The 144,179-nt window shown below is 39.8% G+C and overlaps 1 protein-coding gene across 1 annotated transcript; it reads right to left on the reverse strand.

The window, feature by feature from the left end:
• Nucleotides 1–139,251: 139,251 nt before the first annotated feature.
• LOC145797921 (uncharacterized) lies at nt 139,252–139,863 on the reverse strand. Its single transcript, XM_082885364.1, has one exon. The coding sequence runs from the start codon at nt 139,861–139,863 to the stop codon at nt 139,252–139,254; it is 612 nt and encodes a 203-aa protein (XP_082741490.1).
• Between the last annotated feature and the right edge of the window lie 4,316 nt (nt 139,864–144,179).

Here is a 144,179-nt window from a genome sequence, read left to right on the forward strand (position 1 = left end):
CTGGATTCTGCAATTACACCGGTGATCTTGGTGTGTGTAGCCGTATTTGGGTCTGGTTGGTGTTGTTGTCGGCGTGATACAGCGTGATACAGCTACCATGACGAGGTGTGTGGAGGAGCTACATGAATGCACGATCGAGTGGTCACGTGGTGTAGCTGTCCGTAGGCCTACAGAGCTTGACCATTCGTGATGTGTACGCATGCAAGGTGATGAGTGATGTTCCTGGTATTGCAGGTCCATCACGTGTGGGGGCGTCTGGTTATTTTTACGGACAAATGGTTTTGATTGGTTTTCAATTGGTTTCACAAAACCAGAAAGAGTGGCCCACGGTTTTCTCTGTGGGGCCCATGGTGTAAGAGTTGGTATGGAATTGGTGGTTTTGAAATTCAACCGTTGGGTTCATTTTGTTTTGGATTTTGGGTTTTTTTTTTTGAGCCGAAATTTGGAGTGCATGGCGTGGGTTATTGGGGCCCACTTGGTAATTTTTTAATAATTGGGTTACTTTGGAAATTTTTGTTTAATCTCTTCGCAGCGGATCTTTTATAGTTGATGATTTTATGGTGATTGATCGTGTGATCCTCATGTGACTCGATATGAGGGTGGTTTTGAACCATCTCCGCCAAGAGTGATTGGGGAGTCACTGCTACGGGGAATAGTGGTTCAATAACCAGCCGAGTTAGAGACTGGGAGATGAGCGGGAGGATAGCTACCGGTTTCTGGTCGCTTCTTGTCTTCATGTGACCCGTCCTAATTGATCGTATTGCCACGCCTGACATGGAGTGCTGGTCACACTGCCGTGGGGTTTGAGGCCTGTGATCTACCAAGGAAGGGACTGGGGGATGTGATGATTGATTTCATGATTTTGTTGGCTGTGTATTGGTTTGTTGCTGAGGGGTTATTGTCTTTTACTTCAACTCCCTAGTCCGTGGCATGTGGTTTTTGATCGTGCTAGCTTCATGTGGCTTTGCTAGGATTTCTCTTGGGGTATATCTTTTCCTCCGTCCCGGCTTTGGTTAAGTGGCTTGGATGTCACGGCTGTGAGGAGTGGGACGCTTATTGGATTCCATGTTTTTATCTACAGTAGAGACTGGGGGCTCGTGGGGTTGATCATCATCTTTGTTTCGGCTTGTGGGTTGTTGTTTTGTCAGTATGTGTGTTTTGTTTCTTTACTTTATGTCGGTTTTGTATTTCTTTGCCCATATATCCACCTCAAGTTCCCTTCTATTATCTCTGATGGTAGGGGTTACTTGAGGACAAAAAGGATATATGGGCAAAGTTGGGTTATTGTGTTTTCAATTTCTTGTTTACCCCTTTTTTTTTTTTAGGGGGTGTAGTGGTAGTTTGTTGGTTATATATGTTTTTTATTTCTTGTTTGGGCGTGCCTGGGGTATGCCCCTTGTAAACTTGTAAATTTCATTGTTTTATTTTATGACTTACTTACCCAAAAAAAGTGACCAAGTTTAACCCAAACTAATCTTGATTGGCCTCCAAAAAAAAATAATAATAATTTATTGAGTAATTGTGGCTTAACGATATTAGTTTAACAAAAGCAGCTCATTTAATGTTAGCTAAATCACCTAAGTGTTCAATTCTCAAGTCCAAAAGGATGAATTTCAATTCCCTTTAATTTTCATCCAATTTCCTTTCCTTTTCTCTAACTTTCTCTTGTAGCTCCCAAGGTGAAAGTTTCTCTCTAACTCTCTCCGTCCATCTCCAACCACCACTCTTTAGTTCTAGGAACTAATTAGTTTAGGTAACTAATCCTTTCACTGGATCAAGTGGCCAAGTTTAACTCAAACTAATCTAGCTTAGCCTCCAACAAAGAGGTTTTACTGAGTAATTGTTGCTTAACGATATTAGTTTTACTTAAGCACCTCATTTACGGTTTTCTAAATCACCCAAGTGTTCAACTCTCAATTAGAAAAGGATGATTTAGAATTCCCGTTAATTTTCATCCTATTTACCATTCTTGTCTCAAACTTTCTCTTCTAGCTCACACGAAGAAAGTTTCTCTCTCTAATACTCTCCGTACATCTACATCCCTCTCTCTTTTGCTCTAGGAACGAACTAGCTTAGGCAACTAATAGTTTCATTAGCTTAAGTGGCCAAGTTTAACTCAAGCTAATCACGCTTCGCCTCCAAGAAAGAGAATTTACTGAGAAATTGTAGCTTAACGTTATTAGTTTAACTTAGGCACCTTGTTTGAGGTTCTGTAAATCACCTAATTGTAACTCAACGATATTACTTTAAATTCAGCAACCCATGTAATGTTTTCTACATCACCTAACTGTTCAATTCTCAACTCCAAAATGATGAATTTTAATTCCCCTCAATTTACATCCTATTTCCCTTTTCTTTGCTCTAACTTTCCCTCCGAGCTCTCAGGAAGAAGGATTCTCTCTAACTCTCCCCGTCCTTCTCCATCGTTCTCTGTTTTGTTCTAGGAACTAATTAGTTTAGGCAACAAATTGTTTCATTTGCTTAAGGGACCAAGTTTAACCCAAACTAATCTTGGGCAGCCCATAAAAAAAATAATAATAATTTATTGAGTAATTGTGGCTTAACGATATTAGTTTAACAAAAGCAACTCATTTAATGTTATCTAAATCACCTAAGTGTTCAATTCTCAAGTCCAAAAGGATGAATTTCAATTCCCTTTAATTTTCATCCCGTTTCCTTTCCTTTTCTCTAACTTTCTCTCATAGCTCCCAAGGAGAAAGTTTCTCTCTAACTCTCTCCGTCCATCTCCAACCACCTCTCTTTCGTTCTAGGAAGTAATTAGTTTGGGCAACTAATCGTTTCACTGGCTTAAGTGGCCAAGTTTAACTCAAACTAATCTAGCTTAGCCTCCAAGAAAAAGGTTTTACTGAGTAATTGTGGCTTAACGATATTAGTTTAACATAAGCACCTCATTTACGATTTTCTAAATCACCCTAGTGTTCAACACTCAATTAGAAAAGGATGATTTAGAATTCCCGTTAATTTTCATACTTTTTACCATTCTTTTCTCAAACTTTCTCTTCTAGCCCTCACGAAGAAAGTTTTTCTCTCTCAAACTCTTCGTACTTCTACATCCCTCTCTATTTTGCTCTAGGAACGAACTAGCTTAGGCAACTAACAGTTTCATTAGCTTAAGTGGCCACGTTTAACCCAAGCTAATCACGCTTGGCCTCCAAGAAAGAGAATTTACTGATAAATTGTAGCTTAACGTTATTTGTCTAACTTAGGCACCTTGTTTGAGGTTCTGTAAATCACCTAATTGTAACTCAACGATATTACTTTAAATTCAGCAGCCCATGTAATGTTTTCTACATCACCTAACTGTTCAATTCTCAACTCCAAAATGATGAATTTGAATTCCCCTCAATTTACATCCTATTTCCCTTTTCTTTGCTCTAACTTTCCCTCCGAGCTCTCAGGAAGAAGGATTCTCTCTAACTCTCCCCGTCCTTCTCCATCGTTCTCTGTTTTGTTCTACGAACTAATTAGTTTAGGCAACTAATTGTTTCATTTGCTTAAGTGACCAAGTTTAACCCAAACTAATCTTGATTGGCCACCAAAAAAAATAATAATAATTTATTGAGTAATTGTGGCTTAACGATATTAGTTTAACAAAAGCAGCTCATTTAATGTTATCTAAATCACCTAAGGGTTCAATTCTCAAGTCCAAAAGGATGAATTTCAATTCCCTTTAATTTTCATCCAATTTCCTTTCCTTTTCTCTAACTTTCTCTTGTAGCTCCCAAGGAGAAAGTTTCTCTCTAACTCTCTCCGTCCATCTCCAACCACCACTCTTTAGTTCTAGGAACTAATTAGTTTAGGTAACTAATCCTTTCACTGGCTCAAGTGGCCAAGTTTAACTCAAACTAATCTAGCTTAGCCTCCAACAAAGAGGTTTTACTGAGTAATTGTTGCTTAACGATAATAGTTTTACTTAAGCACCTCATTTACGGTTTTCTAAATCACCCAAGTGTTCAACTCTCAATTAGAAAAGGATGATTTAGAATTCCCGTTGATTTTCATCCTATTTATCATTCTTGTCTCAAACTTTCTCTTCTAGCCCTCACGAAGAAAGTTTTTCTCTCTAAAACTCTCCGTACTTCTACATCCCTCTCTCTTTTGCTCTAGGAACGAACTAGCTTAGGCAACTAACAGTTTCATTAGCTTAAGTTGCCAAGTTTAACTCAAGCTAATCACGCTTGGCCTCCAAGAAAGAGAATTTACTGAGAAATTGTAGCTTAACGTTATTAGTTTAACTTAGGCACCTTGTTTGAGGTTCTGTAAATCACCTAATTGTAACTCAACGATATTACTTTAAATTCAGCAGCCCATGTAATGTTTTCTACATCACCTAACTGTTCAATTCTCAACTCCAAAATGATGAATTTGAATTCCCCTCAATTTACATCCTATTTCCCTTTTCTTTGCTCTAACTTTCCCTCCGAGCTCTCAGGAAGAAGGATTCTCTCTAACTCTCCCCGTCCTTCTCCATCGTTCTCTGTTTTGTTCTAGGAACTAATTAGTTTAGGCAACAAATTGTTTCATTTGCTTAAGTGACCAAGTTTAACCCAAACTAATCTTGAGCAGCCCATAAAAAAAATAATAATAATTTATTGAGTAATTGTGGCTTAACGATATTAGTTTAACAAAAGCAGCTCATTTAATGTTATCTAAATCACCCTAGTGTTCAACACTCAATTAGAAAAGGATGATTTGGAATTCCCGTTAATTTTCATCCTATTTACCATTCTTTTCTCAAACTTTCTCCTCTAGCTCTCACGAAGAAAGTTTTTCTCTCTCAAACTCTCCGTACTTCTACATCCCTCTCTATTTTGCTCGGGGAACGAACTAGCTTTGGCAACTAACAGTTTCATTATCTTAAGTGGCCAAGTTTAACCCAAGCTAATCACGCTTGGCCTCCAAGAAAGAGAATTTACTGAGAAATTGTAGCTTAACGTTATTTGTCTAACTTAGGCACCTTGTTTGAGGTTCTGTAAATCACCTAATTGTAACTCAACGATATTACTTTAAATTCAGCAGCCCATGTAATGTTTTCTACATCACCTAATTGTTCAATTCTCAACTCCAAAATGATGAATTTGAATTCCCCTCAATTTACATCCTATTTCCCTTTTCTTTGCTCTAACTTTCCCTCCGAGCTCTCAGGAAGAAGGATTCTCTCAAACTCTCCCCGTCCTTCTCCATCGTTCTCTGTTTTGTTCTAGGAACTAATTAGTTTAGGCAACTAATTGTTTCATTTGCTTAAGTGACCAAGTTTAACCCAAACTAATCTTGATTGGCCTCCAAAAACAATAATAATAATTTATTGAGTAATTGTGGCTTAACGATATTAGTTTAACAAAAGCAGCTCATTTAATGTTATCTAAATCACCTAAGTCGGATCCTCATGCATGAGGGAAGCTTTGTAATTAGGGTGTTTACTAGCCATTTCTCATACATTAGGGTTCGAACACTCGGTCACTAATTCGGAGCCGTTGCATGATGGCAGATATGTAATTATGGTGTTTACTTGCCATTTCTCATGCATTAGCGTTCGAACACTCGGACACTTATTCAGACCGTCTTGTATGATGGCAGATATGTAATTATGGTGTTTACTTGCCATTTCACATGCATTAGGGTTTAAAAAAATAGACACGTATTCGGATCGTCTTGCACGATGGCCGATATGTAATTATAGTGTTTACTTGCCATTTCTCGTACATTGGGGTTCGAACACCCGGACACTTATTCAGACCCTCTTGCATGATGGCAGATATGTAATTATGGTGTTTACTTGCCATTTCTCACGCATTAGGTTTAAACACTCGGACACTTATTCGGACCCTCTTGCGTGATGGTAGATACGTAATTATGGTGTTTACTTGCCACTTCTCTTGCATTTGGGTTTAAACACACGGGCACGTATTCAGATCATCTTGCATGATGGCAGATATGTAATTATGGTGTTTACTAGCCATTTCCCATACATTGGGGTTCGAACATTCGGACACTTAATCAGACCCTCTTGCATGATGGGATATATGTAATTATGGTGTTTACTTGCCCTTTCTAATGAATTTGTGTTTAAACTCCTGGACACTTATTCGGACCCTCTTGCGTGATGGCAGATATGTAATTACGGTGTTTACTTGCCAATTCTCTTGCATTAGGGTTTAAACCCACAGACACGTATTCGGCTCATCTTGCATGATGGCAGATATGTAATTATGGTGCTTACTTGCCATTTCTCACGCATTGGGGTTTAAACACTCGGCACTTATTCGGACCCTCTTACGTGATGGCAGATATGTAATTACGGTGTTTACTTGCCATTTCTCATACAATGGGGGTAAAACACACGGACACGTATTTGGATCATCTTGCATGATGGCAGATATGTAATTATAGTGTTTACTAGCCATTTCTCATACATTTGGGTTCGAGCAGTCGGACACTTATTCCGACACTCTTGCATGATGGCAGATATGTAATTATGGTATTTACTTGCCATTTCTCATGCATTAGGGTTTAAACACTCGAACACTTATTCAAACCCTCTTACATGAAGGCAGATATGTAATTATGGTGTTTACTTGCCATTTCTCTTGCATTAGCGTTCGAACACTCGGACATTTATCCGGACCGTCTTGTATGATGACAGCTATGTAATTATGCTGTTTAATTGCCATTTCTCATGGATTAGGGTTTAAACAAACGGACACGTATTCGGATCCTCTTGCATGATGGCAGATATGTAATTATGATGTTTACTAGCCATTTCTCATACATTTGGGTTCGAACACTCGGTCTCTTATTCGGACCTTCTTGCATGATGGCAGATATGTAATTATGGTGTTTACTTGTCATTTCTTATGCATTAGGGTTTAAACACACCGGTACGTATTCGGATCGTCTTGCATGATGGCAGATACGTAATTATGGTGTTTACTAGCCATTTCTCATACATTAGGGTTTGAACACTCGGACAGTTAATCAAATGCTCTTCATGATGGCAGATATGTAATAGTGGTGTTTACTTGCCATTTCTAATGCATTAGGGTTTAAACACAAGGACAATTATTCGGATCCTCTTGCGCGATGGTAGATATTTAATTATGGTGTTTACTTGCCATTTCTCATGCGTTAGCGTTCGAACACTAGCACACTTATTCGGACCTTCTTGCACGATGGCGGATATGTAATTGTGGTGTTTACTTGCCATTTCTCATGCATTAGTGTTCAAACACACGGACACGTATTCAGATCCTCTTGCATGCTAGCAAATATGTAATTATGATGTTTACTAGCCATTTCTCATACATTAGGGTTCGAACACTCGGTCACTTATTCGGACCCTCTTGCATGATAGCAGATATGTAATTATTGTTTTTATTGCCATTTGTCACGCATTGGGGTTTAAACACTCGGACACTTTTTCGGACCCGTTTGCGTGATGGCAGATATGTAATTGTGGTGTTTACATGGCATTTCTCATGCATTAGGGTTTAAAGACACGGACACGTATTCAATTCATCTTGCATGATAGCAGATATGTAATTATGGTGTTTACTAGCCATTTCTCATACATTTGGGTTCGAACACTGGGTCACTTATTCGGACCCTCTTGCATGATGGCAGATATGTAATTATGGTGTTTACTTGCCATTTCCCATGCATTGGGGTTTAAATACACGGACACGTATTTGGATCATCTTGCATGATGTTTAGTGTTTACCAGCCATTTCTCATACATTAGGGTTCGAACACTCGGACACTTATTCAGACCTTCTTGCATTATGGCAGATTTGTAATTATGGTGTCTACTTGCCATTTCCCGTGCATTAGGGTTTAAACACCCGGACACTTATTCGAACCCTCTTGCATGGTAGCAGATATGTAATTATGGTGTTTACTTGCCATTTCTCATGCATTAGCGTTCGAACACTCGGCCACTTATTCGGACCGTCTTGTATGATGGCAGATATGTAACTATGGTGTTTACATGCCATTTCACATGCATTAGGGTTTAAACAAATGGACACGTATTCAGATCCTCTTGCACGATGGCAGATATGTAATTATGGTGTTTACTAGCCATTTCTCATACATTTGGGTTCGAACACTCGGTCACTTATTCTGACCCTCTTACGCGATGGCAGGTATGTAATTATGGTTTTTACTTGCCATTTGTCACGCATTAGGGTTTAAACACTCGGACACTTATTCGGACCCGCTTGCGTGATGGCAGATATGTAATTGTGGTGTTTACATGGCTTTTCTCATGCATTAGGGTATAAACACACGGACACGTATTCAAATCATCTTGCATGAGAGCAGATATGTAATTATGGTGTTTACTAGCCATTTCTTATACGTTAGTGATGAACACTCGGACACTTAATTAGACCCTCTTGCATGATGGGAGATATGTAATTATGGTGCTTAGTTGCCATTTCTCACGCATTAGGGTTTAAACACTCGGACACTTATTCGGACCATCTTGTATGATGGTAGATATGTAATTATGGTGTTTACTTTCTATTTCACATGCATTAGGGTTTAAACAAATGAAGACGTATTGGGATTCTCTTGCAAGATGTCAGATATGTAATTATGGTGTTTACTAGCCATTTCTCATACATTAGGGTTTGAACACTCGGACACTTATTTAGACCCTCTTGCATGATGGCAAATATGTAATTATGGTGTTTACTTGCCATTTCTCACGCATTATGGTTTAAACACTCGGACACTTATTCGGACCCTCTTGCGTGATTGCAGATATGTAATTATGGTGTTTACTTGGCATTTCTCATGCATTAGGGTTTAAACACACGGACACGTATTCGGATCATCTTGCATGATGGCAGATATGTAATTATGGTGTTCACTACCCATTTCTCGTACATTAGGGTTCGAAAACTCGGACACGTATTCAGATCCCCTCGCACGATGGCAGATATGTAATTATGGTGGTTACTAGCCATTTCTCGTACATTAGGGTTCGAACACTCAGTCACTTATTCGGACCCACTTGCATAATGGCAGATATGTAATTATGGTGTTTACTTGTCGTTTCCCCTACATTAGGGTTTAAACACACAGACACTTATTCGGACCCTCTTGCAGGATGGCAGTTATGTAATTACAGTGTTTACCAGCCATTTCTCATACATTAGGGTTCGAGCACTCGGACACTTATTCAGACCCTCTTGCATTATGGCAGATATGTATTTATGGTGTTTACTTGCCATTTCTCGTGCATTGGGTTTTAAACAATCGGACACTTATTCGAACCCTCTTGCATGGTAGCAGATATGCAATTATGGTGTTTACTTACCATTTCTCTTGAATTAGCGTGTTGACACTCGGCCACTTATTCGGACCATCTTGTATGATGTCAGATATGTAATTATGGTGTTTACATGCCCTTTCACAAGCATTGTGGTTTAAACAAACGGACACGTATTCAGATCCTCTTGTACGATGGCAGATATTTAATTATGGTGTTTACTAGCCATTTCTCATACATTTGGGTTCGAACACTCGGACACTTGTTCAGACTCTCTTACGTGATGGCCGATATGTAATTATGGTGTTTACTTGCCATTTCTCACGCATTAGGGTTTAAACACTTGGACACTTATTCGGACCCTCTTGCGTGATGGCAGATATGTAATTGTGGTGTTTAATTGCCATTTCTCATGCATTAGGGTTTAAACACACGGACACATATTCAGATCATCTTGCATGATGGCAGATATGTAATTATGGTGTTTACTTGCCATTTCTCACGCATTACGTTTTAAACACTCGAACACTTATTTGGACCCTCTTGCGTGATGGCAGATATGTAATTATGGTGTTTACTTGCCAATTCTCTTGCATTAGGGTTTAAACTCACGGACACATATTCGGATCATCTTGCATGATGGCAGATATGTAATTATGGTGCTTACTTGCCATTTCTCACGCATTGGGGTTTAAACACTCAGACACTTATTCGGACCCTCTTACGTGATGGCAGATATGTAATTACGGTGTTTACTTGCCATTTCTCATACATTAGGGTTAAAACACACGGACACATATTCGGATCATCTTGCATGATGGCAGATCTGTAATTATAGTGTTTACTAGCCATTTCTCATACATTTGGGTTCGAACAGTCGGACACTTATTCAGACACTCTTACATGATAACAGATATGTAATTATGGTGTTTACTTGCCATTTGCCATGCGTTGGGGTTTAAACACACGGACACGTATTCGGATCATCTTGCATGATGGCAAATATGTAATTATAGTGTTTACTAGCCATTTCTCATACATTAGGGTTCGAACACTCGGACACTTATTTAGACCTTCTTGCATTATGGCAGAATTGTAATTATGGTGTCTACTTTCCATTTCTCGTGCATTAGGGTTTAAACACTCGGACACTTATTCGAACCCAATTGCATGGTAGCAGATATGTAATTATGGTGTTTACTAGCCATTTCTCATGCATTAGCGTTCGAACACTCAGCCACTTATTCGGACCGTCTTGTATGATGGCAGATATGTAATGCCATTTCACATGCATTACGGTTTAAACAAACGGACACGTATTCAGATCCTGTTGCACGATGGCAGATATGTAATTATGGTGTTTACCAGCCATTTCTCATACATTTGGGTTCGAACACTCGATCACTTATTCAGACCCTCTTACATGATGGCAGATATGTAATTATGGTTTTTACTTGCCATTTGTCACGCATTAGGGTTTAAACACCCGGACACTTATTTGGACCTGCTTGGGTGATGGCAGATATGTAATTGTGGTGTTTACATGCCATTTCGCATGCATTAGGGTTTAAACACACGGACACGTATTCAAATCATCTTGTATGATAGCAGATATGTAATTATGGTGTTGACTAGCCATTTCTTATACGTTAGTGTTCGAACACTCGGACACTTAATCAGACCCTCTTGCATGATGAGAGATATGTAATTATGGTGCTTAGTTGCCATTTCTCACGCATTAGGGTTTAAACACTCGGACACTTATTCGGACCGTCTTGCATGATGGTAGATATGTAATTATGGTGTTTACTTGCTATTTCACATGCATTAGGGTTTAAACAAATGAAGATGTATTGGGATTCTCTTGCACGATGTCAGATATGTAATTATGGTGTTTACTAGCCATTTCTCATACATTAGGGTTTGAACACTCGGACACTTATTCAGACCCTCTTGCATGATGGCAACTATGTAATTATGGTGTTTACTTGCCATTTCCCACGCATTATGGTTTAAACACTCGGACACTTATTCGGACCCTCTTCCGTGATGGCAGATATGTAATTATGGTGTTCACTTGGCATTTCTCATGCAATAGGGTTTAAACACACGGACACGTATTCGAATCATCTTGCATGATGGCAAATATGTAATTATGGTGTTTAATAGCCATTTCTCGTACATTAGGGTTCGAAAACTCGGACACGTATTCAAATCCTCTCGCATGATGGCAGATATGTAATTATGGTGTTTACTAGCCATTTCTCGTACATTAGGGTTCGAACACTCGATCACTTATTCGGACCCACTTGCATGATGGCAGATATGTAATTATGGTGTTTACTTGTCATTTCCCCTACATTAGGGTTTAAACACACAGACACGTATTCAGATCATCTTGCATGGTGGCAGATATGTAATTACAGTGTTTACCAGCCATTTCTCATACATTTGGGTTCGAGCACTCGGGCACTTATTCAGACCCTCTTGCATTATGGCAGATATGTATTTATGGTGTTTACTTGCCATTTCTCGTGCATTGGGTTTTAAACAATCGGACACTTATTCGAACCCTCTTGCATGGTAGCAGATATGCAATTATGGTATTTACTTGCCCTTTCTCATGAATTAGCGTTCTGACACTCGGCCACTTATTTGGACTGTCTTGTATGATGACAGATATGTAATTATGGTGTTTACATGCCATTTCACATGCATTAGGGTTTAAACGAACGGACACGTCTTCAGATGCTCTTGTACGATGGCAGATATTTAATTATGGTGTTTACTAGCCATTTCTCATACGTTTGGGTTCGAACACTCGGCCCCTTATTCAGACCCTCTTACGTGATGGTCGATATGTAATTATGATGTTTACTTGCCATTTCTCACGCATTAGGGTTTAAACACTCGGACACTTATTCGGACCCTCTTGCGTGATGGCAGATATGTAATTGTGGTGTTTAGTTGCCATTTCTCATGCATTAGGGTTTAAACACACGGACACATATTCAGATCATCTTGCATGATGGCAGATATGTAATTATGGTGTTTACTTGCCATTTCTCACGCATTAGGTTTTAAACACTCGAACACTTATTTGGACCCTCTTGCGTGATGGCAGATATGTAATTATGGTGTTTACTTGCCAATTCTCTTGCATTAGGGTTTAAACTCACGGACACGTATTCGGATCATCTTGCATGATGGCAGATATGTAATTATGGTGCTTACTTGCCATTTCTCACGCATTGGGGTTTAAACACTCGGACACTTATTCGGACCCTCTTACGTGATGGCAGATATGTAATTACGGTGTTTACTTGCCATTTCTCATACATTAGGGTTAAAACACAAAGACACATATTCGGCTCATCTTGCATGATGGCAGATCTGTAATTATAGTGTTTACTAGCCATTTCTCATACATTTTGGTTCGAACAGTCGGACACTTATTCAGACACCCTTGCATGATGGCAGATATGTAATTATGGTGTTTACTTGCCATTTCCCATGCGTTGGGGTTTAAACACACGGACACGTATTCGGATCATCTTGCATGATGGCAAATATGTAATTACAGTGTTTATCAGCCATTTCTCATACATTAGGATTCGAACATTCGGACACTTATTCAGACCTTCTTCATTATGGCAGATTTGTAATTATGGCATCTACTTGCCATTTCTCGTGCATTAGGGTTTAAACACTCAGACACTTATTCGAACCCTCTTGCATGGTAGCAGATATGTAATTATAGTGTTTACTTGCCATTTCTCATGCATTAGCGTTCGAACACTCGGCCACTTATTCAGACCGTCTTGTATGATGGCAGATATGTAACTATGGTGTTTACATGCCATTTCACAAGCATTAGGGTTTAAACAAACGGACCCATATTCAGATCCTCTTGCACGATGGCAGATATGTAATTATGGTGTTTACTAGCCATTTCTCATACATTTGGGTTCGAACACTCGGTCACTTATTCGCACCCTCTTACGTGATGGCAGATATGTAATTATTGTTTTTACTTGCCATTTGTCATGGATTAGGGTTTAAACACTCGGACACTTATTCGGACCCGCTTGCGTGATGGCAGATATGTAATTGTGGTGTTGACATGGCATTTCTCATGCATTAGGGTCTAAACACACGGACACGTATTCAATTCATCTTACATGATAGCAGATATGCAATTATGGTGTTTACTAGCCATTTCTTATACGTTAGTGTTCGAACACTCGGACACTTAATCAGACCCTCTTGCATGATGGGAGATATGTAATTATGGTGCTTAGTTGCCATTTCTCACGCATTAGGGTTTAAACACTCGGACACTTATTCGGACCGTCTTGTATGATGGTAAATATGTAATTATGGTGTTTACTTGCTATTTCACATGCATTAGGGTTTAAACAAATGAAGATGTATTGGGATTCTCTTGCGCGATGTCAGATATGTAATTATGGTGTTTACTAGCCATTTTTCATACATTAGGGTTTCAACACTCGGACACTTATTCAGACCCTCTTGCATGATGGCAAATATGTAATTATGGTGTTTACTTGCCATTTCTCACGCATTATGGTTTAAACACTCGGACACTTATTCGGACCCTCTTGCGTGATGGCAGATATGTAATTATGGTGTTCACTTGGCATTTCTCATGCAATAGGGTTTAAACACACGGACACGTATTCGGATCATCTTGCATGATGGCAGGTATGTAATTATGGTGTTCACTAGCCATTTCTCGTACATTAGGGATCGAAAACTCGGACACGTATTCAGATCCTCTCGCATGATGGTAGATATGTAATTATGGTGTTTACTAGCCATTTCTCGTACATTAGAGTTCGAACACTCGGTCACTTATTCGGACCGACTTGCATGATGGCAAATATGTAATTATGGTGTTTACTTTTCAATTCCTCTACATTAGGGTTTAAACACACAGACACGTATTCGGATCATCTTGCATGATGGCAGATATGTAATTACAGTGTTTACCAGCCATTTCTCATACATTAGGGTTCGAACACTCGGACACTTATTCAGACCCTCTTGCATTATGCCAGATATGTATTTATGGTGTTTACTTGCCCTTTCTCGTGCATTAGGTTTTAAAAAATCGGACACTTATTCGAACCCTCTTGCATGGTAGCAGATATGCAATTTTGGTGTTTACTTGCCATTTCTCACTCGGCCACTACTTCAGACCGTCTTGTATGATGGCAGATATGTAATTATGGTGTTTACATGCCATTTCACATGCATTAGGGTTTAAACAAATGAAGACGTATTGGGATTCTCTTACAAGATGTCAGATATGTAACTATGGTGTTTACTAGCCATTTCTCATACATTAGGGTTTTAACACTCGGACACTTATTCAGAGCCTCTTGCATGATGGCAAATATGTAATTATGGTGTTTACTTGCCATTTGTCACGCATTATGGTTTAAACACTCGGACACTTATTCGGTCCCTCTTGCGTGATGGCAGATATGTAATTATGGTGTTTACTTGGCATTTCTCATGCATTACGGTTTAAACACACGGACAAGTATTCGGATTATCTTGCATGATGGCAGATATGTAATTATGGTGTTCACTAGCCATTTCTCGTACATTAGGGTTCGAAAACTTGGACACGCATTCAGATCCTCTCGCATGATGGCAGATATGTAATTATGGTGTTTACTAGCCATTTCTCGTACATTAGGGTTCGAACACTCGGTCACTTATTCGGACCCACTTGCATGATGGCAAATATGTAATTATGGTGTTTACTTGTCATTTCCCCTACATTAGTGTTTAAACACACAGACACGTATTCGGATCATCTTGCATGGTGGCAGATATGTAATTACAGTGTTTACCAGCCATTTCTCATACATTAGGGTTCGAGCACTCGGACACTTATTCAGACCCTCTTGCATTATGGTAGATATGTATTTATGGTGTTCACTTGCCATTTCTCGTGCATTGGGTTTTAAACAATTGGACACTTATTCGAACCCTCTTGCATGGTAGCAGATATGCAATTATGGTGTTTACTTGCCACTTCTCATGAATTAGCGTTCTGACCCTCGGCCACTTATTCGGACCGTCTTGTATGATGGCAGATATGTAATTATGGTGTTTACATGCCATTTCACATGCATTAGGGTTTAAACAAACGGACACGTATTCAGATCCTCTTGTACGATGGCAGATATTTAATTATGGTGTTTACGAGCCATTTCTCATACATTTGGGTTCGAACACTCGGACCCTTATTTAGACCCTCTTACGTGATGGCCGATATGTAATTATGGTGTTTACTTGCCATTTCTCACGCATTAATGTTTAAACACTCGGACACTTATTCGGACCCTCTTGCGTGATGGCATATATGTAAATTGTGGTGTTTAATTGCCATTTCTCATGCATTAGGGTTTAAACACACAGACACATATTCAGATCATCTTGCATGATGGCAGATATGTAATTATGGTGTTTACTTGCCATTTCTCACGCATTAGGTTTTAAACACTCGAACACTTATTTGGACCCTCTTGCGTGATGGCAGATATGTAATTATGGTGTTTACTTGCCAATTCTCTTGCATTAGGGTTTAAACTCACGGACACGTATTCGGCTCATCTTGCATGATGGCAGATATGTAATTATGGTGCTTACTTGCCATTTCTCACGCATTGGGGTTTAAACACTCGGCGGCACTTATTCGAACCCTCTTACGTGATGGCAGATATGTAATTACGGTGTTTACTTGCCATTTCTCATACATTGGGGGTAAAACACACGGACACGTATTCGGATCATCTTGCATGATGACAGATATGTAATTATAGTGTTTACTAGCCATTTCTCATACATTTGGGTTCGAACAGTCGGACACTTATTCCGACACTGTTGCATGATGGCAGATATGTAATTATGGTGTTTACTTGCCATTTCCCATGCGTTGGGGTCTAAACACACGGACACGTATTCGGATCATCTTGCATGATGGCAAATATGTAATTATAGTGTTTACCAGCCATTTCTCACACATTAGGATTCGAACACTCGGACACTTATTCAGACCTTCTTCATTATGGCAGATTTGTAATTATGGTGTCTACTTCCCATTTCTCGTGCATTAGGGTTTAAACACTCGGACACATATTCGAACCCTCTTGCATGGTAGCAGATATGTAATTATGGTGTTTACTTGCCATTTCTCATGCATTAGCGTTCGAACACTCGGCCACTTATTCAGACCGTCTTGTATGATGGCAGATATGTTACTATGGTGTTTACATGCCATTTCGCATGCATTAGGGTTTAAACAAATGGACACGTATTCAGATCCTCTTGCACGATGGCAGATATGTGATTATGGTGTTTACTAGCCATTTTTCATACATTTGGGTTCGAACACTCGGTCACTTATTCACACCCTCTTACGTGATGGCAGATATGTAATTATGGTTTTTACTTGCCATTTGTGACGCATTCGGGTTTAAACACTCGGACACTTATTCGGAACCGCTTGCGTGATGGCAGATATGTAATTGTGGTGTTTACATGGCATTTCTCATGCATTAGGGTTTAAACACCCGGACACGTATTCAATTCATCTTGCATGATAGCAGATTTGTAATTATGGTGTTTACTAGCCATTTCTTATACGTTAGTGTTCGAACACTCAGACACTTAATCAGACCCTCTTGCACGATGGGAGATATGTAATTATGGTGCTCAGTTGCCATTTCTCACGCATTAGGGTTTAAACACTCGGACAGTTATTCTGACCGTCTTGTACGATGGTAGATATGTAATTATGGTGTTTACTTGCTATTTCACATGCATTAGGGTTTAAACAAATGAAGACGTATTGGGATTCTCTTGCGCGATGTCAGATATGTAATTATGGTGTTTACTAGCCATTTCTCATACATTAGGTTTGAACACTCGCACACTTATTCAGACCCTCTTGCAGGATGGCAAATATGTAATTATGGTGTTTACTTGCCATTTCTCACGCATTATGGTTTAAACACTCGGACACTTGTTCGGACCCTCTTGCGTGATGGCAGATATGTAATTATGGTGTTCACTTGGCATTTCTCATGCAATAGGGTTTAAACACACGGACACGTATTCGGATCATCTTGCATGATGGCAGATATGTAATTATGGTGTTCACTAGCCATTTCTCGTACATTAGGGTTCGAAAACTCGGACACGTATTCAGATCCTCTCGCATGATGGCAGATATGTAATTATGGTGTTTACTAGCCATTTCTCGTACATTAGGGTTCGAACACTCGGTCACTTATTCGGACCCACTTGCATGATGGCAGATATGTAATTATGGTGTTTACTTGTCAATTCCTCCACATTAGGGTTTAAACACACAAACACGTATTCGGATCATCTTGCATGATGGCAGATATGTAATTACAGTGTTTACCAGCCATTTCTCATACATTAGGGTTCGAACACTCGGACACTTATTCAAACCCTCTTGCATTATGCCAGATATGTATTTATGGTGTTTACTTGCCCTTTCTCGTGCATTAGGTTTTAAAAAATCGGACACTTATTCGAACCCTCTTGCAGGGTAGCAGATATGCAATTTTGGTGTTTACTTGCCATTTCTCTTGAATTAGCGTTCTGACACTCGGCCACTTCTTCGGACCGTCTTGTATGATGGCAGATATGTAATTATGGTGTTTACATGCCATTTCACATGCATTAGGGTTTAAACAAACGGACACGTATTCAGATCCTCTTGTACGATGGCAGATAATTAATTATGGTGTTTACTAGCCATTTCTCATACATTTGGGTTCGAACACTCGGACACTTATTCAGACTCTCTTACGTGATGGCCGATATGTAATTATGGTGTTAACTTGCCATTTCTCACGCATTAGGGTTTAAACACTCGGACACTTATTCGGACCCTCTTGCGTGATGGCAGATATGTAATTGTGGTGTTTAATTGCCATTTCTCATGCATTAGTGTTTAAACACACGGACACATATTCAGATCATCTTGCGTGATGGCAGATATGTAATTATGGTGTTTACTTGCCATTTCTCACGCATTAGGTTTTAAACACTCGAACACTTATTTGGACCCTCTTGCGTGATGGCAAATATGTAATTATGGTGTTTACTTGCCAATTCTCTTGCATTAGGGTTTAAACTCACGGACACGTATTCGGATCATCTTGCATGATGGCAGATATGTAATTATGGTGCTTACTTGCATTTCTCACGCATTGGGGTTTAAACACACAGACACTTATTCGGACCCTCTTACGTGATGGCAGATATGTAATTACGGTGTTTACTTGCCATTTCTCATACATTAGGGTTAAAACACACGGACACATATTCGGATCATCTTGCATGATGGCAGATGAGTAATTATAGTGTTTACTAGCCATTTCTCATACATTTGGGTTCGAACAGTCGGACACTTATTCAGACACTCTTGTATGATGGCAGATATGTAATTATGGTGTTTACTTGCCATTTCCCATGCGTTGGGATTTAAACACACGAACACGTATTCGGATCATCTTGTATGATGGCAAATATGTAATTATAGTGTTTACCAGCCATTTCTCATACATTAGGGTTCGAACACTCGGACAGTTATTCAGACTTTCTTGCATTATGGCAGATTTGTAATTATGGTGCCTACTTGCCATTTCTCGTGCATTAGGGTTTAAACACTCGGACACTTATTCGAACCCTCTTGCATGGTAGCAGATATGTAATTATGGTGTTTACTTGCCATTTCTCATGCATTAGCGTTCGAACACTCGGCCACTTATTCGAACCGTCCTGTATGATGGCAGATATGTAACTATGGTGTTTACATGCCATTTCACAAGCATTAGGGTTTAAAGAAACAGACACATATTCAGATCCTCTTGCACAATGGCAGATATGTTAATATGGTGTTTACTAGCCATTTCTCATACATTTGGGTTCGGACACTCGGTCACTTATTCGCACCCTCTTACGTGATGGCAGATATGTAATTATGGTTTTTACTTGCCATTTGTCATGCATTAGGGTTTAAACACTCGGACACTTATTCGGACCCGCTTGCGTGATGGCAGATATGTAATTGTGGTGTTTACATGGCATTTCTCATGCATTAGGGTTTAAACACACGGACACGTATTCAATTCATCTTACATGATAGCAGATATGTAATTATGGGGTTTACTAGCCATTTCTTATACGTTAGTGTTCGAACACTCGGACACTTAATCAGACCCTCTTGCATGATGAGAGATATGTAATTATGGTGCTTAGTTGCCATTTCTCACGCATTAGGGTTTAAACACTCTGACACTTATTCGGACCGTCTTGTATGATGGTAGATATGTAATTATGGTGTTTACTTGCTATTTCACATGCATTAGGATTTAAACAAATGAAGACGTATTGGGATTCTCTTACAAGATGTCAGATATGTAATTATGGTGTTTACTAGCCATTTCTCATACATTAGGGTTTGAACACTCGGACACTTATTCAGAGCCTCTTGCATGATGGCAAATATGTAATTATGGTGTTTACTTGCCATTTCTCACGCATTATGGTTTAAACACTCGGACACTTATTCGGACCCTCTTGCGTGATAGCAGATATGTAATTATGGTGTTTACTTGGCATTTCTCATGCATTACGGTTTAAACACACGGACAAGTATTCGGATTATCTTGCATGACGGCAGATATGTAATTATGGTGTTCACTAGCCATTTCTCGTACATTAGGGTTCGAAAACTTGGACACGCATTCAGATCCTCTCGCATGATGGCAGATATGTAATTATGGTGTTTACTAGCCATTTCTCGTACATTAGGGTTCGAACACTCGGTCACTTATTCGGACCCACTTGCATGATGGCAGATATGTAATTATGGTGTTTACTTGTCATTTCCACTACATTAGGGTTTAAACACAAAGACACGTATTCGAATCATCTTGCATGGTGGCAGATATGTAATTACAGTGTTTACCAGCCATTTCTCATACATTAGGGTTCGAGCACTCGGACACTTATTCAGACCCTCTTGCATTATGGCAGATATGTATTTATGGTGTTCACTTGCCATTTCTTGTGCATTGGGTTTTAAACAATCGGACACTTATTCGAACCCTCTTGCATGGTAGCAGATATGCAATTATGGTGTTTACTTGCCACTTCTCATGAATTAGCGTTCTGACAATCGGCCACTTATTCGGACCGTCTTGTATGATGGTAGATATGTAATTATGGTGTTTACATGCCATTTCACATGCATTAGGTTTTAAACAAACGGACACGTATTCAGATCCTCTTGTACGATGGCAGATATTTAATTATGGTGTTTACTAGCCATTTCTCATACATTTGGGTTCGAACACTCGGACCCTTATTCAGACCCTCTTACATGATGGCCGATATGTAATTATGGTGTTTACTTGCCATTTCTCACGCATTAGTGTTTAAACACTCGGACACTTATTCGGACCCTCTTGCGTGATGGAAGATATGTAAATTGTGGTGTTTAATTGCCATTTCTCATGCATTAGGGTTTAAACACACAGACACATATTCAGTTCATCTTGCATGATGGCAGATATGTAATTATGGTGTTTACTTGCCATTTCTCACGCATTAGATTTTAAACACTCGAACACTTATTTGGACCCTCTTGCGTGATGGCAGATATGTAATTATGGTGTTTACTTGCCAATTCTCTTGCATTAGGGTTTAAACTCACAGGCACGTATTCGGCTCATCTTGCATGATGGCAGATATGTAATTATGGTGCTTACTTGCCATTTCTCACGCATTGGGGTTTAAACACTCGGCACTTATTCGGACCCTCTTACGTGATGGCAGGTATGTAATTACGGTGTTTACTTGCCATTTCTCATACATTGGGGGTAAAACACACGGACACGTATTCGGATCATCTTGCATGATGGCAGATATGTAATTATAGTGTTTACTAGCCATTTCTCATACATTTGGGTTCGAACAGTCGGACACCTATTCCGACACTCTTGCATGATGGCAGATATGTAATTGTTGTGTTTACTTGCCATTTCCCATGCGTTGGGGTCTAAACACACGGACACGTATTCGGATCATCTTGCATGTTGGCAAATATGTAATTATAGTGTTTACCAGCCATTTCTCACACATTAGGGTTCGAACACTCGGACACTTATTCGGACCTTCTTCATTATGGCAGATTTGTAATTATGGTGTCTACTTGCCATTTCTCGTGCATTAGGGTTTAAACACTCGGACACATATTCGAACCCTCTTGCATGGTAGCAGATATGTAATTATGGTGTTTACTTGCCATTTCTCATGCATTAGTGTTCGAACACTCGGCCACTTATTCGGACCGTCTTGTATGATGGCAGATATGTTACTATGGTGTTTTTTTTGGGTGAATATGGTGTTTATGGTGTTTACTATGGTGTTACTATGGTGTTACTATGGTGTTTACTATGGTGTTACTATAGTAAACACCATGGTGTTTACATGCCATTTCGCATGCATTAGGGTTTAAACAAACGGACACGTATTCAGATCCTCTTGCACGATGGCAGATATGTAATTATGGTGTTTACTAGCCATTTTTCATACATTTGGGTTCGAACACTCGGTCACTTATTGACACCCTCTTACGTGATGGCAGATATGTAATTATGGTTTTTACTTGCCATTTGTCACGCATTCGGGTTTAAACACTCGGACACTTATTCGGACCCGCTTGCGTGATGGCAGATATGTAATTGTGGTATTTACATGGCATTTCTCATGCATTAGGGTTTAAACACCCGGACACGTATTCAATTCATCTTGCATGATAGCAGATATGTAATTATGGTGTTTACTAGCCATTTCTTATACGTTAGTGTTCGAACACTCCGACACTTAATCAGACCCTCTTGCACGATGGGAGATATGTAATTATGGTGCTTAGTTGCCATTTCTCACGCATTAGGGTTTAAACACTCGGACACTTATTCAGACCATCTTGTATGATGGTAGATATGTAATTATGGTGTTTACTTGCTATTTCACAATCATTAGGGTTTAAACAAATGAAGACGTATTGGGATTCTCTTGTGCGATGTCAGATATATAATTATGGTGTTTACTAGCCATTTCTCAAACATTAGGGTTTGAACACTCGGACACTTATTCAGACCCTCTTGCATGATGGCAAATATGTAATTATGGTGTTTACTTGCCATTTCTCACGCATTATGGTTTTAAACACTCAGACACTTATTCGGACCCCCTTGCGTGATGGCAGATATGCAATTATGTTGTTTACTTGGCATTTCTCATGCAATAGGGCTTAAACACACGGACACGTATTCCGATCATCTTGCATGATGGCAGATATGTAATTATGGTGTTCACTAGCCATTTCTCGTACATTGGGGTTCGAAAACTCGAACACATATTCAGACCCTCTCGCATGATGGCAGATATGTAATTATGGTGTTTACTAGCCATTTCTCGTACATTAGGGTTCGAACACTCGGTCACTTATTCGGACCCACTTGCATGACGGCAAATATGTAATTATGGTGTTTACTTGTCATTTCCCCTACATTAGGGTTTAAACACACAGACACGTATTCGGATCATCTTGAATGATGGCAGATATGTAATTACATTGTTTGCCAGCCAATTCTCATACATTAGGGTTCGAACACTCGGACACTTATTCAGTCCCTCTTGCATTATGGCAGATATGTATTTATGGTGTTTACTTGCCATTTCTCGTGCATTAGGTTTTAAAAAATCGGACACTTATTTGAACCCTCTTGCATGGTAGCAGATATGCAATTATGGTGTTTACGTGCCATTTCTCATGAATTAGCGTTCTGACTCTCGGCCACTTATTCGGACCGTCATGTTTGATGGCAGATATGTAATTATTGTGTTTACATGCCATTTCACATGCATTAGGGTTTAAACAAATGGACACGTATTCAGATCCTCTTGTACGATGGCAGATATGTAATTACGGTGTTTACTTGCCATTTCTCATACATTGGGGTTAAAACACACGGACACATATTCGGATCATCTTGCATGATGGCAGATCTGTAATTATAGTGTTTACTAGCCATTTCACATACATTTGGGTTCGAACAGTCGGACACTTATTCAGACACTCTTGTATGATGGCAGATATGTAATTATGGTGTTTACTTGCCATTTCCCATGCGTTGGGATTTAAACACACGGACACGTATTCGGATCATCTTGCATGATGGCAAATATGTAATTATAGTGTTTACCAGCCATTTCTGATACATTAGGGTTCGAACACTCGGACACTTATTCATACCTTCTTGCATTATGGCAGATTTGTAATTATGGTGTCTACTTGCCATTTCTCGTGCATTGGGGTTTAAACACTCGGACACTTATTCGAACCCTCTTGCATGGTAGCAGATATGTAATTATGGTGTTTACTTGCCGTTTCTCATGCATTAGCGTTCGAACACTCGGCCACTTATTCGGACCGTCTTCTATGATGGCAGATATGTAACTATGGTGTTTACGTGCCATTTCACATGCATTAGGGTTTAAACAAACGGACACGTATTCAGATCCTCTTGCACGATGGCAGATATGTAATTATGGTGTTTACTAGCCATTTCTCATACATTTGGGTTCGAACACTCGGTCACTTATTCACACCCTCTTACGTGATGGCAGATTTGTAATTATGGTTTTTCCTTGCCATTTGTCACGCGTTAGGGTTTAAACACTCGGACACTTATTCGGACCCGCTTGCGTGATGGCAGATATGTAATTGTGGTGTTTACATGGCATTTCTCATGCATTAGGGTTTAAACACACGGACACATATTCAAATCATCTTGCATGATAGCAGATATGTAATTATGGTGTTTACTAGCCATTTCTTATACGTTAGTGTTCGAACACTCGGACACTTAATCAGACCCTCTTGCATGATGGGAGATATGTAATTATGGTGCTTAGTTGCCATTTCTCACGCATTAGGGTTTAAACACTCGGACACTTATTCGGACCGTCTTGTATGATGGTAGATATGTAATTATGGTGTTTACTTGCTATTTCACATGCATTAGGGTTTAAACAAATGAAGACGTATTGGGATTCTCTTGCACGATGTCAGATATGTAATTATGGTGCTTACTAGCCATTTCTCATACATTAGGTTTGAACACTCGGACACTTATTCAGACCCTCTTGCATGATGGCAAATATGTAATTATGGTGTTTACTTGCCATTTCTAATGCATTAGGGTTTAAACACTTGGACACTTATTCGGACCCTCTTGCGTGGTGGTAGATATGTAATTATGGTGTTTACTTGCCATTTCTTATGCATTAGCGTTCGAATATTAGTACACTTGTTCAGACCCTCTTGCACGATGGCAGATATGTAATTATGGTGTTTACTTGTCATTTCTCAAGCATTAGTGTTTAAAGACACGGACAGGTATTCGGATCCTCTTGCATGATGGCAGATATGTAATTATGGTGTTTACTAGCCATTTCTCATAGATTAGGGTTCGAACACTCGGTCACTTATTCGGACCCACTTGCATGATGGCAGATATGTAATTATGGTTTTTACTTGCCATTTCTCATGCATTAGGGTTTAAACACACGGACACGTATTCGGATCATCTTGCACGATGACAGATATGTAATTATGGTGTTTACTAGCCATTTCTCATACATTAGGGTTCGAACACTCGGACACTTATTCAGACCCTCTTGCAAGATGGCAGATATGTAATTTTTACTTGCCATTTCTCACGCATTACGGTTTAAAGACTCGGGCAATTATTCGGACCCTCTTGCTTGATGGGAGATATGTAATTATGGTGTTTACTTGCCATTTCCCATGCATTAGGGTTTAATCACACGGACACGTATTGGGATAATCTTGCACGATGGCAGATATGTAATTACGGTGTTTACTTGCCATTTCTCATACATTAGGGTTCGAACACTCGGACACTTAATCAGACCCTCTTGCATGATGGGAGATACGTAATTCTGATGTTTACTTCCCATTTCTAATGCATTGGGGTTTAAACACTTGGACACTTATTCATACCCTCTTGCATGATGGTAGATATTTAATTATGGTGTTTACTTGCTATTTCTCATGTATTAGCGTTCGAACACTAGCACACTTATTCAAACCCTCTTGCACGATGACAGATATTTAATTATGGTGTTCACTTGCCATTTCTCATGCATTAGGGTTTAAACACACGGACACCTATTCGGATCCTCTTGCATGATGGCAGATATGTAATTGTGGGGTTTATTAGCCATTTCTCATACATTAGGGTTCGAACACTCAGCCACTTATTCGGACCCACTTGTATGATGGCAGATATGTAATTATGGTGTTTATTTGCCATTTCTCATGCATTAGTGTTTAAACACATGGACACGTATTCGGATCCTCTAGCATGATGACAGATATGTAATTATGGCGTTTACTAGCCATTTCTCATACATTAGGATTCGAACACTCGGTCACTTATTCAGACCCACTTGCATGATGGCAGATATGTAAATATGGTGTTTACTTGCCATTTCTCATGCATTAGTGTTTAAACACATGGACACGTTTTCGGATCCTCTTGCATGATGGCAGATATGTAATTATGGTGTTTACTTGCCATTTCTCATGCATTAGTGTTTAAACACACGGACACGTATTCGGATCCTCTTGCATGATGGCAGATATGTAATTATGGCGTTTACTAGCCATTTCTCATACATTAGGGTTCGAACACTCGGTCACTTATTCGGACCCACTTGCATGATGGCAGATATGTAATTATGGTGTTTACTTGCAATTTCTCATGCAGTAGAGTTTAAACACATGGACACGTATTCGGATCCTCGTGGATGATGGCAGATATGTAATTAGGGTGTTTACTAGCCATTTCTCATACATTAGGCTTCGAACATTCGGTCACTTATTCGGACCCTCTTGTATGATGGCAGATATGTAATTATGGTGTTTACTTGCCATTTCTCATGCATTAGCGTTCGAACACTCAGACACTTATTCGGACCGTCTTGTGTGATGGCAGATATGTAATTATGGTGTTTAATTGCCATTTCACATGCATTAGGGTTTAAACAAACGTACTCATATTCGGAGAGTCTTGCACGATGTCCGATATGTAATTATAGTGTTTACTTGCCATTTCTCATACATTAGGGTTCGAACACTCGAACACTTATTCTGACCCTCTTGCATGATGTCAGATATGTAATTATGGTGTTTACTTCCCATTTCTCACGCATTAGATTTAAACACTCAGACACTTATTCGGACCCTCTTGCGTGATTGCAAATATGTAACTATGGTGTTTACTTGCCATTTCTCGTGCATTAGGGTTTAAACACACGGACACGTATTCGGATCATCTTGCATGATGGCAGATATGTAATTATGGGGTTATTAGCCATTTCCCATACATTAGGGTTCGAACACTCGGACACTTAATCAGACCCTCTTGCATGATGGGATATATATAATTATGGTGTTTACTTTCCATTTCTAATGCATTAGGGTTTAAACACTTGGACGTTTATTTAGACCCACTTGCATGATGGTAGATATGTAATTATGGTGTTTACTTGCCATTTCTCATGCATTAGCGTTCGAACACTAGTACACTTGGTCGGACCCTCTTGCACGATGGCAGATATGTAATTATGTTGTTAACTTTCCATTTCTCATGCATTAGTGTTTAAACACACGGAAACGTATTCGCATCCTCTTACATGATGGCAGATATGTAATTGTGGTGTTTAGTAGCCATTTCTCATACATTAGGGTTCAAACACTCGGTCACTTATTCGGACCCACTTGCATGATGGCAGATATGTGATTATGGTGTTTACTTGCCATTTCTAATACATTAGGGTTTAAACACACGGCACGTATTGGGATCATCTTGCACGATGGCAGATATGTAATTATGGCGTTTACTAACAATTTTTCAGACATTAGGGTTCGAACACTCAGACACTTATTCAGACCGTCTTGCATGATGGCAGATATGTAATTCTGGTGTTTACTTGCCATTTCTAATGCGTTAAGGTTTAAACACTTGGACACTTATTCGGACCCTCTCGCATGATGGTAGATATGTAATTGTGGTGTTTACTTGCCATTTCTGATGCATTAGCGTTCGAACACTACCACACTTAATCGGACCCTCTTACACGATGATAGATATGTAATTATAGTGTTTACTTGCCATTTCTCATGCATTAGGGTTTAAACACACGGACACGTATTCGGATACTCTAGCATGATGGCAGATATGTAATTAGCCATTTCTCATACATTAGGGTTCGAACACTCGGCCACTTATTCGGACCCACTTGCATGATGGCAGATATGTAATTATGATGTTCACAGGCCATTTCTCATGCATTCGTGTTTAAACACACGAACACATATTTGGATCCTCTTGCATGATGGTAGATATGTAATTATGGCGTTTACTAGCCATTTGTCATACATTAGGGTTCGAACACTCGATCACTTATTCGGGCCGACTTGCATGATGGCAGATATGTAATTATGGTGTTTACTTGTCATTTCTCATGCATTAGGGTTTAAACACACGGACACGTACTTGGATCCTCGTGCATGATGACAACTTTGTAATTAGGTTGTTTACTAGCCATTTCTCATACATTACGGTTCGAACACTCGGTCAATTATTCGGAACCTCTTGCAGGATGGCAGATATGTAATTATGGTGTTTACTTTCCATTTCTCATGCATTAGCGTTCGAACACTCGGACACTTATTTGGACCGCCTTGTATGATGGCAGATATGTAATTATGGTGTTTACTTGCCATTTCACATGCATTAGTGTTTAAAAAAACGGACACGTATTCGGATCGTCTTGCACGATGGCCGATATGTAATTATAGTGTTTACTTGCCATTTCTCATACATTGGGGTTCGAACACTGGGACACTTATTCAGACCCTCTTGCATGATGGCCGATATGTAATTATGGTGTTTACTTGCCATTTCTCACGCATTAGGTTTAAACACTCAGACACTTATTCGGACCCTCTTGCGTGATGGCCGATATGTAATTATGGTGTTTACTTGCCATTTCTCATGCATTAGGATTTAAACACACGGACACGTATTCAGATCATCTTGCACGATGGCAGATATGTAATTATGGTGTTTACTACCATTTCCCATACATTAGGGTTCGAGCACTCGGACACTTAATCAGACCCTCTTGCATGATGGGATATATGTAATTATGGTGTTTACTTGCCATTTCTAATGCATTTGGGTTTAAACACTTGAACACTTATTCGGACCCTCTTGCATCATGGCAGATACGTAATTATGGTGTTTACTTGCCATTTCTCATGCATTAGCGTTCGAACACTAGTACACCTGTTCGGACCCTCTTGCACGGTGGCAGATATGTAATTATGCTATTTACTTTCCATTTCTCATGTTTTAGTGTTTAAACACACGAACACATATTCGGATCCTCTTGCATGATGGCAGATATGTAATTATGGTGTTTACCCGCCATTTCTCGTACATTAGGGTTCGAACACTCGGTCACTTATTCGGACCCACTTGCATGAGGGCAGATATGTAATAATGGTGTTTACTTGCTATTACTCATGCATTAGGATTTAAACACACGGACACGTATTCGGATCGTCTTGCACGATGACAGATATGTAATTATGGTGTTTTCTAGCAATTTTTCAGACATTATGGTTCGAACACTTAGACACATATTCAGACCATTTTGCGTGATGGTAGATATGTAATTATGGTGATTATTTGCCATTTCTCATGCATTAGGGTTTAAACACTTGGACACTTATTCTTACCCTCTTGCATGATGGTAGATATGTAATTATGGTGTTTACTTGCCATTTCTCATGCATTAGCGTTCAAACACTAGCACACTTATTCGGACCCTCTTGCACGATGACAGATATGTAATTATGGTGTTTACTTGCCATTTCTCATGCATTAGGGTTTAAACACACGGACACATATTCGGATCCTGTTGCATGATGGCAGATATGTAATTATGGTGTTTATTAGCCATTTCTCATACATTAGGGTTCGAACACTCGGTCACTTATTCGGACCCACTTGCATGATGACAGATATGTAATTATGGTGTTTACTTGTCATTTCTCATGCATTCGGGTTTAAACACATGGACACGTGCTCGGATCATCTTGCACGATGGCAGATATGTAATTATGGTGTTTACTAGCCATTTCTCATACATTAGAGTTCGAACACTAGGACACTTATTCAGACCCTCTTGCACGATGGCAGATATGTAATTATTACTTGCCATTTCTCACGCATTAGGGTTTAAACACTCGGACACTTATTCGGACCCTCTTGCGTGTGATGGCAGATATGTAATTATGGTGTTTACTTGCCATTTTCCATGCATTGGGGTTTAAACACACGAACACGTATTGGGATCATCTTGCATGATGGCAGATATGTAATTATGGTGTTTACTAAACATTTCTCATACAATAGGGTTCGAACACTCGGACTCTTAATCAGACCCTCTTGCATCATGGGAGATATGTAACTTTGGTGTTCACTTGCCATTTCCAATGCATTAGCGTTTAAACACTTTGACACTTATTCGGACCCTCTTGCATGATGGTAGATATGTAATTATGGTGTTTACTTGCCATTTCTCATGCATTAGCGTTCGAACACTAGTACACTTATTCGGACCCCCTTGCACGATGGCAGATATGTAATTATGGTGTTTATTTGCCATTTCTCATACTTTAGGGTTTAAACACACGGACACGTATTCGGATCCTATTGCATGATGGCAGATATATAATTATGGTGTTTACTGGCCATTTCTCATACATTAGGGTTCGAACACTCGGTCACTTATTCGGACCCTCTTGCATGATTGCAGATATGTAATTATGGTGTTTATTGCCATTTCTCATGCATCAGGGCTTAAACACACAGACACGTATTCGTATCCTCTTGCATGATGGCAGATATGTAATTATGGTGTTTACTTGCCATTTCTCATGCATTAGGTTTCAAACAAACGAACCCGTATTCGGATCCTCTTTCATGATGGCAGATATGTAATTTTGGTGTTTACTACCCATTTCTCATACATTAGGGTTCGAACACACGGTCACTTGTTCGGACCCTCTTGCATGATGGCAGATATGTAATTATGGTGTTTACTTGCCATTTCTCATGCATTAGCGTTCGAACACTCGGACACTTATTCGGACCGTCTTGTATGATGGCAGATATGTAATTATGGTGTTTACTTGCCATTTCACATGCACTAGGGTTTAAACAAACGGATACGTATTCGGATCATCTTGCACGATTGCATATTTGTAATTATGGTATGTATTAGCCATTTCTCATACGTTAGGGTTCGAGCACTCGGACACATATTGAGACCCTCTTGCATGATTGCAGATATGTAATTATGGTGTTTACTTGCCATTTCTCACGCATTAGGTTTAAACACATGGACACTTATTCGGACCCTCTTGTGTGATGGCAGATATGTAATTATGGTGTTTACTTGCCATTTCTCATGCATTAGGGTTTAAACACACGGATATGTATTTGGATCATCTTGCATGATGGTAGATATGTAATTATGGTGTTTACTAGCCATTTCCCAGGCATTAGGGTTCGAACACTCGGACACTTAATCTGACCCTCTTGCATGATGGGATATATGTAGTTATGATGTTTACTTGCCATTTCTAATGCATTAAAGTTTAAACACTTGGATACTTATTCGGACCCTCTTGCATGATGGTAGATATGTAATTATGGTATTTACTTGCCATTTCTCATGCATTAGCGTTCGAACACTAGTACACTTGTTCGGACCCTCTTGCACGATGGCTGATATGTAATTATGGTGTTTACTTGCCATTTCTCACGCATTAGGTTTAAACACTCAGACAATAATTCGGACCCTCTTGCGTGATTGCAGATATGTAATTATGGTGTTTACATGCCATTTCTCATGCATTAGGGTTTAAACACACGGACACGTATTCGGATCATCTTCCATGATGGCAGATATGTAATTATCGTGTTTACTAACCATTTCTCATACATTAGGGTTCGAACACTCGGTCACTTATTCGGACCCTCTTGCATGATGGGATATATGTAGTTATGGTGTTTACGTGCCGTTTCCAATGCATTAGGGTTTATACACTTGGACACTTATTCGGACCCTCTTGCGTGATGGTAGATATGTAATTATGGTGTTTACTTGCCATTTCTCATGCATTCACGTTCGAACACTAGTACACTTGTTCAGACCCTTTTGCACGATGGCAAATATGTGATTATGGTGCTTACTTTCCATTTCTCATGCATTAGTGTTTAAACACACGGACACGTATTCGGATCCTCTTGCATAGTGGCAGAGATGTAATTATGGTGTTTACCAGGCATTTCTCATACGTTAAGGTTCGAACACTCAGTTACTTATTCGGAGATATGTAATTATGGTGTTTACTTGCCAGTTCTCATGCATTAGGGTTTAAACACATGGACACGTAATCGGATCATCTTGGACGATAGCAGATATGTAATTATGGTGTTTACTAACCATTTTTCTGACATTAGGGTTCGAACACTCGGACACTTATTCAGACCGTCCTGAATGATAGCAGATATGTAACTATGGTGTTTACTTGCCATTTCTCATGCATTAGCGTTCGAACACTAGCACACTTATTCGGACCCTCTTGCACAATGACAGATATGTAATTATGGTGTTTACTTGCCATTTCTCATGCATTAGGGTTTAAACACACGGACACGTATTCGGATTCTCTTGCACGATGGTAGATATGTATTTACGGTATTTGCTAGCCATTTCTCACACATTAGGGTTCGAACACTCAGACACTTATTCAGACCCTCTTACATTATGGCAGATATGTAATTATGGTGTTTACTTGCCATTTCTCATGTATTAGAGTTTAAACACTCGGACACTTATTCGGACCCTCTTGCACGATGGCAGATATGTAAATATGATGTTTACTTGCCATTTCTCATGCATTAGGGTTCAAACACACGGACACGTATTCGATCTCTTGCATGATGGCAGTATGTAATTACGGAGTTTGCTAACCATTTCTCACATATTAGGGTTCGAACACTCGGACACTTAATCAGACCCTCTTGCATGATGGCAGATATGTGATTATGATGTTTACTTGCCATTTCTAATGCATTAGGGTTGAAACACTTGGACACTTATTCGGACCCTTTTGCGTGATGGTCGATACGTAATTATGGAGTTTACTTGCCATTTCCCATGCATTTGCGTTCGAAGACTAGTACACTAAATCGGACCCTCTTGCACGATGGCAGATATGTAACTATGATGATTACTTGTCATTTCTCATGCATTAGGGTTTAAACAAACGGACACGTATTCGGATCCTCTTGCACGATGGCAGTTATGTAATTACGGTGTTTACTTGCCATTTCTCATACATTTGTCTTCAAACACACGGACATTTAATCAGATCCTCTTGCATGATGGCAGATATGTAATTGTGATGTTTACTTGCCATTTCTAATGCATTTGGGTTTAAACACTTGGACACTTATTCGGACCCTCTTGCGTAATGGTAGATATGTAATTATGGTGTTTACTTGCAATTTCCCAAGCATTAGCGTTCGAACACTAGTACACTAATTCGGACCCTCTTGCCCGATGGCAGATATGTAATTATGATGTTTACTTGCCATTTCTCATGCATTAGGGTTTAAACACACGGACACGTATTCGCATCCTCTTGCATGATGGCAGATATGTAATTACGGTGTTTGCTAGACATTTCTCATACATTAGGGTTCCAACACTCGGACACTTATTCAGACCCTCTTGCATTATGGCAGATATGTAATTATGGTGTTTACTTGCCATTTCTCATGTACTAGAGTTTAAACACTCGGACACTTATTTGGACCCTCTTGCACGATGGCCGATATGTAAATTATGGTGTTTAGTTGCCATTTCTCATGCATTAGGGTTTAAACACACGGACACGTATTCAGATCCTCTTGCATGATGGCAGCTATGTAATTATGGTGTTTACTTGCTATTTCTCTTGCATTAGCGATCGAACACTCGAACACTTATTCGGACCGTCTTGTATAATGGCAGATATGTAATTATGGTGTTTACTTGCCATTTCTCATGCATTAGGGTTTAAACAGATGGACACGTATTCGGATCCTCTGGCACGATGGCAGATATGTAATTATGGTGTTTCCTAGCTATTTGTCATACATTAGGGTTCGAACAAAAGGACACTTAATCAGACCCTCTTGCATGATGGCAGATATGTAATTATGATGTTTACTTCCCATTTCTAATGCATTAGGGTCTAAACACTTGGACACTTATTCGGACCCTCTTGCGTGATGGTACATATGTAATTATGGTGTTTACTTGCCATTTCCCATGCATTAACGTTCGAACGCTAGTACACTAAATCGGACCCTCTTGCACGATGGCAGATGTGTAATTATGATGTTTACTTGACATTTCTCATGCATTAGGGTTTAAACACACGGACACGTATTCGGATTCTCTTGCACGATGGTAGATATGTAATTACGGTATTTGCTAGCCATTTCTCATATATTAGGGTTCGAACACTCGGACACTTATTCAGACCCTCTTGCATTATGGCAGATATGTAGTTATGGTGTTTACTTGCCATTTCTCATGTATTAGAGTTTAAACACTCGGACACTTATTCGGACCCTCTTGCACGATGGCAGATATGTAATTACGGTGTTTACTTGCTATTTCTCATGCATTAGCGATAGAACACTCGGACACTTATTCGGACCGTCTTGTATCATGGCAGATATGTAATTATGGTGTTTACTTGCCATTTCTCATGCATTAGGGTTCAAACAAACGAACACGTATTCGGATCCTCTTGCACGATGGCAGATTTGTAATTATGGTGTTTTCTAGCCATTTCTCAAACATTAGGGTTCAAACACACGGACACTTAATCAGACCCTCTTGCATGATGGCAGATATGTAATTATGATGTTTACTTGCCATTTCTAATACATTAGGGTTTAAACACTTGGATACTTATTCGGACCCTCTTGCGTGATGGCAGATATGTAATTATGGTGCTTGCTGGCCATTTCTCATACATTAGGGTTCGAACACACAGACACTTAATCTGACCCTCTTTCATGATGGCAGATATGTGATTATGATGTTTACTACCCATTTTTAATGCATTAGGGTTTTAACACTTGGACATTTATTCGGACCCTCTTGCGTGGTGGTAGATATGTAATTATGGCGTTTACTTGCCAATTCCCTTGCATTAGCGTTCGAACAATAGTACACTAATTCGGATGCTCTTGCACGATGTCAGATATGTAATTATGATGTTTACTTGTCATTTCTCATGCATTAGGGTTTAAACACACGGACACGTATTCGATCTCTTGCATGATGGCAGATATGTAATAACGGTGTTTGCTAGCCATTTCTCATACAATAGGGTTCGAACACTCGGACACTTATTCAGACCCTCTTGCATTATGGCAGATATGTAATTATGGTGTTTACTTGCCATTTCTTATGGATTATAGTTTAAACACTCGGATACTTATTCGGACCCTCTTGCACGATGCCAGATATGTAATTATGGTGTTTAGTTTCCATTTCTCATGCACTAGGGTTTAAACACACTGACACGTATTCGGATCCTCTTGCATGATGGCAGATATGTAATTATGATGTTTACTGGCCATTTCTCACACAATGGGGTTCGAACACTCGGTCACTTATTCGGACCCTCTTGCATGACGGCAGATATGTAATTATGGTGTTTGCTTGCCTTTTCTAATGCATTAGGGTTTAAACACTTGGACACCTATTCGGACCCTCTTCCATGATGGTAGATATGTAAGTACGATGTTTACTTGCCATTTCTCATGCATTAGCGTTCGAACACTAATACACTTATTCGGACCCTCTTGCACGATGGCAGATATGTAATTATGGTGTTTAGTTGCCATTTCTCCTGCATTAGGCTTTAAATACACGGACACGTATTCGGATCCTCTTGCATGATGGCAGATGTGTAATTATGGTGTTTACTTGCCATTTCTCATATATTAGGGTTTAAACACTCGGACACTTATTCGGACCATCTTGCATGATGGCAGATATGTAATTATGGTGTTTAGTTGCCATTTCTCAAGCATTGAGGTTTAAACACACGGACCCGTATTCGGATCCTCTTGCATGATGGCAGATATGTAATTATGGTGTTTACTTGTCATTTCTCATGCATTAGCGATCGAACACTCGGACAGTTATTCGGACCGTCTTGTATCATGGCAGATATGTAATTATGGTGTTTACTTGCCATTTCTCATGCATTAGGGTTTAAACAAATGGACACGTATTCGGATCCTCTTGCACGATGGCAGATATGTAATTATGGTGTTTACTAGCCATTTCTCAAACACTAGGGTTCAAACACACGGACACTTAATCGGACCCTCTTGCATGATGGCAGATATGTAATTATGGTGTTTACTTGCCATTTCTAATGCATTAGGGTTTAAACACTTGGACACTTATTCGGACCCTCTTGCGTGATGGTAGATATGTAATTATGGTGTTTACTTTTCATTTCTCATGCATTAGCGTTCGAACACTAGTACACTAATTCAGACCCTCTTGCACGATGGCAGATATGTAATTATGGTGTTTACTTGCCCTTTCTCATGCATTAGGGTTTAAACACACGGACACGTATTTGGATCCTCTTGCATGATGGCAGATATGTAATTACAGTCTTTGCCAGCCATTTCTCATACATTAGGGTTCGAACACTCGGACACTTATTTAGACCCTATTGCACAATGACAGATATGTAATTATGGTATTTAGCTGCCATTTCTCCTGCATTAGGGTTTAAACACACAAACAGGTATTCGGATCCTCTTTCATGATGGCAGATATGTAATTAGCGTGTTTACTAGCCTTTTCTCATACATTAGGGTTCGAACACTCGGTCACTTTTTCAAACCCTCTTGCATGATGGTAGATATGTAAGTATGGTGTTTACTAGCCATTTCTCAAGCAATAGTGTTCGAACACTAGTACACTTATTTGGACCCTCTTGCACGATGGCAGATTTGTAATTATGGTGTTTAGTTGCCATTTCTCATGCATTAGGGTTTAAACACATGGACACGTATTCGAATCCTCTTGCACGATGGCAGATATGTAATTGTGGTATTTACTTGGCAGTTCTCATGCATTAGGGTTTAAACACACGGACACGTATTCGGATCCTCTTGCACAATGGCAGATATGTAATTATGGTGTTGGCTTGCTATTTCTCATGCATTAGCGATCGAACACTCGGACACTTATTCGGACCATCTTGTATCGTGGCAGATATGTAATTATGGTGTTTACTTGCCATTTCTCAAGCATTAGGGTTTAAACAAACGGACACGTATTCGGATCCTCTTGCATATTGGCAGATATGTAATTATGGTGTTTACTAGCCATTTCTCATACATTAGGGTTCGAACACACGGACACTTAATCCGACCCTCGTGCATGATGGCAGATATGTAATTACGATGTTTACTTGCCATTTCTAATGCATTAGGGTTTAAACACTTGGACACTTATTCGGACCCTCTTGTGTGATGGTAGATATGTAATTATGGTGTTTCCTTGCCATTTCCCATGCATTAGTGTTCGAACGCTAGTACACTAATTCGGACCCTCTTGCACGATGAAAGATATGTAAATATGATGTTTAGTTGCCATTTCTCATGCATTAGGGTTTAAACATTCGGACACTTATTCAGACCGTCTTGTATCGTGGCAGATATGTAATTATGGTGTTTACTTGCCATTTCTCACGCATTAGGGTTTAAACAAACGGACACGTATTCGGATCCTCTTGCATAATGGCAGAAATGTAATTATGGTGTTTACTAGCAATTTCTCATACATTAGGGTTCGAACACACGGACACTAAATCCGACCCTCGTGCGTGATGGCAGATATGTAATTACGATGTTTACTTGCCATTTCTAATGCATTTGGGTTTAAACACTTGGACACTTATTCGGACCCTCTTGTGTGATGATAGATATGTAATTATGGTGTTTACTTGCCATTTCCCATGCATTAGTGTTCGAACGCTAGTACACTAATTTGGACCCTCTTGCACGAGGGCAGATATGTAATTATGATGTTTACTTGCCATTTCTGATGCGTTAGGGTTTAAACACTTGGACACTTATTCGGACCCTCTTGCGTGATGGTAGATATGTAATTATGGTGTTTACTTGGCATTTCCCATGCATTAGCGTTCGAACAGTAGTACACTAATTCGGACCCTCTTGGACGATGCCAGATATGTAATTATGATGTTTACTTGCCATTTCTCATGCATTAGGGTTTAAACACACGGACACATATTCGGATCCTCTTGCATGATGGGAGATATGTAATTACGGTGTTTGCTAGGCATTTCTCATACATCAGGGTTCGAACACTCGGACACTTATTCAGACCCTCTTGCATTATGGCAGATATGTAATTATGGTGTTTACTTGTCATTTCTCATGTATTAGAGTTTAAACCCTCGGACGCTTATTCGGACCCTCTTGCACGATGGCCGATATGTAATTATGGTGTTTAGTTGCCATTTCTCATGCACTAGGGTTTAAACACACGGACACGTATTCGGATCCTCTTGCATGATGGCAGATATGTAATTATGGTGTTTACTGGCCATTTCTCAAACATTAGGGTTCGAACACGCGGTCACTTGTTCGGACCCTCTTGCATGATGGCTGATATTTAATTATGGTGTTTACTTGCCATTTCTCATGTATTAGGGTTTAAACACACAGACACGTATTCAGATCCTCTTGCATGATGGTAGATACGTAATTATGGTGTTTACTACTCATTTCTCATACATTAGGGTTTGAACACTCGGACACTTAATTAGACCGTCTTGCATGATGGCGGATATGTAATTATGGTCTTTGCTTGCCATTTCTAATGCATTAGCGTTCGAACACTTGGACACTAATGTATTAGGATTTAAACACTTGGACACTAATTCGGACCCTCTTGCATGATGGTAGATATGTAAGTATGGTGTTTACTTGCCATTTCTCATGCATTAGCGGTCGAACACTAATACACTTATTAAGACCCTCTTGCACGATGGCCGATATGTAATTATGGTGTTTAGTTGCCATTTCTCATGCATTAGGGTTTAAACACACGGACACGTATTCGGATTCTCTTGCATGATGGCGGATGTGTAATTATGGTGTTTACTAGCCATTTCTCATACATTGGGGTTCGAACACTCGACCACTTCTTCGGACCCTCTTGCATGATGGCAGATATGTAATTATGGTGTTTACTTGCCATTTCTCATGCATTAGGGTTTAAATACACGGACACGTATTCGGATCCTCTTGCGTGATGGCAGATATGTAATTATGGTGTTTACATGCCATTTCTCATGTATTAGGGTTTAAACGCTGGGACACTTATTCGGACCATCTTGCATGATGGCAGATATGTAATTATGGTGTTTAGTTTCCATTTCTCTTGCATTAGGGTTTAAACACACGGACACGTATTCGAATCCTCTTGCATTGTGGCAGATATGTAATTATGGTGTTTACTTGCTATTTCTCATGCATTAGCGATCGAACACTCGGACACTTATTCGGACCGTCTTGTATCATGGCAGATATGTAATTATGGTGTTTACTCGCCATTTCTCATGCATTAGAGTTTAAACAAACGGACACGTATTCGGATCCTCTTGCACGATGGCAGATATGTAATTATGGTGTTTGCTAGCCATTTCTCATACATTAGGGTTCGAACACACGGACACTTAATCAGACCCTCTTGCATTATGTCAGATATGTAATTACGGTGTTTACTTGCCATTTCTAATGCATTAGGGTTTAAACACTTGGACACATATTCGGACCCTCTTACGTGATGGTAGATATGTAATTATAGTGTTAACTTGCCATTTCTCATGCATTGGCGTTCGAACACTAGTACACTAATTCGGACCCTCTTGCACGATGGTAGATATGTAATTATGGTGTTTACTTGCCCTTTCTCATGCATTAGGGTTTAAACACACGGACACGTATTCGGATCCTCTTGCATGATGGCAGATATGTAATTACGGTGTTTGCTAGCCATTTCTCATACATTAGGGTTCGAACACTTGGACACTTATTCAGACCCTCTTGCATTATGGCAGATATGTAATTATGGTGTGTACTTGCCATTTCTCATGTATTAGAGTTTAAACACTCGGACGCTTATTCGGACCCTCATGCACGATGGCTGATATGTAATTATGGAGTTTACTTGCTATTTGTCATGCATTAGCGATCGAACACTAGGACACTTATTCGGACCGTCTTGTATCATGGCAGATATGTAATTATGGTGTTTACTTGCCATTTCTCATGCATTAGGGTTTAAACAAACGAACACGTATTCGGAACCTCTTGCACGATGACAGATTTGTAATTATGGTGTTTACTAGCCATTTCTCAAACATTAGGGTTCGAACACACGGACACTTAATCAGACCCACTTGCATGATGGCAGATATGTAATTATGATGTTTACTTGCCATTTCTAATGCATTAGGGTTTAAACACTTGGACACTTATTCGGACACTCTTGCGTGATGGCAGATATGTGATTATGGTGTTTACTAGCCATTTCTTACACATTAGGGTTCGAACACACAGACACTTAATCAGACCCTCTTTCATGATGGCAGATATGTGATTATGATGTTTACTTGCCATTTCTAATGAATTAGGGTTTTAACACTTGGACACCTATTCGGACCCTCTTGCGTGGTGGTAGATATGTAATTATGGTGTTTGCTTGCCATTTCCTATGCATTAGCGTTTGAACAATAGTATACTAATTCGGACCCTCTTGCACGATGTCAAATATGTAATTATGATGTTTACTTGCCATTTCTCATGCATTAGGGTTTAAACACACGGACACGCATTCGCCTCCTCTTGCATGATGGCAGATACGTAATTACGGTGTTTGCTAGCCATTTCTCATACATTAGGGTTCGAACACTCGGACACTTATTCAGACCCTCTTGCATTATGGCAGATATGTAATTCTGGTGTTTACTTGCCATTTCTCATGTATTAGAGTTTAAACACTCGGACACTTATTCGGACCCTCTAGCATGATGGCCGATATGTAATTATGGTGTTTAGTTGCCATTTCTCATGCATTAGGGTTTAAACACACGGACACGTATTCAGATCCTCTTGCATGATGGCAGATATGTAATTATGGTGTTTACTTGCTATTTCTCATGCATTAGCGATCGAACACTGAGACACTTAATCGGACCGTCTTGTATAATGGCAGATATGTAATTATGGTGTTTACTTGCCATTTCTCATGCATTAGGGTTTGAACAAACGGACACGTATTCGGATCCTCTTGCACAATGGCAGATATGTAATTATGGTGTTTACTAGCCATTTCCCATACATTAGGGTTCGAACACTCGGCCACTTATTCGGACCCACTTGCATGATGGCAGCTATGTAATTATGGTGTTTACTGGCCATTTCTCATGCATTAGTGTTTAAACACACGGACACGTATTCGGATCCTCTTGCATGATGGCAGATATGTAATTATGGTGTTTACTAGCCATTTCTCATACATTAGGGTTCGAACACTCGGTCACTTATTCGGACCCCCTTGCATGATGGCAAATATGTAATTATGATGTTTACGGGCCATTTCTCATGCATTAGTGTTGAAACACATGGACACGTATTCAGATCATCTTGCATGATGGCAGATATGTAAGTATGGTGTTTACTAGCTATTTCCCATACATTAGGGTTCGAACACTCGGACACTTAATCAGACCCTCTTGCATGATGGGATATACGTAATTATGGTGTTTACTTGCTATTTCTAATGCATTAGGGTTTAAACACTTGGACACTTATTCGGACCCTCTTGCATGATGGTAGATATGTAATTTTGGTGTTTACTCGCCATTTCTCATGCATTACCGTTCGAACACTACTGCACTTGTTCGGACCCTCTTGCACGATGGCAGATATGTAATTATGGTGTTTACTTTCCATTTCTCATGCATTAGTGTTTAAACACACGGACACGTATTCGGATCCTCTTGCAAGATGGCAGATAGGTAATTATTGTGTTTACTAGCCATTTCTCATACATTAGGGTTCGAACACTCGGTCACTTATTCGGACCCACTTGCATGATGGCAGATATATAATTATGGTGTGTACTTGCCATTTCTCATGCATTAGGGTTTAAACACACGGACACGTATTCGGATCATCTTGCACGATGGCAGCTATGTAATTATGGTGTTTACTAAGAATTTTTCAGACATTAGGGTTCGAACACTCGGAGACTTATTCAGACCGTCTTGCTTGATGGCAGATGTGTAATTACAGTGTTCTCTTCCCATTTCTAATGCATTTGGGTTTAAAAACTTGGACACTTATTCGGACCCTCTTGCATGATGGTAGATATGTAATTTTGGTGTTTACTCGCCATTTCTCATGCATTACCGTTCGAACACTACTGCACTTGTTCGGACCCTCTTGCACGATGACAGATATGTAATTATGGTGTTTACTTTCCATTTCTCATGCATTAGTGTTTAAACACACGGACACGTATTCGGATCCTCTTGCAAGATGGCAGATAGGTAATTATTGTGTTTACTAGCCATTTCTCATACATTAGGGTTCGAACACTCGGTCACTTATTCGGACCCACTTGCATGATGGCAGATATATAATTATGGTGTGTACATGCCATTTCTCATGCATTAGGGTTTAAACACACGGACACGTATTCGGATCATCTTGCACGATGGCAGCTATGTAATTATGGTGTTTACTAAGAATTTTTCAGACATTAGGGTTCGAACACTCGGAGACTTATTCAGACCGTCTTGCATGATGGCAGATGTGTAATTACGGTGTTCTCTTGCCATTTCTAATGCATTAGGGTTTAAAAACTTGGACACTTATTCGGACCCTCTTGCATGATGGTAGATATGTAATTATGGTGTTTACTTGCCATTTCTCATGCATTAGCGTTCGAACACTAGCACCCTTATTCGGCCCCTCTTGCACGATGACAGAGATGTAATTATGGTGTTTACTTGCCATTTCTCACGCATTAGGGTTTAAACAAACGGACACGTATTCGTATCATCTTGCATGATGGATGATATGTAATTATGGTGTTTACTAGCCATTTCTCATACATTTGGGTTCGAACCATCGGACACTTAATCAGACCCACTTGCATGATGGGTGATATGTAATTATGGTGTTTACATGCCCTTTCCAACGCATTAGGGTTTAAACACTTGGACACTTATTCGGACCCCCTTGATGATCGTAGATATCTAATTATGGTGTTTATTTGCAATTTCTCATGCATTAGCGTTCGAACACTAGTACACTTATTCGGACCCTTTTGCACGATGGCAGATATGTAATTTTGGTGTTTACTTGTCATTTCTGATGCATTACGGTTTAAACACACGAACACGTATACGGATCCTCTTGGATGATGGCAGATATGTAATTATTGTGTTTATTATCCATTTCTCATATGTTGGGGTTCGAACACTCGGCCACTTACTCGGACCCACTTGCATGATGGCACATATGTAATTCTGGTGTTTACTGTCCATTTCTCCTGCATTAGTGTTTAAACACACGAACACGTATTCGGATCCTCTTGCATGATGACAGATATGTAATTATGGTGTTTACTAGCCATTTCTTATACATTAGGGTTCGAACACTCGGTCACTTATTCGGACCCACTTGCATGATGGCAGATATGTAATTATGGTATTTACTTGCCATTTCTCATGCATTAGTGTTTGAACACATGGACACGTATTCAGATCATCTTGCATGATGGCAGATATGCAATTATGGTGTTTACTAGCCATTTCTCATACATTAGGGTTCAAACACTCGGACACTTAATCAAACCGTCATGCATGATGGGAGATATGTAATTATGGTGTTTACTTGCCATTTCTAATGCATTACGGTTTAAAAACTAGGACACTTATTCAGACCCCCTTGCACGATGGTAGATGTGTAATTATGGTGTTTACTTGCCATTTCTCATGCATTAGCGTTCGAACACTAGCAAACTTATCTGGACCCTCTTGCACGATGACAGATATGCAATTATGGTGTTTATCTGCCATTTCTCATGCATTAGGGTTTTAACACATGGACACGTATTGGGATTCTGTTGTATGATGACAGGTATGTAATTATGGTATTTATTAGCCATTTCTCATACATTAGGGTTCGAACACTCGGTCACTTATTCGGACCCTCTTGCATGATGGCAGATATGTAATTATGGTATTTACTTGCCACCTCTCATGCATTAGGGTTTTAACACACGGACACATATTCGGATCCTCTTGCATGATGGCAGATATGTAAATATGGTCTTTACTTGCCATTTCTCATGCATTAGCGATCGAACACTCGGACACTTATTCGGACCGTCATGTATCATGGCAGATACGTAATTATGGTGTTTACTTGCCATTTCACATGCATTAGGGTTTAAACAAATGGACACGTACTCGGATCATCCTTCCCGATGGCAGATATGTAATTATGGTGTTTACTAGCCATTTCTCATACATTAGGGTTCGAACACTCGAACATTTATTCAAACCACCTTGCATGATGGCAGATATGTAATTATGGTGTTTACTTGCCATTTCTCACGCATTAGGTTAAAACACTCGGACACTTATTCGGACCCTCTTGCGTGATGGCAGATATGTAATTATGGTGTTTACAAGCTATTTCCCATACATTAGGGTTCGAACACTCGGACATTTAATCAGACCCTCTTGCATGACAAGATATACGTAATTATGGTGTTTACTTGCCATTTCTAATGCATTAGGGTTTAAACACTTGGACACTTATTCGGACCCTCTTGCATGATGGTAGATATGTAAATATGGTGTTTACTTGCCATTTCTCATGCATTGGCGTTCGAACACTAGTGCACTTGTTCGGACCCTCTTGCACGATGGCAGATATGTAATTATGGTGTTTACTTTCCATTTCTGATGCATTTGTGTTTAAACACACGGACACGTATTCGGATCCACTTGCAAGATGGCAGATATGTAATTATGGTGTTTACTTGCCATTTCTCATGCATTAGGGTTTAAACACATGGACACGTACTCGGATCATCTTGCACGATGGCAGAAATGTAATTATGGTGTTTACTAGCCATTTCTCATACATTATAGTTCGAACACTAGGACACTTATTCAGACCCTCTTGCACGATGGCAAATATGTAATTATTAGATGCCATTTCTCACGCATTAGGGTTTAAACACTCGGACACTTATTCGGACCCTCTTGCGTGATGGCAGATATGTAATTATGGTGTTTACTTGCTATTTTCCATGCATTGGGGTTTAAACACACGAACACGTATTGGGATCATCTTGCATGATGGCAGATATGTAATTATGGTGTTTGCTAGACATTTCTCATACAACAGGGTTTGAACACTCGGACTCTTAATCAAACCCTCTTGCATCACGGGAGATATGTAATTATGGTGTTTACTTGCCATTTCCAATGCATTAGCGTTTAAACACTTGGACACTTATTCGGACCCTCTTGCATGATTGTAGATATGTAATTATGGTGTTTACTAGCCATTTCTCATGCATTAGCGTTCGAACACTAGTACACTTATTCGGACCCCCTTGTACGATGGCAAATATGTAATTATGGTGTTTACTTGCCATTTCTCATACTTTAGGGTTTAAACACACGGACGCATATTCGGATCCTATTGCGTGATGGCAGATATGTAATTATGGTGTTTACTGGCCATTTCAGATACATTAGGGTTCGAACATTCGGTCACTTATTCGGACCCTCTTGCATGATTGCAGATATGTAATTATGGTGTTTATTGCCATATCTCATGGATCAGGGCTTAAACACACAGACACGTATTCGTATCCTCTTGCATGATGGCAGATATGTAATTTTGGTGTTTACTTGCCATTTCTCATGCATTAGGTTTTAAACAAACGAACCCGTATTCGGATCCTCTTCCATGATGGCAGATATGTAATTATGGAGTTTACTAGCCATTTCTCATACTTTAGGGTTCAAACACTCGGTCACTTATTCGGACCCTTTTGCATGATGGCAGATATGTAATTATGGTGTTTACTTGCCATTTCCCATGCATTAGCGTTCGAACACACGGACACTTATTCGGACCGTCTTGTATGATGGCAGACATGTAATTATGGAGTTTACTAGCCATTTCTAATGCGTTAGGGTTTAAACACTTGGACACTTATTCGGACCCATTTGCTTGATGGTAGATATGTAATTATGGTGTTTACTTGCCGTTTCTCATGCATTAGCGTTCGAACACTAGCACACTTATTCGGACCCACTTTTACGATGACAGATATGTAATTATGGTGTTTACTTGCCATTTCTCATGCATTAGGGTTTAAACACACGGACATGTATTCGGATCCTCTTGCATGATGGCAGATATGTAATTATGGTGTTTATTAGCCATTTCTCATACATTAGGGTTCGAACACTCGGCCACTTATTTGGACCCACTTGCATGGTGGCAGATATGTCATTATGGTGTTTACTGGCCATTTCTCATGCATTAGTGTTTAAACACACGGACACGTATTCGGATCCTCTTGCATGATGGCAGATATGTAATTATGGTGTTTACTAGCCATTTCTCATACATTAGGGTTCGAACACTCGGTCACTTATTCGGACCCCCTTGCATGATGGCAAATATGTAATTATGATGTTTACGGGCCATTTCTCATGCATTAGTGTTGAAACACATGGACACGTAACCAGATCATCTTGTATGATGGAAGATATGTAATTATGGTGTTTACTAGCTATTTCCCATACATTAGGGTTCGAACACTCGGACACTTAATCAGACCCTCTTGCATGATGGGATATACGTAATTATGGTGTTTACTTGCCATTTCTAATGCATTAGGGTTTAAACACTTGGACACTTATTCGGACCCTCTTGCATGATGGTAGATATGTAATTATGGTGTTTACTTGCCATTTCTCATGCATTAGCGTTCGAACACTAGCACCCTTATTCGGTCCGTCTTGCACGATGACAGAGATGTAATTATGGTGTTTACTTGCCATTTCTCACGCATTAGGGTTTAAACAAACGGACGCGTATTCGGATCATCTTGCATGATGGTAGATATGTAATTATGGTGTTTACTAGCCATTTCTCATACATTTGGGTTCGAACACTCGGACACTTAATCAGACCCTCTTGCATGATGAGTGATATGTAATTATGGTGTTTACATGCCCTTTCCAACGCATTAGGGTTTAAACACTTGGACACTTATTCGGACCCTCTTGCATGATCGTAGATATGTAATTATGGTGTTTATTTGCCATTTCTCTTGCATTACCTTTCGAACATTAGTACACTTATTCGGACCCTTTTGCACGATGGCAGATATGTAATTATGGTGTTTACTTGCCATTTCTCTTGCATTTGGGTTTAAACACACGGACACGTATTAGGATCCTCGTGCATGACAGCAGATATATAATTATGGTGTTTACTACCCATTTCTCACGTATTAGGTTTAAACACTCGGACACTTATTCGGACCCCCTTGCGTGATGGCAGATGTGTAATTATGGTGTTTACTTGCCATTTCTCATGCATTAGGGTATAAACACACGGATACGTATTCGGATCATTTTCCATGATGGCAGATATGTAATTATGGTGTTTACTAGCCATTTCCCATACATTAGGGTTCGAACACTCGGACACATAATCAGACCCTTTTGCATGATGGGATATATGTAATTATGGTGTTTACTTGCCATTTCTCATACATTATAGTTCGAACACTAGGACACTTATTCAGACCCTCTTGCACGATGGCAGATATGTAATTATTACTTGCCATTTCTCACGCATTAGGGTTTAAACACTCGGACACTTATTCGGACCCTCTTGCGTGATGGCAGATATGTAATTATGGTGTTTACTTGCCATTTTCCATGCATTGGGGTTTAAACACACGAACACGTATTGGGATCATCTTGCATGATGGCAGATATGTAATTATGGTGTTTGCTAGACATTTCTCATACAACAGGGTTCGAACACTCGGACTCTTAATCAAACCCTCTTGCATCACGGGAGATATGTAATTATGGTGTTTACTTGCCATTTCCAATGCATTAGCGTTTAAACACTTGGACACTTATTCGGACCCTCTTGCATGATGGTAGATATGTAATTATGGTGTTTACTAGCCATTTCTCATGCATTAGCGTTCGAACACTAGTACACTTATTCGGACCCCCTTGCACGATGGCAGATATGTAATTTTGGTGTTTACTTGCCATTTCTCATACTTTAGGGTTTAAACACACGGACGCGTATTCGGATCCTATTGCGTGATGGCAGGTATGTAATTATGGTGTTTACTGGCCATTTCTCATACATTAGGGTTCGAACACTCGATCACTTATTCGGACCCTCTTGCATGATTGCAGATATGTAATTATGGTGTTTATTGCCATTTCTCATGCATCAGGGCTTAAACACACAGACACGTATTCGTATCCTCTTGCATGATGGCAGATATGTAATTATGGTGTTTACTTGCCATTTCTCATGCATTAGGTTTTAAACAAACGAACCCGTATTCGGATCCTCTTCCATGATGGCAGATATGTAATTATGGAGTTTACTAGCCATTTCTCATACTTTAGGGTTCAAACACTCGGTCACTTATTCGGACCCTTTTGCATGATGGCAGATATGTAATTATGGTGTTTACTTGCCATTTCCCATGCATTAGCGTTCGAACACACGGACACTTATTCGGACCGTCTTGTATGATGGCAGACATGTAATTATGGTGTTTACGCGCCATTTCGCATGCATTAGGGTTTAAACAAACGGACACGTATTCGGATCGCCCTGCACAATGGCTGATATGTAATTATAGTGTTTACTTGCCATTTCTCATACATTAGGGTTTGAACACTCGAACACTTATTCAGACCCACTTGCATGATGGTAGATATGTATTTATGGTGTTTACTTGCCATTTCTCATGCATTAGCTTTCGAACACTAGTACACTTATTCGGACCCTTTTGCACGGTGGCAATTTGTAATTATGGTGTTTACTTGCCATTTCTCATGCATTAGGGTTTAAACACACGGACACGTATTCGGATCTTCTTGCATGATGGCAGATATGTAATTTTGGTGTTTACTACCCATTTCTCGTACATTAGGGTTCGAACACTCGGTCACTTATTCGGACCCTCTTGCATGATGGCAGATATGTAATTATGGTGTTTACTTGCCATTTCTCATGCATTAGCGTTCGAACACTCGGACACTTATTCGCACCGTCTTGTATGATGGCAGATATGTAGTTATGGTGTTTACTTGCCATTTCACATGCACTAGGGTTTAAACAAATGGATACGTATTCGTATCATCTTGCACGATTGCATATTTGTAATTATGGTATGTATTAGCCATTTCTCATACATTAGGGTTCGAGCACTCGGACACATATTCAGACCCTCTTACATGATTGCAGATATGTAATTATGGTGTTTACTTGCCATTTCTCACGCATTAGGTTTAAACACATGGACACTTATTCGGACCCTCTTGTGTGATGGCAGATATGTAATTATGGTGTTTACTTGCCATTTCTCATGCATTAGGGTTTAAACACATGGATACGTATTCGGATCATCTTTCATGATGGTAGATATGTAATTATGGTGTTTACTAGCCATTTCCCACGCATTAGGGTTCGAACACTCGGACACATATTCTGACCGTCTTGCATGATGGGATATATGTAGTTACGGTGTTTACTTGCCATTTCTAATGTATTAAGGTTTAAACACTTGGATACTTATTCGGACACTCTTGCACAATGGCTGATATGTAATTATGGTGTTTACTTGCCATTTCTCACGCATTAGGTTTAAACACTCAGGCACTAATTCGGACCCTCTTGCGTGATTGCGGACATGTAATTATGGTGTTTACATGCCATTTCTCATGCATTAGGGTTTAAACACACGGACACGTATTCGGATCATCTTCCATGATGGCAGATATGTAATTATCGTGTTTACTAACCATTTCTCGTACATTGGGGTTCGAACACTCGGTCACTTATTCGGACCCTCTTGCATGATGGGATATATGTAATTATGGTGTTTACGTGCCATTTCCAATGCATTAGGATTTAAACACTTGGACACTTATTCGGATCCTCTTGCACGATGGTAGATATGTAATTATGGTGTTTACTTGCCATTTCTCATGCATTCGCGTTCGAACACTAGTACACTTGTTCAGACCCTCTTGCACGATGGCAAATATGTAATTATGGTGCTTACATTCCATTTCTCATGCATTAGTGTTTAAACACACGGACACGTATTCGGATCCTCTTGCATAATGGCAGAGATGTAATTATGGTGTTTACCAGCCATTTCTCATACGTTAGGGTTCGAACACTCGGTTACTTATTCGGACCCACTTGCATGATGGCAGATATGTAATTATGGTGTTTACTTGCCAGTTCTCATGCATTAGGGTTTAAACACACGGACACGTATTCGGATCATCCTGCACGATAGCAGATATGTAATTATGGTGTTTACTAACAATTTTTCAGACATTAGGGTTCGAACACTCGGACACTTATTCAGGCCGTCTTGAATGATGGCAGATATGTAACTATGGTGTTTACTTGCCATTTCTAATGCGTTAGGGTTTAAACACTTGGACACTTATTCGGACCCATTTGCTTGATGGTAGATATGTAATTATGGTGTTTACTTGCCGTTTCTCATGCATTAGCGTTCGAACACTAGCACACTTATTCGGACCCACTTTTACGATGACAGATATGTAATTATGGTGTTTACTTGCCATTTCTCATGCATTAGGGTTTAAACACACGGACATGTATTCGGATCCTCTTGCATGATGGCAGATATGTAATTATGGTGTTTATTAGCCATTTCTCATACATTAGGGTTCGAACACTCGGCCACTTATTCGGACCCACTTGCATGATGGCAGATATGTAATTATGGTGTTTACTGGCCATTTCTCATGCATTAGTGTTTAAACACACGGACACGTATTCGGATCCTCTTGCATGATGGCAGATATGTAATTATGGTGTTTACTAGCCATTTCTCATACATTAGGGTTCGAACACTCGGTCACTTATTCGGACCCCCTTGCATGATGGCAAATATGTAATTATGATGTTTACAGGCCATTTCTCATGCATTAGTGTTGAAACACATGGACACGTAACCAGATCATCTTGTATGATGGAAGATATGTAATTATGGTGTTTACTAGCTATTTCCCATACATTAGGGTTCGAACACTCGGACACTTAATCAGACCCTCTTGCATGATGGGATATACGTAATTATGGTGTTTACTTGCCATTTCTAATGCATTAGGGTTTAAACACTTGGACACTTATTCGGACCCTCTTGCATGATGGTAGATATGTAATTATGGTGTTTACTTGCCATTTCTCATGCATTAGCGTTCGAACACTAGCACCCTTATTCGGTCCGTCTTGCACGATGACAGAGATGTAATTATGGTGTTTACTTGCCATTTCTCACGCATTAGGGTTTAAACAAACGGACGCGTATTCGGATCATCTTGCATGATGGTAGATATGTAATTATGGTGTTTACTAGCCATTTCTCATACATTTGGGTTCGAACACTCGGACACTTAATCAGACCCTCTTGCATGATGAGTGATATGTAATTATGGTGTTTACATGCCCTTTCCAACGCATTAGGGTTTAAACACTTGGACACTTATTCGGACCCTCTTGCATGATCGTAGATATGTAATTATGGTGTTTATTTGCCATTTCTCTTGCATTACCTTTCGAACATTAGTACACTTATTCGGACCCTTTTGCACGATGGCAGATATGTAATTATGGTGTTTACTTGCCATTTCTCTTGCATTTGGTTTAAACACACGGACACGTATTAGGATCCTCGTGCATGACAACAGATATATAATTATGGTGTTTACTACCCATTTCTCACGTATTAGGTTTAAACACTCGGACACTTATTCGGACCCCGTTGCGTGATGGCAGATGTGTAATTATGGTGTTTACTTGCCATTTCTCATGCATTAGGGTATAAACACACGGATACGTATTCGGATCATTTTCTATGATGGCAGATATGTAATTATGGTGTTTACTAGCCATTTCCCATACATTAGGGTTCGAACACTCGGACACATAATCAGACCCTTTTGCATGATGGGATATATGTAATTATGGTGTTTACTTGCCATTTCTCATACATTATAGTTCGAACACTAGGACACTTATTCAGACCCTCTTGCACGATGGCAGATATGTAATTATTACTTGCCATTTCTCACGCATTAGGGTTTAAACACTCGGACACTTATTCGGACCCTCTTGCGTGATGGCAGATATGTAATTATGGTGTTTACTTGTCATTTTCCATGCATTGGGGTTTAAACACACGAACACGTATTGGGATCATCTTGCATGATGGCAGATATGTAATTATGGTGTTTGCTAGACATTTCTCATACAACAGGGTTCGAACACTCGGACTCTTAATCAAACCCTCTTGCATCACGGGAGATATGTAATTATGGTGTTTACTTGCCATTTCCAATGCATTAGCGTTTAAACACTTGGACACTTATTCGGACCCTCTTGCATGATGGTAGATATGTAATTATGGTGTTTAGTAGCCATTTCTCATGCATTAGCGTTCGAACACTAGTACACTTATTCGGACCCCCTTGCACGATGGCAGATATGTAATTTTGGTGTTTACTTGCCATTTCTCATACTTTAGGGTTTAAACACACGGACGCGTATTCGGATCCTATTGCGTGATGGCAGGTATGTAATTATGGTGTTTACTGGCCATTTCTCATACATTAGGGTTCGAACACTCGATCACTTATTCGGACCCTCTTGCATGATTGCAGATATGTAATTATGGTGTTTATTGCCATTTCTCATGCATCAGGGCTTAAACACACAGACACGTATTCGTATCCTCTTGCATGACGGCAGATATGTAATTATGGTGTTTACTTGCCATTTCTCATGCATTAGGTTTTAAACAAACGAACCCGTATTCGGATCCTCTTCCATGATGGCAGATATGTAATTATGGAGTTTACTAGCCATTTCTCATACTTTAGGGTTCAAACACTCGGTCACTTATTCGGACCCTTTTGCATGATGGCAGATATGTAATTATGGTGTTTACTTGCCATTTCCCATGCATTAGCGTTCGAACACACGGACACTTATTCGGACCGTCTTGTATGATGGCAGACATGTAATTATGGAGTTTACTAGCCATTTCTAATGCGTTAGGGTTTAAACACTTGGACACTTATTCGGACCCATTTGCTTGATGGTAGATATGTAATTATGGTGTTTACTTGCCGTTTCTCATGCATTAGCGTTCGAACACTAGCACACTTATTCGGACCCACTTTTACGATGACAGATATGTAATTATGGTGTTTACTTGCCATTTCTCATGCATTAGGGTTTAAACACACGGACATGTATTCGGATCCTCTTGCATGATGGCAGATATGTAATTATGGTGTTTATTAGCCATTTCTCATACATTAGGGTTCGAACACTCGGCCACTTATTTGGACCCACTTGCATGGTGGCAGATATGTCATTATGGTGTTTACTGGCCATTTCTCATGCATTAGTGTTTAAACACACGGACACGTATTCGGATCCTCTTGCATGATGGCAGATATGTAATTATGGTGTTTACTAGCCATTTCTCATACATTAGGGTTCGAACACTCGGTCACTTATTCGGACCCCCTTGCATGATGGCAAATATGTAATTATGATGTTTACGGGCCATTTCTCATGCATTAGTGTTGAAACACATGGACACGTAACCAGATCATCTTGTATGATGGAAGATATGTAATTATGGTGTTTACTAGCTATTTCCCATACATTAGGGTTCGAACACTCGGACACTTAATCAGACCCTCTTGCATGATGGGATATACGTAATTATGGTGTTTACTTGCCATTTCTAATGCATTAGGGTTTAAACACTTGGACACTTATTCGGACCCTCTTGCATGATGGTAGATATGTAATTATGGTGTTTACTTGCCATTTCTCATGCATTAGCGTTCGAACACTAGCACCCTTATTCGGTCCGTCTTGCACGATGACAGAGATGTAATTATGGTGTTTACTTACCATTTCTCACGCATTAGGGTTTAAACAAACGGACGCGTATTCGGATCATCTTGCATGATGGTAGATATGTAATTATGGTGTTTACTAGCCATTTCTCATACATTTGGGTTCGAACACTCGGACACTTAATCAGACCCTCTTGCATGATGAGTGATATGTAATTATGGTGTTTACATGCCCTTTCCAACGCATTAGGGTTTAAACACTTGGACACTTATTCGGACCCTCTTGCATGATCGTAGATATGTAATTATGGTGTTTATTTGCCATTTCTCTTGCATTACCTTTCGAACATTAGTACACTTATTCGGACCCTTTTGCACGATGGCAGATATGTAATTATGGTGTTTACTTGCCATTTCTCTTGCATTTGGGTTTAAACACACGGACACGTATTAGGATCCTCGTGCATGACAGCAGATATATAATTATGGTGTTTACTACCCATTTCTCACGTATTAGGTTTAAACACTCGGACACTTATTCGGACCCCCTTGCGTGATGGCAGATGTGTAATTATGGTGTTTACTTGCCATTTCTCATGCATTAGGGTATAAACACACGGATACGTATTCGGATCATTTTCCATGATGGCAGATATGTAATTATGGTGTTTACTAGCCATTTCCCATACATTAGGGTTCGAACACTCGGACACATAATCAGACCCTTTTGCATGATGGGATATATGTAATTATGGTGTTTACTTGCCATTTCTCATACATTATAGTTCGAACACTAGGACACTTATTCAGACCCTCTTGCACGATGGCAGATATGTAATTATTACTTGCCATTTCTCACGCATTAGGGTTTAAACACTCGGACACTTATTCGGACCCTCTTGCGTGATGGCAGATATGTAATTATGGTGTTTACTTGCCATTTTCCATGCATTGGGGTTTAAACACACGAACACGTATTGGGATCATCTTGCATGATGGCAGATATGTAATTATGGTGTTTGCTAGACATTTCTCATACAACAGGGTTCGAACACTCGGACTCTTAATCAAACCCTCTTGCATCACGGGAGATATGTAATTATGGTGTTTACTTGCCATTTCCAATGCATTAGCGTTTAAACACTTGGACACTTATTCGGACCCTCTTGCATGATGGTAGATATGTAATTATGGTGTTTACTAGCCATTTCTCATGCATTAGCGTTCGAACACTAGTACACTTATTCGGACCCCCTTGCACGATGGCAGATATGTAATTTTGGTGTTTACTTGCCATTTCTCATACTTTAGGGTTTAAACACACGGACGCGTATTCGGATCCTATTGCGTGATGGCAGGTATGTAATTATGGTGTTTACTGGCCATTTCTCATACATTAGGGTTCGAACACTCGATCACTTATTCGGACCCTCTTGCATGATTGCAGATATGTAATTATGGTGTTTATTGCCATTTCTCATGCATCAGGGCTTAAACACACAGACACGTATTCGTATCCTCTTGCATGATGGCAGATATGTAATTATGGTGTTTACTTGCCATTTCTCATGCATTAGGTTTTAAACAAACGAACCCGTATTCGGATCCTCTTCCATGATGGCAGATATGTAATTATGGAGTTTACTAGCCATTTCTCATACTTTAGGGTTCAAACACTCGGTCACTTATTCGGACCCTTTTGCATGATGGCAGATATGTAATTATGGTGTTTACTTGCCATTTCCCATGCATTAGCGTTCGAACACACGGACACTTATTCGGACCGTCTTGTATGATGGCAGACATGTAATTATGGTGTTTACGCGCCATTTCGCATGCATTAGGGTTTAAACAAACGGACACGTATTCGGATCGCCCTGCACAATGGCTGATATGTAATTATAGTGTTTACTTGCCATTTCTCATACATTAGGGTTTGAACACTCGAACACTTATTCAGACCCACTTGCATGATGGTAGATATGTATTTATGGTGTCTACTTGCCATTTCTCATGCATTAGCTTTCGAACACTAGTACACTTATTCGGACCCTTTTGCACGATGGCAATTTGTAATTATGGTGTTTACTTGCCATTTCTCATGCATTAGGGTTTAAACACACGGACACGTATTCGGATCCTCTTGCATGATGGCAGATATGTAATTTTGGTGTTTACTACCCATTTCTCATACATTAGGGTTCGAACACTCGGTCACTTATTCGGACCCTCTTGCATGATGGCAGATATGTAATTATGGTGTTTACTTGCCATTTCTCATGCATTAGCGTTCGAACACTCGGACACTTATTCGCACCGTCTTGTATGATGGCAGATATGTAGTTATGGTGTTTACTTGCCATTTCACATGCACTAGGGTTTAAACAAATGGATACGTATTCGTATCATCTTGCACGATTGCATATTTGTAATTATGGTATGTATTAGCCATTTCTCATACATTAGGGTTCGAGCACTCGGACACATATTCAGACCCTCTTACATGATTGCAGATATGTAATTATGGTGTTTACTTGCCATTTCTCACGCATTAGGTTTAAACACATGGACACTTATTCGGACCCTCTTGTGTGATGGCAGATATGTAATTATGGTGTTTACTTGCCATTTCTCATGCATTAGGGTTTAAACACATGGATACGTATTCGGATCATCTTTCATGATGGTAGATATGTAATTATGGTGTTTACTAGCCATTTCCCACGCATTAGGGTTCGAACACTCGGACACATATTCTGACCGTCTTGCATGATGGGATATATGTAGTTATGGTGTTTACTTGCCATTTCTAATGTATTAAGGTTTAAACACTTGGATACTTATTCGGACACTCTTGCACAATGGCTGATATGTAATTATGGTGTTTACTTGCCATTTCTCACGCATTAGGTTTAAACACTCAGGCACTAATTCGGACCCTCTTGCGTGATTGCGGACATGTAATTATGGTGTTTACATGCCATTTCTCATGCATTAGGGTTTAAACACACGGACACGTATTCGGATCATCTTCCATGATGGCAGATATGTAATTATCGTGTTTACTAACCATTTCTCGTACATTGGGGTTCGAACACTCGGTCACTTATTCGGACCCTCTTGCATGATGGGATATATGTAATTATGGTGTTTACGTGCCATTTCCAATGCATTAGGATTTAAACACTTGGACACTTATTCGGATCCTCTTGCACGATGGTAGATATGTAATTATGGTGTTTACTTGCCATTTCTCATGCATTCGCGTTCGAACACTAGTACACTTGTTCAGACCCTCTTGCACGATGGCAAATATGTAATTATGGTGCTTACTTTCCATTTCTCATGCATTAGTGTTTAAACACACGGACACGTATTCGGATCCTCTTGCATAATGGCAGAGATGTAATTATGGTGTTTACCAGCCATTTCTCATACGTTAGGGTTCGAACACTCGGTTACTTATTCGGACCCACTTGCATGATGGCAGATATGTAATTATGGTGTTTACTTGCCAGTTCTCATGCATTAGGGTTTAAACACACGGACACGTATTCGGATCATCCTACACGATAGCAGATATGTAATTATGGTGTTTACTAACAATTTTTCAGACATTAGGGTTCGAACACTCGGACACTTATTCAGGCCGTCTTGAATGATGGCAGATATGTAACTATGGTGTTTACTTGCCATTTCTAATGCGTTAGGGTTTAAACACTTGGACACTTATTCGGACCCATTTGCTTGATGGTAGATATGTAATTATGGTGTTTACTTGCCGTTTCTCATGCATTAGCGTTCGAACACTAGCACACTTATTCGGACCCACTTTTACGAGGACAGATATGTAATTATGGTGTTTACTTGCCATTTCTCATGCATTAGGGTTTAAACACACGGACATGTATTCGGATCCTCTTGCATGATGGCAGATATGTAATTATGGTGTTTATTAGCCATTTCTCATACATTAGGGTTCGAACACTCGGCCACTTATTCGGACCCACTTGCATGATGGCAGATATGTAATTATGGTGTTTACTGGCCATTTCTCATGCATTAGTGTTTAAACACACGGACACGTATTCGGATCCTCTTGCATGATGGCAGATATGTAATTATGGTGTTTACTAGCCATTTCTCATACATTAGGGTTCGAACACTCGGTCACTTATTCGGACCCCCTTGCATGATGGCAAATATGTAATTATGATGTTTACGGGCCATTTCTCATGCATTAGTGTTGAAACACATGGACACGTAACCAGATCATCTTGTATGATGGAAGATATGTAATTATGGTGTTTACTAGCTATTTCCCATACATTAGGGTTCGAACACTCGGACACTTAATCAGACCCTCTTGCATGATGGGATATACGTAATTATGGTGTTTACTTGCCATTTCTAATGCATTAGGGTTTAAACACTTGGACACTTATTCGGACCCTCTTGCATGATGGTAGATATGTAATTATGGTGTTTACTTTCCATTTCTCATGCATTAGCGTTCGAACACTAGCACCCTTATTCGGTCCGTCTTGCACGATGACAGAGATGTAATTATGGTGTTTACTTGCCATTTCTCACGCATTAGGGTTTAAACAAACGGACGCGTATTCGGATCATCTTGCATGATGGTAGATATGTAATTATGGTGTTTACTAGCCATTTCTCATACATTTGGGTTCGAACACTCGGACACTTAATCAGACCCTCTTGCATGATGAGTGATATGTAATTATGGTGTTTACATGCCCTTTCCAACGCATTAGGGTTTAAACACTTGGACACTTATTCGGACCCTCTTGCATGATCGTAGATATGTAATTATGGTGTTTATTTGCCATTTCTCTTGCATTACCTTTCGAACATTAGTACACTTATTCGGACCCTTTTGCACGATGGCAGATATGTAATTATGGTGTTTACTTGCCATTTCTCTTGCATTTGGGTTTAAACACACGGACACGTATTAGGATCCTCGTGCATGACAGCAGATATATAATTATGGTGTTTACTACCCATTTCTCACGTATTAGGTTTAAACACTCGGACACTTATTCGGACCCCGTTGCGTGATGGCAGATGTGTAATTATGGTGTTTACTTGCCATTTCTCATGCATTAGGGTATAAACACACGGATACGTATTCGGATCATTTTCCATGATGGCAGATATGTAATTATGGTGTTTACTAGCCATTTCCCATACATTAGGGTTCGAACACTCGGACACATAATCAGACCCTTTTGCATGATGGGATATATGTAATTATGGTGTTTACTTGCCATTTCTCATACATTATAGTTCGAACACTAGGACACTTATTCAGACCCTCTTGCACGATGGCAGATATGTAATTATTACTTGCCATTTCTCACGCATTAGGGTTTAAACACTCGGACACTTATTCGGACCCTCTTGCGTGATGGCAGATATGTAATTATGGTGTTTACTTGCCATTTTCCATGCATTGGGGTTTAAACACACGAACACGTATTGGGATCATCTTGCATGATGGCAGATATGTAATTATGGTGTTTGCTAGACATTTCTCATACAACAGGGTTCGAACACTCGGACTCTTAATCAAACCCTCTTGCATCACGGGAGATATGTAATTATGGTGTTTACTTGCCATTTCCAATGCATTAGCGTTTAAACACTTGGACACTTATTCGGACCCTCTTGCATGATGGTAGATATGTAATTATGGTGTTTACTAGCCATTTCTCATGCATTAGCGTTCGAACACTAGTACACTTATTCGGACCCCCCTGCACGATGGCAGATATGTAATTTTGGTGTTTACTTGCCATTTCTCATACTTTAGGGTTTAAACACACGGACGCGTATTCGGATCCTATTGCGTGATGGCAGGTATGTAATTATGGTGTTTACTGGCCATTTCTCATACATTAGGGTTCGAACACTCGATCACTTATTCGGACCCTCTTGCATGATTACAGATATGTAATTATGGTGTTTATTGCCATTTCTCATGCATCAGGGCTTAAACACACAGACACGTATTCGTATCCTCTTGCATGATGGCAGATATGTAATTATGGTGTTTACTTGCCATTTCTCATGCATTAGGTTTTAAACAAACGAACCCGTATTCGGATCCTCTTCCATGATGGCAGATATGTAATTATGGAGTTTACTAGCCATTTCTCATACTTTAGGGTTCAAACACTCGGTCACTTATTCGGACCCTTTTGCATGATGGCAGATATGTAATTATGGTGTTTACTTGCCATTTCCCATGCATTAGCGTTCGAACACACGGACACTTATTCGGACCGTCTTGTATGATGGCAGACATGTAATTATGGTGTTTACGCGCCATTTCGCATGCATTAGGGTTTAAACAAACGGACACGTATTCGGATCGCCCTGCACAATGGCTGATATGTAATTATAGTGTTTACTTGCCATTTCTCATACATTAGGGTTTGAACACTCGAACACTTATTCAGACCCACTTGCATGATGGTAGATATGTATTTATGGTGTTTACTTGCCATTTCTCATGCATTAGCTTTCGAACACTAGTACACTTATTCGGACCCTTTTGCACGATGGCAATTTGTAATTATGGTGTTTACTTGCCATTTCTCATGCATTAGGGTTTAAACACACGGACACGTATTCGGATCCTCTTGCATGATGGCAGATATGTAATTTTGGTGTTTACTACCCATTTCTCATACATTAGGGTTCGAACACTCGGTCACTTATTCGGACCCTCTTGCATGATGGCAGATATGTAATTATGGTGTTTACTTGCCATTTCTCATGCATTAGCGTTCGAACACTCGGACACTTATTCGCACCGTCTTGTATGATGGCAGATATGTAGTTATGGTGTTTACTTGCCATTTCACATGCACTAGGGTTTAAACAAATGGATACGTATTCGTATCATCTTGCACGATTGCATATTTGTAATTATGGTATGTATTAGCCATTTCTCATACATTAGGGTTCGAGCACTCGGACACATATTCAGACCCTCTTACATGATTGCAGATATGTAATTATGGTGTTTACTTGCCATTTCTCACGCATTAGGTTTAAACACATGGACACTTATTCGGACCCTCTTGTGTGATGGCAGATATGTAATTATGGTGTTTACTTGCCATTTCTCATGCATTAGGGTTTAAACACATGGATACGTATTCGGATCATCTTTCATGATGGTAGATATGTAATTATGGTGTTTACTAGCCATTTCCCACGCATTAGGGTTCGAACACTCGGACACATATTCTGACCGTCTTGCATGATGGGATATATGTAGTTATGGTGTTTACTTGCCATTTCTAATGTATTAAGGTTTAAACACTTGGATACTTATTCGGACACTCTTGCACAATGGCTGATATGTAATTATGGTGTTTACTTGCCATTTCTCACGCATTAGGTTTAAACACTCAGGCACTAATTCGGACCCTCTTGCGTGATTGCGGACATGTAATTATGGTGTTTACATGCCATTTCTCATGCATTAGGGTTTAAACACACGGACACGTATTCGGATCATCTTCCATGATGGCAGATATGTAATTATCGTGTTTACTAACCATTTCTCGTACATTGGGGTTCGAACACTCGGTCACTTATTCGGACCCTCTTGCATGATGGGATATATGTAATTATGGTGTTTACGTGCCATTTCCAATGCATTAGGATTTAAACACTTGGACACTTATTCGGATCCTCTTGCACGATGGTAGATATGTAATTATGGTGTTTACTTGCCATTTCTCATGCATTCGCGTTCGAACACTAGTACACTTGTTCAGACCCTCTTGCACGATGGCAAATATGTAATTATGGTGCTTACTTTCCATTTCTCATGCATTAGTGTTTAAACACACGGACACGTATTCGGATCCTCTTGCATAATGGCAGAGATGTAATTATGGTGTTTATCAGCCATTTCTCATACGTTAGGGTTCGAACACTCGGTTACTTATTCGGACCCACTTGCATGATGGCAGATATGTAATTATGGTGTTTACTTGCCAGTTCTCATGCATTAGGGTTTAAACACACGGACACGTATTCGGATCATCTTGCACGATAGCAGATATGTAATTATGGTGTTTACTAACAATTTTTCAGACATTAGGGTTCGAACACTCGGACACTTATTCAGGCCGTCTTGAATGATGGCAGATATGTAACTATGGTGTTTACTTGCCATTTCTAATGCGTTAGGGTTTAAACACTTGGACACTTATTCGGACCCATTTGCTTGATGGTAGATATGTAATTATGGTGTTTACTTGCCGTTTCTCATGCATTAGCGTTCGAACACTAGCACACTTATTCGGACCCACTTTTACGATGACAGATATGTAATTATGGTGTTTACTTGCCATTTCTCATGCATTGGGGTTTAAACACACGGACATGTATTCGGATCCTCTTGCATGATGGCAGATATGTAATTATGGTGTTTATTAGCCATTTCTCATACATTAGGGTTCGAACACTCGGCCACTTATTCGGACCCACTTGCATGATGGCAGATATGTAATTATGGTGTTTACTGGCCATTTCTCATGCATTAGTGTTTAAACACACGGACACGTATTCGGATCCTCTTGCATGATGGCAGATATGTAATTATGGTGTTTACTAGCCATTTCTCATACATTAGGGTTCGAACACTCGGTCACTTATTCGGACCCCCTTGCATGATGGCAAATATGTAATTATGATGTTTACGGGCCATTTCTCATGCATTAGTGTTGAAACACATGGACACGTAACCAGATCATCTTGTATGATGGAAGATATGTAATTATGGTGTTTACTAGCTATTTCCCATACATTAGGGTTCGAACACTCGGACACTTAATCAGACCCTCTTGCATGATGGGATATACGTAATTATGTTGTTTACTTTCCATTTCTAATGCATTAGGGTTTAAACACTTGGACACTTATTCGGACCCTCTTGCATGATGGTAGATATGTAATTATGGTGTTTACTTGCCATTTCTCATGCATTAGCGTTCGAACACTAGCACCCTTATTCGGTCCGTCTTGCACGATGACAGAGATGTAATTATGGTGTTTACTTGCCATTTCTCACGCATTAGGGTTTAAACAAACGGACGCGTATTCGGATCATCTTGCATGATGGTAGATATGTAATTATGGTGTTTACTAGCCATTTCTCATACATTTGGGTTCGAACACTCGGACACTTAATCAGACCCTCTTGCATGATGAGTGATATGTAATTATGGTGTTTACATGCCCTTTCCAACGCATTAGGGTTTAAACACTTGGACACTTATTCGGACCCTCTTGCATGATCGTAGATATGTAATTATGGTGTTTATTTGCCATTTCTCTTGCATTACCTTTCGAACATTAGTACACTTATTCGGACCCTTTTGCACGATGGCAGATATGTAATTATGGTGTTTACTTGCCATTTCTCTTGCATTTGGGTTTAAACACACGGACACGTATTAGGATCCTCGTGCATGACAGCAGATATATAATTATGGTGTTTACTACCCATTTCTCACGTATTAGGTTTAAACACTCGGACACTTATTCGGACCCCGTTGCGTGATGGCAGATGTGTAATTATGGTGTTTACTTGCCATTTCTCATGCATTAGGGTATAAACACACGGATACGTATTCGGATCATTTTCCATGATGGCAGATATGTAATTATGGTGTTTACTAGCCATTTCCCATACATTAGGGTTCGAACACTCGGACACATAATCAGACCCTTTTGCATGATGGGATATATGTAATTATGGTGTTTACTTGCCATTTCTCATACATTATAGTTCGAACACTAGGACACTTATTCAGACCCTCTTGCACGATGGTAGATATGTAATTATTACTTGCCATTTCTCACGCATTAGGGTTTAAACACTCGGACACTTATTCGGACCCTCTTGCGTGATGGCAGATATGTAATTATGGTGTTTACTTGCCATTTTCCATGCATTGGGGTTTAAACACACGAACACGTATTGGGATCATCTTGCATGATGGCAGATATGTAATTATGGTGTTTGCTAGACATTTCTCATACAACAGGGTTCGAACACTCGGACTCTTAATCAAACCCTCTTGCATCACGGGAGATATGTAATTATGGTGTTTACTTGCCATTTCCAATGCATTAGCGTTTAAACACTTGGACACTTATTCGGACCCTCTTGCATGATGGTAGATATGTAATTATGGTGTTTACTAGCCATTTCTCATGCATTAGCGTTCGAACACTAGTACACTTATTCGGACCCCCCTGCACGATGGCAGATATGTAATTTTGGTGTTTACTTGCCATTTCTCATACTTTAGGGTTTAAACACACGGACGCGTATTCGGATCCTATTGCGTGATGGCAGGTATGTAATTATGGTGTTTACTGGCCATTTCTCATACATTAGGGTTCGAACACTCGATCACTTATTCGGACCCTCTTGCATGATTACAGATATGTAATTATGGTGTTTATTGCCATTTCTCATGCATCAGGGCTTAAACACACAGACACGTATTCGTATCCTCTTGCATGATGGCAGATATGTAATTATGGTGTTTACTTGCCATTTCTCATGCATTAGGTTTTAAACAAACGAACCCGTATTCGGATCCTCTTCCATGATGGCAGATATGTAATTATGGAGTTTACTAGCCATTTCTCATACTTTAGGGTTCAAACACTCGGTCACTTATTCGGACCCTTTTGCATGATGGCAGATATGTAATTATGGTGTTTACTTGCCATTTCCCATGCATTAGCGTTCGAACACACGGACACTTATTCGGACCGTCTTGTATGATGGCAGACATGTAATTATGGAGTTTACTAGCCATTTCTAATGCGTTAGGGTTTAAACACTTGGACACTTATTCGGACCCATTTGCTTGATGGTAGATATGTAATTATGGTGTTTACTTGCCGTTTCTCATGCATTAGCGTTCGAACACTAGCACACTTATTCGGACCCACTTTTACGATGACAGATATGTAATTATGGTGTTTACTTGCCATTTCTCATGCATTAGGGTTTAAACACACGGACATGTATTCGGATCCTCTTGCATGATGGCAGATATGTAATTATGGTGTTTATTAGCCATTTCTCATACATTAGGGTTCGAACACTCGGCCACTTATTTGGACCCACTTGCATGGTGGCAGATATGTCATTATGGTGTTTACTGGCCATTTCTCATGCATTAGTGTTTAAACACACAGACACGTATTCGGATCCTCTTGCATGATGGCAGATATGTAATTATGGTGTTTACTAGCCATTTCTCATACATTAGGGTTCGAACACTCGGTCACTTATTCGGACCCCCTTGCATGATGGCAAATATGTAATTATGATGTTTACGGGCCATTTCTCATGCATTAGTGTTGAAACACATGGACACGTAACCAGATCATCTTGTATGATGGAAGATATGTAATTATGGTGTTTACTAGCTATTTCCCATACATTAGGGTTCGAACACTCGGACACTTAATCAGACCCTCTTGCATGATGGGATATACGTAATTATGGTGTTTACTTGCCATTTCTAATGCATTAGGGTTTAAACACTTGGACACTTATTCGGACCCTCTTGCATGATGGTAGATATGTAATTATGGTGTTTACTTGCCATTTCTCATGCATTAGCGTTCGAACACTAGCACCCTTATTCGGTCCGTCTTGCACGATGACAGAGATGTAATTATGGTGTTTACTTGCCATTTCTCACGCATTAGGGTTTAAACAAACGGACGCGTATTCGGATCATCTTGCATGATGGTAGATATGTAATTATGGTGTTTACTAGCCATTTCTCATACATTTGGGTTCGAACACTCGGACACTTAATCAGACCCTCTTGCATGATGAGTGATATGTAATTATGGTGTTTACATGCCCTTTCCAACGCATTAGGGTTTAAACACTTGGACACTTATTCGGACCCTCTTGCATGATCGTAGATATGTAATTATGGTGTTTATTTGCCATTTCTCTTGCATTACCTTTCGAACATTAGTACACTTATTCGGACCCTTTTGCACGATGGCAGATATGTAATTATGGTGTTTACTTGCCATTTCTCTTGCATTTGGGTTTAAACACACGGACACGTATTAGGATCCTCGTGCATGACAGCAGATATATAATTATGGTGTTTACTACCCATTTCTCACGTATTAGGTTTAAACACTCGGACACTTATTCGGACCCCCTTGCGTGATGGCAGATGTGTAATTATGGTGTTTACTTGCCATTTCTCATGCATTAGGGTATAAACACACGGATACGTATTCGGATCATTTTCCATGATGGCAGATATGTAATTATGGTGTTTACTAGCCATTTCCCATACATTAGGGTTCGAACACTCGGACACATAATCAGACCCTTTTGCATGATGGGATATATGTAATTATGGTGTTTACTTGCCATTTCTCATACATTATAGTTCGAACACTAGGACACTTATTCAGACCCTCTTGCACGATGGCAGATATGTAATTATTACTTGCCATTTCTCACGCATTAGGGTTTAAACACTCGGACACTTATTCGGACCCTCTTGCGTGATGGCAGATATGTAATTATGGTGTTTACTTGCCATTTTCCATGCATTGGGGTTTAAACACACGAACACGTATTGGGATCATCTTGCATGATGGCAGATATGTAATTATGGTGTTTGCTAGACATTTCTCATACAACAGGGTTCGAACACTCGGACTCTTAATCAAACCCTCTTGCATCACGGGAGATATGTAATTATGGTGTTTACTTGCCATTTCCAATGCATTAGCGTTTAAACACTTGGACACTTATTCGGACCCTCTTGCATGATGGTAGATATGTAATTATGGTGTTTACTAGCCATTTCTCATGCATTAGCGTTCGAACACTAGTACACTTATTCGGACCCCCTTGCACGATGGCAGATATGTAATTTTGGTGTTTACTTGCCATTTCTCATACTTTAGGGTTTAAACACACGGACGCGTATTCGGATCCTATTGCGTGATGGCAGGTATGTAATTATGGTGTTTACTGGCCATTTCTCATACATTAGGGTTCGAACACTCGATCACTTATTCGGACCCTCTTGCATGATTGCAGATATGTAATTATGGTGTTTATTGCCATTTCTCATGCATCAGGGCTTAAACACACAGACACGTATTCGTATCCTCTTGCATGATGGCAGATATGTAATTATGGTGTTTACTTGCCATTTCTCATGCATTAGGTTTTAAACAAACGAACCCGTATTCGGATCCTCTTCCATGATGGCAGATATGTAATTATGGAGTTTACTAGCCATTTCTCATACTTTAGGGTTCAAACACTCGGTCACTTATTCGGACCCTTTTGCATGATGGCAGATATGTAATTATGGTGTTTACTTGCCATTTCCCATGCATTAGCGTTCGAACACACGGACACTTATTCGGACCGTCTTGTATGATGGCAGACATGTAATTATGGTGTTTACGCGCCATTTCGCATGCATTAGGGTTTAAACAAACGGACACGTATTCGGATCGCCCTGCACAATGGCTGATATGTAATTATAGTGTTTACTTGCCATTTCTCATACATTAGGGTTTGAACACTCGAACACTTATTCAGACCCACTTGCATGATGGTAGATATGTATTTATGGTGTTTACTTGCCATTTCTCATGCATTAGCTTTCGAACACTAGTACACTTATTCGGACCCTTTTGCACGGTGGCAATTTGTAATTATGGTGTTTACTTGCCATTTCTCATGCATTAGGGTTTAAACACACGGACACGTATTCGGATCTTCTTGCATGATGGCAGATATGTAATTTTGGTGTTTACTACCCATTTCTCGTACATTAGGGTTCGAACACTCGGTCACTTATTCGGACCCTCTTGCATGATGGCAGATATGTAATTATGGTGTTTACTTGCCATTTCTCATGCATTAGCGTTCGAACACTCGGACACTTATTCGCACCGTCTTGTATGATGGCAGATATGTAGTTATGGTGTTTACTTGCCATTTCACATGCACTAGGGTTTAAACAAATGGATACGTATTCGTATCATCTTGCACGATTGCATATTTGTAATTATGGTATGTATTAGCCATTTCTCATACATTAGGGTTCGAGCACTCGGACACATATTCAGACCCTCTTACATGATTGCAGATATGTAATTATGGTGTTTACTTGCCATTTCTCACGCATTAGGTTTAAACACATGGACACTTATTCGGACCCTCTTGTGTGATGGCAGATATGTAATTATGGTGTTTACTTGCCATTTCTCATGCATTAGGGTTTAAACACATGGATACGTATTCGGATCATCTTTCATGATGGTAGATATGTAATTATGGTGTTTACTAGCCATTTCCCACGCATTAGGGTTCGAACACTCGGACACATATTCTGACCGTCTTGCATGATGGGATATATGTAGTTATGGTGTTTACTTGCCATTTCTAATGTATTAAGGTTTAAACACTTGGATACTTATTCGGACACTCTTGCACAATGGCTGATATGTAATTATGGTGTTTACTTGCCATTTCTCACGCATTAGGTTTAAACACTCAGGCACTAATTCGGACCCTCTTGCGTGATTGCGGACATGTAATTATGGTGTTTACATGCCATTTCTCATGCATTAGGGTTTAAACACACGGACACGTATTCGGATCATCTTCCATGATGGCAGATATGTAATTATCGTGTTTACTAACCATTTCTCGTACATTGGGGTTCGAACACTCGGTCACTTATTCGGACCCTCTTGCATGATGGGATATATGTAATTATGGTGTTTACGTGCCATTTCCAATGCATTAGGATTTAAACACTTGGACACTTATTCGGATCCTCTTGCACGATGGTAGATATGTAATTATGGTGTTTACTTGCCATTTCTCATGCATTCGCGTTCGAACACTAGTACACTTGTTCAGACCCTCTTGCACGATGGCAAATATGTAATTATGGTGCTTACATTCCATTTCTCATGCATTAGTGTTTAAACACACGGACACGTATTCGGATCCTCTTGCATAATGGCAGAGATGTAATTATGGTGTTTACCAGCCATTTCTCATACGTTAGGGTTCGAACACTCGGTTACTTATTCGGACCCACTTGCATGATGGCAGATATGTAATTATGGTGTTTACTTGCCAGTTCTCATGCATTAGGGTTTAAACACACGGACACGTATTCGGATCATCCTGCACGATAGCAGATATGTAATTATGGTGTTTACTAACAATTTTTCAGACATTAGGGTTCGAACACTCGGACACTTATTCAGGCCGTCTTGAATGATGGCAGATATGTAACTATGGTGTTTACTTGCCATTTCTAATGCGTTAGGGTTTAAACACTTGGACACTTATTCGGACCCATTTGCTTGATGGTAGATATGTAATTATGGTGTTTACTTGCCGTTTCTCATGCATTAGCGTTCGAACACTAGCACACTTATTCGGACCCACTTTTACGATGACAGATATGTAATTATGGTGTTTACTTGCCATTTCTCATGCATTAGGGTTTAAACACACGGACATGTATTCGGATCCTCTTGCATGATGGCAGATATGTAATTATGGTGTTTATTAGCCATTTCTCATACATTAGGGTTCGAACACTCGGCCACTTATTCGGACCCACTTGCATGATGGCAGATATGTAATTATGGTGTTTACTGGCCATTTCTCATGCATTAGTGTTTAAACACACGGACACGTATTCGGATCCTCTTGCATGATGGCAGATATGTAATTATGGTGTTTACTAGCCATTTCTCATACATTAGGGTTCGAACACTCGGTCACTTATTCGGACCCCCTTGCATGATGGCAAATATGTAATTATGATGTTTACAGGCCATTTCTCATGCATTAGTGTTGAAACACATGGACACGTAACCAGATCATCTTGTATGATGGAAGATATGTAATTATGGTGTTTACTAGCTATTTCCCATACATTAGGGTTCGAACACTCGGACACTTAATCAGACCCTCTTGCATGATGGGATATACGTAATTATGGTGTTTACTTGCCATTTCTAATGCATTAGGGTTTAAACACTTGGACACTTATTCGGACCCTCTTGCATGATGGTAGATATGTAATTATGGTGTTTACTTGCCATTTCTCATGCATTAGCGTTCGAACACTAGCACCCTTATTCGGTCCGTCTTGCACGATGACAGAGATGTAATTATGGTGTTTACTTGCCATTTCTCACGCATTAGGGTTTAAACAAACGGACGCGTATTCGGATCATCTTGCATGATGGTAGATATGTAATTATGGTGTTTACTAGCCATTTCTCATACATTTGGGTTCGAACACTCGGACACTTAATCAGACCCTCTTGCATGATGAGTGATATGTAATTATGGTGTTTACATGCCCTTTCCAACGCATTAGGGTTTAAACACTTGGACACTTATTCGGACCCTCTTGCATGATCGTAGATATGTAATTATGGTGTTTATTTGCCATTTCTCTTGCATTACCTTTCGAACATTAGTACACTTATTCGGACCCTTTTGCACGATGGCAGATATGTAATTATGGTGTTTACTTGCCATTTCTCTTGCATTTGGTTTAAACACACGGACACGTATTAGGATCCGCGTGCATGACAACAGATATATAATTATGGTGTTTACTACCCATTTCTCACGTATTAGGTTTAAACACTCGGACACTTATTCGGACCCCGTTGCGTGATGGCAGATGTGTAATTATGGTGTTTACTTGCCATTTCTCATGCATTAGGGTATAAACACACGGATACGTATTCGGATCATTTTCTATGATGGCAGATATGTAATTATGGTGTTTACTAGCCATTTCCCATACATTAGGGTTCGAACACTCGGACACATAATCAGACCCTTTTGCATGATGGGATATATGTAATTATGGTGTTTACTTGCCATTTCTCATACATTATAGTTCGAACACTAGGACACTTATTCAGACCCTCTTGCACGATGGCAGATATGTAATTATTACTTGCCATTTCTCACGCATTAGGGTTTAAACACTCGGACACTTATTCGGACCCTCTTGCGTGATGGCAGATATGTAATTATGGTGTTTACTTGTCATTTTCCATGCATTGGGGTTTAAACACACGAACACGTATTGGGATCATCTTGCATGATGGCAGATATGTAATTATGGTGTTTGCTAGACATTTCTCATACAACAGGGTTCGAACACTCGGACTCTTAATCAAACCCTCTTGCATCACGGGAGATATGTAATTATGGTGTTTACTTGCCATTTCCAATGCATTAGCGTTTAAACACTTGGACACTTATTCGGACCCTCTTGCATGATGGTAGATATGTAATTATGGTGTTTAGTATCCATTTCTCATGCATTAGCGTTCGAACACTAGTACACTTATTCGGACCCCCTTGCACGATGGCAGATATGTAATTTTGGTGTTTACTTGCCATTTCTCATACTTTAGGGTTTAAACACACGGACGCGTATTCGGATCCTATTGCGTGATGGCAGGTATGTAATTATGGTGTTTACTGGCCATTTCTCATACATTAGGGTTCGAACACTCGATCACTTATTCGGACCCTCTTGCATGATTGCAGATATGTAATTATGGTGTTTATTGCCATTTCTCATGCATCAGGGCTTAAACACACAGACACGTATTCGTATCCTCTTGCATGACGGCAGATATGTAATTATGGTGTTTACTTGCCATTTCTCATGCATTAGGTTTTAAACAAACGAACCCGTATTCGGATCCTCTTCCATGATGGCAGATATGTAATTATGGAGTTTACTAGCCATTTCTCATACTTTAGGGTTCAAACACTCGGTCACTTATTCGGACCCTTTTGCATGATGGCAGATATGTAATTATGGTGTTTACTTGCCATTTCCCATGCATTAGCGTTCGAACACACGGACACTTATTCGGACCGTCTTGTATGATGGCAGACATGTAATTATGGAGTTTACTAGCCATTTCTAATGCGTTAGGGTTTAAACACTTGGACACTTATTCGGACCCATTTGCTTGATGGTAGATATGTAATTATGGTGTTTACTTGCCGTTTCTCATGCATTAGCGTTCGAACACTAGCACACTTATTCGGACCCACTTTTACGATGACAGATATGTAATTATGGTGTTTACTTGCCATTTCTCATGCATTAGGGTTTAAACACACGGACATGTATTCGGATCCTCTTGCATGATGGCAGATATGTAATTATGGTGTTTATTAGCCATTTCTCATACATTAGGGTTCGAACACTCGGCCACTTATTTGGACCCACTTGCATGGTGGCAGATATGTCATTATGGTGTTTACTGGCCATTTCTCATGCATTAGTGTTTAAACACACGGACACGTATTCGGATCCTCTTGCATGATGGCAGATATGTAATTATGGTGTTTACTAGCCATTTCTCATACATTAGGGTTCGAACACTCGGTCACTTATTCGGACCCCCTTGCATGATGGCAAATATGTAATTATGATGTTTACGGGCCATTTCTCATGCATTAGTGTTGAAACACATGGACACGTAACCAGATCATCTTGTATGATGGAAGATATGTAATTATGGTGTTTACTAGCTATTTCCCATACATTAGGGTTCGAACACTCGGACACTTAATCAGACCCTCTTGCATGATGGGATATACGTAATTATGGTGTTTACTTGCCATTTCTAATGCATTAGGGTTTAAACACTTGGACACTTATTCGGACCCTCTTGCATGATGGTAGATATGTAATTATGGTGTTTACTTGCCATTTCTCATGCATTAGCGTTCGAACACTAGCACCCTTATTCGGTCCGTCTTGCACGATGACAGAGATGTAATTATGGTGTTTACTTGCCATTTCTCACGCATTAGGGTTTAAACAAACGGACGCGTATTCGGATCATCTTGCATGATGGTAGATATGTAATTATGGTGTTTACTAGCCATTTCTCATACATTTGGGTTCGAACACTCGGACACTTAATCAGACCCTCTTGCATGATGAGTGATATGTAATTATGGTGTTTACATGCCCTTTCCAACGCATTAGGGTTTAAACACTTGGACACTTATTCGGACCCTCTTGCATGATCGTAGATATGTAATTATGGTGTTTATTTGCCATTTCTCTTGCATTACCTTTCGAACATTAGTACACTTATTCGGACCCTTTTGCACGATGGCAGATATGTAATTATGGTGTTTACTTGCCATTTCTCTTGCATTTGGGTTTAAACACACGGACACGTATTAGGATCCTCGTGCATGACAGCAGATATATAATTATGGTGTTTACTACCCATTTCTCACGTATTAGGTTTAAACACTCGGACACTTATTCGGACCCCCTTGCGTGATGGCAGATGTGTAATTATGGTGTTTACTTGCCATTTCTCATGCATTAGGGTATAAACACACGGATACGTATTCGGATCATTTTCCATGATGGCAGATATGTAATTATGGTGTTTACTAGCCATTTCCCATACATTAGGGTTCGAACACTCGGACACATAATCAGACCCTTTTGCATGATGGGATATATGTAATTATGGTGTTTACTTGCCATTTCTCATACATTATAGTTCGAACACTAGGACACTTATTCAGACCCTCTTGCACGATGGCAGATATGTAATTATTACTTGCCATTTCTCACGCATTAGGGTTTAAACACTCGGACACTTATTCGGACCCTCTTGCGTGATGGCAGATATGTAATTATGGTGTTTACTTGCCATTTTCCATGCATTGGGGTTTAAACACACGAACACGTATTGGGATCATCTTGCATGATGGCAGATATGTAATTATGGTGTTTGCTAGACATTTCTCATACAACAGGGTTCGAACACTCGGACTCTTAATCAAACCCTCTTGCATCACGGGAGATATGTAATTATGGTGTTTACTTGCCATTTCCAATGCATTAGCGTTTAAACACTTGGACACTTATTCGGACCCTCTTGCATGATGGTAGATATGTAATTATGGTGTTTACTAGCCATTTCTCATGCATTAGCGTTCGAACACTAGTACACTTATTCGGACCCCCTTGCACGATGGCAGATATGTAATTTTGGTGTTTACTTGCCATTTCTCATACTTTAGGGTTTAAACACACGGACGCGTATTCGGATCCTATTGCGTGATGGCAGGTATGTAATTATGGTGTTTACTGGCCATTTCTCATACATTAGGGTTCGAACACTCGATCACTTATTCGGACCCTCTTGCATGATTGCAGATATGTAATTATGGTGTTTATTGCCATTTCTCATGCATCAGGGCTTAAACACACAGACACGTATTCGTATCCTCTTGCATGACGGCAGATATGTAATTATGGTGTTTACTTGCCATTTCTCATGCATTAGGTTTTAAACAAACGAACCCGTATTCGGATCCTCTTCCATGATGGCAGATATGTAATTATGGAGTTTACTAGCCATTTCTCATACTTTAGGGTTCAAACACTCGGTCACTTATTCGGACCCTTTTGCATGATGGCAGATATGTAATTATGGTGTTTACTTGCCATTTCCCATGCATTAGCGTTCGAACACACGGACACTTATTCGGACCGTCTTGTATGATGGCAGACATGTAATTATGGTGTTTACGCGCCATTTCGCATGCATTAGGGTTTAAACAAACGGACACGTATTCGGATCGCCCTGCACAATGGCTGATATGTAATTATAGTGTTTACTTGCCATTTCTCATACATTAGGGTTTGAACACTCGAACACTTATTCAGACCCACTTGCATGATGGTAGATATGTATTTATGGTGTTTACTTGCCATTTCTCATGCATTAGCTTTCGAACACTAGTACACTTATTCGGACCCTTTTGCACGATGGCAATTTGTAATTATGGTGTTTACTTGCCATTTCTCATGCATTAGGGTTTAAACACACGGACACGTATTCAGATCCTCTTGCATGATGGCAGATATGTAATTTTGGTGTTTACTACCCATTTCTCATACATTAGGGTTCGAACACTCGGTCACTTATTCGGACCCTCTTGCATGATGGCAGATATGTAATTATGGTGTTTACTTGCCATTTCTCATGCATTAGCGTTCGAACACTCGGACACTTATTCGCACCGTCTTGTATGATGGCAGATATGTAGTTATGGTGTTTACTTGCCATTTCACATGCACTAGGGTTTAAACAAATGGATACGTATTCGTATCATCTTGCACGATTGCATATTTGTAATTATGGTATGTATTAGCCATTTCTCATACATTAGGGTTCGAGCACTCGGACACATATTCAGACCCTCTTACATGATTGCAGATATGTAATTATGGTGTTTACTTGCCATTTCTCACGCATTAGGTTTAAACACATGGACACTTATTCGGACCCTCTTGTGTGATGGCAGATATGTAATTATGGTGTTTACTTGCCATTTCTCATGCATTAGGGTTTAAACACATGGATACGTATTCGGATCATCTTTCATGATGGTAGATATGTAATTATGGTGTTTACTAGCCATTTCCCACGCATTAGGGTTCGAACACTCGGACACATATTCTGACCGTCTTGCATGATGGGATATATGTAGTTATGGTGTTTACTTGCCATTTCTAATGTATTAAGGTTTAAACACTTGGATACTTATTCGGACACTCTTGCACAATGGCTGATATGTAATTATGGTGTTTACTTGCCATTTCTCACGCATTAGGTTTAAACACTCAGGCACTAATTCGGACCCTCTTGCGTGATTGCGGACATGTAATTATGGTGTTTACATGCCATTTCTCATGCATTAGGGTTTAAACACACGGACACGTATTCGGATCATCTTCCATGATGGCAGATATGTAATTATCGTGTTTACTAACCATTTCTCGTACATTGGGGTTCGAACACTCGGTCACTTATTCGGACCCTCTTGCATGATGGGATATATGTAATTATGGTGTTTACGTGCCATTTCCAATGCATTAGGATTTAAACACTTGGACACTTATTCGGATCCTCTTGCACGATGGTAGATATGTAATTATGGTGTTTACTTGCCATTTCTCATGCATTCGCGTTCGAACACTAGTACACTTGTTCAGACCCTCTTGCACGATGGCAAATATGTAATTATGGTGCTTACTTTCCATTTCTCATGCATTAGTGTTTAAACACACGGACACGTATTCGGATCCTCTTGCATAATGGCAGAGATGTAATTATGGTGTTTACCAGCCATTTCTCATACGTTAGGGTTCGAACACTCGGTTACTTATTCGGACCCACTTGCATGATGGCAGATATGTAATTATGGTGTTTACTTGCCAGTTCTCATGCATTAGGGTTTAAACACACGGACACGTATTCGGATCATCCTGCACGATAGCAGATATGTAATTATGGTGTTTACTAACAATTTTTCAGACATTAGGGTTCGAACACTCGGACACTTATTCAGGCCGTCTTGAATGATGGCAGATATGTAACTATGGTGTTTACTTGCCATTTCTAATGCGTTAGGGTTTAAACACTTGGACACTTATTCGGACCCATTTGCTTGATGGTAGATATGTAATTATGGTGTTTACTTGTCGTTTCTCATGCATTAGCGTTCGAACACTAGCACACTTATTCGGACCCACTTTTACGATGACAGATATGTAATTATGGTGTTTACTTGCCATTTCTCATGCATTAGGGTTTAAACACACGGACATGTATTCGGATCCTCTTGCATGATGGCAGATATGTAATTATGGTGTTTATTAGCCATTTCTCATACATTAGGGTTCGAACACTCGGCCACTTATTCGGACCCACTTGCATGATGGCAGATATGTAATTATGGTGTTTACTGGCCATTTCTCATGCATTAGTGTTTAAACACACGGACACGTATTCGGATCCTCTTGCATGATGGCAGATATGTAATTATGGTGTTTACTAGCCATTTCTCATACATTAGGGTTCGAACACTCGGTCACTTATTCGGACCCCCTTGCATGATGGCAAATATGTAATTATGATGTTTACGGGCCATTTCTCATGCATTAGTGTTGAAACACATGGACACGTAACCAGATCATCTTGTATGATGGAAGATATGTAATTATGGTGTTTACTAGCTATTTCCCATACATTAGGGTTCGAACACTCGGACACTTAATCAGACCCTCTTGCATGATGGGATATACGTAATTATGGTGTTTACTTGCCATTTCTAATGCATTAGGGTTTAAACACTTGGACACTTATTCGGACCCTCTTGCATGATGGTAGATATGTAATTATGGTGTTTACTTGCCATTTCTCATGCATTAGCGTTCGAACACTAGCACCCTTATTCGGTCCGTCTTGCACGATGACAGAGATGTAATTATGGTGTTTACTTGCCATTTCTCACGCATTAGGGTTTAAACAAACGGACGCGTATTCGGATCATCTTGCATGATGGTAGATATGTAATTATGGTGTTTACTAGCCATTTCTCATACATTTGGGTTCGAACACTCGGACACTTAATCAGACCCTCTTGCATGATGAGTGATATGTAATTATGGTGTTTACATGCCCTTTCCAACGCATTAGGGTTTAAACACTTGGACACTTATTCGGACCCTCTTGCATGATCGTAGATATGTAATTATGGTGTTTATTTGCCATTTCTCTTGCATTACCTTTCGAACATTAGTACACTTATTCGGACCCTTTTGCACGATGGCAGATATGTAATTATGGTGTTTACTTGCCATTTCTCTTGCATTTGGGTTTAAACACACGGACACGTATTAGGATCCTCGTGCATGACAGCAGATATATAATTATGGTGTTTACTACCCATTTCTCACGTATTAGGTTTAAACACTCGGACACTTATTCGGACCCCCTTGCGTGATGGCAGATGTGTAATTATGGTGTTTACTTGCCATTTCTCATGCATTAGGGTATAAACACACGGATACGTATTCGGATCATTTTCCATGATGGCAGATATGTAATTATGGTGTTTACTAGCCATTTCCCATACATTAGGGTTCGAACACTCGGACACATAATCAGACCCTTTTGCATGATGGGATATATGTAATTATGGTGTTTACTTGCCATTTCTCATACATTATAGTTCGAACACTAGGACACTTATTCAGACCCTCTTGCACGATGGCAGATATGTAATTATTACTTGCCATTTCTCACGCATTAGGGTTTAAACACTCGGACACTTATTCGGACCCTCTTGCGTGATGGCAGATATGTAATTATGGTGTTTACTTGCCATTTTCCATGCATTGGGGTTTAAACACACGAACACGTATTGGGATCATCTTGCATGATGGCAGATATGTAATTATGGTGTTTGCTAGACATTTCTCATACAACAGGGTTCGAACACTCGGACTCTTAATCAAACCCTCTTGCATCACGGGAGATATGTAATTATGGTGTTTACTTGCCATTTCCAATGCATTAGCGTTTAAACACTTGGACACTTATTCGGACCCTCTTGCATGATGGTAGATATGTAATTATGGTGTTTACTAGCCATTTCTCATGCATTAGCGTTCGAACACTAGTACACTTATTCGGACCCCCTTGCACGATGGCAGATATGTAATTTTGGTGTTTACTTGCCATTTCTCATACTTTAGGGTTTAAACACACGGACGCGTATTCGGATCCTATTGCGTGATGGCAGGTATGTAATTATGGTGTTTACTGGCCATTTCTCATACATTAGGGTTCGAACACTCGATCACTTATTCGGACCCTCTTGCATGATTGCAGATATGTAATTATGGTGTTTATTGCCATTTCTCATGCATCAGGGCTTAAACACACAGACACGTATTCGTATCCTCTTGCATGATGGCAGATATGTAATTATGGTGTTTACTTGCCATTTCTCATGCATTAGGTTTTAAACAAACGAACCCGTATTCGGATCCTCTTCCATGATGGCAGATATGTAATTATGGAGTTTACTAGCCATTTCTCATACTTTAGGGTTCAAACACTCGGTCACTTATTCGGACCCTTTTGCATGATGGCAGATATGTAATTATGGTGTTTACTTGCCATTTCCCATGCATTAGCGTTCGAACACACGGACACTTATTCGGACCGTCTTGTATGATGGCAGACATGTAATTATGGTGTTTACGCGCCATTTCGCATGCATTAGGGTTTAAACAAACGGACACGTATTCGGATCGCCCTGCACAATGGCTGATATGTAATTATAGTGTTTACTTGCCATTTCTCATACATTAGGGTTTGAACACTCGAACACTTATTCAGACCCACTTGCATGATGGTAGATATGTATTTATGGTGTCGACTTGCCATTTCTCATGCATTAGCTTTCGAACACTAGTACACTTATTCGGACCCTTTTGCACGATGGCAATTTGTAATTATGGTGTTTACTTGCCATTTCTCATGCATTAGGGTTTAAACACACGGACACGTATTCGGATCCTCTTGCATGATGGCAGATATGTAATTTTGGTGTTTACTACCCATTTCTCATACATTAGGGTTCGAACACTCGGTCACTTATTCGGACCCTCTTGCATGATGGCAGATATGTAATTATGGTGTTTACTTGCCATTTCTCATGCATTAGCGTTCGAACACTCGGACACTTATTCGCACCGTCTTGTATGATGGCAGATATGTAGTTATGGTGTTTACTTGCCATTTCACATGCACTAGGGTTTAAACAAATGGATACGTATTCGTATCATCTTGCACGATTGCATATTTGTAATTATGGTATGTATTAGCCATTTCTCATACATTAGGGTTCGAGCACTCGGACACATATTCAGACCCTCTTACATGATTGCAGATATGTAATTATGGTGTTTACTTGCCATTTCTCACGCATTAGGTTTAAACACATGGACACTTATTCGGACCCTCTTGTGTGATGGCAGATATGTAATTATGGTGTTTACTTGCCATTTCTCATGCATTAGGGTTTAAACACATGGATACGTATTCGGATCATCTTTCATGATGGTAGATATGTAATTATGGTGTTTACTAGCCATTTCCCACGCATTAGGGTTCGAACACTCGGACACATATTCTGACCGTCTTGCATGATGGGATATATGTAGTTATGGTGTTTACTTGCCATTTCTAATGTATTAAGGTTTAAACACTTGGATACTTATTCGGACACTCTTGCACAATGGCTGATATGTAATTATGGTGTTTACTTGCCATTTCTCACGCATTAGGTTTAAACACTCAGGCACTAATTCGGACCCTCTTGCGTGATTGCGGACATGTAATTATGGTGTTTACATGCCATTTCTCATGCATTAGGGTTTAAACACACGGACACGTATTCGGATCATCTTCCATGATGGCAGATATGTAATTATCGTGTTTACTAACCATTTCTCGTACATTGGGGTTCGAACACTCGGTCACTTATTCGGACCCTCTTGCATGATGGGATATATGTAATTATGGTGTTTACGTGCCATTTCCAATGCATTAGGATTTAAACACTTGGACACTTATTCGGATCCTCTTGCACGATGGTAGATATGTAATTATGGTGTTTACTTGCCATTTCTCATGCATTCGCGTTCGAACACTAGTACACTTGTTCAGACCCTCTTGCACGATGGCAAATATGTAATTATGGTGCTTACTTTCCATTTCTCATGCATTAGTGTTTAAACACACGGACACGTATTCGGATCCTCTTGCATAATGGCAGAGATGTAATTATGGTGTTTACCAGCCATTTCTCATACGTTAGGGTTCGAACACTCGGTTACTTATTCGGACCCACTTGCATGATGGCAGATATGTAATTATGGTGTTTACTTGCCAGTTCTCATGCATTAGGGTTTAAACACACGGACACGTATTCGGATCATCCTGCACGATAGCAGATATGTAATTATGGTGTTTACTAACAATTTTTCAGACATTAGGGTTCGAACACTCGGACACTTATTCAGGCCGTCTTGAATGATGGCAGATATGTAACTATGGTGTTTACTTGCCATTTCTAATGCGTTAGGGTTTAAACACTTGGACACTTATTCGGACCCATTTGCTTGATGGTAGATATGTAATTATGGTGTTTACTTGTCGTTTCTCATGCATTAGCGTTCGAACACTAGCACACTTATTCGGACCCACTTTTACGATGACAGATATGTAATTATGGTGTTTACTTGCCATTTCTCATGCATTAGGGTTTAAACACACGGACATGTATTCGGATCCTCTTGCATGATGGCAGATATGTAATTATGGTGTTTATTAGCCATTTCTCATACATTAGGGTTCGAACACTCGGCCACTTATTCGGACCCACTTGCATGATGGCAGATATGTAATTATGGTGTTTACTGGCCATTTCTCATGCATTAGTGTTTAAACACACGGACACGTATTCGGATCCTCTTGCATGATGGCAGATATGTAATTATGGTGTTTACTAGCCATTTCTCATACATTAGGGTTCGAACACTCGGTCACTTATTCGGACCCCCTTGCATGATGGCAAATATGTAATTATGATGTTTACGGGCCATTTCTCATGCATTAGTGTTGAAACACATGGACACGTAACCAGATCATCTTGTATGATGGAAGATATGTAATTATGGTGTTTACTAGCTATTTCCCATACATTAGGGTTCGAACACTCGGACACTTAATCAGACCCTCTTGCATGATGGGATATACGTAATTATGGTGTTTACTTGCCATTTCTAATGCATTAGGGTTTAAACACTTGGACACTTATTCGGACCCTCTTGCATGATGGTAGATATGTAATTATGGTGTTTACTTGCCATTTCTCATGCATTAGCGTTCGAACACTAGCACCCTTATTCGGTCCGTCTTGCACGATGACAGAGATGTAATTATGGTGTTTACTTGCCATTTCTCACGCATTAGGGTTTAAACAAACGGACGCGTATTCGGATCATCTTGCATGATGGTAGATATGTAATTATGGTGTTTACTAGCCATTTCTCATACATTTGGGTTCGAACACTCGGACACTTAATCAGACCCTCTTGCATGATGAGTGATATGTAATTATGGTGTTTACATGCCCTTTCCAACGCATTAGGGTTTAAACACTTGGACACTTATTCGGACCCTCTTGCATGATCGTAGATATGTAATTATGGTGTTTATTTGCCATTTCTCTTGCATTACCTTTCGAACATTAGTACACTTATTCGGACCCTTTTGCACGATGGCAGATATGTAATTATGGTGTTTACTTGCCATTTCTCTTGCATTTGGGTTTAAACACACGGACACGTATTAGGATCCTCGTGCATGACAGCAGATATATAATTATGGTGTTTACTACCCATTTCTCACGTATTAGGTTTAAACACTCGGACACTTATTCGGACCCCCTTGCGTGATGGCAGATGTGTAATTATGGTGTTTACTTGCCATTTCTCATGCATTAGGGTATAAACACACGGATACGTATTCGGATCATTTTCCATGATGGCAGATATGTAATTATGGTGTTTACTAGCCATTTCCCATACATTAGGGTTCGAACACTCGGACACATAATCAGACCCTTTTGCATGATGGGATATATGTAATTATGGTGTTTACTTGCCATTTCTCATACATTATAGTTCGAACACTAGGACACTTATTCAGACCCTCTTGCACGATGGCAGATATGTAATTATTACTTGCCATTTCTCACGCATTAGGGTTTAAACACTCGGACACTTATTCGGACCCTCTTGCGTGATGGCAGATATGTAATTATGGTGTTTACTTGCCATTTTCCATGCATTGGGGTTTAAACACACGAACACGTATTGGGATCATCTTGCATGATGGCAGATATGTAATTATGGTGTTTGCTAGACATTTCTCATACAACAGGGTTCGAACACTCGGACTCTTAATCAAACCCTCTTGCATCACGGGAGATATGTAATTATGGTGTTTACTTGCCATTTCCAATGCATTAGCGTTTAAACACTTGGACACTTATTCGGACCCTCTTGCATGATGGTAGATATGTAATTACGGTGTTTACTAGCCATTTCTCATGCATTAGCGTTCGAACACTAGTACACTTATTCGGACCCCCTTGCACGATGGCAGATATGTAATTTTGGTGTTTACTTGCCATTTCTCATACTTTAGGGTTTAAACACACGGACGCGTATTCGGATCCTATTGCGTGATGGCAGGTATGTAATTATGGTGTTTACTGGCCATTTCTCATACATTAGGGTTCGAACACTCGATCACTTATTCGGACCCTCTTGCATGATTGCAGATATGTAATTATGGTGTTTATTGCCATTTCTCATGCATCAGGGCTTAAACACACAGACACGTATTCGTATCCTCTTGCATGATGGCAGATATGTAATTATGGTGTTTACTTGCCATTTCTCATGCATTAGGTTTTAAACAAACGAACCCGTATTCGGATCCTCTTCCATGATGGCAGATATGTAATTATGGAGTTTACTAGCCATTTCTCATACTTTAGGGTTCAAACACTCGGTCACTTATTCGGACCCTTTTGCATGATGGCAGATATGTAATTATGGTGTTTACTTGCCATTTCCCATGCATTAGCGTTCGAACACACGGACACTTATTCGGACCGTCTTGTATGATGGCAGACATGTAATTATGGTGTTTACGCGCCATTTCGCATGCATTAGGGTTTAAACAAACGGACACGTATTCGGATCGCCCTGCACAATGGCTGATATGTAATTATAGTGTTTACTTGCCATTTCTCATACATTAGGGTTTGAACACTCGAACACTTATTCAGACCCACTTGCATGATGGTAGATATGTATTTATGGTGTCGACTTGCCATTTCTCATGCATTAGCTTTCGAACACTAGTACACTTATTCGGACCCTTTTGCACGATGGCAATTTGTAATTATGGTGTTTACTTGCCATTTCTCATGCATTAGGGTTTAAACACACGGACACGTATTCGGATCCTCTTGCATGATGGCAGATATGTAATTTTGGTGTTTACTACCCATTTCTCATACATTAGGGTTCGAACACTCGGTCACTTATTCGGACCCTCTTGCATGATGGCAGATATGTGATTATGGTGTTTACTTGCCATTTCTCATGCATTAGCGTTCGAACACTCGGACACTTATTCGCACCGTCTTGTATGATGGCAGATATGTAGTTATGGTGTTTACTTGCCATTTCACATGCACTAGGGTTTAAACAAATGGATACGTATTCGTATCATCTTGCACGATTGCATATTTGTAATTATGGTATGTATTAGCCATTTCTCATACATTAGGGTTCGAGCACTCGGACACATATTCAGACCCTCTTACATGATTGCAGATATGTAATTATGGTGTTTACTTGCCATTTCTCACGCATTAGGTTTAAACACATGGACACTTATTCGGACCCTCTTGTGTGATGGCAGATATGTAATTATGGTGTTTACTTGCCATTTCTCATGCATTAGGGTTTAAACACATGGATACGTATTCGGATCATCTTTCATGATGGTAGATATGTAATTATGGTGTTTACTAGCCATTTCCCACGCATTAGGGTTCGAACACTCGGACACATATTCTGACCGTCTTGCATGATGGGATATATGTAGTTATGGTGTTTACTTGCCATTTCTAATGTATTAAGGTTTAAACACTTGGATACTTATTCGGACACTCTTGCACAATGGCTGATATGTAATTATGGTGTTTACTTGCCATTTCTCACGCATTAGGTTTAAACACTCAGGCACTAATTCGGACCCTCTTGCGTGATTGCGGACATGTAATTATGGTGTTTACATGCCATTTCTCATGCATTAGGGTTTAAACACACGGACACGTATTCGGATCATCTTCCATGATGGCAGATATGTAATTATCGTGTTTACTAACCATTTCTCGTACATTGGGGTTCGAACACTCGGTCACTTATTCGGACCCTCTTGCATGATGGGATATATGTAATTATGGTGTTTACGTGCCATTTCCAATGCATTAGGATTTAAACACTTGGACACTTATTCGGATCCTCTTGCACGATGGTAGATATGTAATTATGGTGTTTACTTGCCATTTCTCATGCATTCGCGTTCGAACACTAGTACACTTGTTCAGACCCTCTTGCACGATGGCAAATATGTAATTATGGTGCTTACTTTCCATTTCTCATGCATTAGTGTTTAAACACACGGACACGTATTCGGATCCTCTTGCATAATGGCAGAGATGTAATTATGGTGTTTACCAGCCATTTCTCATACGTTAGGGTTCGAACACTCGGTTACTTATTCGGACCCACTTGCATGATGGCAGATATGTAATTATGGTGTTTACTTGCCAGTTCTCATGCATTAGGGTTTAAACACACGGACACGTATTCGGATCATCCTGCACGATAGCAGATATGTAATTATGGTGTTTACTAACAATTTTTCAGACATTAGGGTTCGAACACTCGGACACTTATTCAGGCCGTCTTGAATGATGGCAGATATGTAACTATGGTGTTTACTTGCCATTTCTAATGCGTTAGGGTTTAAACACTTGGACACTTATTCGGACCCATTTGCTTGATGGTAGATATGTAATTATGGTGTTTACTTGTCGTTTCTCATGCATTAGCGTTCGAACACTAGCACACTTATTCGGACCCACTTTTACGATGACAGATATGTAATTATGGTGTTTACTTGCCATTTCTCATGCATTAGGGTTTAAACACACGGACATGTATTCGGATCCTCTTGCATGATGGCAGATATGTAATTATGGTGTTTATTAGCCATTTCTCATACATTAGGGTTCGAACACTCGGCCACTTATTCGGACCCACTTGCATGATGGCAGATATGTAATTATGGTGTTTACTGGCCATTTCTCATGCATTAGTGTTTAAACACACGGACACGTATTCGGATCCTCTTGCATGATGGCAGATATGTAATTATGGTGTTTACTAGCCATTTCTCATACATTAGGGTTCGAACACTCGGTCACTTATTCGGACCCCCTTGCATGATGGCAAATATGTAATTATGATGTTTACGGGCCATTTCTCATGCATTAGTGTTGAAACACATGGACACGTAACCAGATCATCTTGTATGATGGAAGATATGTAATTATGGTGTTTACTAGCTATTTCCCATACATTAGGGTTCGAACACTCGGACACTTAATCAGACCCTCTTGCATGATGGGATATACGTAATTATGGTGTTTACTTGCCATTTCTAATGCATTAGGGTTTAAACACTTGGACACTTATTCGGACCCTCTTGCATGATGGTAGATATGTAATTATGGTGTTTACTTGCCATTTCTCATGCATTAGCGTTCGAACACTAGCACCCTTATTCGGTCCGTCTTGCACGATGACAGAGATGTAATTATGGTGTTTACTTGCCATTTCTCACGCATTAGGGTTTAAACAAACGGACGCGTATTCGGATCATCTTGCATGATGGTAGATATGTAATTATGGTGTTTACTAGCCATTTCTCATACATTTGGGTTCGAACACTCGGACACTTAATCAGACCCTCTTGCATGATGAGTGATATGTAATTATGGTGTTTACATGCCCTTTCCAACGCATTAGGGTTTAAACACTTGGACACTTATTCGGACCCTCTTGCATGATCGTAGATATGTAATTATGGTGTTTATTTGCCATTTCTCTTGCATTACCTTTCGAACATTAGTACACTTATTCGGACCCTTTTGCACGATGGCAGATATGTAATTATGGTGTTTACTTGCCATTTCTCTTGCATTTGGGTTTAAACACACGGACACGTATTAGGATCCTCGTGCATGACAGCAGATATATAATTATGGTGTTTACTACCCATTTCTCACGTATTAGGTTTAAACACTCGGACACTTATTCGGACCCCCTTGCGTGATGGCAGATGTGTAATTATGGTGTTTACTTGCCATTTCTCATGCATTAGGGTATAAACACACGGATACGTATTCGGATCATTTTCCATGATGGCAGATATGTAATTATGGTGTTTACTAGCCATTTCCCATACATTAGGGTTCGAACACTCGGACACATAATCAGACCCTTTTGCATGATGGGATATATGTAATTATGGTGTTTACTTGCCATTTCTCATACATTATAGTTCGAACACTAGGACACTTATTCAGACCCTCTTGCACGATGGCAGATATGTAATTATTACTTGCCATTTCTCACGCATTAGGGTTTAAACACTCGGACACTTATTCGGACCCTCTTGCGTGATGGCAGATATGTAATTATGGTGTTTACTTGCCATTTTCCATGCATTGGGGTTTAAACACACGAACACGTATTGGGATCATCTTGCATGATGGCAGATATGTAATTATGGTGTTTGCTAGACATTTCTCATACAACAGGGTTCGAACACTCGGACTCTTAATCAAACCCTCTTGCATCACGGGAGATATGTAATTATGGTGTTTACTTGCCATTTCCAATGCATTAGCGTTTAAACACTTGGACACTTATTCGGACCCTCTTGCATGATGGTAGATATGTAATTATGGTGTTTACTAGCCATTTCTCATGCATTAGCGTTCGAACACTAGTACACTTATTCGGACCCCCTTGCACGATGGCAGATATGTAATTTTGGTGTTTACTTGCCATTTCTCATACTTTAGGGTTTAAACACACGGACGCGTATTCGGATCCTATTGCGTGATGGCAGGTATGTAATTATGGTGTTTACTGGCCATTTCTCATACATTAGGGTTCGAACACTCGATCACTTATTCGGACCCTCTTGCATGATTGCAGATATGTAATTATGGTGTTTATTGCCATTTCTCATGCATCAGGGCTTAAACACACAGACACGTATTCGTATCCTCTTGCATGATGGCAGATATGTAATTATGGTGTTTACTTGCCATTTCTCATGCATTAGGTTTTAAACAAACGAACCCGTATTCGGATCCTCTTCCATGATGGCAGATATGTAATTATGGAGTTTACTAGCCATTTCTCATACTTTAGGGTTCAAACACTCGGTCACTTATTCGGACCCTTTTGCATGATGGCAGATATGTAATTATGGTGTTTACTTGCCATTTCCCATGCATTAGCGTTCGAACACACGGACACTTATTCGGACCGTCTTGTATGATGGCAGACATGTAATTATGGTGTTTACGCGCCATTTCGCATGCATTAGGGTTTAAACAAACGGACACGTATTCGGATCGCCCTGCACAATGGCTGATATGTAATTATAGTGTTTACTTGCCATTTCTCATACATTAGGGTTTGAACACTCGAACACTTATTCAGACCCACTTGCATGATGGTAGATATGTATTTATGGTGTCGACTTGCCATTTCTCATGCATTAGCTTTCGAACACTAGTACACTTATTCGGACCCTTTTGCACGATGGCAATTTGTAATTATGGTGTTTACTTGCCATTTCTCATGCATTAGGGTTTAAACACACGGACACGTATTCGGATCCTCTTGCATGATGGCAGATATGTAATTTTGGTGTTTACTACCCATTTCTCATACATTAGGGTTCGAACACTCGGTCACTTATTCGGACCCTCTTGCATGATGGCAGATATGTGATTATGGTGTTTACTTGCCATTTCTCATGCATTAGCGTTCGAACACTCGGACACTTATTCGCACCGTCTTGTATGATGGCAGATATGTAGTTATGGTGTTTACTTGCCATTTCACATGCACTAGGGTTTAAACAAATGGATACGTATTCGTATCATCTTGCACGATTGCATATTTGTAATTATGGTATGTATTAGCCATTTCTCATACATTAGGGTTCGAGCACTCGGACACATATTCAGACCCTCTTACATGATTGCAGATATGTAATTATGGTGTTTACTTGCCATTTCTCACGCATTAGGTTTAAACACATGGACACTTATTCGGACCCTCTTGTGTGATGGCAGATATGTAATTATGGTGTTTACTTGCCATTTCTCATGCATTAGGGTTTAAACACATGGATACGTATTCGGATCATCTTTCATGATGGTAGATATGTAATTATGGTGTTTACTAGCCATTTCCCACGCATTAGGGTTCGAACACTCGGACACATATTCTGACCGTCTTGCATGATGGGATATATGTAGTTATGGTGTTTACTTGCCATTTCTAATGTATTAAGGTTTAAACACTTGGATACTTATTCGGACACTCTTGCACAATGGCTGATATGTAATTATGGTGTTTACTTGCCATTTCTCACGCATTAGGTTTAAACACTCAGGCACTAATTCGGACCCTCTTGCGTGATTGCGGACATGTAATTATGGTGTTTACATGCCATTTCTCATGCATTAGGGTTTAAACACACGGACACGTATTCGGATCATCTTCCATGATGGCAGATATGTAATTATCGTGTTTACTAACCATTTCTCGTACATTGGGGTTCGAACACTCGGTCACTTATTCGGACCCTCTTGCATGATGGGATATATGTAATTATGGTGTTTACGTGCCATTTCCAATGCATTAGGATTTAAACACTTGGACACTTATTCGGATCCTCTTGCACGATGGTAGATATGTAATTATGGTGTTTACTTGCCATTTCTCATGCATTCGCGTTCGAACACTAGTACACTTGTTCAGACCCTCTTGCACGATGGCAAATATGTAATTATGGTGCTTACTTTCCATTTCTCATGCATTAGTGTTTAAACACACGGACACGTATTCGGATCCTCTTGCATAATGGCAGAGATGTAATTATGGTGTTTACCAGCCATTTCTCATACGTTAGGGTTCGAACACTCGGTTACTTATTCGGACCCACTTGCATGATGGCAGATATGTAATTATGGTGTTTACTTGCCAGTTCTCATGCATTAGGGTTTAAACACACGGACACGTATTCGGATCATCCTGCACGATAGCAGATATGTAATTATGGTGTTTACTAACAATTTTTCAGACATTAGGGTTCGAACACTCGGACACTTATTCAGGCCGTCTTGAATGATGGCAGATATGTAACTATGGTGTTTACTTGCCATTTCTAATGCGTTAGGGTTTAAACACTTGGACACTTATTCGGACCCATTTGCTTGATGGTAGATATGTAATTATGGTGTTTACTTGTCGTTTCTCATGCATTAGCGTTCGAACACTAGCACACTTATTCGGACCCACTTTTACGATGACAGATATGTAATTATGGTGTTTACTTGCCATTTCTCATGCATTAGGGTTTAAACACACGGACATGTATTCGGATCCTCTTGCATGATGGCAGATATGTAATTATGGTGTTTATTAGCCATTTCTCATACATTAGGGTTCGAACACTCGGCCACTTATTCGGACCCACTTGCATGATGGCAGATATGTAATTATGGTGTTTACTGGCCATTTCTCATGCATTAGTGTTTAAACACACGGACACGTATTCGGATCCTCTTGCATGATGGCAGATATGTAATTATGGTGTTTACTAGCCATTTCTCATACATTAGGGTTCGAACACTCGGTCACTTATTCGGACCCCCTTGCATGATGGCAAATATGTAATTATGATGTTTACGGGCCATTTCTCATGCATTAGTGTTGAAACACATGGACACGTAACCAGATCATCTTGTATGATGGAAGATATGTAATTATGGTGTTTACTAGCTATTTCCCATACATTAGGGTTCGAACACTCGGACACTTAATCAGACCCTCTTGCATGATGGGATATACGTAATTATGGTGTTTACTTGCCATTTCTAATGCATTAGGGTTTAAACACTTGGACACTTATTCGGACCCTCTTGCATGATGGTAGATATGTAATTATGGTGTTTACTTGCCATTTCTCATGCATTAGCGTTCGAACACTAGCACCCTTATTCGGTCCGTCTTGCACGATGACAGAGATGTAATTATGGTGTTTACTTGCCATTTCTCACGCATTAGGGTTTAAACAAACGGACGCGTATTCGGATCATCTTGCATGATGGTAGATATGTAATTATGGTGTTTACTAGCCATTTCTCATACATTTGGGTTCGAACACTCGGACACTTAATCAGACCCTCTTGCATGATGAGTGATATGTAATTATGGTGTTTACATGCCCTTTCCAACGCATTAGGGTTTAAACACTTGGACACTTATTCGGACCCTCTTGCATGATCGTAGATATGTAATTATGGTGTTTATTTGCCATTTCTCTTGCATTACCTTTCGAACATTAGTACACTTATTCGGACCCTTTTGCACGATGGCAGATATGTAATTATGGTGTTTACTTGCCATTTCTCTTGCATTTGGGTTTAAACACACGGACACGTATTAGGATCCTCGTGCATGACAGCAGATATATAATTATGGTGTTTACTACCCATTTCTCACGTATTAGGTTTAAACACTCGGACACTTATTCGGACCCCCTTGCGTGATGGCAGATGTGTAATTATGGTGTTTACTTGCCATTTCTCATGCATTAGGGTATAAACACACGGATACGTATTCGGATCATTTTCCATGATGGCAGATATGTAATTATGGTGTTTACTAGCCATTTCCCATACATTAGGGTTCGAACACTCGGACACATAATCAGACCCTTTTGCATGATGGGATATATGTAATTATGGTGTTTACTTGCCATTTCTCATACATTATAGTTCGAACACTAGGACACTTATTCAGACCCTCTTGCACGATGGCAGATATGTAATTATTACTTGCCATTTCTCACGCATTAGGGTTTAAACACTCGGACACTTATTCGGACCCTCTTGCGTGATGGCAGATATGTAATTATGGTGTTTACTTGCCATTTTCCATGCATTGGGGTTTAAACACACGAACACGTATTGGGATCATCTTGCATGATGGCAGATATGTAATTATGGTGTTTGCTAGACATTTCTCATACAACAGGGTTCGAACACTCGGACTCTTAATCAAACCCTCTTGCATCACGGGAGATATGTAATTATGGTGTTTACTTGCCATTTCCAATGCATTAGCGTTTAAACACTTGGACACTTATTCGGACCCTCTTGCATGATGGTAGATATGTAATTACGGTGTTTACTAGCCATTTCTCATGCATTAGCGTTCGAACACTAGTACACTTATTCGGACCCCCTTGCACGATGGCAGATATGTAATTTTGGTGTTTACTTGCCATTTCTCATACTTTAGGGTTTAAACACACGGACGCGTATTCGGATCCTATTGCGTGATGGCAGGTATGTAATTATGGTGTTTACTGGCCATTTCTCATACATTAGGGTTCGAACACTCGATCACTTATTCGGACCCTCTTGCATGATTGCAGATATGTAATTATGGTGTTTATTGCCATTTCTCATGCATCAGGGCTTAAACACACAGACACGTATTCGTATCCTCTTGCATGATGGCAGATATGTAATTATGGTGTTTACTTGCCATTTCTCATGCATTAGGTTTTAAACAAACGAACCCGTATTCGGATCCTCTTCCATGATGGCAGATATGTAATTATGGAGTTTACTAGCCATTTCTCATACTTTAGGGTTCAAACACTCGGTCACTTATTCGGACCCTTTTGCATGATGGCAGATATGTAATTATGGTGTTTACTTGCCATTTCCCATGCATTAGCGTTCGAACACACGGACACTTATTCGGACCGTCTTGTATGATGGCAGACATGTAATTATGGTGTTTACGCGCCATTTCGCATGCATTAGGGTTTAAACAAACGGACACGTATTCGGATCGCCCTGCACAATGGCTGATATGTAATTATAGTGTTTACTTGCCATTTCTCATACATTAGGGTTTGAACACTCGAACACTTATTCAGACCCACTTGCATGATGGTAGATATGTATTTATGGTGTCGACTTGCCATTTCTCATGCATTAGCTTTCGAACACTAGTACACTTATTCGGACCCTTTTGCACGATGGCAATTTGTAATTATGGTGTTTACTTGCCATTTCTCATGCATTAGGGTTTAAACACACGGACACGTATTCGGATCCTCTTGCATGATGGCAGATATGTAATTTTGGTGTTTACTACCCATTTCTCATACATTAGGGTTCGAACACTCGGTCACTTATTCGGACCCTCTTGCATGATGGCAGATATGTGATTATGGTGTTTACTTGCCATTTCTCATGCATTAGCGTTCGAACACTCGGACACTTATTCGCACCGTCTTGTATGATGGCAGATATGTAGTTATGGTGTTTACTTGCCATTTCACATGCACTAGGGTTTAAACAAATGGATACGTATTCGTATCATCTTGCACGATTGCATATTTGTAATTATGGTATGTATTAGCCATTTCTCATACATTAGGGTTCGAGCACTCGGACACATATTCAGACCCTCTTACATGATTGCAGATATGTAATTATGGTGTTTACTTGCCATTTCTCACGCATTAGGTTTAAACACATGGACACTTATTCGGACCCTCTTGTGTGATGGCAGATATGTAATTATGGTGTTTACTTGCCATTTCTCATGCATTAGGGTTTAAACACATGGATACGTATTCGGATCATCTTTCATGATGGTAGATATGTAATTATGGTGTTTACTAGCCATTTCCCACGCATTAGGGTTCGAACACTCGGACACATATTCTGACCGTCTTGCATGATGGGATATATGTAGTTATGGTGTTTACTTGCCATTTCTAATGTATTAAGGTTTAAACACTTGGATACTTATTCGGACACTCTTGCACAATGGCTGATATGTAATTATGGTGTTTACTTGCCATTTCTCACGCATTAGGTTTAAACACTCAGGCACTAATTCGGACCCTCTTGCGTGATTGCGGACATGTAATTATGGTGTTTACATGCCATTTCTCATGCATTAGGGTTTAAACACACGGACACGTATTCGGATCATCTTCCATGATGGCAGATATGTAATTATCGTGTTTACTAACCATTTCTCGTACATTGGGGTTCGAACACTCGGTCACTTATTCGGACCCTCTTGCATGATGGGATATATGTAATTATGGTGTTTACGTGCCATTTCCAATGCATTAGGATTTAAACACTTGGACACTTATTCGGATCCTCTTGCACGATGGTAGATATGTAATTATGGTGTTTACTTGCCATTTCTCATGCATTCGCGTTCGAACACTAGTACACTTGTTCAGACCCTCTTGCACGATGGCAAATATGTAATTATGGTGCTTACTTTCCATTTCTCATGCATTAGTGTTTAAACACACGGACACGTATTCGGATCCTCTTGCATAATGGCAGAGATGTAATTATGGTGTTTACCAGCCATTTCTCATACGTTAGGGTTCGAACACTCGGTTACTTATTCGGACCCACTTGCATGATGGCAGATATGTAATTATGGTGTTTACTTGCCAGTTCTCATGCATTAGGGTTTAAACACACGGACACGTATTCGGATCATCCTGCACGATAGCAGATATGTAATTATGGTGTTTACTAACAATTTTTCAGACATTAGGGTTCGAACACTCGGACACTTATTCAGGCCGTCTTGAATGATGGCAGATATGTAACTATGGTGTTTACTTGCCATTTCTAATGCGTTAGGGTTTAAACACTTGGACACTTATTCGGACCCATTTGCTTGATGGTAGATATGTAATTATGGTGTTTACTTGTCGTTTCTCATGCATTAGCGTTCGAACACTAGCACACTTATTCGGACCCACTTTTACGATGACAGATATGTAATTATGGTGTTTACTTGCCATTTCTCATGCATTAGGGTTTAAACACACGGACATGTATTCGGATCCTCTTGCATGATGGCAGATATGTAATTATGGTGTTTATTAGCCATTTCTCATACATTAGGGTTCGAACACTCGGCCACTTATTCGGACCCACTTGCATGATGGCAGATATGTAATTATGGTGTTTACTGGCCATTTCTCATGCATTAGTGTTTAAACACACGGACACGTATTCGGATCCTCTTGCATGATGGCAGATATGTAATTATGGTGTTTACTAGCCATTTCTCATACATTAGGGTTCGAACACTCGGTCACTTATTCGGACCCCCTTGCATGATGGCAAATATGTAATTATGATGTTTACGGGCCATTTCTCATGCATTAGTGTTGAAACACATGGACACGTAACCAGATCATCTTGTATGATGGAAGATATGTAATTATGGTGTTTACTAGCTATTTCCCATACATTAGGGTTCGAACACTCGGACACTTAATCAGACCCTCTTGCATGATGGGATATACGTAATTATGGTGTTTACTTGCCATTTCTAATGCATTAGGGTTTAAACACTTGGACACTTATTCGGACCCTCTTGCATGATGGTAGATATGTAATTATGGTGTTTACTTGCCATTTCTCATGCATTAGCGTTCGAACACTAGCACCCTTATTCGGTCCGTCTTGCACGATGACAGAGATGTAATTATGGTGTTTACTTGCCATTTCTCACGCATTAGGGTTTAAACAAACGGACGCGTATTCGGATCATCTTGCATGATGGTAGATATGTAATTATGGTGTTTACTAGCCATTTCTCATACATTTGGGTTCGAACACTCGGACACTTAATCAGACCCTCTTGCATGATGAGTGATATGTAATTATGGTGTTTACATGCCCTTTCCAACGCATTAGGGTTTAAACACTTGGACACTTATTCGGACCCTCTTGCATGATCGTAGATATGTAATTATGGTGTTTATTTGCCATTTCTCTTGCATTACCTTTCGAACATTAGTACACTTATTCGGACCCTTTTGCACGATGGCAGATATGTAATTATGGTGTTTACTTGCCATTTCTCTTGCATTTGGGTTTAAACACACGGACACGTATTAGGATCCTCGTGCATGACAGCAGATATATAATTATGGTGTTTACTACCCATTTCTCACGTATTAGGTTTAAACACTCGGACACTTATTCGGACCCCCTTGCGTGATGGCAGATGTGTAATTATGGTGTTTACTTGCCATTTCTCATGCATTAGGGTATAAACACACGGATACGTATTCGGATCATTTTCCATGATGGCAGATATGTAATTATGGTGTTTACTAGCCATTTCCCATACATTAGGGTTCGAACACTCGGACACATAATCAGACCCTTTTGCATGATGGGATATATGTAATTATGGTGTTTACTTGCCATTTCTCATACATTATAGTTCGAACACTAGGACACTTATTCAGACCCTCTTGCACGATGGCAGATATGTAATTATTACTTGCCATTTCTCACGCATTAGGGTTTAAACACTCGGACACTTATTCGGACCCTCTTGCGTGATGGCAGATATGTAATTATGGTGTTTACTTGCCATTTTCCATGCATTGGGGTTTAAACACACGAACACGTATTGGGATCATCTTGCATGATGGCAGATATGTAATTATGGTGTTTGCTAGACATTTCTCATACAACAGGGTTCGAACACTCGGACTCTTAATCAAACCCTCTTGCATCACGGGAGATATGTAATTATGGTGTTTACTTGCCATTTCCAATGCATTAGCGTTTAAACACTTGGACACTTATTCGGACCCTCTTGCATGATGGTAGATATGTAATTATGGTGTTTACTAGCCATTTCTCATGCATTAGCGTTCGAACACTAGTACACTTATTCGGACCCCCTTGCACGATGGCAGATATGTAATTTTGGTGTTTACTTGCCATTTCTCATACTTTAGGGTTTAAACACACGGACGCGTATTCGGATCCTATTGCGTGATGGCAGGTATGTAATTATGGTGTTTACTGGCCATTTCTCATACATTAGGGTTCGAACACTCGATCACTTATTCGGACCCTCTTGCATGATTGCAGATATGTAATTATGGTGTTTATTGCCATTTCTCATGCATCAGGGCTTAAACACACAGACACGTATTCGTATCCTCTTGCATGATGGCAGATATGTAATTATGGTGTTTACTTGCCATTTCTCATGCATTAGGTTTTAAACAAACGAACCCGTATTCGGATCCTCTTCCATGATGGCAGATATGTAATTATGGAGTTTACTAGCCATTTCTCATACTTTAGGGTTCAAACACTCGGTCACTTATTCGGACCCTTTTGCATGATGGCAGATATGTAATTATGGTGTTTACTTGCCATTTCCCATGCATTAGCGTTCGAACACACGGACACTTATTCGGACCGTCTTGTATGATGGCAGACATGTAATTATGGTGTTTACGCGCCATTTCGCATGCATTAGGGTTTAAACAAACGGACACGTATTCGGATCGCCCTGCACAATGGCTGATATGTAATTATAGTGTTTACTTGCCATTTCTCATACATTAGGGTTTGAACACTCGAACACTTATTCAGACCCACTTGCATGATGGTAGATATGTATTTATGGTGTCGACTTGCCATTTCTCATGCATTAGCTTTCGAACACTAGTACACTTATTCGGACCCTTTTGCACGATGGCAATTTGTAATTATGGTGTTTACTTGCCATTTCTCATGCATTAGGGTTTAAACACACGGACACGTATTCGGATCCTCTTGCATGATGGCAGATATGTAATTTTGGTGTTTACTACCCATTTCTCATACATTAGGGTTCGAACACTCGGTCACTTATTCGGACCCTCTTGCATGATGGCAGATATGTGATTATGGTGTTTACTTGCCATTTCTCATGCATTAGCGTTCGAACACTCGGACACTTATTCGCACCGTCTTGTATGATGGCAGATATGTAGTTATGGTGTTTACTTGCCATTTCACATGCACTAGGGTTTAAACAAATGGATACGTATTCGTATCATCTTGCACGATTGCATATTTGTAATTATGGTATGTATTAGCCATTTCTCATACATTAGGGTTCGAGCACTCGGACACATATTCAGACCCTCTTACATGATTGCAGATATGTAATTATGGTGTTTACTTGCCATTTCTCACGCATTAGGTTTAAACACATGGACACTTATTCGGACCCTCTTGTGTGATGGCAGATATGTAATTATGGTGTTTACTTGCCATTTCTCATGCATTAGGGTTTAAACACATGGATACGTATTCGGATCATCTTTCATGATGGTAGATATGTAATTATGGTGTTTACTAGCCATTTCCCACGCATTAGGGTTCGAACACTCGGACACATATTCTGACCGTCTTGCATGATGGGATATATGTAGTTATGGTGTTTACTTGCCATTTCTAATGTATTAAGGTTTAAACACTTGGATACTTATTCGGACACTCTTGCACAATGGCTGATATGTAATTATGGTGTTTACTTGCCATTTCTCACGCATTAGGTTTAAACACTCAGGCACTAATTCGGACCCTCTTGCGTGATTGCGGACATGTAATTATGGTGTTTACATGCCATTTCTCATGCATTAGGGTTTAAACACACGGACACGTATTCGGATCATCTTCCATGATGGCAGATATGTAATTATCGTGTTTACTAACCATTTCTCGTACATTGGGGTTCGAACACTCGGTCACTTATTCGGACCCTCTTGCATGATGGGATATATGTAATTATGGTGTTTACGTGCCATTTCCAATGCATTAGGATTTAAACACTTGGACACTTATTCGGATCCTCTTGCACGATGGTAGATATGTAATTATGGTGTTTACTTGCCATTTCTCATGCATTCGCGTTCGAACACTAGTACACTTGTTCAGACCCTCTTGCACGATGGCAAATATGTAATTATGGTGCTTACTTTCCATTTCTCATGCATTAGTGTTTAAACACACGGACACGTATTCGGATCCTCTTGCATAATGGCAGAGATGTAATTATGGTGTTTACCAGCCATTTCTCATACGTTAGGGTTCGAACACTCGGTTACTTATTCGGACCCACTTGCATGATGGCAGATATGTAATTATGGTGTTTACTTGCCAGTTCTCATGCATTAGGGTTTAAACACACGGACACGTATTCGGATCATCTTGCACGATAGCAGATATGTAATTATGGTGTTTACTAACAATTTTTCAGACATTAGGGTTCGAACACTCGGACACTTATTCAGGCCGTCTTGAATGATGGCAGATATGTAACTATGGTGTTTACTTGCCATTTCTAATGCGTTAGGGTTTAAACACTTGGACACTTATTCGGACCCATTTGCTTGATGGTAGATATGTAATTATGGTGTTTACTTGCCGTTTCTCATGCATTAGCGTTCGAACACTAGCACACTTATTCGGACCCACTTTTACGATGACAGATATGTAATTATGGTGTTTACTTGCCATTTCTCATGCATTAGGGTTTAAACACACGGACATGTATTCGGATCCTCTTGCATGATGGCAGATATGTAATTATGGTGTTTATTAGCCATTTCTCATACATTAGGGTTCGAACACTCGGCCACTTATTCGGACCCACTTGCATGATGGCAGATATGTAATTATGGTGTTTACTGGCCATTTCTCATGCATTAGTGTTTAAACACACGGACACGTATTCGGATCCTCTTGCATGATGGCAGATATGTAATTATGGTGTTTACTAGCCATTTCTCATACATTAGGGTTCGAACACTCGGTCACTTATTCGGACCCCCTTGCATGATGGCAAATATGTAATTATGATGTTTACGGGCCATTTCTCATGCATTAGTGTTGAAACACATGGACACGTAACCAGATCATCTTGTATGATGGAAGATATGTAATTATGGTGTTTACTAGCTATTTCCCATACATTAGGGTTCGAACACTCGGACACTTAATCAGACCCTCTTGCATGATGGGATATACGTAATTATGGTGTTTACTTTCCATTTCTAATGCATTAGGGTTTAAACACTTGGACACTTATTCGGACCCTCTTGCATGATGGTAGATATGTAATTATGGTGTTTACTTGCCATTTCTCATGCATTAGCGTTCGAACACTAGCACCCTTATTCGGTCCGTCTTGCACGATGACAGAGATGTAATTATGGTGTTTACTTGCCATTTCTCACGCATTAGGGTTTAAACAAACGGACGCGTATTCGGATCATCTTGCATGATGGTAGATATGTAATTATGGTGTTTACTAGCCATTTCTCATACATTTGGGTTCGAACACTCGGACACTTAATCAGACCCTCTTGCATGATGAGTGATATGTAATTATGGTGTTTACATGCCCTTTCCAACGCATTAGGGTTTAAACACTTGGACACTTATTCGGACCCTCTTGCATGATCGTAGATATGTAATTATGGTGTTTATTTGCCATTTCTCTTGCATTACCTTTCGAACATTAGTACACTTATTCGGACCCTTTTGCACGATGGCAGATATGTAATTATGGTGTTTACTTGCCATTTCTCTTGCATTTGGGTTTAAACACACGGACACGTATTAGGATCCTCGTGCATGACAGCAGATATATAATTATGGTGTTTACTACCCATTTCTCACGTATTAGGTTTAAACACTCGGACACTTATTCGGACCCCGTTGCGTGATGGCAGATGTGTAATTATGGTGTTTACTTGCCATTTCTCATGCATTAGGGTATAAACACACGGATACGTATTCGGATCATTTTCCATGATGGCAGATATGTAATTATGGTGTTTACTAGCCATTTCCCATACATTAGGGTTCGAACACTCGGACACATAATCAGACCCTTTTGCATGATGGGATATATGTAATTATGGTGTTTACTTGCCATTTCTCATACATTATAGTTCGAACACTAGGACACTTATTCAGACCCTCTTGCACGATGGCAGATATGTAATTATTACTTGCCATTTCTCACGCATTAGGGTTTAAACACTCGGACACTTATTCGGACCCTCTTGCGTGATGGCAGATATGTAATTATGGTGTTTACTTGCCATTTTCCATGCATTGGGGTTTAAACACACGAACACGTATTGGGATCATCTTGCATGATGGCAGATATGTAATTATGGTGTTTGCTAGACATTTCTCATACAACAGGGTTCGAACACTCGGACTCTTAATCAAACCCTCTTGCATCACGGGAGATATGTAATTATGGTGTTTACTTGCCATTTCCAATGCATTAGCGTTTAAACACTTGGACACTTATTCGGACCCTCTTGCATGATGGTAGATATGTAATTATGGTGTTTACTAGCCATTTCTCATGCATTAGCGTTCGAACACTAGTACACTTATTCGGACCCCCCTGCACGATGGCAGATATGTAATTTTGGTGTTTACTTGCCATTTCTCATACTTTAGGGTTTAAACACACGGACGCGTATTCGGATCCTATTGCGTGATGGCAGGTATGTAATTATGGTGTTTACTGGCCATTTCTCATACATTAGGGTTCGAACACTCGATCACTTATTCGGACCCTCTTGCATGATTACAGATATGTAATTATGGTGTTTATTGCCATTTCTCATGCATCAAGGCTTAAACACACAGACACGTATTCGTATCCTCTTGCATGATGGCAGATATGTAATTATGGTGTTTACTTGCCATTTCTCATGCATTAGGTTTTAAACAAACGAACCCGTATTCGGATCCTCTTCCATGATGGCAGATATGTAATTATGGAGTTTTACTAGCCATTTCTCATACTTTAGGGTTCAAACACACGGTCACTTATTCGGACCCTTTTGCATGATGGCAGATATGTAATTATGGTGTTTACTTGCCATTTCCCATGCATTAGCGTTCGAACACACGGACACTTATTCGGACCGTCTTGTATGATGGCAGACATGTAATTATGGTGTTTACGCGCCATTTCGCATGCATTAGGGTTTAAACAAACGGACACGTATTCGGATCGCCCTGCACAATGGCTGATATGTAATTATAGTGTTTACTTGCCATTTCTCATACATTAGGGTTTGAACACTCGAACACTTATTCAGACCCACTTGCATGATGGTAGATATGTATTTATGGTGTTTACTTGCCATTTCTCATGCATTAGCTTTCGAACACTAGTACACTTATTCGGACCCTTTTGCACGATGGCAATTTGTAATTATGGTGTTTACTTGCCATTTCTCATGCATTAGGGTTTAAACACACGGACACGTATTCGGATCCTCTTGCATGATGGCAGATATGTAATTTTGGTGTTTACTACCCATTTCTCATACATTAGGGTTCGAACACTCGGTCACTTATTCGGACCCTCTTGCATGATGGCAGATATGTAATTATGGTGTTTACTTGCCATTTCTCATGCATTAGCGTTCGAACACTCGGACACTTATTCGCACCGTCTTGTATGATGGCAGATATGTAGTTATGGTGTTTACTTGCCATTTCACATGCACTAGGGTTTAAACAAATGGATACGTATTCGTGTCATCTTGCACGATTGCATATTTGTAATTATGGTATGTATTAGCCATTTCTCATACATTAGGGTTCGAGCACTCGGACACATATTCAGACCCTCTTACATGATTGCAGATATGTAATTATGGTGTTTACTTGCCATTTCTCACGCATTAGGTTTAAACACATGGACACTTATTCGGACCCTCTTGTGTGATGGCAGATATGTAATTATGGTGTTTACTTGCCATTTCTCATGCATTAGGGTTTAAACACATGGATACGTATTCGGATCATCTTTCATGATGGTAGATATGTAATTATGGTGTTTACTAGCCATTTCCCACGCATTAGGGTTCGAACACTCGGACACATATTCTGACCGTCTTGCATGATGGGATATATGTAGTTATGGTGTTTACTTGCCATTTCTAATGTATTAAGGTTTAAACACTTGGATACTTATTCGGACACTCTTGCACAATGGCTGATATGTAATTATGGTGTTTACTTGCCATTTCTCACGCATTAGGTTTAAACACTCAGGCACTAATTCGGACCCTCTTGCGTGATTGCGGACATGTAATTATGGTGTTTACATGCCATTTCTCATGCATTAGGGTTTAAACACACGGACACGTATTCGGATCATCTTCCATGATGGCAGATATGTAATTATCGTGTTTACTAACCATTTCTCGTACATTGGGGTTCGAACACTCGGTCACTTATTCGGACCCTCTTGCATGATGGGATATATGTAATTATGGTGTTTACGTGCCATTTCCAATGCATTAGGATTTAAACACTTGGACACTTATTCGGATCCTCTTGCACGATGGTAGATATGTAATTATGGTGTTTACTTGCCATTTCTCATGCATTCGCGTTCGAACACTAGTACACTTGTTCAGACCCTCTTGCACGATGGCAAATATGTAATTATGGTGCTTACTTTCCATTTCTCATGCATTAGTGTTTAAACACACGGACACGTATTCGGATCCTCTTGCATAATGGCAGAGATGTAATTATGGTGTTTACCAGCCATTTCTCATACGTTAGGGTTCGAACACTCGGTTACTTATTCGGACCCACTTGCATGATGGCAGATATGTAATTATGGTGTTTACTTGCCAGTTCTCATGCATTAGGGTTTAAACACACGGACACGTATTCGGATCATCTTGCACGATAGCAGATATGTAATTATGGTGTTTACTAACAATTTTTCAGACATTAGGGTTCGAACACTCGGACACTTATTCAGGCCGTCTTGAATGATGGCAGATATGTAACTATGGTGTTTACTTGCCATTTCTAATGCGTTAGGGTTTAAACACTTGGACACTTATTCGGACCCATTTGCTTGATGGTAGATATGTAATTATGGTGTTTACTTGCCGTTTCTCATGCATTAGCGTTCGAACACTAGCACACTTATTCGGACCCACTTTTACGATGACAGATATGTAATTATGGTGTTTACTTGCCATTTCTCATGCATTAGGGTTTAAACACACGGACATGTATTCGGATCCTCTTGCATGATGGCAGATATGTAATTATGGTGTTTATTAGCCATTTCTCATACATTAGGGTTCGAACACTCGGCCACTTATTCGGACCCACTTGCATGATGGCAGATATGTAATTATGGTGTTTACTGGCCATTTCTCATGCATTAGTGTTTAAACACACGGACACGTATTCGGATCCTCTTGCATGATGGCAGATATGTAATTATGGTGTTTACTAGCCATTTCTCATACATTAGGGTTCGAACACTCGGTCACTTATTCGGACCCCCTTGCATGATGGCAAATATGTAATTATGATGTTTACGGGCCATTTCTCATGCATTAGTGTTGAAACACATGGACACGTAACCAGATCATCTTGTATGATGGAAGATATGTAATTATGGTGTTTACTAGCTATTTCCCATACATTAGGGTTCGAACACTCGGACACTTAATCAGACCCTCTTGCATGATGGGATATACGTAATTATGGTGTTTACTTTCCATTTCTAATGCATTAGGGTTTAAACACTTGGACACTTATTCGGACCCTCTTGCATGATGGTAGATATGTAATTATGGTGTTTACTTGCCATTTCTCATGCATTAGCGTTCGAACACTAGCACCCTTATTCGGTCCGTCTTGCACGATGACAGAGATGTAATTATGGTGTTTACTTGCCATTTCTCACGCATTAGGGTTTAAACAAACGGACGCGTATTCGGATCATCTTGCATGATGGTAGATATGTAATTATGGTGTTTACTAGCCATTTCTCATACATTTGGGTTCGAACACTCGGACACTTAATCAGACCCTCTTGCATGATGAGTGATATGTAATTATGGTGTTTACATGCCCTTTCCAACGCATTAGGGTTTAAACACTTGGACACTTATTCGGACCCTCTTGCATGATCGTAGATATGTAATTATGGTGTTTATTTGCCATTTCTCTTGCATTACCTTTCGAACATTAGTACACTTATTCGGACCCTTTTGCACGATGGCAGATATGTAATTATGGTGTTTACTTGCCATTTCTCTTGCATTTGGGTTTAAACACACGGACACGTATTAGGATCCTCGTGCATGACAGCAGATATATAATTATGGTGTTTACTACCCATTTCTCACGTATTAGGTTTAAACACTCGGACACTTATTCGGACCCCGTTGCGTGATGGCAGATGTGTAATTATGGTGTTTACTTGCCATTTCTCATGCATTAGGGTATAAACACACGGATACGTATTCGGATCATTTTCCATGATGGCAGATATGTAATTATGGTGTTTACTAGCCATTTCCCATACATTAGGGTTCGAACACTCGGACACATAATCAGACCCTTTTGCATGATGGGATATATGTAATTATGGTGTTTACTTGCCATTTCTCATACATTATAGTTCGAACACTAGGACACTTATTCAGACCCTCTTGCACGATGGTAGATATGTAATTATTACTTGCCATTTCTCACGCATTAGGGTTTAAACACTCGGACACTTATTCGGACCCTCTTGCGTGATGGCAGATATGTAATTATGGTGTTTACTTGCCATTTTCCATGCATTGGGGTTTAAACACACGAACACGTATTGGGATCATCTTGCATGATGGCAGATATGTAATTATGGTGTTTGCTAGACATTTCTCATACAACAGGGTTCGAACACTCGGACTCTTAATCAAACCCTCTTGCATCACGGGAGATATGTAATTATGGTGTTTACTTGCCATTTCCAATGCATTAGCGTTTAAACACTTGGACACTTATTCGGACCCTCTTGCATGATGGTAGATATGTAATTATGGTGTTTACTAGCCATTTCTCATGCATTAGCGTTCGAACACTAGTACACTTATTCGGACCCCCCTGCACGATGGCAGATATGTAATTTTGGTGTTTACTTGCCATTTCTCATACTTTAGGGTTTAAACACACGGACGCGTATTCGGATCCTATTGCGTGATGGCAGGTATGTAATTATGGTGTTTACTGGCCATTTCTCATACATTAGGGTTCGAACACTCGATCACTTATTCGGACCCTCTTGCATGATTACAGATATGTAATTATGGTGTTTATTGCCATTTCTCATGCATCAGGGCTTAAACACACAGACACGTATTCGTATCCTCTTGCATGATGGCAGATATGTAATTATGGTGTTTACTTGCCATTTCTCATGCATTAGGTTTTAAACAAACGAACCCGTATTCGGATCCTCTTCCATGATGGCAGATATGTAATTATGGAGTTTACTAGCCATTTCTCATACTTTAGGGTTCAAACACTCGGTCACTTATTCGGACCCTTTTGCATGATGGCAGATATGTAATTATGGTGTTTACTTGCCATTTCCCATGCATTAGCGTTCGAACACACGGACACTTATTCGGACCGTCTTGTATGATGGCAGACATGTAATTATGGTGTTTACGCGCCATTTCGCATGCATTAGGGTTTAAACAAACGGACACGTATTTGGATCGCCCTGCACAATGGCTGATATGTAATTATAGTGTTTACTTGCCATTTCTCATACATTAGGGTTTGAACACTCGAACACTTATTCAGACCCACTTGCATGATGGTAGATATGTATTTATGGTGTTTACTTGCCATTTCTCATGCATTAGCTTTCGAACACTAGTACACTTATTCGGACCCTTTTGCACGATGGCAATTTGTAATTATGGTGTTTACTTGCCATTTCTCATGCATTAGGGTTTAAACACACGGACACGTATTCGGATCCTCTTGCATGATGGCAGATATGTAATTTTGGTGTTTACTACCCATTTCTCATACATTAGGGTTCGAACACTCGGTCACTTATTCGGACCCTCTTGCATGATGGCAGATATGTAATTATGGTGTTTACTTGCCATTTCTCATGCATTAGCGTTCGAACACTCGGACACTTATTCGCACCGTCTTGTATGATGGCAGATATGTAGTTATGGTGTTTACTTGCCATTTCACATGCACTAGGGTTTAAACAACTGGATACGTATTCGTATCATCTTGCACGATTGCATATTTGTAATTATGGTATGTATTAGCCATTTCTCATACATTAGGGTTCGAGCACTCGGACACATATTCAGACCCTCTTACATGATTGCAGATATGTAATTATGGTGTTTACTTGCCATTTCTCACGCATTAGGTTTAAACACATGGACACTTATTCGGACCCTCTTGTGTGATGGCAGATATGTAATTATGGTGTTTACTTGCCATTTCTCATGCATTAGGGTTTAAACACATGGATACGTATTCGGATCATCTTTCATGATGGTAGATATGTAATTATGGTGTTTACTAGCCATTTCCCACGCATTAGGGTTCGAACACTCGGACACATATTCTGACCGTCTTGCATGATGGGATATATGTAGTTATGGTGTTTACTTGCCATTTCTAATGTATTAAGGTTTAAACACTTGGATACTTATTCGGACACTCTTGCACAATGGCTGATATGTTATTATGGTGTTTACTTGCCATTTCTCACGCATTAGGTTTAAACACTCAGGCACTAATTCGGACCCTCTTGCGTGATTGCGGACATGTAATTATGGTGTTTACATGCCATTTCTCATGCATTAGGGTTTAAACACACGGACACGTATTCGGATCATCTTCCATGATGGCAGATATGTAATTATCGTGTTTACTAACCATTTCTCGTACATTGGGGTTCGAACACTCGGTCACTTATTCGGACCCTCTTGCATGATGGGATATATGTAATTATGGTGTTTACGTGCCATTTCCAATGCATTAGGATTTAAACACTTGGACACTTATTCGGATCCTCTTGCACGATGGTAGATATGTAATTATGGTGTTTACTTGCCATTTCTCATGCATTCGCGTTCGAACACTAGTACACTTGTTCAGACCCTCTTGCACGATGGCAAATATGTAATTATGGTGCTTACTTTCCATTTCTCATGCATTAGTGTTTAAACACACGGACACGTATTCGGATCCTCTTGCATAATGGCAGAGATGTAATTATGGTGTTTACCAGCCATTTCTCATACGTTAGGGTTCGAACACTCGGTTACTTATTCGGACCCACTTGCATGATGGCAGATATGTAATTATGGTGTTTACTTGCCAGTTCTCATGCATTAGGGTTTAAACACACGGACACGTATTCGGATCATCTTGCACGATAGCAGATATGTAATTATGGTGTTTACTAACAATTTTTCAGACATTAGGGTTCGAACACTCGGACACTTATTCAGGCCGTCATGAATGATGGCAGATATGTAACTATGGTGTTTACTTGCCATTTCTAATGCGTTAGGGTTTAAACACTTGGACACTTATTCGGACCCATTTGCTTGATGGTAGATATGTAATTATGGTGTTTACTTGCCGTTTCTCATGCATTAGCGTTCGAACACTAGCACACTTATTCGGACCCACTTTTACGATGACAGATATGTAATTATGGTGTTTACTTGCCATTTCTCATGCATTAGGGTTTAAACACACGGACATGTATTCGGATCCTCTTGCATGATGGCAGATATGTAATTATGGTGTTTATTAGCCATTTCTCATACATTAGGGTTCGAACACTCGGCCACTTATTCGGACCCACTTGCATGATGGCAGATATGTAATTATGGTGTTTACTGGCCATTTCTCATGCATTAGTGTTTAAACACACGGACACGTATTCGGATCCTCTTGCATGATGGCAGATATGTAATTATGGTGTTTACTAGCCATTTCTCATACATTAGGGTTCGAACACTCGGTCACTTATTCGGACCCCCTTGCATGATGGCAAATATGTAATTATGATGTTTACGGGCCATTTCTCATGCATTAGTGTTGAAACACATGGACACGTAACCAGATCATCTTGTATGATGGAAGATATGTAATTATGGTGTTTACTAGCTATTTCCCATACATTAGGGTTCGAGCACTCGGACACTTAATCAGACCCTCTTGCATGATGGGATATACGTAATTATGGTGTTTACTTTCCATTTCTAATGCATTAGGGTTTAAACACTTGGACACTTATTCGGACCCTCTTGCATGATGGTAGATATGTAATTATGGTGTTTACTTGCCATTTCTCATGCATTAGCGTTCGAACACTAGCACCCTTATTCGGTCCGTCTTGCACGATGACAGAGATGTAATTATGGTGTTTACTTGCCATTTCTCACGCATTAGGGTTTAAACAAACGGACGCGTATTCGGATCATCTTGCATGATGGTAGATATGTAATTATGGTGTTTACTAGCCATTTCTCATACATTTGGGTTCGAACACTCGGACACTTAATCAGACCCTCTTGCATGATGAGTGATATGTAATTATGGTGTTTACATGCCCTTTCCAACGCATTAGGGTTTAAACACTTGGACACTTATTCGGACCCTCTTGCATGATCGTAGATATGTAATTATGGTGTTTATTTGCCATTTCTCTTGCATTACCTTTCGAACATTAGTACACTTATTCGGACCCTTTTGCACGATGGCAGATATGTAATTATGGTGTTTACTTGCCATTTCTCTTGCATTTGGGTTTAAACACACGGACACGTATTAGGATCCTCGTGCATGACAGCAGATATATAATTATGGTGTTTACTACCCATTTCTCACGTATTAGGTTTAAACACTCGGACACTTATTCGGACCCCGTTGCATGATGGCAGATGTGTAATTATGGTGTTTACTTGCCATTTCTCATGCATTAGGGTATAAACACACGGATACGTATTCGGATCATTTTCCATGATGGCAGATATGTAATTATGGTGTTTACTAGCCATTTCCCATACATTAGGGTTCGAACACTCGGACACATAATCAGACCCTTTTGCATGATGGGATATATGTAATTATGGTGTTTACTTGCCATTTCTCATACATTATAGTTCGAACACTAGGACACTTATTCAGACCCTCTTGCACGATGGTAGATATGTAATTATTACTTGCCATTTCTCACGCATTAGGGTTTAAACACTCGGACACTTATTCGGACCCTCTTGCGTGATGGCAGATATGTAATTATGGTGTTTACTTGCCATTTTCCATGCATTGGGGTTTAAACACACGAACACGTATTGGGATCATCTTGCATGATGGCAGATATGTAATTATGGTGTTTGCTAGACATTTCTCATACAACAGGGTTCGAACACTCGGACTCTTAATCAAACCCCCTTGCATCACGGGAGATATGTAATTATGGTGTTTACTTGCCATTTCCAATGCATTAGCGTTTAAACACTTGGACACTTATTCGGACCCTCTTGCATGATGGTAGATATGTAATTATGGTGTTTACTAGCCATTTCTCATGCATTAGCGTTCGAACACTAGTACACTTATTCGGACCCCCCTGCACGATGGCAGATATGTAATTTTGGTGTTTACTTGCCATTTCTCATACTTTAGGGTTTAAACACACGGACGCGTATTCGGATCCTATTGCGTGATGGCAGGTATGTAATTATGGTGTTTACTGGCCATTTCTCATACATTAGGGTTCGAACACTCGATCACTTATTCGGACCCTCTTGCATGATTACAGATATGTAATTATGGTGTTTATTGCCATTTCTCATGCATCAGGGCTTAAACACACAGACACGTATTCGTATCCTCTTGCATGATGGCAGATATGTAATTATGGTGTTTACTTGCCATTTCTCATGCATTAGGTTTTAAACAAACGAACCCGTATTCGGATCCTCTTCCATGATGGCAGATATGTAATTATGGAGTTTACTAGCCATTTCTCATACTTTAGGGTTCAAACACTCGGTCACTTATTCGGACCCTTTTGCATGATGGCAGATATGTAATTATGGTGTTTACTTGCCATTTCCCATGCATTAGCGTTCGAACACACGGACACTTATTCGGACCGTCTTGTATGATGGCAGACATGTAATTATGGTGTTTACGCGCCATTTCGCATGCATTAGGGTTTAAACAAACGGACACGTATTTGGATCGCCCTGCACAATGGCTGATATGTAATTATAGTGTTTACTTGCCATTTCTCATACATTAGGGTTTGAACACTCGAACACTTATTCAGACCCACTTGCATGATGGTAGATATGTATTTATGGTGTTTACTTGCCATTTCTCATGCATTAGCTTTCGAACACTAGTACACTTATTCGGACCCTTTTGCACGATGGCAATTTGTAATTATGGTGTTTACTTGCCATTTCTCATGCATTAGGGTTTAAACACACGGACACGTATTCGGATCCTCTTGCATGATGGCAGATATGTAATTTTGGTGTTTACTACCCATTTCTCATACATTAGGGTTCGAACACTCGGTCACTTATTCGGACCCTCTTGCATGATGGCAGATATGTAATTATGGTGTTTACTTGCCATTTCTCATGCATTAGCGTTCGAACACTCGGACACTTATTCGCACCGTCTTGTATGATGGCAGATATGTAGTTATGGTGTTTACTTGCCATTTCACATGCACTAGGGTTTAAACAACTGGATACGTATTCGTATCATCTTGCACGATTGCATATTTGTAATTATGGTATGTATTAGCCATTTCTCATACATTAGGGTTCGAGCACTCGGACACATATTCAGACCCTCTTACATGATTGCAGATATGTAATTATGGTGTTTACTTGCCATTTCTCACGCATTAGGTTTAAACACATGGACACTTATTCGGACCCTCTTGTGTGATGGCAGATATGTAATTATGGTGTTTACTTGCCATTTCTCATGCATTAGGGTTTAAACACATGGATACGTATTCGGATCATCTTTCATGATGGTAGATATGTAATTATGGTGTTTACTAGCCATTTCCCACGCATTAGGGTTCGAACACTCGGACACATATTCTGACCGTCTTGCATGATGGGATATATGTAGTTATGGTGTTTACTTGCCATTTCTAATGTATTAAGGTTTAAACACTTGGATACTTATTCGGACACTCTTGCACAATGGCTGATATGTTATTATGGTGTTTACTTGCCATTTCTCACGCATTAGGTTTAAACACTCAGGCACTAATTCGGACCCTCTTGCGTGATTGCGGACATGTAATTATGGTGTTTACATGCCATTTCTCATGCATTAGGGTTTAAACACACGGACACGTATTCGGATCATCTTCCATGATGGCAGATATGTAATTATCGTGTTTACTAACCATTTCTCGTACATTGGGGTTCGAACACTCGGTCACTTATTCGGACCCTCTTGCATGATGGGATATATGTAATTATGGTGTTTACGTGCCATTTCCAATGCATTAGGATTTAAACACTTGGACACTTATTCGGATCCTCTTGCACGATGGTAGATATGTAATTATGGTGTTTACTTGCCATTTCTCATGCATTCGCGTTCGAACACTAGTACACTTGTTCAGACCCTCTTGCACGATGGCAAATATGTAATTATGGTGCTTACTTTCCATTTCTCATGCATTAGTGTTTAAACACACGGACACGTATTCGGATCCTCTTGCATAATGGCAGAGATGTAATTATGGTGTTTACCAGCCATTTCTCATACGTTAGGGTTCGAACACTCGGTTACTTATTCGGACCCACTTGCATGATGGCAGATATGTAATTATGGTGTTTACTTGCCAGTTCTCATGCATTAGGGTTTAAACACACGGACACGTATTCGGATCATCTTGCACGATAGCAGATATGTAATTATGGTGTTTACTAACAATTTTTCAGACATTAGGGTTCGAACACTCGGACACTTATTCAGGCCGTCATGAATGATGGCAGATATGTAACTATGGTGTTTACTTGCCATTTCTAATGCGTTAGGGTTTAAACACTTGGACACTTATTCGGACCCATTTGCTTGATGGTAGATATGTAATTATGGTGTTTACTTGCCGTTTCTCATGCATTAGCGTTCGAACACTAGCACACTTATTCGGACCCACTTTTACGATGACAGATATGTAATTATGGTGTTTACTTGCCATTTCTCATGCATTAGGGTTTAAACACACGGACATGTATTCGGATCCTCTTGCATGATGGCAGATATGTAATTATGGTGTTTATTAGCCATTTCTCATACATTAGGGTTCGAACACTCGGCCACTTATTCGGACCCACTTGCATGATGGCAGATATGTAATTATGGTGTTTACTGGCCATTTCTCATGCATTAGTGTTTAAACACACGGACACGTATTCGGATCCTCTTGCATGATGGCAGATATGTAATTATGGTGTTTACTAGCCATTTCTCATACATTAGGGTTCGAACACTCGGTCACTTATTCGGACCCCCTTGCATGATGGCAAATATGTAATTATGATGTTTACGGGCCATTTCTCATGCATTAGTGTTGAAACACATGGACACGTAACCAGATCATCTTGTATGATGGAAGATATGTAATTATGGTGTTTACTAGCTATTTCCCATACATTAGGGTTCGAACACTCGGACACTTAATCAGACCCTCTTGCATGATGGGATATACGTAATTATGGTGTTTACTTGCCATTTCTAATGCATTAGGGTTTAAACACTTGGACACTTATTCGGACCCTCTTGCATGATGGTAGATATGTAATTATGGTGTTTACTTGCCATTTCTCATGCATTAGCGTTCGAACACTAGCACCCTTATTCGGTCCGTCTTGCACGATGACAGAGATGTAATTATGGTGTTTACTTGCCATTTCTCACGCATTAGGGTTTAAACAAACGGACGCGTATTCGGATCATCTTGCATGATGGTAGATATGTAATTATGGTGTTTACTAGCCATTTCTCATACATTTGGGTTCGAACACTCGGACACTTAATCAGACCCTCTTGCATGATGAGTGATATGTAATTATGGTGTTTACATGCCCTTTCCAACGCATTAGGGTTTAAACACTTGGACACTTATTCGGACCCTCTTGCATGATCGTAGATATGTAATTATGGTGTTTATTTGCCATTTCTCTTGCATTACCTTTCGAACATTAGTACACTTATTCGGACCCTTTTGCACGATGGCAGATATGTAATTATGGTGTTTACTTGCCATTTCTCTTGCATTTGGGTTTAAACACACGGACACGTATTAGGATCCTCCTGCATGACAGCAGATATATAATTATGGTGTTTACTACCCATTTCTCACGTATTAGGTTTAAACACTCGGACACTTATTCGGACCCCGTTGCGTGATGGCAGATGTGTAATTATGGTGTTTACTTGCCATTTCTCATGCATTAGGGTATAAACACACGGATACGTATTCGGATCATTTTCCATGATGGCAGATATGTAATTATGGTGTTTACTAGCCATTTCCCATACATTAGGGTTCGAACACTCGGACACATAATCAGACCCTTTTGCATGATGGGATATATGTAATTATGGTGTTTACTTGCCATTTCTCATACATTATAGTTCGAACACTAGGACACTTATTCAGACCCTCTTGCACGATGGTAGATATGTAATTATTACTTTCCATTTCTCACGCATTAGGGTTTAAACACTCGGACACTTATTCGGACCCTCTTGCGTGATGGCAGATATGTAATTATGGTGTTTACTTGCCATTTTCCATGCATTGGGGTTTAAACACACGAACACGTATTGGGATCATCTTGCATGATGGCAGATATGTAATTATGGTGTTTGCTAGACATTTCTCATACAACAGGGTTCGAACACTCGGACTCTTAATCAAACCCTCTTGCATCACGGGAGATATGTAATTATGGTGTTTACTTGCCATTTCCAATGCATTAGCGTTTAAACACTTGGACACTTATTCGGACCCTCTTGCATGATGGTAGATATGTAATTATGGTGTTTACTAGCCATTTCTCATGCATTAGCGTTCGAACACTAGTACACTTATTCGGACCCCCCTGCACGATGGCAGATATGTAATTTTGGTGTTTACTTGCCATTTCTCATACTTTAGGGTTTAAACACACGGACGCGTATTCGGATCCTATTGCGTGATGGCAGGTATGTAATTATGGTGTTTACTGGCCATTTCTCATACATTAGGGTTCGAACACTCGATCACTTATTCGGACCCTCTTGCATGATTACAGATATGTAATTATGGTGTTTATTGCCATTTCTCATGCATCAGGGCTTAAACACACAGACACGTATTCGTATCCTCTTGCATGATGGCAGATATGTAATTATGGTGTTTACTTGCCATTTCTCATGCATTAGGTTTTAAACAAACGAACCCGTATTCGGATCCTCTTCCATGATGGCAGATATGTAATTATGGAGTTTACTAGCCATTTCTCATACTTTAGGGTTCAAACACTCGGTCACTTATTCGGACCCTTTTGCATGATGGCAGATATGTAATTATGGTGTTTACTTGCCATTTCCCATGCATTAGCGTTCGAACACACGGACACTTATTCGGACCGTCTTGTATGATGGCAGACATGTAATTATGGTGTTTACGCGCCATTTCGCATGCATTAGGGTTTAAACAAACGGACACGTATTCGGATCGCCCTGCACAGTGGCTGATATGTAATTATAGTGTTTACTTGCCATTTCTCATACATTAGGGTTTGAACACTCGAACACTTATTCAGACCCACTTGCATGATGGTAGATATGTATTTATGGTGTTTACTTGCCATTTCTCATGCATTAGCTTTCGAACACTAGTACACTTATTCGGACCCTTTTGCACGATGGCAATTTGTAATTATGGTGTTTACTTGCCATTTCTCATGCATTAGGGTTTAAACACACGGACACGTATTCGGATCCTCTTGCATGATGGCAGATATGTAATTTTGGTGTTTACTACCCATTTCTCATACATTAGGGTTCGAACACTCGGTCACTTATTCGGACCCTCTTGCATGATGGCAGATATGTAATTATGGTGTTTACTTGCCATTTCTCATGCATTAGCGTTCGAACACTCGGACACTTATTCGCACCGTCTTGTATGATGGCAGATATGTAGTTATGGTGTTTACTTGCCATTTCACATGCACTAGGGTTTAAACAAATGGATACGTATTCGTATCATCTTGCACGATTGCATATTTGTAATTATGGTATGTATTAGCCATTTCTCATACATTAGGGTTCGAGCACTCGGACACATATTCAGACCCTCTTACATGATTGCAGATATGTAATTATGGTGTTTACTTGCCATTTCTCACGCATTAGGTTTAAACACATGGACACTTATTCGGACCCTCTTGTGTGATGGCAGATATGTAATTATGGTGTTTACTTGCCATTTCTCATGCATTAGGGTTTAAACACATGGATACGTATTCGGATCATCTTTCATGATGGTAGATATGTAATTATGGTGTTTACTAGCCATTTCCCACGCATTAGGGTTCGAACACTCGGACACATATTCTGACCGTCTTGCATGATGGGATATATGTAGTTATGGTGTTTACTTGCCATTTCTAATGTATTAAGGTTTAAACACTTGGATACTTATTCGGACACTCTTGCACAATGGCTGATATGTTATTATGGTGTTTACTTGCCATTTCTCACGCATTAGGTTTAAACACTCAGGCACTAATTCGGACCCTCTTGCGTGATTGCGGACATGTAATTATGGTGTTTACATGCCATTTCTCATGCATTAGGGTTTAAACACACGGACACGTATTCGGATCATCTTCCATGATGGCAGATATGTAATTATCGTGTTTACTAACCATTTCTCGTACATTGGGGTTCGAACACTCGGTCACTTATTCGGACCCTCTTGCATGATGGGATATATGTAATTATGGTGTTTACGTGCCATTTCCAATGCATTAGGATTTAAACACTTGGACACTTATTCGGATCCTCTTGCACGATGGTAGATATGTAATTATGGTGTTTACTTGCCATTTCTCATGCATTCGCGTTCGAACACTAGTACACTTGTTCAGACCCTCTTGCACGATGGCAAATATGTAATTATGGTGCTTACTTTCCATTTCTCATGCATTAGTGTTTAAACACACGGACACGTATTCGGATCCTCTTGCATAATGGCAGAGATGTAATTATGGTGTTTACCAGCCATTTCTCATACGTTAGGGTTCGAACACTCGGTTACTTATTCGGACCCACTTGCATGATGGCAGATATGTAATTATGGTGTTTACTTGCCAGTTCTCATGCATTAGGGTTTAAACACACGGACACGTATTCGGATCATCTTGCACGATAGCAGATATGTAATTATGGTGTTTACTAACAATTTTTCAGACATTAGGGTTCGAACACTCGGACACTTATTCAGGCCGTCTTGAATGATGGCAGATATGTAACTATGGTGTTTACTTGCCATTTCTAATGCGTTAGGGTTTAAACACTTGGACACTTATTTGGACCCATTTGCTTGATGGTAGATATGTAATTATGGTGTTTACTTGCCGTTTCTCATGCATTAGCGTTCGAACACTAGCACACTTATTCGGACCCACTTTTACGATGACAGATATGTAATTATGGTGTTTACTTGCCATTTCTCATGCATTAGGGTTTAAACACACGGACATGTATTCGGATCCTCTTGCATGATGGCAGATATGTAATTATGGTGTTTATTAGCCATTTCTCATACATTAGGGTTCGAACACTCGGCCACTTATTCGGACCCACTTGCATGATGGCAGATATGTAATTATGGTGTTTACTGGCCATTTCTCATGCATTAGTGTTTAAACACACGGACACGTATTCGGATCCTCTTGCATGATGGCAGATATGTAATTATGGTGTTTACTAGCCATTTCTCATACATTAGGGTTCGAACACTCGGTCACTTATTCGGACCCCCTTGCATGATGGCAAATATGTAATTATGATGTTTACGGGCCATTTCTCATGCATTAGTGTTGAAACACATGGACACGTAACCAGATCATCTTGTATGATGGAAGATATGTAATTATGGTGTTTACTAGCTATTTCCCATACATTAGGGTTCGAACACTCGGACACTTAATCAGACCCTCTTGCATGATGGGATATACGTAATTATGGTGTTTACTTGCCATTTCTAATGCATTAGGGTTTAAACACTTGGACACTTATTCGGACCCTCTTGCATGATGGTAGATATGTAATTATGGTGTTTACTTGCCATTTCACATGCATTAGCGTTCGAACACTAGCACCCTTATTCGGTCCGTCTTGCACGATGACAGAGATGTAATTATGGTGTTTACTTGCCATTTCTCACGCATTAGGGTTTAAACAAACGGACGCGTATTCGGATCATCTTGCATGATGGTAGATATGTAATTATGGTGTTTACTAGCCATTTCTCATACATTTGGGTTCGAACACTCGGACACTTAATCAGACCCTCTTGCATGATGAGTGATATGTAATTATGGTGTTTACATGCCCTTTCCAACGCATTAGGGTTTAAACACTTGGACACTTATTCGGACCCTCTTGCATGATCGTAGATATGTAATTATGGTGTTTATTTGCCATTTCTCTTGCATTACCTTTCGAACATTAGTACACTTATTCGGACCCTTTTGCACGATGGCAGATATGTAATTATGGTGTTTACTTGCCATTTCTCTTGCATTTGGGTTTAAACACACGGACACGTATTAGGATCCTCGTGCATGACAGCAGATATATAATTATGGTGTTTACTACCCATTTCTCACGTATTAGGTTTAAACACTCGGACACTTATTCGGACCCCGTTGCGTGATGGCAGATGTGTAATTATGGTGTTTACTTGCCATTTCTCATGCATTAGGGTATAAACACACGGATACGTATTCGGATCATTTTCCATGATGGCAGACATGTAATTATGGTGTTTACTAGCCATTTCCCATACATTAGGGTTCGAACACTCGGACACATAATCAGACCCTTTTGCATGATGGGATATATGTAATTATGGTGTTTACTTGCCATTTCTCATACATTATAGTTCGAACACTAGGACACTTATTCAGACCCTCTTGCACGATGGTAGATATGTAATTATTACTTGCCATTTCTCACGCATTAGGGTTTAAACACTCGGACACTTATTCGGACCCTCTTGCGTGATGGCAGATATGTAATTATGGTGTTTACTTGCCATTTTCCATGCATTGGGGTTTAAACACACGAACACGTATTGGGATCATCTTGCATGATGGCAGATATGTAATTATGGTGTTTGCTAGACATTTCTCATACAACAGGGTTCGAACACTCGGACTCTTAATCAAACCCTCTTGCATCACGGGAGATATGTAATTATGGTGTTTACTTGCCATTTCCAATGCATTAGCGTTTAAACACTTGGACACTTTTTCGGACCCTCTTGCATGATGGTAGATATGTAATTATGGTGTTTACTAGCCATTTCTCATGCATTAGCGTTCGAACACTAGTACACTTATTCGGACCCCCCTGCACGATGGCAGATATGTAATTTTGGTGTTTACTTGCCATTTCTCATACTTTAGGGTTTAAACACACGGACGCGTATTCGGATCCTATTGCGTGATGGCAGGTATGTAATTATGGTGTTTACTGGCCATTTCTCATACATTAGGGTTCGAACACTCGATCACTTATTCGGACCCTCTTGCATGATTACAGATATGTAATTATGGTGTTTATTGCCATTTCTCATGCATCAGGGCTTAAACACACAGACACGTATTCGTATCCTCTTGTATGATGGCAGATATGTAATTATGGTGTTTACTTGCCATTTCTCATGCATTAGGTTTTAAACAAACGAACCCGTATTCGGATCCTCTTCCATGATGGCAGATATGTAATTATGGAGTTTACTAGCCATTTCTCATACTTTAGGGTTCAAACACTCGGTCACTTATTCGGACCCTTTTGCATGATGGCAGATATGTAATTATGGTGTTTACTTGCCATTTCCCATGCATTAGCGTTCGAACACACGGACACTTATTCGGACCGTCTTTTATGATGGCAGACATGTAATTATGGTGTTTACGCGCCATTTCGCATGCATTAGGGTTTAAACAAACGGACACGTATTCGGATCGCCCTGCACAGTGGCTGATATGTAATTATAGTGTTTACTTGCCATTTCTCATACATTAGGGTTTGAACACTCGAACACTTATTCAGACCCACTTGCATGATGGTAGATATGTATTTATGGTGTTTACTTGCCATTTCTCATGCATTAGCTTTCGAACACTAGTACACTTATTCGGACCCTTTTGCACGATGGCAATTTGTAATTATGGTGTTTACTTGCCATTTCTCATGCATTAGGGTTTAAACACACGGACACGTATTCGGATCCTCTTGCATGATGGCAGATATGTAATTTTGGTGTTTACTAGCCATTTCCCACGCATTAGGGTTCGAACACTCGGACACATATTCTAACCGTCTTGCATGATGGGATATATGTAGTTATGGTGTTTACTTGCCATTTCTAATGTATTAAGGTTTAAACACTTGGATACTTATTCGGACACTCTTGCACAATGGCTGATATGTAATTATGGTGTTTACTTGCCATTTCTCACGCATTAGGTTTAAACACTCAGGCACTAATTCGGACCCTCTTGCGTGATTGCGGACATGTAATTATGGTGTTTACATGCCATTTCTCATGCATTAGGGTTTAAACACACGGACACGTATTCGGATCATCTTCCATGATGGCAGATATGTAATTATCGTGTTTACTAACCATTTCTCGTACATTGGGGTTCGAACACTCGGTCACTTATTCGGACCCTCTTGCATGATGGGATATATGTAATTATGGTGTTTACGTGCCATTTCCAATGCATTAGGATTTAAACACTTGGACACTTATTCGGATCCTCTTGCACGATGGTAGATATGTAATTATGGTGTTTACTTGCCATTTCTCATGCATTCGCGTTCGAACACTAGTACACTTGTTCAGACCCTCTTGCACGATGACAAATATGTAATTATGGTGCTTACTTTCCATTTCTCATGCATTAGTGTTTAAACACACGGACACGTATTCGGATCCTCTTGCATAATGGCAGAGATGTAATTATGGTGTTTACCAGCCATTTCTCATACGTTAGGGTTCGAACACTCGGTTACTTATTCGGACCCACTTGCATGATGGCAGATATGTAATTATGGTGTTTACTTGCCAGTTCTCATGCATTAGGGTTTAAACACACGGACACGTATTCGGATCATCTTGCACGATAGCAGATATGTAATTATGGTGTTTACTAACAATTTTTCAGACATTAGGGTTCGAACACTCGGACACTTATTCAGGCCGTCTTGAATGATGGCAGATATGTAACTATGGTGTTTACTTGCCATTTCTAATGCGTTAGGGTTTAAACACTTGGACACTTATTCGGACCCATTTGCTTGATGGTAGATATGTAATTATGGTGTTTACTTGCCGTTTCTCATGCATTAGCGTTCGAACACTAGCACACTTATTCGGACCCACTTTTACGATGACAGATATGTAATTATGGTGTTTACTTGCCATTTCTCATGCATTAGGGTTTAAACACACGGACATGTATTCGGATCCTCTTGCATGATGGCAGATATGTAATTATGGTGTTTATTAGCCATTTCTCATACATTAGGGTTCGAACACTCGGCCACTTATTCGGACCCACTTGCATGATGGCAGATATGTAATTATGGTGTTTACTGGCCATTTCTCATGCATTAGTGTTTAAACACACGGACACGTATTCGGATCCTCTTGCATGATGGCAGATATGTAATTATGGTGTTTACTAGCCATTTCTCATACATTAGGGTTCGAACACTCGGTCACTTATTCGGACCCCCTTGCATGATGGCAAATATGTAATTATGATGTTTACGGGCCATTTCTCATGCATTAGTGTTGAAACACATGGACACGTAACCAGATCATCTTGTATGATGGAAGATATGTAATTATGGTGTTTACTAGCTATTTCCCATACATTAGGGTTCGAACACTCGGACACTTAATCAGACCCTCTTGCATGATGGGATATACGTAATTATGGTGTTTACTTGCCATTTCTAATGCATTAGGGTTTAAACACTTGGACACTTATTCGGACCCTCTTGCATGATGGTAGATATGTAATTATGGTGTTTACTTGCCATTTCTCATGCATTAGCGTTCGAACACTAGCACCCTTATTCGGCCCGTCTTGCACGATGACAGAGATGTAATTATGGTGTTTACTTGCCATTTCTCACGCATTAGGGTTTAAACAAACGGACGCGTATTCGGATCATCTTGCATGATGGTAGATATGTAATTATGGTGTTTACTAGCCATTTCTCATACATTTGGGTTCGAACACTCGGACACTTAATCAGACCCTCTTGCATGATGAGTGATATGTAATTATGGTGTTTACATGCCCTTTCCAACGCATTAGGGTTTAAACACTTGGACACTTATTCGGACCCTCTTGCATGATCGTAGATATGTAATTATGGTGTTTATTTGCCATTTCTCTTGCATTACCTTTCGAACATTAGTACACTTATTCGGACCCTTTTGCACGATGGCAGATATGTAATTATGGTGTTTACTTGCCATTTCTCTTGCATTTGGGTTTAAACACACGGACACGTATTAGGATCCTCGTGCATGACAGCAGATATATAATTATGGTGTTTACTACCCATTTCTCACGTATTAGGTTTAAACACTCGGACACTTATTCGGACCCCGTTGCGTGATGGCAGATGTGTAATTATGGTGTTTACTTGCCATTTCTCATGCATTAGGGTATAAACACACGGATACGTATTCGGATCATTTTCCATGATGGCAGATATGTAATTATGGTGTTTACTAGCCATTTCCCATACATTAGGGTTCGAACACTCGGACACATAATCAGACCCTTTTGCATGATGGGATATATGTAATTATGGTGTTTACTTGCCATTTCTCATACATTATAGTTCGAACACTAGGACACTTATTCAGACCCTCTTGCACGATGGCAGATATGTAATTATTACTTGCCATTTCTCACGCATTAGGGTTTAAACACTCGGACACTTATTCGGACCCTCTTGCGTGATGGCAGATATGTAATTATGGTGTTTACTTGCCATTTTCCATGCATTGGGGTTTAAACACACGAACACGTATTGGGATCATCTTGCATGATGGCAGATATGTAATTATGGTGTTTGCTAGACATTTCTCATACAACAGGGTTCGAACACTCGGACTCTTAATCAAACCCTCTTGCATCACGGGAGATATGTAATTATGGTGTTTACTTGCCATTTCCAATGCATTAGCGTTTAAACACTTGGACACTTATTCGGACCCTCTTGCATGATGGTAGATATGTAATTATGGTGTTTACTAGCCATTTCTCATGCATTAGCGTTCGAACACTAGTACACTTATTCGGACCCCCCTGCACGATGGCAGATATGTAATTTTGGTGTTTACTTGCCATTTCTCATACTTTAGGGTTTAAACACACGGACGCGTATTCGGATCCTATTGCGTGATGGCAGGTATGTAATTATGGTGTTTACTGGCCATTTCTCATACATTAGGGTTCGAACACTCGATCACTTATTCGGACCCTCTTGCATGATTGCAGATATGTAATTATGGTGTTTATTGCCATTTCTCATGCATCAGGGCTTAAACACACAGACACGTATTCGTATCCTCTTGCATGATGGCAGATATGTAATTATGGTGTTTACTTGCCATTTCTCATGCATTAGGTTTTAAACAAACGAACCCGTATTCGGATCCTCTTCCATGATGGCAGATATGTAATTATGGAGTTTACTAGCCATTTCTCATACTTTAGGGTTCAAACACTCGGTCACTTATTCGGACCCTTTTGCATGATGGCAGATATGTAATTATGGTGTTTACTTGCCATTTCCCATGCATTAGCGTTCGAACACACGGACACTTATTCGGACCGTCTTGTATGATGGCAGACATGTAATTATGGTGTTTACGCGCCATTTCGCATGCATTAGGGTTTAAACAAACGGACACGTATTCGGATCGCCCTGCACAATGGCTGATATGTAATTATAGTGTTTACTTGCCATTTCTCATACATTAGGGTTTGAACACTCGAACACTTATTCAGACCCACTTGCATGATGGTAGATATGTATTTATGGAGTTTACTTGCCATTTCTCATGCATTAGCTTTCGAACACTAGTACACTTATTCGGACCCTTTTGCACGATGGCAATTTGTAATTATGGTGTTTACTTGCCATTTCTCATGCATTAGGGTTTAAACACACGGACACGTATTCGGATCCTCTTGCATGATGGCAGATATGTAATTTTGGTGTTTACTACCCATTTCTCATACATTAGGGTTCGAACACTCGGTCACTTATTCGGACCCTCTTGCATGATGGCAGATATGTAATTATGGTGTTTACTTGCCATTTCTCATGCATTAGCGTTCGAACACTCGGACACTTATTCGCACCGTCTTGTATGATGGCAGATATGTAGTTATGGTGTTTACTTGCCATTTCACATGCACTAGGGTTTAAACAAATGGATACGTATTCGTACCATCTTGCACGATTGCATATTTGTAATTATGGTATGTATTAGCCATTTCTCATACATTAGGGTTCGAGCACTCTGACACATATTCAGACCCTCTTACATGATTGCAGATATGTAATTATGGTGTTTACTTGCCATTTCTCACGCATTAGGTTTAAACACATGGACACTTATTCGGACCCTCTTGTGTGATGGCAGATATGTAATTATGGTGTTTACTTGCCATTTCTCATGCATTAGGGTTTAAACACATGGATACGTATTCGGATCATCTTTCATGATGGTAGATATGTAATTATGGTGTTTACTAGCCATTTCCCACGCATTAGGGTTCGAACACTCGGACACATATTCTGACCGTCTTGCATGATGGGATATATGTAGTTATGGTGTTTACTTGCCATTTCTAATGTATTAAGGTTTAAACACTTGGATACTTATTCGGACACTCTTGCACAATGGCTGATATGTAATTATGGTGTTTACTTGCCATTTCTCACGCATTAGGTTTAAACACTCAGGCACTAATTCGGACCCTCTTGCGTGATTGCGGACATGTAATTATGGTGTTTACATGCCATTTCTCATGCATTAGGGTTTAAACACACGGACACGTATTCGGATCATCTTCCATGATGGCAGATATGTAATTATCGTGTTTACTAACCATTTCTCGTACATTGGGGTTCGAACACTCGGTCACTTATTCGGACCCTCTTGCATGATGGGATATATGTAATTATGGTGTTTACGTGCCATTTCCAATGCATTAGGATTTAAACACTTGGACACTTATTCGGATCCTCTTGCTCGTAGATATGTAATTATGGTGTTTACTTGCCATTTCTCATGCATTCGCGTTCGAACACTAGTACACTTGTTCAGACCCTCTTGCACGATGGCAAATATGTAATTATGGTGCTTACTTTCCATTTCTCATGCATTAGTGTTTAAACACACGGACACGTATTCGGATCCTCTTGCATAATGGCAGAGATGTAATTATGGTGTTTACCAGCCATTTCTCATACGTTAGGGTTCGAACACTCGGTTACTTATTCGGACCCACTTGCATGATGGCAGATATGTAATTATGGTGTTTACTTGCCAGTTCTCATGCATTAGGTTTAAACACACGGACACGTATTCGGATCATCTTGCACGATAGCAGATATGTAATTATGGTGTTTACTAACAATTTTTCAGACATTAGGGTTCGAACACTCGGACACTTATTCAGGCCGTCTTGAATGATGGCAGATATGTAACTATGGTGTTTACTTGCCATTTCTAATGCGTTAGGGTTTAAACACTTGGACACTTATTCGGACCCATTTGCTTGATGGTAGATATGTAATTATGGTGTTTACTTGCCGTTTCTCATGCATTAGCGTTCGAACACTAGCACACTTATTCGGACCCACTTTTACGATGACAGATATGTAATTATGGTGTTTACTTGCCATTTCTCATGCATTAGGGTTTAAACACACGGACATGTATTCGGATCCTCTTGCATGATCGCAGATATGTAATTATGGTGTTTATTAGCCATTTCTCATACATTAGGGTTCGAACACTCGGCCACTTATTCGGACCCACTTGCATGATGGCAGATATGTAATTATGGTGTTTACTGGCCATTTCTCATGCATTAGTGTTTAAACACACGGACACGTATTCGGATCCTCTTGCATGATGGCATATATGTAATTATGGTGTTTACTAGCCATTTCTCATACATTAGGGTTCGAACACTCGGTCACTTATTCGGACCCCCTTGCATGATGGCAAATATGTAATTATGATGTTTACGGGCCATTTCTCATGCATTAGTGTTGAAACACATGGACACGTAACCAGATCATCTTGTATGATGGAAGATATGTAATTATGGTGTTTACTAGCTATTTCCCATACATTAGGGTTCGAACACTCGGACACTTAATCAGACCCTCTTGCATGATGGGATATACGTAATTATGGTGTTTACTTGCCATTTCTAATGCATTAGGGTTTAAACACTTGGACACTTATTCGGACCCTCTTGCATGATGGTAGATATGTAATTATGGTGTTTACTTGCCATTTCTCATGCATTAGCGTTCGAACACTAGCACCCTTATTCGGCCCGTCTTGCACGATGACAGAGATGTAATTATGGTGTTTACTTGCCATTTCTCACGCATTAAGGTTTAAACAAACGGACGCGTATTCGGATCATCTTGCATGATGGTAGATATGTAATTATGGTGTTTACTAGCCATTTCTCATACATTTGGGTTCGAACACTCGGACACTTAATCAGACCCTCTTGCATGATGAGTGATATGTAATTATGGTGTTTACATGCCCTTTCCAACGCATTAGGGTTTAAACACTTGGACACTTATTCGGACCCTCTTGCATGATCGTAGATATGTAATTATGGTGTTTATTTGCCATTTCTCTTGCATTACCTTTCGAACATTAGTACACTTATTTGGACCCTTTTGCACGATGGCAGATATGTAATTATGGTGTTTACTTGCCATTTCTCTTGCATTTGGGTTTAAACACACGGACACGTATTAGGATCCTCGTGCATGACAGCAGATATATAATTATGGTGTTTACTACCCATTTCTCACGTATTAGGTTTAAACACTCGGACACTTATTCGGACCCCGTTGCGTGATGGCAGATGTGTAATTATGGTGTTTACTTGCCATTTCTCATGCATTAGGGTATAAACACACGGATACGTATTCGGATCATTTTCCATGATGGCAGATATGTAATTATGGTGTTTACTAGCCATTTCCCATACATTAGGGTTCGAACACTCGGACACATAATCAGACCCTTTTGCATGATGGGATATATGTAATTATGGTGTTTACTTGCCATTTCTCATACATTATAGTTCGAACACTAGGACACTTATTCAGACCCTCTTGCACGATGGCAGATATGTAATTATTACTTGCCATTTCTCACGCATTAGGGTTTAAACACTCGGACACTTATTCGGACCCTCTTGCGTGATGGCAGATATGTAATTATGGTGTTTACTTGCCATTTTCCATGCATTGGGGTTTAAACACACGAACACGTATTGGGATCATCTTGCATGATGGCAGATATGTAATTATGGTGTTTGCTAGACATTTCTCATACAACAGGGTTCGAACACTCGGACTCTTAATCAAACCCTCTTGCATCACGGGAGATATGTAATTATGGTGTTTACTTGCCATTTCCAATGCATTAGCGTTTAAACACTTGGACACTTATTCGGACCCTCTTGCATGATGGTAGATATGTAATTATGGTGTTTACTAGCCATTTCTCATGCATTAGCGTTCGAACACTAGTACACTTATTCGGACCCCCCTGCACGATGGCAGATATGTAATTTTGGTGTTTACTTGCCATTTCTCATACTTTAGGGTTTAAACACACGGACGCGTATTCGGATCCTATTGCGTGATGGCAGGTATGTAATTATGGTGTTTACTGGCCATTTCTCATACATTAGGGTTCGAACACTCGATCACTTATTCGGACCCTCTTGCATGATTGCAGATATGTAATTATGGTGTTTATTGCCATTTCTCATGCATCAGGGCTTAAACACACAGACACGTATTCGTATCCTCTTGCATGATGGCAGATATGTAATTATGGTGTTTACTTGCCATTTCTCATGCATTAGGTTTTAAACAAACGAACCCGTATTCGGATCCTCTTCCATGATGGCAGATATGTAATTATGGAGTTTACTAGCCATTTCTCATACTTTAGGGTTCAAACACTCGGTCACTTATTCGGACCCTTTTGCATGATGGCAGATATGTAATTATGGTGTTTACTTGCCATTTCCCATGCATTAGCGTTCGAACACACGGACACTTATTCGGACCGTCTTGTATGATGGCAGACATGTAATTATGGTGTTTACGCGCCATTTCGCATGCATTAGGGTTTAAACAAACGGACACGTATTCGGATCGCCCTGCGCAATGGCTGATATGTAATTATAGTATTTACTTGCCATTTCTCATACATTAGGGTTTGAACACTCGAACACTTATTCAGACCCACTTGCATGATGGTAGATATGTATTTATGGTGTTTACTTGCCATTTCTCATGCATTAGCTTTCGAACACTAGTACACTTATTCGGACCCTTTTGCACGATGGCAATTTGTAATTATGGTGTTTACTTGCCATTTCTCATGCATTAGGGTTTAAACACACGGACACGTATTCGGATCCTCTTGCATGATGGCAGATATGTAATTTTGGTGTTTACTACCCATTTCTCATACATTAGGGTTCGAACACTCGGTCACTTATTCGGACCCTCTTGCATGATGGCAGATATGTAATTATGGTGTTTACTTGCCATTTCTCATGCATTAGCGTTCGAACACTCGGACACTTATTCGCACCGTCTTGTATGATGGCAGATATGTAGTTATGGTGTTTACTTGCCATTTCACATGCACTAGGGTTTAAACAAATGGATACGTATTCGTACCATCTTGCACGATTGCATATTTGTAATTATGGTATGTATTAGCCATTTCTCATACATTAGGGTTCGAGCACTCGGACACATATTCAGACCCTCTTACATGATTGCAGATATGTAATTATGGTGTTTACTTGCCATTTCTCACGCATTAGGTTTAAACACATGGACACTTATTCGGACCCTCTTGTGTGATGGCAGATATGTAATTATGGTGTTTACTTGCCATTTCTCATGCATTAGGGTTTAAACACATGGATACGTATTCGGATCATCTTTCATGATGGTAGATATGTAATTATGGTGTTTACTAGCCATTTCCCACGCATTAGGGTTCGAACACTCGGACACATATTCTGACCGTCTTGCATGATGGGATATATGTAGTTATGGTGTTTACTTGCCATTTCTAATGTATTAAGGTTTAAACACTTGGATACTTATTCGGACACTCTTGCACAATGGCTGATATGTAATTATGGTGTTTACTTGCCATTTCTCACGCATTAGGTTTAAACACTCAGGCACTAATTCGGACCCTCTTGCGTGATTGCGGACATGTAATTATGGTGTTTACATGCCATTTCTCATGCATTAGGGTTTAAACACACGGACACGTATTCGGATCATCTTCCATGATGGCAGATATGTAATTATCGTGTTTACTAACCATTTCTCGTACATTGGGGTTCGAACACTCGGTCACTTATTCGGACCCTCTTGCATGATGGGATATATGTAATTATGGTGTTTACGTGCCATTTCCAATGCATTAGGATTTAAACACTTGGACACTTATTCGGATCCTCTTGCACGATGGTAGATATGTAATTATGGTGTTTACTTGCCATTTCTCATGCATTCGCGTTCGAACACTAGTACACTTGTTCAGACCCTCTTGCACGATGGCAAATATGTAATTATGGTGCTTACTTTCCATTTCTCATGCATTAGTGTTTAAACACACGGACACGTATTCGGATCCTCTTGCATAATGGCAGAGATGTAATTATGGTGTTTACCAGCCATTTCTCATACGTTAGGGTTCGAACACTCGGTTACTTATTCGGACCCACTTGCATGATGGCAGATATGTAATTATGGTGTTTACTTGCCAGTTCTCATGCATTAGGGTTTAAACACACGGACACGTATTCGGATCATCTTGCACGATAGCAGATATGTAATTATGGTGTTTACTAACAATTTTTCAGACATTAGGGTTCGAACACTCGGACACTTATTCAGGCCGTCTTGAATGATGGCAGATATGTAACTATGGTGTTTACTTGCCATTTCTAATGCGTTAGGGTTTAAACACTTGGAAATTTATTCGGACCCATTTGCTTGATGGTAGATATGTAATTATGGTGTTTACTTGCCGTTTCTCATGCATTAGCGTTCGAACACTAGCACACTTATTCGGACCCACTTTTACGATGACAGATATGTAATTATGGTGTTTACTTGCCATTTCTCATGCATTAGGGTTTAAACACACGGACATGTATTCGGATCCTCTTGCATGATGGCAGATATGTAATTATGGTGTTTATTAGCCATTTCTCATACATTAGGGTTCGAACACTCAGCCACTTATTCGGACCCACTTGCATGATGGCAGATATGTAATTATGGTGTTTACTGGCCATTTCTCATGCATTAGTGTTTAAACACACGGACACGTATTCGGATCCTCTTGCATGATGGCAGATATGTAATTATGGTGTTTACTAGCCATTTCTCATACATTAGGGTTCGAACACTCGGTCACTTATTCGGACCCCCTTGCATGATGGCAAATATGTAATTATGATGTTTACGGGCCATTTCTCATGCATTAGTGTTGAAACACATGGACACGTAACCAGATCATCTTGTATGATGGAAGATATGTAATTATGGTGTTTACTAGCTATTTCCCATACATTAGGGTTCGAACACTCGGACACTTAATCAGACCCTCTTGCATGATGGGATATACGTAATTATGGTGTTTACTTGCCATTTCTAATGCATTAGGGTTTAAACACTTGGACACTTATTCGGACCCTCTTGCATGATGGTAGATATGTAATTATGGTGTTTACTTGCCATTTCTCATGCATTAGCGTTCGAACACTAGCACCCTTATTCAGTCCGTCTTGCACGATGACAGAGATGTAATTATGGTGTTTACTTGCCATTTCTCACGCATTAGGGTTTAAACAAACGGACGCGTATTCGGATCATCCTGCATGATGGTAGATATGTAATTATGGTGTTTACTAGCCATTTCTCATACATTTGGGTTCGAACACTCGGACACTTAATCAGACCCTCTTGCATGATGAGTGATATGTAATTATGGTGTTTACATGCCCTTTCCAACGCATTAGGGTTTAAACACTTGGACACTTATTCGGACCCTCTTGCATGATCGTAGATATGTAATTATGGTGTTTATTTGCCATTTCTCTTGCATTACCTTTCGAACATTAGTACACTTATTCGGACCCTTTTGCACGATGGCAGATATGTAATTATGGTGTTTACTTGCCATTTCTCTTGCATTTGGGTTTAAACACACGGACACGTATTAGGATCCTCGTGCATGACAGCAGATATATAATTATGGTGTTTACTACCCATTTCTCACGTATTAGGTTTAAACACTCGGACACTTATTCGGACCCCCTTGCGTGATGGCAGATATGAAATTATGGTGTTTACTTGCCATTTCTCATGCATTAGGGTATAAACACACGGATACGTATTCGGATCATTTTCCATGATGGCAGATATGTAATTATGGTGTTTACTAGCCATTTCCCATACATTAGGGTTCGAACACTCGGACACATAATCAGACCCTTTTGCATGATGGGATATATGTAATTATGGTGTTTACTTGCCATTTCTCATACATTATAGTTCGAACACTTGGACACTGATTCGGACCCTCTTACATGATGGTAGATATGTAATTATGGTGTTTACTTGCCATTTCTAATGCATTAGCGTTCGAACACTAGTACACTTGTTCGGACCCTCTTGCACGATGGCAGATATGTAATTATGGGGTTTACTGGCCATTTCTCATGCATTAGTGTTTAAAGACACGGACACGTATTCGGATCCTCTTGCATGATAGCAGATATGTAATTATGGTGTTTACTAGCCATTTCTCATACATTAGGGTTCGAACACTCGGCCACTTATTCGGACCCACTTGCATGATGGCAGATATGTAATTATGGTGTTTACTTGCCATTTCTCATGTATTAGGCTTTAAACACACGGACACGTACTCGGATCATCTTGCACGATGGCAGATATGTAATTATGGTGTTTACTAGCCATTTCTCATACATTAGAGTTTGAACACTAGGACACTTATTCAGACCCTCTTGCTTGATGGCAGGTATGTAATTATTACTTGCCATTTCTCACGCATTAGGGTTTAAACACTCGGAAACTTATTCGGACCCTCTTGCGTGATGGCAAATATGTAATTATGGTGTTCACTTGTCATTTTCCGTGCATTGGGGTTGAAACACACGAACACGTATTGGGATCATCTTGCGTGATGGCAGATATGTAATTATGGTGTTTACTAGCCATTTCTCATACGTTAGGGTTCGAACACTCAGAGACTTAATCAGACCCTCTTGCATGATGGGAGATATGTAATTATGGTGTTTACTTGCCATTTCTAATGCATTAGGGTTTAAACATTTGGACACTTATTCGGACCCTCTTGCTTGATGGTAGAAATGTAATTATGGTGTTTGCTTGCCATTTCTCATGCATTAGCGTTCGAACACACGGACACTTATTCGGACCGTCTTGTATGATGGCATATATGTGATTATGGTGTTTACTTGCCATTTCTCATGCATTAGCGTTCGAACACACGGACACTTATTCGGACCGTCTTGTATGATGGCATATATGTGATTATGGTGTTTACTTGCCATTTCTCATGCATTAGCGTTCGAACACACGGACACTTATTCGGACCGTCTTGTATGATGGCAGATATGTAATTAGGGTGTTTACTTGCCATTTCACTTGCATTAGGGTTTAAACTAACGGACACGTATTCGGATCGCCTTGCACGATGGCCGATATGTAATTATAGTGTTTACTCGCCATTTCTCATACATTAGGGTTCGAACACTCGAACACTTATTCGGACCCTCTTGCATGATGGTAGATATGTATTTATGGTGTTCACTTGCCATTTGTTATGCATTAGCTTTCGAACACTAGCACATTTATTCGGACCCTTTTGCACGATGGCAGATATGTAATTATGGTGTTTACTTGCCATTTCTCATGCATTAAGGTTTAAACACACGGACACGTATTCGGATCCTCTTGCATGATGGCAGATATGTAATTTTGGTGTTTACTACCCATTTCTCATACATTACGGTTCGAACACTCGGTCACTTATTCGGACCCTCTTTTATGATGGCAGATATGTAATTATGGTGTTTACTTGCCATTTCTCATGCATTACCGTTCGAACACTCGGACACTTATACGGACCGTCTTGTATGATGGCAGATATGTAATTATGGTGTTTACTTGCCATTTCACATGCACTAGGGTTTAAACAAACGGACACGTATTCGGATCATCTTCCACGATTGCGTATTTGTAATTATGGTATGTAATAGCCATTTCTCATACATTAGGGTTCGAACACTCGGACACTTATTCAGACCCTCTTGCATGATTGCAGATATGTAATTATGGTGTTTACTTGCCATTTCTCACGCATTAGGTATAAACACTCGGACACTTGTTCGGACCCTCTTGTGTGATGGCAGATATGTAATTATGGTGTTTACTTGCCATTTCTCATGCATTGGGGTTTAAATACCCGGATACGTATTCGGATCATCTTGCATGATGGTAGATATGTAATTATGGTGTTTAGCAGCCATTTCCCAGACATTAGGGTTCGAACACTCGGATACTTAATCAGACCCTCTTGCATGATGGGATATATGTAGTTATGGTCTTTACTTGCCATTTCTAATGCATTAAGGTTTAAACACTAGGACACTTATTCGGACCCTCTTGCATGATGGTAGATATGTAATTATGGTATTTACTTGCCATTTCTCATGCATTAGCGTTCGAACACTAGTAAACTTGTTCAGACCCTCTTGCACGATGGAAGATATGTAATTATGGTGTTTATTAGCCATTTCTCATGCATTAGCGTTCGAACACTCAGACACTTATTCGGACCCTCTTGCGTGATTGCAGATATGTAATTATGGTGTTTACATGCCATTTCTTATGCATTAGGGTTTAAACACACGGGCACGTATTCGGATCATCTTCCACGATGGCACATATGTAATTATCGTGTTTACTACCCTTTCCTTAAACATTAGGGTTCGAACACTCGGTCACTTATTCGGACCCTCTTGCATGATGGGATATATTTAATTATGGTGTTTACTTGCCATTTCCAATGCATTAGGGTTTAAACACTTGGACACTTATTCGGACCCTCTTGCATTATGGTAGATATGTAATTATGGTGTTTACTTGCCATTTCTCATGCATTCGCGTTCGAGCACGAGTACACTAGTTTGGACCCTCTTGCACAATGGCAGATATGTAATTATGGTGCTTACTTTCCATTTCTCATGCATTAGTGTTTAAACACACGGACACGTATTCGGATCCTCTTGCATGATGGCAGATATGTAATTATGGTGTTTACTAGCCATTTCTCATACGTTAGGGTTCGAACACTCGGTCACTTATTCGGACCCACTTGCATGATGGCAGATATGTAATTATGGTGTTTACTTGCCATTTCTCATGCATTAGGGTTTAAACACACGGACACGTATTCGGATCATTTTGCACGATGGCAGATATGTAATTATGGTGTTTACTAACAATTTTTAAGACATTAGGGTTCGAACACTCGGACACTTATTCAGACCGTCTTGAATGATGGCAGATGTGTAACTATGGTGTTTACTTGCCATTTCTAATGCTTTAGGGTTTAAACACTTGGACACTTATTCGGACCCTTTTGCATGATGGTAGATATGTAATTATGGTGTTTACTTGCCATTTCTCATGCATTAGCGTTCGAACACTAGCACACTTATTCGGACGCACTTGCACGATGACAGATATGTAATTATGGTATTTACTTGCCATTTCTCATGCATTAGGGTTTAATCACACGGCCATGTATTCGGATCCTCTTGCATGATGGCAGATATGTAATTATGGTGTTTATTAGCCATTCCTCATACATTAGGGTTCGAACAGTCGGCCACTTATTCGGACCCACTTGCATGATGGCAGATATGTAATTATGGTGTTTACTGGCCATTTCTCATGCATTATTGTTTAAACACACGGACACGTATTCGGATCCTCTTGCATGATGGTAGATATGTAATTATGGTGTTTACTGGCCATTTCTCATACATTAGGGTTCGAACACTCGGTCACCTATTCGAACCCCCTTGCATGATGGAAAATATTTAATTATGATGTTTACGGGCCATTTCTCATGCATTAGTGTTTAAACACACGGACACGTATTCGGATCCTCTTACAGGATGGCAGATATGTAATTATGGTGTTTACTAGCCATTTCTCATACATTAGGGTTCGAACACTCGGTCACCTATTCGAACCTCCTTGCATGATGGAAAATATTTAATTATGATGTTTACGGGCCATTTCTCGTGCATTAGGGTTTAAACACTTGGACACTTATTCGGACCCTCTTGCATGATGGTAGATATGTAATTATGGTGTTTACTTGCCATTTCTCATGCATTACCGTTCGAACACTAGTACAGTTGTTCGGACCCTCTTGCACGATGGCAGATATGTAATTATGGTATTTAGTTTCCATTTCTCATGTATTAGTGTTTAAACACACGGACACTTATTCGGATCCTCTTGCATGATGGCAGATATGTAATTATGGTATTTACTTTCCATTTCTCATGCACTAGGGTTTAAACAAACGGACACGTATTCGGATCATCTTGCACAATGGCAGCTACGTAATTATGGTGTTTACTAACAATTTTTCAGACATTAGGGTTCGAACACTCGGACACTTATTCAGACCGTCTTGCTTGATGGCAGATATGTTCACTTGCCATTTCTAATGCATTAGGGTTTAAAAACTTGGACACTTATTCAGACACTCTTGCATGATGGTACATATGTAATTATGGTGTTTACTTGCCGTTTCTCATGCATTACCGTTCGAACACTAGCAAACTTATTCGGTCCCACTTGCACGATGACGGATATGTAATTATGGTGTTTACTTGCCATTTCTCATGCAGTAGGGTTTAAACACACGGATACGTATTTGGAACCTCTTGCACGATGGCAGATATGTAATTATGGTGTTTATTAGCCATTTCTCGTACATTAGGGTTCGAACACTCGATCACTTATTCGGACCCACTTGCATGATGGCAGATATGTAATTATGGTGTTTACTTGCCATTTCTCATGCATTAGTGCTTAAACACACGGACACGTATTTGGATCCTCTTGCATGATGGCAGATATGTAATTATGGTATTTACTAGCCATTTCTCATACATTAGGGTTTGAACACTCGGTCACTTATTTGGAGCCACTTGCATGATGGCAGATATGTAATTATGGTGTTTACTTGCCATTTCTCATGCATTAGGGTTTAAACACACGGACACGTATTCAGATCATCTTGCATGACGGCAGATATGTAATTATGGTGTTTACTAGCCATTTCTCATACATTAGGGTTCGAACACTCGGACACTTAATCAGACCGTCTTGCCTGATGGCAGATATGTAATTATGGTGTTTACTTGCCATTTCTAATGCATTAGGGTTCAAACACTTGGACACTTATTCGGACCCTTTTGCATGATGGTAGATATGTAATTATGATGTGTACTTGCCATTTCTCATGCATTAGGGTTTAAACACACGAACACGTATTCGGATCATCTTACATGATGGCAGATATGTAATTGTGGTGTTTACTAGCCATTTCCCATACATTAGGGTTCGAACACGCGGAAAGTTAATCAGACCCTCTTGCATGATGGGATATATGTAATTATGGTGTTTACTGGCCATTTCTAGTGCATTAGAGTTTAAACATTTGGACACTTATTCGGACCCTCTTGCATGATGGTAGATATGTAATTATGGTGTTTGCTTGCCATTTTTCATGCATTAGTGTTTAAACACACGGACACGTATTCGGATCCTCCTGCACGATGGCAGATATGTAATTATGGTGTTTCCAAGCCATTTCTCATACATTCGGGTTCGAACACTCGGTCACTTATTCGGACCCACTTGCATGATGGCAGATATGTAATTATGGTGTTTACTTGCCATTGCTCATGCATTTGGGTTTAAACACACGGGCACGTATTCGGATCATCTTGCACGATGGCAGATATGTAATTATGGTGTTTACTAGCCATTTCTCATACATTAGGGTTCGAACACTCGGACACTTATTCAGACCCTCTTGCATGATGGCAGATATCTAATTATGGTGTTTACTTGCCATTTCTCACACATTAGGGTTTAAATACTCGGACACTTATTCGGACCCTCTTGCATGGTGGCAGATATGTAATTGTGTTGTTTACTTGCCATTTCCCATGCATTAGGGTTTAAACACACGGACGCGTATTCGGATTGTCTTGCATGATGGCAAATATGTAATTACGGTGTTTACTAGCCATTTCTCATACATTTGGGTTTGAACACTCGGACACTTAATCAGACCCTCTTGCATGATGGGTGATATGTAATTATGGTGTGTACTTGCCATTTCCAATGCATTAGGGTTTAAACACATGGACACTTATTCGGACCCTCTTGCTCATGGTAGATATGTATTTATGGTGTTTTCTTGTCATTTCTCTTGCATTAGCTTTCGAACACTAGTACACTTATTCGGACCCTTTTGCACGATGGCAGATATGTAATTATGGTGTTTACATGCCATTTCTCATGCATTAGGGTTTAAACACACGGACACGTATTTAGATCCTCTTTCATGATGGCAGATATGTAATTATGGTGTTTTTTTTTTTGGGTGAGCAAGACATAAGTTAAAGGCAAAGGATATACAAGATTACAAGGGGAATACCCCAGGCCCTACAACAACTATACAGGAAGATCAGCAACCCAGAAAACCAAAAAGATAACGCAAAAGAGAAACCAAAATCCAAAAAACACACTGTTCAGCAACCATATCAAGAGAGATAGGGATAATGAACACTACGAAGGACAGCTAAAAACCGAGACCAAAACAAATCCATAGCATCACTAAACATCGGCACCAAAACCGAGAAACAGGTTTGTTGAACAAAACAGAACCTGTGCAATACGTATCTAGGTGCAAGACGCAAAGCTAAATCAAAACCAGCACCTACCAGTAAATCAAAAGTAAAGACAAAAAAACAGTCCAACATGGACTACATAATTCCTAGCACATCCCACTAGGATAGGTAAAGTAACTAACATCATTAAAAACAAATAAGGAAAACAGCTTATATCCCTGAAGAAAACATCCAGCGGCGCATTCAGCAGCCAGCTTCGAGCCAAGTATCCCAAGAACCAATCCAAGTCACTAGACAATATAGAAAGACCCTCAAAACCACAAACCAGCAGCATACACTAGAGCATCGGACAGCAGCTCCATAAGCATCAACACCACAGCAAAGTAGTCCAAAGTTTGGTGAATATGGCAGACATTCTCTAAACATAGTAGAATTTCCTGCCAGTAACAAGAAACCACAACCCAAATCACAGAAGCCCAATAAAATCCAATAAGAATGATAATACACACATATTGTAAACTCTCATCACTCGGCCCACAATATAGGACCTCACAACACTCGAAAACTGCTTCCTTATCCTGCAAATAAAGAGATAATATATATATACTAGTTAGCAAATAAAACATATGTAGGCTATTTTCACTCAACCCTTAGAAATTCCATTGATGTTACCAAATGTCTAACAGATTTGAAGTTTATGACTCACATCACTCAACCCTTAATCCATAGAGCTGCACAGGACACAAACAGTTAGAAATCCCACATTATGTAGCTCACCAACTCTCAACTCTCATGTGAGAAACTCCCATCACTCAGCAGCCCTCCCAATACGAACAGTATGGGGCTTCAGAATGGAATCAGTCAAATTCCATTGCTTATGGTACCATTCATCACCTGCACATCTAGGCAAATTGTTTAATGACATTAGCCTGCCTCTAATCATTTGAACAATTGACTTGATAACAACTTCTTCAGGTTTCATTTCCTTATTAAAAATTCTGTTATTTCTTTCATTCCAAACTTGATAAACAATACATAGCAGAGCCAGTCTAGTAGTAATGGCTCTCAGAGATTTACCCAGACTCTCCCTCATAGCAACATGAACAATATCAGGCCAAAAAATGTCAGGCCACTTTACATTACACATAACTTTAATAGCATCCCAAACCTTTAGAGAGAAAATGCAATTAAAGAAGAGGTGAGAGTGGTTTTCAGTGTGATGATTGCAGAAGGAGCATTTGAAATTATCACTCAGACCAAAAGATTCTAACCTGTCCCCAGTGTTAAGCCTTCCATGTAAGGCAATCCAGACAATGAAACTAACTCTAGGGATATTGAAAGGACCCCACAGCAGTTTATACCAAGCCACCTTATCATGTTTATCTCTCCAGTGGTTCCAAGCAGATTGGATGGAGAACATACCATCTTGAGTAAGAGTCCAAATAGGAGTATTATTACTCAAAGATCTGGGTTTGAAAGAAGGGGGGTCAATGATATAAGGTCTCTCATCTCCCAAGAGTTGGGAAAAGGCCAGTGCTAGGAATCCCCATTAACAATCTTGCTCACTTTAGCCTCCTCAGAGAGACCAGAATCATAGATAATCCTATTCCCAAATTTGTCCCAAATAGAGCCCACCGGATGCCAATTATCATACCACAAAAAGGTAGCATTACCATTCTCAATTTTGTGGACAATGAGAGGAAATATTGACTTCCTAAGAGAAAGAATCTTCCTCCAGACCCAAGAAGGATCACTAGGAACAGGGACTTTCCAAAAACTTTTGCCTTTGAGTAAGTAAGATTTAACCCATTGGCACCACATCGACTTCTCACCCCCCGAGAAAAGGAACCAAATATGTTTGGCAATAGCAGCTCTATTCCAAACCTCCAGAGATTTAAAACCCAGACCACCTTCAGACTTGGGAGCACAAACCTTATCCCAAGCAATTTTCGCACTATGCTTCTTCAGATCAACCCCGGACCAAAGAAAGGCTCTAAGTAAATTTTCAATTTCTCTAACAACCTTCTTAGGGAGGATGAACAACGATGACCAATAGACTTGCATGGAGAACAGGATGGTTTGAATAAGCTGAGCTCTACCAGCATAAGAGAGGGCCTTATTGGTCCAACTCTTAATACGGTTAGTGATCCTATCAATAAGCTGTTGGCAATCTAATGCTCTCAACTTAGTGGTGATTAAGGGAACACCCAAGTACTTGACAGGGAGGGTACCTTCCTTGAAATTGGCAATCTTAAGAATTTCCTCCCTAAGACTAGAGTTACAACCACAGAAAAAAATGTTACTCTTGGCAGCACTAGGAGTAAGACCCGAAAGATTCTTAAACTCCTCAAGCCCATGCATAATCACTTGAACAGTAGATGCATCCCCTTTGCTGAATATCATTAAATCATCAGCAAAGCACAAGTTAACAATCTTAGTCTTCTCACATCTCCAATGGAATTTAAAAAGATGATGGTTGGATTTCTCAGCAAGAATTCTAGCCAGGATTTCCATAGCCAAGACAAACAAATAATGAGACATAGGGTCTCCTTGCCTAAGGCCTCTTGCGCCCTTGAAATAGCCATGAAGGCTCCCATTGATGCAAATGGAAAACGACGGACTTGTGATACAAGCCTTAATCCAGGAGATCATAGAGAGTGGAAAGGCCATGGCCTTAAGGACATCAATAATAAACTCCCATCTAACAGTATCGTAGGCTTTCATAATGTCAACTTTCATAGCACATTTAGGAGTAACAGACTGATGATGATAACCTCTCATAAGCTCTTGGGACAAGAAAATATTTTCAGAGATCCTCCTACCTTGCACAAAAGCAGATTGAACAGGATCAATCAAATCAGGGAGGACAGCCTTAATTCTTTTAGCAATAATCTTGGCTATGCACTTATAGATAGTGTTGCAACAAGAAATAGGCCTAAAGTCACCCACTCTCAAAGGATTAGGAACCTTAGGAATGAGAGCAATAATAGTGCTGTTAACCTCAGAGAGAAGTTTACCAGATTGGAAAAAGGTTCTAATTGCTTGAGTAACTTCCTTTCCAACAATGTCCCACGAGGCCTTAAAAAAACTACCCGTAAAACCATCCGGGCCAGGGGCTTTATTAGCCTTAAGGGACCAAACAACATCCTTGATCTCTTGATCGGAGACAGGACTACCAAGCTTTAAAGATTGTTCCACAGAGACTCTAGCCTGGACCAGAGAATTAATCCTTTCAAAACCATTGTACTGGTCCCTGAACGGGGTACCAAAAAGGTTTGTGAAAGAACTAATGAAGGCTTGATGAATGTCTTCAGGCTTAGATGATTTGCTACCATCCTCCAACTCAATGCTAAGGATTTTACTTCTGTTAATATTGCTCTTAACAGATCTAAAAAAGAATTTGGTGTTCCTATCCCCCAGACCCAACCAATCAACCCTGGCCTTTTGATGGGCAAGACTCTCCTCCACAGCACATAAATCCACATAATGCCTGTAGTTAGTTCTCTCAAGATTCTGCAAAATCAGATTGCTCGGATCCTTGTCCAATTTATATTGAATCGATTCAAGGTCTGACTTAGCAACAATGACTCTAGTAGATATGTCACTAAAATCTTTCTTGTTAAGGTCTCTCAACCCAGGTTTCAAATTTCTAAGATTTTGACAGACTCTGAACATGGGAACACCCTGAATATACTGACTCCACTCGTTAGAAACCAGAGAAAGAAAGTCCTTATGCTTGGACCAGAAATTAAAGAACTTAAAAGGTTTCTTGTAAGAGGTGACAGCATCAGAAACAACCACTACAACAGGAGAGTGGTCAGAGATTGTGGAAGGTAGAAAAAAAGCAGTAGAGTTGGGAAAATTATCCAGCCAAGACTCATTAACCAAAACTCTATCAATTTTAGTTGCAATATACTCCCCACAGTCCCTCTTGTTAGCCCAAGTAAATTGGCAACCAGAGTAGGACAAATCATCAAGCTCAGAGGCAATAATATAAGAATTAAATTCCTCCTTTGAAGAGTTCCAAATCTGAGAGCCCCCAAATTTCTCATGACTGTATCTAGTAGCATTAAAATCCCCTAAAAAGGCAATGGGACAATTGGACTGAGAATGGGATAAACGAACCATGGTTTCACAAAAGACCCTTCTCACAGAGTAGTTATTATCAGCATACACAAAACAGGCAAGGAAACTAGAGGCCTGAGTAAGATCAGTAATCTCACAAAAAATATGTTGGTCAGAGGCAGAAGGCTGGTTGACCATACAAAAATTTGAGTCCCAAAAAACACAAATTCTGCCAGTTTCATTAGGTTGTGAGTTTGACAAAAAGGACCAATTCTTTAAACAAGAAGAGAAAATTTTCTTTTCATTTACAGCTTTTATTTTGGTCTCCAAAATACCCATGACTTTAATATCTTCTTTAACCACAAAATTTTTTAACTCTCTATGTTTAGAAGGGTCATTCAACCCTCTAATATTCCAAGCAGCTATTTTGAAAGTCATGGAGAACAAAAGACAAAACAAAACCCACAACTAAGAAACTGAGAGTTACCTCTTCTTTTTCCTCTGGCTACTGCTGCTCTTGCCAGAGGATTTACCTTTTGCTGGAAGATTGGGTACAGGACTAGCCTTAGGACTACCAAGATTTGAATCCTTGAACTTCTGGACTTCCTCCAGCAATGTTGGGTCTTGAGGGATGATAAGGCTTATAACATCTGCCAAATTGCTCTTCATCTTTTGCAGGCCCTCAAAGTAGGGAACATCTTCCCCGGTGACAGCCGAAGAACCAGCAAGATTCTGAGAGGCAGCAGGCCTGTTGTCCTCTGCTACTGAGTCAGAAGTTTTTCCTTGAACTGTAGAAGGTACTTCCCTATTCAACAATAAGTCCTCTTCAGTAGCTTCAATTTGGTCAGGTAGGGAAACCTCCCCTGGCGCTACTTCCTGTTCATTTGTTCCATGAGTACCTTGAGGAGCAGGGATTGCCTCATCTCCAGCACTAACTCCAACTTGCTTCTTCCCTTTAGCCATAATAGTGGTCCAGCCAGGCTCAGTAGGATTCTCTTTTGTTTCTTTCTGGAGAGATACCAGTTTGGCCACTTGAGTAGTAACACATCTAGTTGTGTCATGGCCGAAAGCAACACAATGCTCACATTTAGCAGGAAGACCTTGGTATTCAACATTCACAACAACTGTTTCACCATCACAATTTACAGGGAATGAAGGTGGTTGTTTGGAAGAAGCATCAACTTCCACACACACTCTGGCAAAAGCAACCCTACCCCCACTAGCCATGAGTTGATCCGTAAACAAAGGGTTACCAACAGCACTAGCAATCCTACCAAGGCCATCATCATCCCAATATTCTAAAGGAATGTTATAGAATCTAACCCAGACTGGTACTTTAGTCACCTTATCCTTCGATAATTTCATCATCCGTTTCCATTTTTTCAGAATAATATTGAAGCCCCCAATGTACCAAGGACCTCCCTCCAGAACTTCAAAGCAACACTCAGGGTTATCAAAAATGAAGAAAATAAAACCCTCACCATTAGCTAAAACTTCTTTAAGACCCTTATTCTTCCACATGCTAAATGCGCTGTTCTTCATATAGTTGAAGTTAACCCCTTTCCCTAAGAAGTAACCCACTAAACAGGAATCCCACTTTTGAAGGGGATTAGGTCTAGGGGGCAAATCAACACTGATAAAGTCATCTTTAACAGTAGGAGGGAAGTACCT

This window comes from Camellia sinensis, chromosome 8 (assembly GCF_055761805.1).
Source record: "Camellia sinensis isolate YWXY chromosome 8, ASM5576180v1, whole genome shotgun sequence".
NCBI classification, from domain to species: Eukaryota; Viridiplantae; Streptophyta; class Magnoliopsida; order Ericales; family Theaceae; genus Camellia; species Camellia sinensis.

Excerpts from the sequence above, each read along its gene's own strand:
- LOC145797921 (XM_082885364.1), bottom strand. The coding sequence starts at position 139,863 with ATGTTCTCCATCCAATCTGCTTGGAACCACTGGAGAGATAAACATGAT.